The sequence below is a fragment of the Amblyomma maculatum genome, chromosome 1 (assembly GCF_055883805.1).
Source record: "Amblyomma maculatum isolate TAMU_Amacu chromosome 1, ASM5588380v1, whole genome shotgun sequence".
In the NCBI taxonomy this organism is placed as follows: Eukaryota; Metazoa; Arthropoda; class Arachnida; order Ixodida; family Ixodidae; genus Amblyomma; species Amblyomma maculatum.
The window spans coordinates 178,442,321-178,555,646 of record NC_139344.1 but is presented as its reverse complement, the minus strand read 5'-3'; the positions used below and the strand labels follow the sequence as shown (position 1 = coordinate 178,555,646).

Sequence of the window (113,326 nt, the reverse complement as noted above, 5' to 3'; positions counted from 1 at the left end):
TCCTCCTCAGGTATGTGAGACACATCAAAGAGAGACGTGATCTCATCATCTGTCAATGCCTAGCAATGATTTGTGACCGCAAGCACATTTTCGTCTTTTGGTTCTTCCACAGCGCACGAAGCAAAATTCTTATTTCGGTGCAAAATTATTTCCTCTTTAGTGAAATTTGCAAGGCGGACGGGAACGCGGCATCTTCCGTCTGGCTTCACTAGAGTCGCGGACCCTATATCAATCCATATGCCAAAACAGCATGAACATCGACGACGCCAACCTGCGCCAGGTTGGCGTCGCACGGGTTTCGCCAGCTTTGCCCAGCAAACAATTTGCGACAAGGCCGATACAGTGCAAGGGCATGTCAGCTTCACGGATATGCGTTCGGGCACATCATCGAGGACGGCTAGCGCTTGAGCGACCTCTCTCATGGTTTCAGCTCGCCAGTTTTTAATAGGAATTTGGCAGATCCAAGACCCCTTCAGTTGTTAAAATATTAATTTTCTGTATCCTGTCCGATTATTCTATCTACTGGTATTGCAGGCCCATCCGCAATCACAAAACAGTCATGAAAAATTAGTTCTGTTTCCTAAGGAAATTTGCAAAAACAGCCGTGGATGTCGATCATACTCCCAGTGATGCCCGCAAAGCGCCCATGCGAGCTTACCGCGCTAGTAATTTTGTCAGGACATCGCTCTTGCAACCTCTTGAAAGCCAGTTCAGAAATAAGCGAAATGTGAGAGCCCGTGTCAACTAACATTTCAGCTTCACTCCCGTTTATGCGGCAATGTACTACCGGACTAGCGGATCTACTCACCGAAACCCCCCGTTGCTTTTCTTTAGCCCCTTCCAACCCGCAGTCAGAGGGGCGACTTACTCGTTTTTTGGAACGGACTGCTTTTTGGAGGGTGCACGCTCAGCGCAGTTACGAGCAAAGTGACCAGTTCGGCCGCACACGAAGCATGCCCTACGTGAATAACGCCGTCCATATGGAGCACTCGATGACTATCATGCAGCGAGCAACCTCTCAATGTTCTCTAATCGTTGTTTCATTTTCTCTATCTCTTTGCGAGGCGAGCTTTCTTCCCTGTCGATGACTCGTATCTCAGACGTGCCGCCGCTGAGGAGTTCGTTCGCTTCCCACCTTGGTACAAAGCAAGGAGTTTATATTTTATCGATATGGCGCCGCGCGGGCTTCGCACCAAGCCGGCTTAATAAAAATGTGCGCCGGTTTCGTGACAGGGTGCTAGCGTCAACTTCCAGCAGCATACCTTCATTCAACAATGACAGTACACTGCCCACAGCAACTGCTTTACTAGTAACGCCTTACTCGCCTGCTCAATGGTGACCGTCTTTTTTATGCTTTCATATTTGCTTCAAAGCTTGCACCACACAGTGCAGAGCTTCTTTTTTGCTCATTCGTCTTGTTTATTTTGTGGTTCGCATCATCTTTTTAATGCTTTGCTTTCATGATTGTTTTGAATGGCTCTCTGTACTGGCGTAGGTATAATTTTCCGTGTTTTGCCGATTCAGATTTTGTGTTTTCATTATTTGCTTTCGTTTCTTTGTCACTTAGGGAAACAATGAAGAGAGCAAGTTTAGAGAAAAAAAGCGCGCAAATAAAATTAACAAACCCGTCCAAAAGAAAGGGGACGCGCAGAAGAAACGTTGAGCACAGAAGTCAGAGGTGGGGTCATTTGAGCTGCTACGTGCCAACAGTTTTTTTTTTTTTTCTCCCTCGGCTAGACTATCTTGCATGAGTAGTCAACGATGATTGAACGGATCTGCGGCGGCAAAGTCAAAGTAAAGTTTATTCGCACTTTTGTAACGTTTCTTCCTGTCCTGCCTAAGATGTGGAAAATAAACAAACAGCAATGTACTTGGGCTGATACCAGTAAATAAACTGCAGTTTAGCATCCGGTGCATTCTTTATCATGTGTTTGCAGAGCTAAGCAGAATTTTAGTATTTCTTTTACCACTTTTATTATTGTTGTGAACTCGGTAAATTCTTTATATCATGAAACAAATTTATGCGGCACGTAACAACCTCTTCTCCTCGTTCGATAATTTCCATAGCATCACGTTTTAATTTTCCTTCGAGGGTTTAGATGATACTGACCCTCTAACGCGCAAGACTTCAACGCCTCACTTTCAGTGTAAGGCTGACTCGATAATAAGAATTAAAAAAGATACCGCGTTGTCTGGATGTATCTCTAGCTGCTAGGATGAAATTATGACAGTACTGTTCTTTAAATGGCTGATTCCACTTAGTCGTTTCTGTGGAAGGAAAGAGGCCTTTCTGTTGGTCGGTTTCCCCGTGTTGAGTGTGCTAGCGGTTATTCGCTTCTCGTGCGAGGCAGCCCCATGAGCAACGAGATGCCTGCTTTTGCCAAACACAAGCATACATCATGTGTGTTACTAAAAAAACTAAAAACGAGTAACAAAAGTCACTACTTGTACTGTCCCGGGAGCACGTTTCGTTCGCCGGGTTTGCTGTAGCCGGGGCGCACTTCAGCTGCACGCGCGATCCTTTAGCTGGCGGCGTTTCGTTGGAAGACGGACTCGGCACACAAAACAGTATGACACACTGAATGGGAAGCAATAAATAAATCACAAAGCAAGTAAGTGTGCACTGGCGATGGACCTTTTTCAAGTAGCGCTACTGCGCATGCGCGCAGCCTCCTCGGACGCCATTTTCACCGGAATGCCACGCGAAAATAGGAGGAGGACTTCGCTGCACGTCCTTTTCCAGGCAACGACGTCCGTCACTTAACGCGACGAACTGCTGCACAATAATTGCGTGCAGTGCTAGCATCCTATAGGCCTTCCAAATGCACGCGTTGTATTGTCCCCGCCTCCCGCAGCTTGCCTTAAGACGCGGCCAGGTTCGTCAGCTTCCTGTTGTCATTGTCATGGTTTAATAGGGGAGGGGGCTAGTGTATCAAAGTCTGTTCACAGGTGACTCACGCGTCTCCGGCCGCACAGGCTAGACAGGACCAGCCCGGATCAGCCAGACACACAACTACTGTTTGGAAGATAAAATTCCCCCCACTACTATACTTCGTCTCACAAGATGTTAGCAGCACTGCGAAAGGCAGAGGCACCCCAGTCTAATCAGGGTCGCGCGCACTTAGGCAATTGTGCTCCTACCCGCCTCTCGCCCCCCAAATTGGCGGGGGTGACACTAGGAGCACAATTCTCTATTATAGTGCTCAGGGGCGAGAGGCACTTAGGAGCACGGGCTCCTCTGTCTTTTCCAGTGCTGCAGATATCTTGTGAGAGGAAGTATAGGAAGGAATTTCTGCACAAATTCTTGGCAATCCGTTCCGTCAATAGTACTTCGCCTGACACCCGCAAGAAGGGTGCGCTATTGGAAAAAAGGTCTTGGTGAAGAACAGGATGAGTGCCTAGGCTGAAAACTCTGGTGTGCTGACAGAGCTACAGAATAGCTTCAGGACAAACCGACGCCTCGAAAACAACCTGTTCACCCTCTGCCAGACAATTCAGCTGGCTCGAAATGAATCGCGGGGCCTGGTGGCCTGCTTCCTCGACTTTGCTATGACAGCGTTCCCTATTAGCTGATGCTGGATCGGATGTCGACCTTGCACATGCCTCCACTGTGGATTAAGCTTTTGCGGCGGCTTTACGCTGAAAACACTGTGGTTGCATGCCTGGGCGACGCCCGTTCACAGCCGGTTCCAGTGCGTCGAGGCCTGAAGCAAGGGTGTCCGCTCTGTCCCCACTGCTCTACTTGCTATTGTCTCGGGGCTGGAGCGGAGCCTCATCGACTCAGGACTGGGCTTCCCGTTTAGGTTCCTCAGCGAGGGCCTTCCCTACTCCTGGGTGCTGCCTGGACTGGCCTTTGCCGACGACTTAGTGCTTCTGGCGGAAAAGGCCAGCGACCTCCAGCAGCTTGTCACCCTGAGTGCACCCACCTTTCACACCTTGGCTTGATATTCAACCCCAAAAAGTCCGCAGTCCTGCAGTTCTCTGGCAAATCGGAGATGGACTCAGTGTTCCTGCCAGGAAATGAGGCTATCCCACTGGCTGCCCAATACCGCGTCCGTACCTCGGTGTCATCCTTTCAACGGCGCCAGATCTCCTGGGGGCGCACGAGGACCATCAAGCCTACCGGAGAGCCGGTGCCGTGCTGCGCCGGCGTTCGATGTGGGGGTGCAACAGGTACCTGCTTGTGCGCGAGCTATGGAAGTGCACGTCCCGGCACTGACTTTTGCCAGCGCTCTTGTCTGTGTGCCGGCTGGTACCCGAGCATGGCTGGAGCGAGGGCAACGCGAGGTGGGACGCGTGGCACTGGGATGCCATGGACGCGTAGCGGTTGAGGCTGTTGCAAATTTGCAGGGTCGTAGCGGAGCACCAGAGCAAGATAATCAGCGAGCTGGGCGAGGCGGTCAGGGGCCAAATCCCCCGCAGCAGCCAAGATGAGGCGGGTGGACTGCGGCAAGCGTTGAAGGAAGAGCTGCCTCAACAGTGCGCCATTCGAGTCGGCGTTGCTTTCGCCCAGGAGCTGCCGCATGCTAGTGAGTAGCTGGGAGGGGCGGCAGTCTCCAAGCTCTTCGTAGGTGAGCAGCTGCTGGAGGTGCGCACTCTCGGACGCCGTGGTGCGGTCCAGAAGGCCCTGCTTTAGTCGCTGGTACAGGGCATCGCCCAAGGGTCCAGCGATAATGTCCGCCACCTCTTGAGCCACTTCAGGAGGCAGGTTGGAAAGTAAATGACGAAACCGAGATGCCTTCGAGGTAATGTGGTGCAGATGGAAGATGGCTTCCACTTGGGCGAACCAGATCTGCGGACACTTGGGCCAGAATGTTGGTAGGCGGAGCTGGAGAGCCGTGACGTCGCGTTGGCGCAAGGTAGCGTCAAGCGGAAGGTCGTCTGAGGGCGGTAGATTGCTGGGGTCTGTCATTTCTTAGGCCGGAGTCACCACTGCTGCAAATCTGCAGGGTCATAGCGGAGCACCAGAGCAAGATGACCAGCGTGGCAGGCTTCTCATTCTGAACAGCCCGTGCCGAGCTTACGCTCCGAGCACGCGCTGTACATCTTTATTTTCCTCTAACACGGCTGGTAACGCTGATCTCAGCGCCTCCGCTTTATAGCGTCGGCGGGCGCTATATGGCCATCCAGGGCGACTTGGGGTGGTCGTCGTTCGAGGCACGTGAAGCGAGCAGCAAGCTAGCCTTCGAGGGCCGGCGCGCTGCACCGGATGGACGACCTGAGATGGGCGCGGCGGGTTTTTTGATACACGGGTTTCAAGAGTGCCCAGACCACGTGGACCTCCAGAGTACGCACTCTCCCCGCAAGTTTGGCTTCACTGCCCAGCCGCTCCAGGTAACAGGTGCCCAGAAATTGAGCCAAGTGGCGTGGCAGCGAGTGCGCAAAGTGGAGACCGACGTGACATTCTGCCATGCTCGGCAAATCGACGCTGGAACTGTACCGCTCGCACAAGTCCACCCCGGCTCCCGAGAGCTACGACTGCTACTACGACAACAACACGGGCAGTGCTCTCCTTTTTGAAGCGCGCGCAAGGGCGCTCCGAACCCTTCGGTATCGCCAACTCTTCGACTCATCCCCGGTAATCTCCGGTAAAGCCCCTAACCCCGGTAGGGAGCCTACATGTTTAAACATGTAGGCTCTCTAATCTCCGGTATCCCCGGTAAAACCCCTCAATAAACTAAAAGTAGCGCCAACATGTGAAGTTTGCCGCCCGCCTCCTCTCCTGCGCTCTCCTTCGTCGTTCGACCCTCTCATTGGCCGAGCGCCGTCACGTGCGCGCGCGCGCTTTTTTTTTTGCTGGGCGTGCAGCTTCCTCCTTTCCAGCGGGGCGGGCGGCGCGCGCGCGGCACATATCGCCGTGTGTTTTGCTGCCACGCGGACTGCTACTAAATCGTTCCCGCTGGCTATTTAATTTTTTTTACAAGCATGTTGTGCTCTTTGGCCGGCGGCTGATAGAAGCACGGTGGTGAAGGCGAGTTCAACCAACGCAGACATCGCGTACAAATGGTGTCACGCACTGACAGTTGAAAACGGAACCGTTTCAGCGCAAAATATAAAAAAGAAAACTGCTACCACGCTTCTCAAGTTTCACGGTAGCTTACAATTCAGTCCAACCTGCAAAGAAACCACACAGACTGCAGCTTCCGCAGCCTAGTTAATTTTTTTTTCAAGCATGTTGCGCACTTTTGTCAACGGCTGACGGACTCAAGGAGGTGAAGGCGAGTTAAATCTACGCCAAAATCGTGTACGTATGGTGACACACCATGGCAGCTGAACACGGCACCGTCTCAACGCCAAATATAAAAAAAAATAACTGCTACCTCCCTCCCCAAGTTTACCGGTAGCTCACAAGTCAATCAAAGCTGCAAAGACTCCACACAGACTGCAGCTTCCGCCGCCTATAGTTAATTTGATCTGCAGCTGAAGTTGAAAATACATGGAAGACAGCTGCTGCCACACTTTTCAAGTTTACCGGCAGCTCGCAATCCAGTCAACGCTGCGAAGAAACCATACACAGACTGTTCCAAAATTGTTCCTGCCCGCCGCCTAGTTACAAATTTTATAAAGCATGCCGCTGAGTGGCCAAATGTGACGAACTACGGACACACGGAGATGACGGCGAGTTGAACCAACGCCGAAATCGCGTATATGTGGTGTATGACACTCACAGCTGAAACTATTATGGCGGGAAATCCCTGTCAACATTCGGTAATTATGTTTCAGCAGTGAGTAATATTTTAACCTGAACACATTGCGACAAAATGCAAGGCTCTGGTGAGACCCGGCGCACGGCCGCCTCGATCGGCGCGCGCGTGGCGCTGATCGAGACGGCTGTGAAGGGCGCCTGCTCCGGAGAGCGCGCGCTAGTCGCGCACCCCGTAGGTGGAGCCACGGTCGAAATGCGAGAGGAGGAGCGGCTCCGCCGGAGGAGGAGAGAGGAGATGGCGCTACTTTTAGTTTATTGAGGGGTTTTAATCCCCGGCTGTGCAGAGAGCCATCTGCTGAGCTTGCGGAGAGGCACAGGAGAGCATGGCGCCATTGTTGTCGAGTGTGTTAGATTGTCACTATAATGGTCACCAATGCACCCAGAGGGCACTACCCTCCCACAGGCCTTGGAATTCGCCACTTAAGACAGCGCCGCGCCGGCAAGGACAGTGACGGCATCCAAAGAGCGTCTGCGTCAGTGGTGGTGGATGACTGTACAATCCATCCCAAGAAATGCTGAGGTTGACAGTGTGGACCGCAACTATGCTGTCCCGCAGAGCGCTCTGTGACAGTGACGGCATCCAAAGAGCGTCTGCGTCAGTGGTGGTGGATGACTGTACAATCCATCCCAAGAAATGCTAAGGTTGACAGTGTGGACCGCAACTATGCTGTCCCGCAGAGCGCGCTGTGACCTCCCCCTCGTTCCTCCTCTCAGTTTCCTATTCGTATTCTTCGTCCCCCCCCCCCTCCTTCCTTTTTCTTTTTTCCTCCTCTTTCTTTCAAACAACGGCTAGGGTGCATTTTTGCGCCCACCCGGTGCAAAGGGGAAAGCCACATCATTCATTCCCGGAGGTCGCGAGTCTAGATTCGTCACATGTTCCCTCCATGACAAATCCGTCCGCGACGTCCCACTGTGCCCCAACTCGACCGCGCTACATGAACCCTGTTTACATGGACCCGACAGCGGAGGGTCGAGTTGGGGAGATGAGTTGAGTGGACTCCACCCTGTCGGGTTTACATGAACCTGACCCGACGAGCGCAGAACCGGCGACGAGCGGTGATTACGGCGGTAGCCCGCGTCGAGGCGAAGAGCTAGCAGACGGCCCCCGAGTCCGGTTTCCCCCCGCGCATCTCCAGCGTTTTCCGTACTGTTTTCCTCTCCCACTGTGCCCCGACTCAACCCGACAGCGTTTACATGCTTCCTGCAGCGGGGTCGAGTCCAGTCAACCCACCCCCTGCGCGGCAGTTGACTGGACGCGTCCCGTTATCTTCCCGACTCGAAGGGGTTTACATGAACCCGGTAATCGGTTTTTGACCCGATAACTGAACTCAACCCACTCCTGTCGGGTGCATGTAAACGCCGCTATGCTTTCTGCAGCGGGGTTGAGCCGAGTCAACCCACCCCTGCACCAGAGTTCGACTCGACCCGCTAGTGTTTACGTTCTGAGATGTATGCCGAATGCTTCGGGGTCATCTTGACCCAATGCAGTGCGACAAGAGTACGGATGTCAGAAAATCTGAGCCCTGTAAACCTTTCGCCACAATCGTCCTAGATAATTAAAGGTCTTAATTAAAGGCCAGGAAAAAGATACATATACTTATAATACCCTTCGACAAGCCCTAGATATGTCCTGAGCTTTTTAGACTTTCTAAGAAATCTGCTTAACGTTCTTGTTCAGTGGGAATTAAATAAGCTCTATATTTCGAGGATAACCGATGGTCGCTAAAAGTAACAAATTGGATTCCAAGGGAAGGCACGTGTAGTCGGGGGCGGCAGAAGATTAGGTGGACAGATAAGGTTAAAAAATTTGCAGGGGTTTAGTGGATGCAGGTAGCACAGGACTGGGTTAATTTTATTAACTGGGAGGGCCCTTTGCCTTGAAGTGGATATTTGGATTGTAAAACATTTATTTCGTCAGAAAAGGCAAAATGCGGCTGATGCATGCTAGATGGCTATCAAGTTCAAGTTCAAGATAACTTTATTGCCTTCGATGTAGATGCCCCTCCGCTCCCTCAGTAAGACCCTAGGGGGCCTCCAAGGGAGAGGGAGCCCCGCAGGGGGACGTCTTTCGCAAAGCGTCTCGTTCCAGTCGGATTATTCGAGCTTGCTCCTCTGGAGCCCGACTCAGTAGTAGGGCATCCCAGGTTTCTTTCTCTCTGATTCCATTAATATGCCCGGGAGAATTGGGGCATTCCCAAATGAGATGATCCTGATTGGCTATATTATCCCGCATTTGGTGCAGAACTTTGGAGGTTCCTCTCTCTCCCCGTATACTTAAGATGAAAAGAATCGGTTTGTTTGTAATTTTTTCCAGTCTCTGCACTTGTTAGGTGTGAGAGACCGATCTGGAGGTGGGAGGTCTAATTTTTCATTCCTGTGTGCAGCCGTGATTTCAGTGTACGTGATGAGCGGATCCTTCGACCCGGGTAAGGATGATTCCACGGGCGAGACTGTTAGCAGCCTCATTGCCTGTAATTCCCTCGTGATGCGGGACCAACATGATGAAAATCTCTCTATCCAATACCGATTGTCCAATTATCCTAATTGCATCTTTCGAAACAATCCCCTTATTAAAGTTTCTTACTGCTATCTTGCTGTCGCAAAGTATGGATTTGGCCTTGGTGCTCCTGCAGGCTAACGCCAGAGCAGCCTCTTCCGCTATGAGCGAGTTTCTAGTGTTGAGGGATCCGATGACCACTGTCTCATAGTCTCCCTCGATTACTGCAATTACAACCGCCCCTTCTAGGCCGCAGGCCGCATCGCAGTACGCAATTTGATTAGAGTTTACCCCTCGTAGTCTTTTTCTTATAACTTATGTGCCCTACGCTTCTTGTTGTGTGTCGGGTGCATGTTCTTCGGAATTGGAGCGATTTTTAGTCTTTTTCGGACCTGAAGATGTATTTCTGCTGTCACGTATGACAGCTCCCTCTGGTTTTCCCTTACGCTGGCCAGGATCTTTCTTCCTGCCTTCGTGGAACTCAGTCTCCAGAGTATCGCCTCCCATCACCGCTGTAGCGATTTCACGCTACGTATTATGTACCCCCGTTTTCAACAGCTCTCAGTGCTCTTTTATATGCCCTCCTAATCAGAATATCTAGTTTTTGTTTCTCGCTCTGGCTTAGATTCAGGAACGGGGTTGCATACGCGATCCTGCTGATAATAAACGCGTGTGTTAGGCGCAAGAGGCAGTGCTCCCGCAAACCCTTATCTTTGAGTGAGATTCAACGGAAGATTCCAGTTGCCTGAGACGCATAATTGGCTAACTTGTTTATGACTATATAGTTTTTTCCATTCTCTTGAAGAAGGAAGCCTAGAACTTTTATTACTGGCATCTTAGGTACCCTATTTGCGCCCTACCAGCACCTCCACTGGCGGGTAGAGTTTGAGCAGGCGTCTTTCTTTCCTTTTTTGCTCCTTCGATGAAAGTATAAAAAATTTCGGACTTAAGCGGAGAGCTGGATAGTCCTCTGGCAAGAACGTATTCTTCTACCGTCTCCGCCGCTATCTGAAGTCTATGCGAGATATCGACATTGGAGCAATTGGAGCCCCCACTCATCCAAACAGTGATATCGTCAGCGTATATGCTATGTTGGATTCCCTCTATTTGTCTTAGGAGAGGGGAGAGTTTTCTCAGAGGGAAGTTGAACAACATGGGGAAGAGAATAAATCCTTTTGGCGTTCCTCTATCCCCCGTCGCCAAAGATTCGGACTTGAGATCTAAGAATTTGATGGTAGTTGTCTGGCCGAAAGAAAGTTCTTAACGTACCTGAAGCATTTCACTCCTACGTTGCAATCGTTCAGACCTTGGTGTAGTGCCCTGTGTTCCATATTATCGAAAGCCTCCATGAGGTCCAGCCCGAGAATCGCTCTTGTGCCGGTCTGTTCTCCTTTTTCTAGGACGCTGTGTTTCAACTGAAGCATGACATATCCTATGTGCTGAGACCCGGCCTGTACCCAACCATTTCGTCTGGCCAGAGCCCTTCTCTTTCCATCTATTTAGAGAGTCTTTTCTACACTACCTTCTGAATCAGCTTCCCCAAGCTGGAAGTGAGAGAGATGGGTCTCATATTATTCAAGTCCGGATGTTTGCCTGGTTTGGGAATAAGGACTAGGTTGGACTGCTTCCATTCCTTTGGTATTTCCCCGTTTCCCAAACCGTGTTCATTATTTCAGTCAGATACGTGATTGAATTGCCTTCTAGATTCTTAAGTGTGGTATTGGATATTCCATCTGGACCCGGGGCTGAACCAAGGGGGGCTGAACGCTTCTTTAGCTCAGATTCCGGCTGATGTTGATATTTTGAAATTCGCGCCTCTCAGTAATCAGGTGTTTTAAAAATTAACTATTTTCAAATGCATCATATAACACAACATTCAAGTTCATAAGAAATAAGGAATCAACACTACAGGTAGCTTGAAGGTAGAAAGTATTTTACTACGCAAAAAATTCGTTCCGTCATTCCCCGCCCTTTGAGAGGTGACGTTCACGCTCATGGTGATCGTGATCGGTCCCTCTGGTTGCTGTTTCTACCTCCGTGTTTTTTCTTGCGTGGAGCATATGGCTTGAGTGAAAGTTAATCGCAGGTCACCTCTGCAAGTGGTACGTATTTCTGTTTACAATATTAAACTAGCGCTTTCCCTTTGCAGTTCCTCTGACGTGGCACGGCGGCGCAGCCTTGCGTCACGGGTTTGCATATGACAGTGTCCAGCGCGAAATCGGGGTTGTAAGCTCATGATTTTGCCAGCATACCAATTCACGGGAGAATTTAACGCCAGAAAGTAAACGGTATGCACCATTACTGCGCATTTTGTATTATGTGGCAGTTGTTATCTTTAAAAAAAGCCAGCTGGGATTTCTGCTGTCGCGGACTTTGTCGACTGCTTTTGATTTGCCTCTTCATTGGTACGATCTGTACGCGACGCCACTTGTAGGGAGAACTTGCGGGGTAGTACATCAGCTACAGCCAAGCCTGTTCATTAAACTTGCGCGTTTTATTGCTTGATTTCAGACGAGCGAACAGAATGTATGTTCCGGAAAACCACATCTACATCATCGCCGGGGAAGTATCGGTCATAACAGCCGCATTGAGACGGAGCAGTAGTGGACAGAGCAATCAGGTATTCCCTTAGTAATGCTCCCTTGAAAGTACAGTTTTTGTGATGCAGTAACAGTAAGGTGACATGCTTGCTACTTTTTCTGTGATGTCTTTGCGGTCACACTCGCCTCATTTTTTTTTTGCAGGCGGAAGAACACGAAGCTCTAACCCGCAGCTTTTCAAACCTCAAGGACGCATTGGGCCGCTCTACTGATATTTCAGACATTGAGCCGAGTGTATATTTCGGACCCTTCTTGGAAGCTATTCGTTCAGATGACACCACGGGTATTGTAACTGGCCAAGCTCTTGCGTCAGTGAACAAATTCCTCTCCTATGGCCTTCTTGGTAAGTTCTTTATGTTGGTTGGGCTCAGCATGGGCGGGTTTATTTTACCTATAAAGTTTGTCCATTTAATGCGACCGTCGTCCTGTAATGTTGTTTTGTTAATTTGAAATTTTTAGCGCTTGTTTACTGTGTGATGTCTTGCGAAAATTACCAGTAAATGATGGCACGCTGATGAACTTAGTTCTACACAAACCTTGGTTTGTTGCAGTTATGGGTTATGAAAATACTTTGTGAAGGTAAATATCCTGGACAGCTGTGTGCTGTGAAGCACCCTTCACTTACGGTCCTGGTTTTCATGCTGCACAAGTGGTGTGTGCCTAGCGATATCTGTATCGCAAAGTTGTTCAAGTTGTTTGTCGGTTTGCAGTTTAATGTTGGTGTTCATTGTATGGTAGCATTTAAGAATAATCAATGAATTTGTCATCACTCTAGTTCTTGTTTGCTGTTGCATGCAATTGTAATGACTGTAGTATTCTACTGTTACATTGAAGGTGCATGGTCATGCCCTTCTATGGCACCAGAATTTCAATGGTAGGAAAATGAAAGGGTGTGTGTTTGCTGTTTTTCTGGTGCCTGAAATGGTTGGAATTTCAAAGGTTTCATTGCAGTGTCTTGCACCTTATGTTACTTGCCTCATCTCGGGAGGTAGAAAATTTGAAAATGCCATCACCGAGTTACTCTTCGATTTCTTAATGGTTTTTCTGTGGCTGTTGCTTATTTTTGTGAGATGTATTTGCAATAATAATTGGGGATTTTTAGTTGTGTGAGTTGTTGATCAAGCAGCTTAAATGACCATGCTGTGAGAAAAGAGGCACTTTATTGGCAGTGTCTGGTGCACTATGTATTTCTTGCTCCCCTGTGTACCTTGTAATTGCTAGTATGCTTGTTTGGTGTGGGACCTGTACTTAAAAACATAACTAAAGTAGAAAAGGTACAGAGAAAAGCAGTTCGTTTGATATTCAATGCATATGGCAGATTAGATTCACCATCATCTCTAATGAGTGCTAACAACATTTTGACATTAGAAACCAGAAGAATGATTTCCAGACTGCGGTTTCTGTATTGGCTCTGTAATCTTCAACTTGGTATCAATACACAATTTTTCATTCATCCACGCGTCGTCAAACCAGACACTCCCATCATCACAACCTGGAACCAATCTTTGCCCGTTCTAACAGATTCAAGAACTCTTTTTTTCCGCGCACTGTCTCTTAGTGGAATGCACTTCCAAGAGATGCTTTCTTTGCTAATAATGTAATGGTTTTTGAAGAAGGTGTATGAAAAGTCCTGGGTTGATTTTTTTTGCTTCACTATTTGCCGATTCATTTTTTTTCTATCATGTGTTTGCACTGTACCCTGTTCGTTTTACATTTTTTGCTTGCCAATGGTAGTGCTGAAATGCATTTTCTTGTGGCTTGTGGCCTGTATTGCTTGGTGGCCTGCTTGGTCTATATTGACTGCAATATGTTCTAAATAAAAATAAAATATACATAAAAAAAACATACTTTTGAAAAGAAGGAAATAAAAAGTAAAGTGTATGTTTTGAAAATGAGCATTAAGGTGCGAGCTATTGCCCATTTTTAGCTCCTACTTTTTCATACTGCAACTTGTCACTGGTCTCCAAAAGTTAGTAATTGGAAAAATACATTGTTTCTTGAATGCTTTATGTTTCTAAACATCAAAGGTGCTATGGTAGCTGCGATTGCTGCGATTGCGTGTCATTGTGTGTTGCATGTTTTGAGCTCTCCAGGACGTATATCGAGCAGTTCTTCTGTGGTTCTGGAATGGAGCATCATTACTTTAAATGGCAGCTGTTTATGTGATAAAAAAGGTGCTAAATGGCACATGTACATTGAAATTGCTGCATTTGTGGTTCAGCGTAATAAGCTGATAGATTACTTGTAACAGCTTACTGTCTGTACACATGGGTTTCTGAATGTGTGTGAAGTCTTCTACTGGACCTGTGCCTCAGAAAATGTGATTTTGGAAAGCATTTTTGTTGCATGGCTGCTCTGTTCTTGCTGAGTTAAATTATTAATGTTTGATCCCCTTGTAACTCGTAGCTATCCTATGTTCTTTTTTGTCGCTTGGCCTTTTTCTTTTCTGAAAAAAAAAAGAAAAGAGCATTATGTCACCACTTCCATTTTTATGCGTTGTGGGAACAAAATTACAGCATCACACTGATCAACTGCACAAGTTATGTGCAGGTTTTTTTCTCAGTAAACACTTGTAGGATTTTGCCTAGTCAATCGGTTATTCATGAAAAATGAGCTAGCCAGATTGAAAACTGCATACAAGCTTTTAGCTGGTGCTACTAGATGTGCTACAATCCTGGAAAGCTGCTTGCTTCTAACCATACTCATATAAGTAGTTAGTGCAACCACATATACTGCTGTCGCAATGAATCAGAATGTGGGTTAAAAGTTTTGTCAATAATTCACTATATTAGGGGAGGGAACCCTTGAAACCCACCCCTTGAAAACACTAGGGTGCATAAGGCTTTTTGGTAGTTTTTCTGCTTTGCTATTCTGCCCACCATGGCTGTGCATTGGCATTGACAATGCTTGCTTTCAAACTGTGCTGCCATGCATACCAAAGAACATCAGAAAGCTGTCAGATTTAGAGTTAACTATTTAGTTTTGACACAGACTTGACTCTATGGGAATAAAGGGGACTAAGACAAAAGAGTGACCATAATGGTTTGCCAGTCCCGCTATGTAAGCGTGACTTGTTATAGCCTGTAAATATTTAGGATGAATAACAATGCTTGTACAAATTTTGTGTGTTTTGTGTTGCAGATCATAGATTGGAGTCATCAGCATCAGCAGCTGAAAGTATCGCAGATGCTGTTACACATGCGCGTTTCATGGGCATCGATCCTGCTTCAGATGAAGTGGTGCTCATGAAAATATTGCTTGTTCTGCGATCTCTCTTTCTATCACACGTGGGTGCCCTGCTTTCAAATGAGTCCGTGTGTGAAATGATGCAGTCTTGCATTCGCATCTGCTTCGAGACAAGGCTCAGTGGTGAGTGTGTCCTTTACATTCTTTTACGATTCTGCATACAGGTATAGATCTCAATAAATCAGCGCTTCGTATGTAGTTCAGTGTAATAGAATATAATACAACGAAGTACTGCTGAGAGTGCTAATAATGCTTTGTGCAATGTGTTGTGGGGAACCTTTCTTTTGGTGGTCTGACTAAGTAGTGTGTAGTACATACGTATGAAGCTTCAGCTTGTGGACTCGCTGAGGGAGCGTTGACTGTGCACTGGCTGTCTAAGCTGCATGCACATGCAGTTTGCAAATATTTTGTCCTGCATTATTGCGTAATTGGGCAATCCTTTAGCCCAAGTCGTCTCGAGACTATGCCTGATTGACGGTGAGTAAATGCATTGTGAAATGCATTTTTTGGGTTAAGGAGGGGAGATCTTAGACCACAGCTTACATTGTGGAATGTTGCATGCTCTTGCTGTCCTTCCTGCCAACCTTTAAAGGACAGTGAGGCTGACTTGTATTGCCAGATTACCACATTCAGATGACAAAGTGCCTGCTTGCACTAAAAATGGAGTTTCTATAAGCTGGGAAAGATAAAAAAAAAAGCATTTTAAACTCCAGTTTTCTTAGCAATAATTAGGCAAACTTGAGCGCAGCCAGAAAAAGCTGCAGGATAGATTTTAACTACTATAAATTTAATGAATTCATTCTCCAAGTCTCTTTAATGCCTTTTTATTTGATGCTAGGCTATTTTTTACGCATTTTATTGTCATTTTAAAAGATGCTTGACCAGGTGCTGCACGGCTATTGTGCATGGCCATTGTGCATGGACTTGTGCATGAACTTGTGACCAGGCGTGGAGGCATTTTTGGCATTGGCAAATAGGCATGGAGGCATTGGCAAACAGTGTCGTAGCACATTTTATGGAAAACTTCATCATTTTGTTCTTTTATAGTTTTTTTTTTTACAAGATTTTCATTTACTTCCACTTTTTATTGACCGACAAGGGCTGTTACCATTATGTAATGTTAAAATTAGCTGAAAATGTTGATAAATTGCCAGATAAATTGCCACTTTTGAGTAGCGTGGGAGCTTGACAGAGGTAGTGATCCGATCAATGTAGTGTCAGATAATTATGCAGCTTTTTTTTAATCTGATGGTGGGATGCTTACATAGTGTGACCATGCTTCAGTCGCCTTTTACTGAACCAGGTATCCAGTCATATTTCACCATGTTCTGTTGCTTCAGAGTAGTGTAACAAGAAGAAGGAATAAGGCAGTTTGTCTTTTGAATCTTTTTCTGGTGGGTAGTTAACCCTTTGCTTTCCATGCATATTCAAATTGTTCAATTTCAACCATGGCGTGAAGTGCCCGATTCTGAGCAATCTGGGCTGCTCCTAGACAAGTAACACCATTCTGTATGTTGCATAAGGACTGTACTTCAGTTTTAGAAAACATTGCGCTAAACTTGTCAACATGGAGCAATCGCGGCAACCATGGCGCCCCAGGGGCATACTTGTCTTGCACTGATTGTGCTTTGCAGTTACTGTTTTCTGTCGAATTGGCAGCATTTAAACATGACTTTGTATATGCAAGCAGCAGTTTTGTGTAAAAAGATGGCATCCATTTCCCTTACTTTAGTTCGGAGAGAGATGATTGCTGCATCCTCCTCAAGCTACTGACATTTGCCTGTCTGTAACTTATGTTTTCGCTGTTGTCAAGGAGATTCACAGCTTTCTGGGCCTCTGTGAAGGTACTGCTAGGATCTTCAGAAATATTTCGTGCCACCAGCAGTGCTGCAGGAAGTTTTATGCAGGATGCCGCAGGCTTGACCTAGGGACTGCACTGCATACTAGTCGCAAGGGCTGTATGCTAGTGACCTTTTTTTTTTTTTTTTTTTTTTCTGAACCTACATTTGCCATGCAGAGTTCTGTAACTTTGAATGCTGGTTTCTTACATAACAGTAATGCACAAAATGTATATTCTAGATTTTCCATTCCTTCCTTTTTCTGAAGGATGTATAGAATATTTTTGAATTTTCGTGCATCTCAAAGTTTGTCTATAATGTGCTTCTTCAGGTCATTGAAAAATGAATTATTTTGGGTACTCAATGATGGTGCTACAATTAAGAAAAACATTTACAAAATTAAATTTATAAATTTAAATTGGTTTTCCAAAGTTAAACTTCTCTATAGAAGCTTTTATTTGTGTAGAAGCAGTCTGTTGTGACTCTATTCTCTTGGAGAATAGTCAAAATAAGTATACACTGGAAAATGTCTCATATATTTGTAAAAAAAAAAGGAATGTTTGCCTTGTTTTTAGAACTACTACGCAAGTCTGCAGAGCAGGCTCTCATGGACATGGTGCAGTTGCTTTTCTCTCGCCTTCCACAGTTCTCTGAAGTTGCTAAAGGGGGTTGTTCAAAGAAGGTGAGTGTGATATGCTGTGTATAGTTATTTTGAAGCAATGACACACGCACCACATACAAAGCCTTTTTACATAACCTTTTCACATTGAAGAATACTGTATTAAATGGTTTATTTACTATGTTAAACTTTTAACCAGGAGAGTTTTAAGGAAGAGGTTAAAGGTTTAAATAGAGCCCCTTAATTTTTACTTGATTTGCTTTGACTTTAATCCAGTTGTTGTGAAACCAATGGAATCAGGTTTTGTTGGATGCAATTTAAGGGGATGATTAGTCTGTGGGATTCTTTCAAAATTAGCTGCAATGTGAGACTCTTCTCTAAGAAGCCGTAAGTTAGGGGAACCTTAGTGCTTGTTTCCAAATGCTGATTCCTTTAGGTGTTCATCATGCATGGTGCTTCCCATTGATGTGTATTTTCAGGACGCATAATGCCTGCTCAGTTGTATTTTTGTGCTGAGGATAGCTTGGTTGATAATGGGCATTTTTAAACAATTTTTAGCTTCTGTTATCGAAATAGGTCTGGAGCAGGAAATACGGAGCCAGGAAATGAAAGAGCTTCTTTACTGCTCCTTTTTTTTTGCTCATTCTGTTATTGTGCTTATTTGCTGTTCCATGTACTTCATTCCTCTCAGTTGAAAATGAGAGCAAGTGGTATGGACAACGCAAGAAATGCCAGGAAACGTCGATCTCCTGTACCCAAGCAAAGAAAGATCCCTCGGGAGCATGAGTCACCAGCTCAGCAGCAAACGCATGCGGTGTCACAGTCATCAGCAAATGTAGCACCTCTGCCACAGGCCATTGCAACAGACGAACAGCCACCTGTTGGGGAGACCATGGGATCAGGAGTGTCAAAAGTTCCCTTGCCTGGTCCTGGGATGTCAGAATCTGAAGTGCCACCTACTCCTGATTCCAGCCTTGAACCTGGTCCACTAACGGGGGTCATTCACCTATCAGATTCTGTGCCGTCTATTGTTGATTTAGACACCAGTCAGGGTGACTCTTTGAGTGGTGCCCAGGTAAGGCACGTGTTTAACCATATAAACTTTGTAAAAAAGAGACGGTTTTGTTCTCGCTCCTAACTGTATGTCCAACAGAGATGTACAATAAATACTACCCACTGTTAAAGGAGACGTGCGAATGCATGGCTTAAACGCTTTTCAAACCACTGCTGCCGGCAGCTGGCGAGAATGGGTGACAACATGGGCATGCTTAGGAAGAATGGCCAGCCGTGCTTGCAGCGCTTGCACCTTTTGCAATTGTTGATCGCCAGCTCTCTCAGAAGTGCTTTGTAAAGCGTAGCAGCCACATGGTCTCATGTTCCCTTTAAGAGTGGACTGTACTGTACTTGTGTTGGCCGGGCAGTAATGTGCCATCAAAATGTTTATTTATAATCACAGCATTAACATTGACACTAGTGCTAGCAGTTTTATCCCAGTGGTGATTTGTTGAGGCTGCTGAGATGTGACTGACCATTACTGCATGCAAAATGTCTGTGAAAATTAGATTTCGTTTGGGTGAAACAGAATGAACAAGAGTTTAATAATTAAATATTTTTTGTACAAAACAAGGTTTCCTTATTTGGGCAGGATTTGGACAGGATTTGCTTAAAAAGGATCAGCAAACACAGGACAAAGAGAGGAACAAACAACACTCTTTTTCCTGTGCTTACGCTCTTTCCTTTTAAGCAGTGTTACATCAACTAGCCCGCAACAACACCCTCATTGAACATTTAACCCTTTGATTGTTGAGCATATATAAAAAAAATTTTCCCCAGTGTCAAATTTCTTTATTTCTGACTTTAAAAAGACAAAATTGTGAAAGTCCGGATAAATAGGCAAGAAATATATAGAGTGTTACAGCCATAGCATCAACGAAACTTAACAGGACAGCAATGACACCCGTTGAATGTCGATAAGCTGAAAGAGCACCAGCAAAGATAAAAATCAGCCTTCACAGGCCTCCACTATCTTCCCAACAAAGATTGAGATAACTTTCGCGTTTCAGTTGCGATCGCATGGAGGAAACGAAACCACGAGGGCGAGTCGCTGCAAATCACGCGTAGCACCGAAGGTCACAGTTTTTATCTATTTTTTGCTTCAAGATGGCAGCATAAACAATTCTGCAACACTTCTTGCAAGTCCTAGATCTTCACGGGCCTCCGTTAGCACCCGAACAAAGAGATCGAGATCGAGTTCTGCGGTTCTTTTGTGATCATGCGGAGAAACCGAAACCGGCACGCTGCTGCAAACAGCGCACAACACTATAGTCGTAGTCAGTTTTATTTTCTTCTGCAAGATGGCAGCATAGACAATTTTTTTTAATACTTCTATTACATCCTAGAAGATGGCAGCACCTCCCATAAGCGTGTCTCTTCAGAAGGGCATGAAATTTCAAACACTTTCAGCATCGTACACATACGGCAAAACCCTCGCGGGATGGAATTCGGCCACTTTACCCTTATGGCAAAAATACTAAAAGGGTTAAGAAGCCTTTCCTAGAACCTGTTAGGGGCTTACTGAGTTTTACTGTTTTCTGGCTTATGTAACAACATTATCTCAAGTTATAGCCAGAAAAACACTGTGCATTATCCCAAGGGTCTTATGTTAAGAGTTTAATTTGTGACCCATCTGTATGAGTTTGCATCAGTAGCAATGCCCTTCCCCTCCCCGATGGCAGTAATAATAGCAGGGCGGGCCATAATGTGCTGTTGTTTTGTCCATAATCTTTTTTTGGTGCATTGTGTCCTGATCAGGCTTGCAGGATGATGCTATTGGAGGCTGAAGTAGGTGGTTAGGGAGGGATGGGCATATTTTGTTTATATTTTGAAATTTCCTTTTTCTCAAATAGCTTTTGCTTGGGCCTGTTTTGTTACTTTTCCGCTCTTGGCAATGGTTCATATAATATTTGTTAGGCATTTTTCTGTTCAACCTGAAAAAAGTTGCATAGTCTTTTCAGTAGCATTTTGCTCTATCTCATGAACAGAATAGGCAGGAAGGGGCCCTATTTCAAATTACACTTTACTAAGTCCAGTCTTCTGCTTCTTTGCTATTGGAAAGCCCAGGCCAGCTTTGATACTGAAACCAGCAGAAGACAGCTTGCTGGCCATTATACCTGATACAAGAGGTGGTAGTTGCCAGTGGGGAAGTAATGAAAGAGTGAGGAAAGAAAAGATTGTTGAAGCACAGCCACAGAACCATGGTGCACTTTGCATTTGTGACCACGGTTTCTGTCTGCACGTTCACTTTTGGAGCACTGATGCCCTGCATTATAATGGAAGTTCGTCTTATCTCGCATGGGATCGTTTCTGGTTTGGACCAGGTGGTAATCAGTTGAGGGTACTATATGTTTGAGGTTATTCATTTTCTGGTCTTATACTTTTTCAAATTTGCGAGGGTAAAAATCGTGCGTTGTTTTCCGACTTGATAATAGGGGAAAAATCGGGTTTTTCGTGGAAACACTTCGAAATTTGTGTTTTACCTGGTTAAATTTATCCAATTTCTTCTAATCGGTGGGTAAGGATTAGGGTTATGTTTTAGGTTGCTTTCAAGAAAATATTTCATAATTGGGCATTTCTGTCGAAATTATTACTCTCTGTGATGTGCAATGGTCAGTTTTTTACAAGTAATATTTTATTTACGTGAGCATGGTCATCGACATTTTACAGGCTTTTATTAACATGCACAAGCATCTGCATGCGCAGCATTTCAGTTTTCATCCGAGACCTGTCTCGTCTCTGGAGGTATCTAGCTGAGAGAACGTTCGCTCGATATCACAGCTGCCGTTAGCTAGACACAATGTCAACGCTGCATTTGCTATCCTGGGGTAGCGCACAGTTGCGTCATTCCAATAGTCCATCACTTCAACACATTCATTTGTGGGGCTTGCTTCCAGCAAGTACTGGTTAAACTTCTCACGAACAGAGTCTACATTGCCAGTCATGGAAATAAAGAGAAGTCGGTAGTCATCAAACGACTGACTCAGCAACCGCTTCTGGAATGGATCGAGTAAGGCACCCAGTTTCCACACTGTCAACTGGTTTTCTTTGCCTGAGACGTTTGGTTAAAGAGTGCAGCCGCATTTTGTGGAGATTTTCGAGCAAAACCCTTCACAACAAGTTTTTACTAATGTGTCATTTCTCTTAGTTAACATAGACAAAACACCTTTTGCTCGATCGCTTTTACTGATCATCGTGGAAAACTCGTTGACCGTCTGCTGTAGCTTGACGTTTACGAGGTGATCAAAGCTCTGCATTAGAAGTTTTCGCTTTCAAGCATTTTCTGGACATCTAAAAGTGGCTCGAGTGCATCTCTCATTAAGACTGCCTTCGCATAAAGAACTTCTTTACCAGAAAGTATCGCTCGAATAGCTTCCACTTTTGTTCTCTCATATGAGCTTTCATTAAGTTCCGTGGGCACAGTTGTTCCAGAGACCGGGAAAAATCTGGTTTTACCCTTTTTTTTTTTTTTAGGAACATGTTCGGGGTGCAAAAACGAACAACCCTATATATGTTGCCATGCACTATAAATAAAAAATTCGAGGACACTTTGGCGACTAAAATGATGAAAGGCAAAAGCCTGAGTGCTGCATTCTGCTACGTGACGGTTGCGCATGTAATGATGAATGCTGTTACGAGTAAAGCAAGCAACTACTCTTTCACATTCTGTGAGTGCATTTATTTAGTGAATTCTGCTTGCAGCGACGAGATCGCGCTCCTTGTATCTTCGCAGTTGTTCTACGTTTACTGTTGTATAGTTGATTTTACCGGCTGTGCAGTATTAATTAGTAATTTATTAGGTACACAATGGTCACTAATTATAAATGATTAAGTTGGCATCAATTAGATATATAATTAGTAATTGGTAGTTGGTTAGACTAACCAGTAATTAGTAATTAATTTTGACAATTAATTAATAATTGGTAATTAGTTATTATTTAATTAATCAGTAATTAATTTTGACTATTAGTAATCAGTAATTAGTTATTATTTAATTAATCAGTAATTGATCATTGATTGACATATGGTCATATAAGGCGCATACTGTGGTGGTGCGCTGTGATTGATCGATACCTCCATGACGTCATCGAGTCTCGACCGATCAGAGCCGCCGCAAAAGCGTGAATTTTGCTGGCGACAACGATGAGGCAATAAAGGCTTTCGACTTAAAAGTGAAAAAAGTCGAGATCGGAAATAAGTTTTTAACGAGCAGGACAAGCTGTCGGGCTAGTTGGTTTCTGCGTCTTACGTGTTCCTCCGTCTTCGTCCCTGTCCGGCTACGCGCTGCTAAAACTATGGAAAACCAACTAGCCCGACAGCTTGTCCTCTTCAAGTTTATTTCTTGTTCAACGGGCACTTTCTCTTCTCAGCGCCTCTGCATCTTACGTGTTCCTCCGTCTTCGTCCTTGTCCGGCTACGCGCTGCTAAAACTATGGTAAACCAACTAGCCCAACAGCTTGTCCTCTTCAAGTTTATTTCTTGTTCAACGGGCACTTTCCCTTCTCAGCGCCTCTGCGTCTTACGTGTTTCTCCGTCTTCATCCTTGTCCGGCTACGTGCTGCTAAAACTATTTAACGAGCAGTAGCCCAAACTGTCAATTGATTGCAGGTACAGTCAAACTTTATGTATAACAAGGGTTTAGAAGGAAATATTAGAAATAACAAAGGGGAAACCATTCCTCTTGGAAACTGTCATAAAAGACTATGGATTTGATATCTCGTTTTGATGAAGTAAATTTTTCTCTGCAACAGAACATAATAAAAAGAACCCGAATGGCTATTTTGCACTGGGAATGTAAATTAGCAATGGTGCTCAACACTTCCATATTGATTCTATGTGGCAAATTGTAATCATTGCGTATAAATACAAAACATGCAGAAAGCTTACCCTAGCTCAAGGGGGGTCTGCATACAGCCTGTCTGGACATTTCATGAGCTTTGGTGTGCGGTTTGATGGTGATGTTCACTTCATTGAAAATTGGGTGCCGAACCTCGTTAACAACGTCATGCTGTGCCATGTCGCACCATGCTGTGCCTCGACTGAGTTTCTAAGGTCTTCCCTTGCTCAGCTCACTGCACACAGTCCTCCTTGAGCTTTTTTTTTTTTTTTTCTCTGGTTTCATGCTTAGCTATGTAGTTTCGTTTGTTGCAGCTTGGTTGTAGAAGCTAAATTCTCTGGCTGTGCACTTAGTGCCCTTGACGACATTGACGTCCTGCTGGTTTTACGGAGGCCAGGCAGCAAAAAACGAAAGCATATAACAGTTTTTGCTGACAGCAGTCGAAGCCTTCAATCTGGCTTATGCATTCAGTACAATACATATTGTCGGCCACTTGGTGGGTACTCAGTACATGTGTTGGAGGCATTAAATGGGCGCTGTGTTTGAGTGTACACAATGGCAGGTAAGCCCGCTGCTATGCAGAAGTTATAGTCAAGGTTGCATGCTAGTATCATGGAACAGTGGCTGTAACAAAGAAATTGTGGGGCTTCTTTGACTTCATTAGAACGATGTACAACTCTGTTTTTGTACTTTACTAAGCCAAACTGCACTAAGTTTTTTTAGTTACTTAATAATTGAATGGCCGTTGACTTAAGCATAGCTAAAAAGTATGGTATTTTGTGTCTGATTGTTAATGCCACAAATTTCTGTGTACGTTGGCAGGCCTTTCTCTTAGTCTCAGCATGTTCATATGATAAATCTTGTAAGTGCTGTGTGTGAATACTTGACAGGCTATTTACTGGTGCCTAAAAGGAATTTCTGAATCATATGGTGACTGTGCTTGTGCCTTTGGAGACACTTAGCTGTAAGGTGGTGTTCCACCTTTATGTACAGTGCATTGTAGTGCCTGGGGAACCACTAAGCCCCTCATTATGATAGCAATTTGGATCATGTGCACAGCTTCATGGCTTTTGAATTACTTAGTGCATTAGATGGCTTGACAATGGCATGATGTGCAACTGGGCAGGGGCAATGTTTGTTTCACTCTACATGATATGGTACGGCATGCTTGGTTCTAGTGAAACTGACAGAGGATAAGTGCTGTACCCTGTTTCTATATTTCGTATATCACTGTGGTTTGATTAAGGATGTGTGCCACATCTTTTTTTTTTTTTTTTTTTCATCAGGCTCTCTATGTTTGCACTCTCTCATTTTTTCCTTCTATGAAAATTTTTCAGCGAGACTAAGAGTTGTCCTCACTGTGTTTTATTAGTGTTTTTTTTTTATGATAGAGCAGTGATAAGGAATGGCCATGAGTGGCAGTGGCCGTATCTACTCAGAAAATTGATTCCAGTCTGATAATAATTGAGAGGTACATGAGGCAGAGCAGGTCAGGATTCACACAGTGAAGGCAAGGTCACGGAGCGCGTACACCAGAGAGGCAGTTTGTTGAAAACAGCTATAACATGGCAGTCTTTTCCTGCATCGTACACATAGGTTTGCATAGTTGTGTTTTTATTTTATGTGCAGGAGGGTCTTGACAGTGTCCTGTCTATGAGCCAAGAACTGACAGGGAGCGAGTACAACCTTGTTGGACAGGAGCTGTCAAGCCTGGAAACCAGCGTTGAAAAGGAAAGCACGGGCACAGTGGTCACTATGGGTGGTACTGGAGACAATGACTATGTGAATCCACACGGTGTGCGTTTCACAGCACTGCATGGGGGCCGGGAAGGCAAGTTTGAGGCATTTTCTAAAGCGCAGTGTTTAGGCTTCTGTTCATCTTACTAGCTGGGTAAAAGTTGTACTTTTGTACACTGCATCAGGCAGCATGCATAATTAAGTCTTTTACTATTTAGTCAACTAGTACTATGTGCACAATATGCAGTGAATCATGGTGCTTGAGCTTAGTTTAAAGAACAAGTGACCATATTGCTTGAGAATGAAACTTCATCTGCTGCATGAGGACACCTTACACAGGTAAAATGTAAGGTTTTATCACAGGGGGTATGCAAACATTAAAATGTTCAAATATTATTTTTTTATTTATACAATACTGCAGACACTAAGTCCAAGCAGAGATATTAATTGAACATGGAGAAAAGAAGTGCCTTCAAATATCAAATATCAAATAGTGTATGATTTTTGCAAACGGAATTGCAAAAGCTAGACCGATTCAGCACCATAAGAAAGAATAATGTGCACAGAAGTGTAGCTACTTTATTAGACAGTGTAGCAGCTTTACAACTTGTAATGAGATCATGCAAACTAACAAAAGATGAAATTCACAGTTTACACAAATTAAAAATAACTTTGTGAGTGGGAAAACCTCGTTAATTCGGACTTCAAGGAACAAGAAGAGAAGCTAGCATTAAAGTGAGTTGTCATATGCCCTCCTGTCCTGAGAAAAGAAGAAAATACTGCTGAAAAGGGGGAAAGGCAGAGAAGAATTGAGAGGAAACTGCATCGCACGAACAGCTAGCTTCCTGTGGCAAGTGCACAGGTTCAGCTTGCTGGAAGAAAGCATGGGTAAAAGCGATATGAAAATGCCTTTGGTGCTGTAATGGCAAGACTGCTTCTAGGCAGAAATATGACCATTGATGTGCCAGCTGGCATCTGAATGTGGTGTGCAGCTGGGTTCAGATGGGTTCAGATGGCTGTCAAATGTGTAGCCAGCAGTCACCATTGCTGCGTTTTGGCAGCAAAGCTCAGAAACTGAAACTTCACGGCCATGTTACTTATTGGTCTAATCACAACTTTTGCTATATGCATGTCAGGTGCAAGGGCTTGAGTTGGCAGGAGAGTAGGCAGAATATTGTTTTACGATCGCTTGCCCTGCTGGTGACACATTGAACCCGACCTCTTCCATGAAGGATCCCCCATGCGAAATCCTCCAAGTGGGCTTTTCCGCATATCATAGGTGAGCGAGATGGCAGAGGTCACACTAGAATAGTTGTGAAGATGACATAGCGAGTGCCATTAAGCAGGTGGTTGACTTGCCTTCATCTTATTTGTTTATTTATTATGGACTTTTGCACGAGGTCTTCCAGCCCAGCAGTGTCCGATGTGTTCGGTACACACAATAAACAACTGAAGAAGCGACGAGCATGACCTCTTATTGTTTTTCTGGCATTTTACACTCTTATGTTCGGGTAATTTGCCCCAATATTGTGATTTTTTGCCATGGTCAAATTCCTGAAAACTGATGCTGTTTGGCTGCTGTCGAATATTGGGAAAATCTTGAATGTTTATTTTTAGAATCACGTATGAACTGAATAACAAACATTTTTTGTTTGTGTTCGAAATTTTCAATATTTACTGACCCTAGTACTTATTTTATTAGTATTTAGTTTATCTTCCTAGGATGAGTCATTGCTCACAGGTGGGTGTGCGGGTGTGGACAGACTCAAACAGAGCACACTTTTCCATTCTATGTTCTATCACGCCTTCTGTATCAGACATAAGAAAACATTATTTCTCCAAGTAAAAGCGCACTGGCATCTACAAGAAGCCTGCACATGCCATGGCTGCGAGTTTCAAATAGGCAGTTCCTTGAAAAATGTTGGAGGGAACTAACGGGCTCTGTTTACTTTTGTCCGCACCTGCATCCGATGGATGAAGCAATCACATAAAATTCAGGTTTTTGTGATGCCGCCGACAGTTGTTGCGAGCATAGTGTTCAGAAATGTAAACTTTATATGGGACAACCACGAGTGCAAAAGACATGGTGCCATGGTGGGCTCGAGGACTTTGCAATTGGTGATTAAATTGTGAATTGTGCTATTGCAAATGCTGTAGCTCAGGGGTCTCAACCCCATGCTGCTATGTGGGCCTGATTGAGGGAATGTCTCTTGTGGGCCAGAAGCCGGGGGAACAAAGAAACAAAACAACGAATGAAAAAATGTAAGAAAAACAAAATAGCAGTAAAATAACTAAGTCAAAATGTCTTGTTCCCAAACCACACCCTCTCATTCTTCGTGGAAAAGAAAAGCAATGAATGCTTGATTTTGGCTAAGTGCTGGACAGGCACCATTTCATATGACTTGCAGGAAGCTACTTAAAGAGTACAACAGTTAATAAATACCACAGTCACTTTTCCTGGAAAGAAAAAAAGTAGACTTGGAGAAAAGAGAGAGGGCATGTTTTTGGGCACCTCGCTCTTCAGTGCAGCTGATGTCTCTCCGAAGTTCATGCAGATTAAGGGGGCCAATGCCTCTTTTTGCCTCTACAAAGAATGTGTAAAATCTAGGGACGAGGCGTTTTAGCCGAGTTTATTTGGAAAACGCGTCTGGTGGTAAAGCTATCTTGTGAAGCTGGCGCATGGTTTCGGAAAAAAATATCTGAAAATTTTGGAGCCGATGGGCCACTTCTCACAGCTCTGCAAGCCGCATGTTTGAGACACCTTCTATAATTAGTCTATGTGGCATTGCTTGAATTTCAATAAAACTTGGCTAGTACTGGCACTTAATGCCATTCTTTTTCCATATGTGGCACGGGGTAAGCGTGGTAGCTCAGACCTCTCCAGCTGGGTTGGTATTGGGTCCTACTGTATATAGCTCCTAGGCAAACATTTTTCAAGATTATTTGTTTGTACGAGCCATCAAGGAATGAAATCTACTGCCATGGGATGTGGTGAGCTGGAATGCTTACGGGTCTATTTTACAAAACTTGCAATGTAGATGCTGAATGTTTTCTTTCTGTAAGAAGTTAGAAATAAAGATGGGTGGACTAGCAGGCCATTTTATTGAGAAAAACCACTAGTGAAACTTTGATACTGTAGTTGAAAAATAATAGATTGTTATGTCTGTATATTGCTGTCATTAGTAATGTTTGCATGAGAAGCTTTTGCCTAAGTAGCTGGTGTGCCGTTTGGCGTAGGTGCAGGCCCCGTGGTGCCTTATGGGCTGCCTTGCGTCTGGGAGTTGCTGCGCTTCCTTGCCAGCTTGCTATACGTGCCTGAGGTGATTGGCCACAACCAGCAGCAGCAGCAGAGCCTTGAGATGATGATTCATTCAGGCCTGAACCTGCTTGCTGTGGCTCTGGAGAGTGGAGCGGACCACATTAGCTCTTTTCCCTCGTTGCTCAGCCTGGTCAAGGATGATGTGTGCCGCAACCTTCTCATGGTGGGTTTCTTTTCTTTCCTAGTACCTTTTTTCTGTTTTTGCAGCTGGTCTTAACAAAACTGTCGTGAACTCTAATTATTTTATGCCAAAACCTAAAAAAAGTATTTTTACCTTTATTTTACCCGTTAGGGTGGCTTCGAGGCTTTTAGTTGCTCCTTTAAGACGCAGTTGAAAGGACGAGAAAATTTGTTATATCAGAGGTTTGTCTTAACAGAAGTGCCTCTAAAAAAAAAAAAAAATGAGCGTGATAGGTGCGTCTAAATATATGTTACATGACAAGAATCAATAAAATAGCCTTCCAAAGAGACAATAATTGCAACTGGAGCATCTATTGCACTATGTATGAAGTAATCTGAATGAAAAGCATTGAAACCAGCTCATGCCATTGTACTTGAAAATTAAGGTCTCTTTTTTTTCTTATTATTATTCAAAATTTTAATAAAATTAACCTTTTTTGTTGTTGAAAAGGGTCATAAATTACTTGAACAGCTTGCTTCTACATCTGAAAAAAAAAAAAAAAGTAAGCAGTGTCAGTTGGAAGGCAAATCATTCCTTTTTGTAGGTTGAATTCTCATTATTACTTTTATCACAGGTCGCTTCTTTTTCCCTCGATATCAGCTTAGCATAGCTTGTGTTGGAATTTCAGGCACATCATGGTGGAAGCTTCATGCTAACTACATGCTAAGTGCAAGCTGCAGCATTGTACAGTAGGCCACATATGGCACTAGTAGTGCGGTGTTTGTTCAGTGTTTATGTGGCTTTAACAAAATTTGACAGCTTGACTTGCTTTTGTTCGTTCCAGCTCTTGAGTTCATCTCGTCTTTCCATTTTTGTGTCCTCCTTACGAGTGAGCTTTTTGCTGTTTGAGGCACTTCGTACTCATCTCAAGTTCCAACTAGAGGTAGGTGACTGTGGGACAGGTGCGGCACTTGTTTTTTATTTCTTTTTATTTTACTGTTTGAAGTACCATTAAATGCCTTGCTGTTGAACCCAAAGAAATACATTGTGGGATGTAGCATGCAGCAGTCTACTTGATTTCGTCCCTCATAGTGCATGTGTCGCTTTGACGCTGTAAGGCTGACAATTTATTTTTCTTTTTTTCTTTTTCGAAAAACATATTTTGCAAAAAAGCAAATATGTGTAGAAGTACTCTTTGTGCTTGAGTTTTTTTGCCTGTCCTTGTCCTTCAGCTTGCATTTCAAGCTGCTTACCATTGCTATGTTGCATTGGCTTGTATTTTAACCCTGAAAAAAAAAAAAAAAAAAAAGGCTATTGTCACCTCCCCAGAAATCTGGTGTATGTTGTAGTGATCTTTATGCTGAAATGATTAATCGGGGTTAGGCCACCCAGCAAGTGAATTCCCAGTGAGCCTAGACAGACGGATGGTACTGCAGTCTGAGGTGGTTGCTAATCATTGCTTTTCCCTCCGTTTTTTTTCTTTTTCAGATGTATCTCACCAAACTCATGGAACTGATAGTGAGCGAGTCACCCATTGTGACAAGGGACCAAAAGGAGTTGTCTGTGGAAGCCGTTTTGCAATTTTGGAGGATACCAGGCCTTATTACTGAGTTGTACCTAAACTATGACTGTGACCTTTTTTGCTCCAATTTATTTGAAGATCTCACTAAAGTACTCTCAAAGGTTAGCAGGTTTACTTGAAGCAGCCGTATGCCCTTTTTGGATGTGCAAGTTTCATGTGTGATGCTTTACTTGTCTTTTTGTTGTGCATTTTCAGAACGCTTTTCCAGTGACAGGCCTGCAGCCGATTCACCTCCTGTCACTAGATGCATTGCTGGCTGTAATTGACAGCATAGAAACACGGTGTCACTTCCGCATGTTGAGCGAGACTCAGGCGGCTCGTGGTGGAGGAATGTCGGGTGAGGTGAAACATTTAAAGTCACTTTGTATCTTTTATGTGTATGTTATGCCACGTATGTCATTTCTTCACTGTTATTCCACTTATCTTATGGGCTAATGAATAAGAAAACATGAAGGAAAAAAGGATGGCATAGGTTAGTGAAATTCGATACTTTTTCTGTGCTGTTTGTCTTATGTTTGTCGCTGTGCTGTAATGTATATGGATGTCGTCACACCTATCTGATTAAAGTTTTACCAAAATTTGAAAGTGTTAAACTAGATATTAAACAAAATTAACTGAATTTGAAAATTAAGAATTGCTTCAGTTGTGCATTGGTGGGCATTGCAGTGATTCTTTTGTACAGGAAGAAGAAAAACCACACTGCCTCATTTTGTAGTACACACTCATACATTGCTAGTACAAAAGTGAGTCAGGATATTTTGAGTTATATGCATCTATTCTATCTGTAAATATTGTTACGTGGTTCAGGACTAGGTCTAGGGCACAGCGCTGGGCATACAGCAGAAAGCAGCTGCACAGTACAGCACAGCACAGCACAGCACAGAGCAAGGGACAGGCGCAGCACTTCGTCCTCTCCGCTCGCCTTCTTCGTGGCAATATCTTTAAGCACTTGTAATGTTGGGTGCAAATTATAAATGGAGCATAACGTTGGTCACACTGAGGTGACCAAGTTTTCTTTCCCCACCTTTTAGTTTACATTGGACATTTTATCCATGACGTGTTTAATTTACACTGTGCTGTACATGGTAAGGGTTTGACTTTTATAGCTGTATGCCTTGTCTCTCTTCTAGGACCCCTGTCCCTCGTTGACGGTGATGGTGAAGGCTACCACAGTGAGCCAGCAGCGGTGATGGAGCGGTGCCATGTGGCCCCATTTGGCTACCAGTTAGGCCAGCAGTTAGTCCATAGTCAAGATGGTGCTCTGCAAAGCCCCACTTCTGGAACGAAGCCAAATTTTAGGAGCTCTGTCTTTATGCGACCGAATCGCAAGTCCATTTCCGAAAACATTCCTTCCCACGAAGAGCTGATGGCCATCAAGCATAAGAAAAAGGTGTCTCTCTCTTTTTAATTCATATAATCAGCATCTTGCTGCAAATATGCTCTGTTCAAGAAATCTTTTGTTGTGAATCTAAGCTTTAAAGGGACAGTCTACTGCTGGAGATTAGTATAAGTTTAAGACAGCCTACTTTTCTCTTTTTCAATAAATTACAGCTAGTTTTATTCCTTAATATTTCGTGATTTGCTTTATAATGCTTTCAAAACAGAAAATCATACAACCAATGACGCCGCTATACTTGTAGCAGCACTGCTACAGGCAAAAACTGTTGTCGTTATCAGTGGTAGATATCACGTGGCTTATTTGGTTTATTTATTCATTTCATTCTATTTAAAGCTATCTTAGTACTCTGTTATAGTTTTTACAAAATCTGTGCACCTTAGTTGATGACATGTTCTGCATGTGACCGAGGTGCTGCGGCAGTCATTGTGTTGATAAAGTTGCATAGGATTACCATATTCACTGCACATTGTGTCCACAATGTCAGTGCTCGCAGACACTGTATACCATTGAGAAGACGAGACTGCCGTATGGAAAAATTAAGTTTCCAGTTGTTTTGCCATGTTTCTCAGCACCCCAGCTGGGTATTTGTGAATTTGGGGACAAAGCTTTCAAATGACTCAAGAAAAATGTTGAAAAAGTCAGTAGACTGTCGCTTTAATTTTTGCAGTTTGCCTTTTCTAGAAACAGATGAGCTGAAGCAAAAGTGCGTTTGTTTCACATGCAACTTTGTAGCGGGCCACATATAAGTCAGCTGCAGCGGCATACTGAGGAAGGTGTGCTGGGCTTGGAGATGACTCATTGCCATGTGATTTGGTAGTAGATAGGATCGTACCAAAGGCAGCATACTGAGTCATGCTGAAGCCAGTGTAACCAGACACAATACAGAGCAGAAACAGATGGTGGAAATGTGGCACGTGCTATTCATTGCCATTATTCTGCTTTGTTCTGTGTTCAGTGCAATGCTTTTGATATAATACTTCACCAATATGAACTCATCCATCTAGTGGCCTTGTTGTGTGCGGGGATTGATTGCTTTCCTAAAAATAACACTGAGTAGTTTTAAATGTAGCTTTCATTATGATAAGGTGGCAAGCCTGTTAAGTGAGTCCTTGCTTTGTTTGCTCCAGCACCTTATCTCGGTGATAAAATACTATTATTACTGTAGCTATCATTAACATAAGCTGACTGCCTCGATTGGCATGTTGGAAATGAACAGCATTACAAGAGCTTTTGCTGAATATGCAAATTAGTATGGTACAGGGCCACAGTTTAAACAGTCTTTTTTTTTGTGACAGTGCAAAACATTGCATTGTGCTATTTATATTGAAAACTTTCACCACTGTGGCTTAGTATAAGTTAGTTTTTAGATGTGAATTTTTAAATATCTGCTTCTGGAATTGCACTTTCATTCTAATGAGGTTCAAAGACACCTAAATACTGAGGTTTCTAACACGTCTTGAAAAGCCCTCATGGTCTAAATGATTCTGGGGCTCTTTCCTCTGGTGTGCCTCTAAACATGAGTGTAGCATTGGTGCATAAAAATTCATTAATAAATATTAAAAACTCTTGCTAGCTACAAGTTGCTGATATAGATTGGTCAGTGTCATTGGTATATATAAAAAAAGAAAAAAAAAACGCTTTCCCTCAGAAATGTCAGAAAATGTTGTTACACATGCTAGAGCATTTTGCATTTTTCTCCTTGCGTATGGCTTTTCTCACCAGCCACTTATACTGTGAAAATATTTTCTTTGTTTCCACCTGAATCTCCGAGGCAGCTGTAGCAAAATTATTCCTTGTCATTAAGATTTTTGTTTGATACCTTGGAGAAATTTTACTGAAGTGTCTTTTTTTGGTTTCTTCCGATTTTGTAGCTTCTAGCTTCGGGTACGGAGCACTTCAACAGTCGGCCCAGCAAGGGCATTGAATTTCTTCAGGAGCATGGCTTGCTAAGTGATCCCCTTGACCCTGCGGAGGTGGCTCTGTTCCTGAGGGACAATTCGCAGTTGGATAAGAAGAAAATTGGGGAGTACATTGCAAATCGCAAAAACCTCAAGGTGCTCGATGCATTTGTCAAGTGAGTACTGGCCTGTTGAGGTTCGTTACCTTGGAAGCATGCATTGGTGTGTGCATGTCAGGGCTGGGCAAGATATTTCGAAAAAGCATCTTTGATACCGATACTCGATACGCCGAAAAATTGTATTTCCGATGTCGATACGAGATAGGATCTAAATCGAGGTTTGATACAGATACTCGGTACTGCATCGTCGATACTTCGATACGTCACTGATATCCTAACATAATAAAGGTAGTAATACGATTAGCAGCATTAGGAAATTTTACCGTGCTTTCTGGAATCTTTAGAGCATTCCTATAGCGTAGTTTTTCTGAAAGGGTTTAATGAATACGTCAGCACGGAGTTAATTATTTGGCCAGCTGTCATTGAAGCCATGGTTACAGTTAAGCGATTGCTCCCACAAGCAGCCTAGCAAAATATTTCTTTAATCTAATGCTCTTCATGCGAACCGACCTGTGAGCACTTGGCTATACATAGTACAAATACAAAGGTGCAACCTGCGTGCATTTGGAGAACTGAGTAGTTATATTGCCATTAATGCGATAACAAACTTTTGAAGCTCTGCATATTGTTTAAAGCTAGAAGGAAAGCAAGAAAAATAAAATGGCTGAACATTATTTAGTCCGGAAAGAGAGCGATTTGGGCGTGATAAAAGTGACGCATATGAGAAAAGCCTTTCTACATATGCACACGAGCACACCACAGCGTTGTATTAGATGAAGATCTTTTTATCATCGTGTAAGAGTGAACCATAGCCGCGTTGACTCAAGCATCCTGGAGGTAGTTAAGAAACTAGAGTTTCGCTAGTGTCGCTGGAGAAATATGACTGGTTGTAGGTAAAAAATAGAAGTATCTTTTTTTAACAAAAAGGTGGCTAATATGGTGTCAATCAATTTGCATATTTAAAAAATTAAATTTTTTTTTTGAAGTAGAGATATATTTACAAGTTTTCTTCAAGGATTGCGCAAATGTTTTTTTGCAAAAAAAATTGTTTGACAGCACATAATTTGTTATTCGAGCTGTGCTGGAAAATTGCATTCATAGCTTTCATGTCATGCATTTCATAAAATTTTGGACGAAATATTTTTTCCAGAAAAAAAGTCTACTGGAAGCTTGTTCCCTGTGCAATTAGTACAAAGGACGGATTTGTTTTCCATCAAATGCCGTGACTACAAGAACGTGGTTAGCTAACTGCATTGTGGTGGACTGAGGCCTTAGAAGCTTGTGTTCTTGCCGCCAAGCAGAGCCGGCACGCGGAGCCCAGGGGTTTTGGGTTGTGCATTAGTTACTGCATTCGACAGCACACCGAGGGCATTGCTTGACGAGAATCAAACACCGCAGAGACGGTGGGCGTATGGCAAGGGGTGGGAAGAGCGGGCACAGCAGTGTGCATGATCCCTACTGCATGTTCGCTTTGCGTTTCCGCTTTGTTCATATTTCTCTGTGTGTCTGTTAAAGGCTTAGCAGCTTTGTGGTATGCTCTCTGTGCTCAAAAGTCAAGCACCGCGTGAGCACCTAGTTACCTTTGCCTCCTTCAGTTTTAAAGAAAGGGAATCTAGAAATGTGGTTGACGCTGAGGTGCCGGGGCATTTGTAGCGAACTCGGGCGGTACCTAGTATAAGCCAAGCTGTCTCAAGGCCTGTACTACCGTCTGAGCGAGAGCCGCCTACCCAAAGTCTCACGGTTTCAATACTTGAATTTTTCATTAGTACCGAGTATCTTCAAAATACACGATACTTTAAAAATGTATTTTCGATACCGATACTTTAATACTTTCATTTTCAGCACACGATACCTAATACTGATACACAAAATGTATCTAAAAATAGTATCGAAGATACATATATCTTCGATACTGCCCATGACTGGTGCATGTGTATAGGTCATGGCAAGCAGACATCATGATGACCGCATTTAATAGTATATGGCCCAGCTTTGTTTTTACTCCATTAGGACATGGGAAAACTCCAGAGCATTCTTAACTTGATTAGGTCTACCTTTTGCCTTTGAAATTCAGTTTGCATGATGCAGGATTATATTATTTGTGGATGTACAAATGTGGTTTGAAATTTTGCGTTTTTTGAGTTAGTTGTCATTGACTTTTAAAATGTGAGGTTGTATGCCAGCCTTTGCATGCTTTAGGCTTGAAGGGACCGTAAAATCTGTTCATCTTAACTGAGATGCCTGTAAAAAATATACATATTTGAGCACGCTAGGTGTATACAAAGATATGTTACATGAAAGCGATCAGTGAAATGTCTTTCAGAGAGAGCATAATTGCAAATAGACAGTTTATTGAATTTCGCGTGAAATGAGCTGGAGGCTGAGGGCATGAAGCCAGCATACATTATCTTACTTAAAAATGATATTTGGGTGGGCTTCTTCTTTTACCTTTTTTTTTTTCTCTTAGCAGTATTCCATCGTGGCTGCTATATTTGTGTCCTTTTTTTTTTCTGATTTTTCTTATTTGTGCTTCCCGTCTTGTTCCAAGCACTTCTACTGTGCTCAGCATATAGCCAGTGAGCGTTTCTTATCTCGCACCTTCTTCACCATAGCTGTTACCAGCTCTATAGGGACTCTACGCATCTTTTCATATTGTGTAGGCGGTGATTGTATCAACGTTATCTCACTATTTCTGCTCCACATTAATGCGTGCTGTGGCACTGAGTCAATGAGTAAGTGCGGATGAGCATGCAATGCATGACGCACACGTGCCGCGGAGATCTGATGTCATATTTAAACGAGTGCAGGCATGATGATGCCCTGCCATTAAGTTTCTTCTGCTGAGTTTCTGGGAATGCTGTATAGCTTTCCTTTGTAGCTGTAGGGCTGCATTTGGGTGGATGCTAATGAGTAATTACTGTGGGTGGCGAATATTGAATTTTTCACCGGGGTGGTGCAGTGGTAAGGCGCCTGACTACTGTCCGGAGTACCCAGGTTCACGACCTCAGCGGCTGCGTTTCGATGGAGGCAAAACGAAGAGGCGTCCGTGTGCTGTGCGATGTTAGCGCACGTTAAAGATCCCCAGGTGGTCGCAATTATTCCGTAGCCCTCCACTATGGCTCCTCTTTCTCTCTACCCACTTTCACTCCCCCTTCCTCCCTTCCCCTACGGCGCGGTTCAGGCGTCCACAGAAATAAGTGTGACAGATACTGCGCCTTTCCCTTCCTGTGAACCAATTGTTATTATTATTATTAAATACGAATCGAAGGAGAGTATGGGGAAAAAAATGCCTTTGAATATCTGGTCAGTGCAAAAAAATTGAAAATTAAAAATAACAAATGCTGTTCATCTCTTTTATTTCAGAATTCACATAGTATTTGCAAATAAAGTTATACTAGAATTGTACAGAAGTGTGCGCTTTACAGAAAAATACAGTATAAATTTCATGCAGGATTCTGTATACTAGTTTTTTTGTACAGGAAGGGCCTGCAACCAGGTAGAGCTGTCATATCACTGCTGAATACTGTAAACTCTCGTTAATTGCGCCTGCAAGGCACAAAAAAAAAAAAAATGTCCAGATTAATCGAAAGTTCTGGTTATCAAATGGTCCTGAGAAAACTTGCCAAAAACCACTTGCATCACAGTAATTTTATTTGCTGAATACCTGCATGATGTGTTGTCTGCATTTGAGATTAAACCCAAGTGAAAATGTTTATTCCCGGTTTCGGCAAGCGCTTTGCTTTGCGCACACTGTCGGGAAACCTCTCTTCACAGAATGGCCCCGTCGTTTTTTGAGGATGCTTCACTGCACAGCCCATGTGGTCGAGCATTACGGTGAAGTTGGCAGTGTGGGGAAGCTGCGGTAAATTAGAAAATTTTCGGCACAGTTCTGTAAATTTTTAAACATTCGGGAATTTCTAACCCGAAACGAATAACAGAGTTATTTTATTCTTAGTCGAAATTTCGAATAGTCGGACACCCCTAATAATTACTCTTAATAAATATATATTTACTAGTAATAGGTTTGAGAGTGGCTTGTGACTGGAGCTTTAAAAGCAAGGGAACTACCATACACTAGACCGTCTTTAAGATGAACTTGAATACTATATGAAATGTTGTTCATCTTATTGGAAGTTCGTCTTACTGAGCCCCCAGAAAGCATGTCTGTTAGGTGTGTCCATGTATATGTTACATGAAAACAGTATATAAAGTGGCCTTACTGTGAAATGATATGAAATGAGCTGGAGAGTTGAGGAACAAAACAACCTCGTGTTACATTAAGTAGCCGACCAATTTTTGGACTGCAATAATTTTAACTTGCGCAATATTTCAGACTTCAACGAGCAACCGTCATGCACCTGTTGCAAAAGTTCGCGGTCCACTGCATCGCTAGAATGAATGATGCAGTGGATTGTGAACTTTTGCAACAGGTAGTACAGTCTTTGTCACAAATATAAAGGCTAAGGGGTTTGCTTAAGAGACCTGTAATGGGGCTCGTGCATTTCCAACATTTGCAATATCCCAGGTGACGAGAAATCTTGCCCTCACTCATCGTAAGTTTAATTATATCAGGAGTCTTTCTAGGAGCTCCGTTACCGGGATTAGAAGCAGAATCTTTGTGATGTATATTTTTGACAAAGACTGTACATGAAATCCACATGAACGCCACATAAACAGGAATTGAGAAAAATGAAAATATTTTTAATCCATGGAAATCGGAGCCGTATTCAAGCCCTGGTAAGATTACTCATGTACTGAAACGTTATGATACGAAGATGTAAGCTTTTTATTTTGGCTATTTTTGATGTGAAACTGTGGCTCAGTTTTGTCCCTGAAGGTTTATTTCTATGGTAGTATATAGTAATACCTCTTGCCTTTTTTATGAAATTATAGCTTCATAATGATTATACGAGGTAAGCAGAAAAGCAATTAGATTTCAAATGGAGTCATTTCACCAGGCTGGATAAATTTTGCTGCTTGCACTCCGTTGTTGCCACACGAATTAATGAAGGTGTTTACACTAAGGAATGCAATTGCATTGAAAGCATGCAACGGGAGCGTCCACCAATGCTGCACTACAGTGCAGGGTTGTGGGGCAGATGGTTAGAAGGGGCTGCATTTAGAGGCGCTAGCTTTCGCATGCTCCTCATTGCTTTCACTTGGTCTTTGGGACCCTGCGCAGCGTTGTTCTTGCTTTACATGACACAGGCCATGTATTGTAGCGCATTAGCGGCATGACCTACGGCCACGTCGCACAGTCTGGTGTTGATGCGAGGTGGTGTGGACAGAAAAGCATGACCCCTCACAAATACGATCAGTTATTGCCACTTACAAATGTAATATGAAGTTAAGTTTTCGACTCCTCCTCCTCCTCATCGTCATCATCATTTATTTACCATTAAAGGCCCTTAGTTTAGGGCATTATATAAGAGGGGGAGCAGCTGTGTCATAATACAGTGGTCAGTAATACCAACCAGAAATACAGCCAAGGCACAAGGTTCACGTTATAACAACAGCAGCAACAACAATGACAACGACAACAACAACGACAGTTACAAAGACAACAACAAAAACTAAATGTACCAACATTAAGAAAGACACAACAGCTCAAGGACAACTTGGAGAGAGATAAAAGAAAAACACATACACGCACTCAGAAAACACATTTACAAGAAAGCACACATACACACACTCAGAAACAACAGGAAAATAACTCTGTAGGGAAAGCAACCCGCTTTTTCAATTGTTGAGTTATTCGGACAATTTTCCAAGCCCTCCGAATTTGCAAAAATTAATCAGCTACTTACTTGACAATGGCATTTTTGTGTATCAGTGGTCGTTTTCACTGTCTGCTTTTCTCTCTCCCCCGCTGCGATTGCTACTTGTGTGCATGTTCGAATATTTGACATTTTGAATATGAATATGAATGTTTGATATCCACTCCATATTCACTTTGAGAAATTGATATTCAAGAATTTCCAAATATTAAGCAGGATAGAATACAGTGCTGACTTTCATAAATTGAACTGGTGGCAGAACCACAGTACTATTTGGGCAGGTTATACAAAGTTGAAATTTAAGGGTCCAAGTAACAGTTATTTATAGCGCAGTCCAGCAAATTCAGATGCGGCTATTTTTATGCCTGCTGCAAAATTCTGCATTTTCGACGTGGCTTTTCATGAGGCCCACTGTGCCCAGACACTCACTCTAAACAATCACTAAGTGCAAAGTGCACTTATATTTTTGCTTGGTCCTTCCCTATTGTGAAATTTCTCACGGGGCTGAGTCGAAGCGTCACCAACAGGGCAAGTGGTCGCGTTAGACTTGCGCATAATGCGTTGTGCATTAAACCAGCACACACCTGACGGGCACATAACTTCAAGAATGACAACAATTCGAGGGCCCCTGTCACTGGGCAAAAAACAACAAAAAAACATAAACTCGCCATATAGTTTGTTTTTGAGCTTTGCTGCTAGCCCGTGGCAATGGAAGCTGTCGGGCCATGCTTTAGTTAGTCGTCAGAATCCAGCTGGGGGGGGAAGGGGGGGGGGGCTGAGCTGCTTTTGGATACTGACTGGCTTGTCTCTGTTCATACTGTATTTATTTTTTTAAAAGCAGTCTCACTTCTTCACAACACCTATGGGCACTCCCCTCTCTTACATTCATGTGGTGATGACAGCCTTTTAGGTGTTGATTAATCTTGCCTATTTACTATAGCTATTGTGCTTAGCCGTTCATGCACATAGTGTCCATTTATTGCGTTATTAGCTACAAATGAAATGCAAACAAGAGAACTGAAATAGCAACGCACACACAACAAAACAGCCATACTCTGTCTTGGGGAGGAATTGCAAGTGAGGTTGATCAATGCTTCTGAATCATTTAAAGGTATAATATAACTTGCACTAGTATTGAGCTTCCTGCGGCTAAGCTCTTGTGATTTTGCACTTTGTGTTTCATTTGTTTTGTTCATGTTTCATATGTTGCTGGTAGTGCACCTGCCAATGCTGCTAAAGCTGCTGTTGCTGGGTTCTGCTGGCCAAATTGGAAGTCCTCTGTGTCGTGCACGTATGCAGTATTTGGCAGGCGACGTCTGTTGTTGATGTTTGCTATTGATGCTGTTGATGTTCTGTTTTCATTTTATTTGTTCTAATTGTGTATTTGCAGCTGTCAGTAATCAAGCCTTTCTCTAGCATTACTGCTTGACTACAAAGTCATCAAATTACCCCAGCTGGGTTTGTTTGCATGTAAAAAAAAAAAAAGTGAAAAGATACTGAGAAAAATAGAAAACTTTTTCATCCTTTTGCTGTTACAGGATGAAAATATGGGCAGTGTTTTTTGAATTCTATTATCTCTGTGATGTAAAAGGCAGATTACCGAAGCCCTTGTATTGCAGGTTTCTTTTGACTGTTTTCTAGTTAAAACTTAACCCAGTGAAAATATTCATAACACATACTCTCTATGCCTTTCACTTGCTTGTTTGAATTTGAGTTCTAGTATTCAGGTCTTAGTAAAAATGATTTAGTCCAGAATTTAATGTAGGTGTCGTTATAGGCATATAGGAAACAACCATGCCTAGTGCTTAATTTTTGTGTGATATTCCTTTGTGTTTACCTTTACGATTGCTATTTTTGTCTTTCTATAGTCTTTTTTTTGGCTTCCTGACTAGCATCTCTGACCTTGTATTTTCCCTGTCCTCACAGATCCTTCAACTTTGCAAATACAAGAATTGATGAAGCACTTAGAATGTACCTTGAAACGTTCAGGTTACCTGGTGAAGCACCACTCATTTCCTTGCTGATGGAGCACTTTGCGGAACATTGGCATGTAAGGAACATTTTTTTCTTGCATGCTTTTTTTTTTTCATCTTGCTTGACTTTTTTTATGCATTATTTGTATGAATTTAGTGTGCACTCAAATTAAAAATGACAAGAGAAAATACATATTATATGTTTAATCATATTTCAAATGAACCTAATTGAATATAAGTGGAAATAAATTTAGCATGCTTGGTTTCAATGTCAACATCGTGTTGGCCTCTGGCTATAAATGAGCACTCTCGTGTGTGGTAATATCTGAAATCATCATATTTTTAAATTTTAAAGGACTGCATAAGTCTCAGTTTTGCCTATTGTGTGCTAAAGGTTGACGTGTGTTTTTGCATGGTGCCGTTTTTGTTTCAGAAAAGCATGAATGAGCCATTTGCAAACAGTGATGCTGCCTTTACTTTGGCCTATGCTGTGATTATGTTGAACATGGACCAGCACAACCACAATGTCAAGAAACAAAACATCCCAATGACTGTGGAGGTAGCTACTATTCACTGGGATGGCATTATTTTTTTTTTTTCTTGGCAGCATTTTTCTTCCGCTGGAATAGTTGAGTTGCTAACATTTTCATGTCGGTCTCTTAGGACTTCAAGAAAAATCTGAAAGATGTGAATGGTGGGAAGGACTTTGATAAAGACATGCTGGAAGAGATATACAATGCAATCAAGTAAGTTAGATTTTCAAGTTTGATGAAAACTGTCGTGTTCCTGTCAGCAGCGAAAATTTGAGCCAATTCTTTTGCAGAAATGAAGAGATAGTGATGCCTGCTGAGCAGACAGGTCTGGTCAGAGAGAACTATCTGTGGAAAGTGAGTAATCCCTCTGGATGCGTAATATACTGCTGTTTAAAGCATCGTTCGTAGGCTTGTAAGAGTGGCAAAAGTTAAGAGCAGTAGATGGACCAGGTGCAGACTTTGGACAAGGGACTCGTTCGAACTGCTCTAAGGTGAAGGCTACACTACCAGTCCTTACAAAGTAGCTAGAGAAAGTATTTAGCTAAATGTCTCCAAATGTGGCCTGCTTTGTGATCCATTTCAGGATGGCCCACCAGCCTTACTCCTGGCCAGCAGAGGCATGTAAAATAAGGAAGTAACACCTCAAAGCGCATAATTGCGCTACTTAATGTGACAGTAGCATTGCCTCGCCGTGCCCATCTTCCACACTCTAATAATTTTCCCTCGAGTGTAACTCCCACCAGTAGCTATCAGTTGTGGTGTGTGTTAAAAAATAATCACCTATTTCAGCTGAAACTGAATTTTGAAAATTCAGCTGTCTACTTTTATATATTATGTTAAGGGGTGTGCAAATATCCAAAATTTCGAATACAAATCAGATATGTTATTTGATTCATATTCAGTTTGAAGAAGTGTTTTTTGAAATTTTTTTAATATCCAAAAATTACCGAATATACATTGAAAATTTGTGAATTACTGCAGTTTCACCGCACTGCGCGCTTCACCGCAATGCATGGTCGCGTGGAGTTTGCGGTGAAGCATCCTCAAAACGCGATGGGGCCGTTTTGTGAAAAAAAACTGCCTTGCACTGCAGAAAGGGTAGCAGAGGCCTTCCCGACAGTGGGCGCAAAAAAGAAAAAAAAAAAAAGCACTTGACAAAACCAGGAAGAAACATTGTTCTCACTGACTCATTTGATAATTATTAGAACTTTAAGTTAATCCAAGCATTTTTTCTGATGCCTTGAAGGCCAAATTAATGAGAATTTGCTGTATTCACAGCAGAAATATGATAGTTTCATCCTGTTTTATGCAGGTTCATCCTGTACGGTAAATTGGCATTTAGAATCCTGTAAAAACTGGATTTGTCAGCAGAGTGTACACTTCAGTGCAATTCTAGCATTTTGTTTGCAAATACCGTGCATTCTGAAATAAATAAGACAGAAGATGTTTGCTATTTTTAAATTTTCTGATTTCTTTTTGTTACTGATCAGGTATCCAATATTCCCACACCTCTAAACCTCTGATGTATACTTATTGAGTTCAAACTGAAAGTTAAACACCTTATAAAATTGCCTCTTTGATCTTTCAACTATGTTTTATGATGCTATTGCTAGTACAGAAAGCCTTCATGAAGGTTGTTAACAACCAAGTAGGATCCTGGTCAACCTGTGCAAGGAAGCTATCCATAAAAGCAGCTGTTCTATTTTTTTGTGTTGTTGTTTATGGATACCTGAATATTTAAAAAAAAGTGCAAACAACAAATTTTGGTTCTTAGTTTTCTTGCTTGTAATGATGCACTAGGCATTGGCATAATGACCATGCAGTATTTGTCTACAGCCACTAAATAAGTGTAATTGAATTTCTTTTCTAGAGTTCTTCCAATTTCAACTTCCGAACAATGACTGTGACATCCAAGCTTAGTATATGCTATTCGAGACATGAAAAAATAGCAGTTTAAACTCTGCTGTTTTATTTTTTCTCATTCTGACTCTCCAGATAAAGTATTGCATGAATTAAATGGCCGTTTCCAGTGGGAAAACAATTTAAACACATTGAACTTAGGCAGTATCCATAGACTGGAAAGCCTTGCGCAGTGGTTCAGTGGTTACAGCACTCGACTGCTAATACCAGGGACGTGGGTTCGATCATGGTCGCAGCAACTGCTTTTTGATGGAGGTGGAAAGCAAGGCGCCTATGTACAGTGTGATATCAGTGCATGATTATGGACTACAGGTAATTGGTTGTTGTAGCCCTTGCTACAGCATCGCTTATAGACTGAGTCATTTTTTTGGGACCATAATTGTCTTTTGATGTTGTTTTGTATCCCCACATGTATTGTAAGAAATGAAAACATTGTAGCCCAGAGGCTCCTTTTCACCATTGCAATGTTGAATTTTTGTTTCCTCTTTGTGCAGCACTGCCAGATGGAGTCATGTGTCTCTAAGCATGAATGTGCTGTGTGCTTGTGCAGGTGCTGTTGAGGCGGGGTGCCAGCAAGGCAGGCCGCTTTGTGCATGCACCTAATGGGCTCTTGGACCATGACTTATTTACCCTGGTCTGGGGCCCTACAGTAGCTGCGCTTGCCTCAGTGCTTGATCGTGCGCCTTCCGAGTCACTTGTGCTCCAGCGGGCTCTGGGTGGATATCGCAAGTGTGCAATGGTGGCTGCTCACTACGCCATGAGTGATGTGTTTGATAACCTTGTCATATCCCTCTGCAAGTTCACCTCCCTTAGCACTGCTGAGGTGAGTGCTTCTCCCTGCATGACACTCTCTTGATAAAGGGACTGGATAGTAGTTTGTTTTGCTCTTAAAATCTCCTTTTGAATGTCACGCGAAAGAAGGGCTTGCTGTTTCATAGCGGGGCATGCAAAAAAGATGTCGATCCTTTCTGGTGAAGTAATTGCACCTTGTAGGTTTGAAAATGCCAGCAAATGAGATGATGCCTATGGAACACTTGCTTTAGCCTTTTAAGTGTTGTGCTGAAAATTAGCATTCGTACTGTAAATGACTAGTTCTTGATCAGCTCAATATTTTGCGAATTTGGGTGTTGGAATATGTGGCGAGTGCTAGACTTTGCAAAGTTGGGGTGATGAGCTGTCTTGTGCATCTTTGGCCAAGTTATTTGGGACAACAATATTTCGTGTGTTTTATGTGATTTGGGAAAGACTAAAATGTAGTTCTTTACAAAAAATAAGTTGTTTATAGTATGCATATAAAGGTAGAGCTTGGAATTTCTGACCTCGTTCTTGGCAGTTTGAAGGATAGTTTGAGCTTTTTGCAGTTGGCTGCTACTTTCACGGCTACAGGGATCTTGGTGCCACCTGAACTACACTATTGGTCAAGTGTAGTTGGTGTTGGAAAAATAAGGTGCTATGTTACTATGCATTGTAAAAATATTCAGTCGGAAATTAAATTAGGAGACCCATAATTTAGTTCAAAAATATGGCAAATGTATGGTGCTTGTGCAGCTATCATAACAACTGTGGAAGTTAAGGTGATCATTGAGAGAATTAGTGTAGTGAAGGTACAATAGGGATGTGAAATGACAAAACGCAGTTAAGCTGATGCAAAGCTCCAGCACATGTGATGGGGCTTTGGCCTTGTGGCTGTTGGTACAGTGAAACTCCCATAATTTTCCTATTATGAAATTGTTACATGAGCAGTGAAGACACCGTAGTGCTCTGGGGTTTTTTGCTGTACTGAGCACGCACGCCATGATATGCGCAGAGCCCTGAAACCGTGCCTTTAGCGCTGGGCTCCAGCCAGAAGGCTCAGCTGGTTGCCAAGATGGTGTTTGGACTGGCCCAGAGGCATGGCCACATCCTACGTGATGGCTGGAAGAATCTTGTTGACTGCCTGCTGCAGCTGTACAAGGCCAAGTTGCTGCCCCGAGCTCTAGTCACTGTAAGGGACGGCTACAACTTGTCATTGTCTATCTGGCCCTGCCATAATTATTGTGAACAGCACCATCATGCTTGCAATTATTGCAATCGAAATCATGTTCTTTTCTTTTTGCCTGAAAAAAATGTTTTCGTTTTATGGATTCTGAATTGGAAGATATTATTTCTTAAATTGTTGCTTTTTTCTTATGTCAGACTCACTGACAAGGTCATCTTGCGCCATACTTTTTCATAGTGCAGCCTTGCATTTCTGTGCCAATGCACTTTTAGAGTTCCCATATGCTGTTTTGTGCAGTTGCTGATGCACATTCTGCAGTGTCACAGTTCCCCTGATCCCAGAGCTGTGGAACAGCAGCGGGGGAAACAGCAATGTTATGTCTTTTGGGAGCATAAGCCCTGATGCTGCCTCCTTTCTTCTCTTTGAAGCCTGGCACATCTTCAGCAAACAAATTCTGTGTGGCGCTCGATGACTGTTTTGAATGGTTTGGCAGTTGTGCATTCAACACATTTGTCCAAACCTTTTTTGTTGTAAGTGAAATGACCTGTTATTATTCAGCAAGAGGAGGGGTATCCATCTTTATGGGAGAATGTTATTGTCTCCTTTATACGTGTCTGAATAAAAAGGAAGTTATTGTTACCCGCCATGCCCTCCGATTTTGTGGACTGAACATTACTAATGAGTATTGACGTTTAGAAACTAACTTCAGTTTATAGCAGCATTGGCAGTGTGAAGTCATCTTTAAGGCTAGGAAAACAAACCTTGTGCCCCCTTTCATGCAAGGACCCACATTTTGCGGAGCACTGGTGTGGGCACAGCAATCTCTTCGTAGGGATAATAGCGTTCAAATGCTAGATTATAGGCAAACCCAGATGTATCGAACTGGAAGGGGACTGTGAAGTACTTCGATACACTGATAATCTAACATATAAAAAATTGAAGTAGATAATGTTATTTGTTACCTCGAAGCAGGAATGCATTGCACCCATGCAGGTGATGCACGCGTTTTTTTGTAGTGAAAGTGAAGAGCGTTAGGAGAAGTGCCACATCAGGGGTGTGACTAGCTGTTTGAGGGGACATTGGTTGGGAGCCATAATGCTGTTGTTTCCTACCCCCATATTTTGTTATGTAATGGAATGTCTTTTATGAGATAGTAATGTTTTTTTTTTTCTGTTCACTTTGGCATTAATCATAGACTAGGACCTCAAACCTTACTTATCACTTTATGGTATTGTTTATTCTAAACTAGTCAGTTTGTTTGCTTTCCTGCTTAGCTACTTGCGTCTGGTTTAATGGCATAGATAAGTAAGCGTGTTTGTTTATTCTTTGCTGTAAATTGTTTTCGTGATATCTTTATTTCATAGTTAGTTTTGGTCAGTTCTTTAATTGTTAAAATCTGACTTGTGGCTCATCCCAGTTTGTATACTTCACCTGAATTTTCTAGGTACAGAAAGAACTGTTAAATAAAATGCATGCATGAACTGACATCAAGTTTCTTTCATTTTAGTAAACAACAGTTCAGTTAATGTTCATGATAAAGGAGTAAAGAAAAGTTTTGAAAAATTCTTTCTTTCTTAATTTGAAAGTGCGAGCTGGAATATAATATTTGCTTCAATTTTTGCATTTATAGGTCTTTTGAAATGTACATTGCTACATTACTTAAAGAGATGTTAGACTGTGTTATGGGCAGTGTGTATGTTAGCATTGGTTATACATATCAAAATTGCCCTCTATTAGGCTGAGGACTTTGTCGACCCATCCGGGGAAGTTTCTTTGGTTCGGGCAGAAGAAGGGCCAAGCACTGGTCCTGGTCAACAGCAGTTCAACTTCTTCAACTCACTTTACATGTACCTGGCTGACAGGTGAGGTTCTGCCTTTGAAGGTTGCATTCTAAAAAGGGCATGGGCAGAAGGGCAGGCACTGGCCTCATCTGAACAAATTTTTTTTTTTTGCTTTTTGCAGAAGATTGATAGTACCATGGTTTGTTGCGCAAAAAAAGGGTGATAAATTAATTCTGCAGTCATGAAGTGTTCTGTGCTACAGCTGCATTTGGGCTGTGACTGATGCCGTAGTAGAGCGGTGTGCATAAATGTAGACTTCTTGGTGTTAACATGCTTGAGAATATATTATGTGTATGGCTGTTTTGCAGTTGGTCTCCATTGAAATATGGATTCCATTGTCAGGATCAAAATTTCAAGCCAGTGTTCAACATCTATATGCAGTAGGCATTGAATTATTGGGGTATTTTGTATAAGAAAATGAAGAAATGCTGGCAACTGCAAAATAACAAAATAGGTGCACCATCTTGCTTTGCCATGTTTTGTATACAGGTATTGTTTTTGTGCTATACACATCAGCACTGCTATTTCGTTAGAGAACAGCTGACTGGTAGAGCCAGTAATGGATAGTCATTGTCTTCAGCTTGGCATGGCATGCTTTCCTCTGGTTTTCTCTGTTTTTCTGGTGATAATGATTAGCATGCATAAAAAGGAAAGGGTCTTGAACTACATGCTATGAGCATTAGTCAGCAGATGCACACTGAGGGGGTAAAAGGTCTATTGCGTGGCTCACTGATGGCCATGGAGCTTTTGACCTGATGTAGAATTCAAGTTATGGCTGTTATTGCTGTGACCATGATTCTGATAGAGCTTTTGTAAAAGTGCATCTTTGGTGTTTCCCTTTCTGCGTTTAAAGCAACTGCCTTCTGGTATTTCTGTCATTGTGCAGCTTGTCATGCAAGATCTGTTTTACTATACTGTGAAATGAGTGACTTTTTGCATTTTCTTTCCTCCTGTTTTTTTATGACAAGATCAGTTATTTTTTTTTTGCTCAGAAGCTTTTGTGAGTGGAGGTGTGCTATGTAAAAATTATTTTTTTGTCAGTTAAAAAGAATTTTATGTAAAAAATGATTTTTTTTTTCTGCAGGAAAGGGACTTGATTTGTTGTCTTACTTTTAGATATTTTCTTTGTTTTTTTTTTTTCATTTCCTTTTTTTTTTTTTTAGAGGACGAAGTTAGCCACCAAAACATTAATATTTCTTTTTAACTTTGTAATGCACATGAAGTTTTAAGAATGGGGTACTACTTGGTTCTTGGCTGCTGTTGGCAATTTGATATATTAAGGAGCAGCATCTTTCCTCTCTTGCAGCAGCCAGCGTGGGCCAAACCCAGAGGACCTACGTGCTCGTGAAGCAGCCCTTACATGTGTAGCCAACTGCCAACCAGAGCTGTTGGTGTCTGAATCAAAATTTCTTCGTGAAGATGCATTACAGGAGCTTGTCAAGGTAAGTCCAAGTGTGTGGCAGATATAAATATGCTTCATTGCTAAAATGCATATGGGACCTCAAATCCTCCTGTTTTGTATAAGCTAGAGATCAGGCTTATTTACCTCTGCAGACTGGACTGGTTCTGGTTCACAGTAGCAATTTTGTCAAACTGTGGCATCCTCATAAGCTAAGGTTATTTGTAACTCATTGTTGGTGACCAAAACTCAGTCCTTTAAATGTAAGCCATTCCAGTTGTGCCTAGAGAACTTTGCTATGTAGACCGGTTTATTTCTGGAGCTTAATATTGAGTGTTTTACCATTGCTCATTGTCTCTCTCGTCTTTTTCTTATTTTTATAGGCTCTGATCTATGCATGCCATGGCCCAGAGAGCCACTCATCTATGTCTGGTGGTTATGAGGAGCACTCAACGGTGTTCCTTCTGGAGCTACTGATCAAGGTTGTGTTGCAAAACAAGTGCGTATTTGTCAAGAATTAACAAATGATAATTGAATCTGATTAATAGTGGAATCTCGGGGATAGGAATTGCACGGGGTCATGAAAAAGTTTGTATAATCAAAATGAACAAAATTCGTATGCAGAAGAAGCATGGGAAAGACATTCACTGAGACCTGTCTATGGCTGAGACCAATAATTCGCAATCCCATGACCACAGCTCACTGCTCGTTCTGAGCACAGTGTGACTAACCGCGCATTGCCACAAGCTGCTGCCTGTGTGTAGAGCATGGCTAGTGGTTGCAAAGTCAACAATATTTGGGTCTCGTTCTGCCACTGACTGCTTGCAGCGCGTACAGCATGACTGCCGATCATGACGTTGATGGTGTGCCATGTTTGCACTGCTTCAAACTGCTCCCTGTGTATACAGGGCTACTATAGTGACCACAGAGTCCATGACGTGCTGGCCGTGCATAGGGCTCGAAGTTGTAGATTGCGCATTCATATAATTTGTAGCAGTGCGAGAGAGTCTTCGGAACATTGAAAATTCTGCACACTGTACATGATGCACTATGGCTGGGAGATTGTATGAATTCATATCACCTCGAAAGTTTTACTAACTGCATTCATATTATCGAGGTTCTACTGTACTTTAATACCTGAAAGTTTGGGTAGGAAACTAGCACTGCTTACATAGATGTTACAGTTACCCTCTTTTTTTGTAATGTGTATTTTTACTGCTAACTTGATTTCTTCCAAAATTTATGTAAGGGTGAGATTGCTTATTCCATACATTAATTAGGTGCTAGCTTATTAACAGGGTTCTCCTTATGGTGGGCGGCAGTGGTTTCGCCACCCACACCTCAGGTGGACCGCTCACCTTTCCACTACCCGCTCAACACCACCCACCTATCGGACTTCAAGTTTGCGGTACTTAGGACAACTTTCTATGACTGTAGTGTGGCCAGTCACACTGTTTCAGATGCTACTGTGTGTCACTAATCTTTTAGATTTATTTCGCGATAGTGTCACGCTGTTCTAACGCCTGCTCATATCCTCTCTCTTGCATCCACGTGCTACCGCAAATACGCTGAGCCGTTGCATTTCGAGGATGCTTTACCTCATGGGAAGCTGTTTATGCAGGGAAGTATATCTCCTTAATGCAAAGGAGCCATTTGTAATGAGGCACCACTGCTCCAGCATCGCACTGTGAAAAGGGCCACGGTGGTGCTTGTGATTTTAGAGCAATTCTTCAACATTCCCGACGCTGTGCACAAAACAAAGCTCTTGACGAAGTTGTGGCCTAGCTTTCGTTTGAAACGTTTGCACAACCATATTCCAGGTATTCATTATGTAAAATTTCTGTGATGTAAACTGTTTTTGGCAGTTTCTTAGGGTGGTTCCATAATTCAAACTTCCAGATAATTCGAACATTTTTCCTGAGGGCGGAATCAACAAGATTTTATTTTTTCGAAAAGATCGTCAAACGTCCATTTCTAAAAATTTTCTGGGGAGAACACTGCTTATTAATATAATGTGTCATTTGCACTGCTTCCTGTTTGCTCTGCACATGCTGATATTCCTTACACTGCCATGTGAATGTTGATTTTCAAATAGATTTGTGATCTGTCAGCCATCAGAAAAGTAGTTACAGTAAAACCTCGTTAATTCAACCCCTATTAATTTGGAAATTCGGATAGTTTGAATTAGGAGTGTGGTCCTAGCCAATATCCATGTAAGTCTACGGCGCCGGATGTTCGTTAATTTGGATGTGGGCGGGCCTCACTCTGGTTAATTCCAACAGATGGTTGCCTCACGGTATGACGGGTAGCCAGTGATCACCGAATTAGGCTTACCCAAACTTGAATTGCACCTTGTACACGCAATAGTAGGCACAACAACAATCGGAAGCTCCCCTTTCCAAAATATAGCCTTATCGCATAGTTTCGTTTTCGTTTTCCCTAACTTCACATGGCTGCAATTGGGTGCGCGCATCGGCCAGTTGCGCTGTTTTGGATGCTGCTTGGCTCGTCACTGTTGTTTTATTTCTGTTTTGGAATCCTGACTTTCTTACAAAAATTCAACGCCTCAAATTTCTTTTTCGCAAAAAAAAAAAAACAAACAAATTAAGCATGTTTTGACCTATAGCATGCCTGTAGGAACATAATAAATATTAAAACAAGCTTCTGCCGTATTTTCATTACTCCCCAGGATTTTCACTGTATTCAGAGGAAAAATAAACACTAGCAAGTAGTATTCTTCAGATATAATAGTAAACGATTGCGAGCAGTCATCAGATTTTTTCTAATGTGCTTAACCTTATGAAGGTATACAAAAGTTGAAAGAGATTTGCTGAAAGCCACATTTGAGTGACTTCTCTTGATGTCTTGGACACCATAACTGGCAGTGTCCTCATTTCATAATAATGGGAAATTATCGGATGCATGCAGAGATTTCGCTTTTGTCTTACTTATGATTCTATAGCCTGTTTACTGAAACCTTGACCAGCCTAAATTCTGAGGCTGCATTCAAAAGATGAAGGCCGGGAAAATAAGACTTTTCTTGAATACAGGCTTACAAAGAAGCAGGAATATTCAGAAAGGCAACTGCTACAAAATGCAAATGACAATTATTTGCCACTACTTGTCCCATTCACTTGTCATTGTATCTTTGTCATTGAATCTTGGTCATTGACCTCCTCATATGGTGCACAATCTTCTTTTCCATCAAGTGCATTCAGAATGCATAATTTTCAGAAATAATATGCGACTAAGTCCTCTGGATTGTAATTCCAGGCTGCAGCAGTTCTGCTTGCTACTACTGCTAGTGACACGGGCTTGATGTGATGTGCTGGGATTGCTTGTTTCTGTGAGCCAGTCTAGATATAGCTCTGACAGCCAATCCATAAAATACTTGGTGGTACACACGTTAAGAGCACACGATGATCACAACATCTGTGGAGCTTTAGCAAGCATGGCTTTATTCCTACTGTCAGGTGCTAACAGTAAGAAATACAGTAGAATCTCGGCGATACGAATTTCACGGGGTTGCGAAAAAATTTGTATCATCCGAAAATTCGTATCATCTGAATATTCGTATCGTCCGAACATTCGTATCATCAAAACAAAAGAAAATAAGTATGCAGAAGCATTGGAAAGGCAGTTGCGCAGACCTGTTTGCAGCCGAGAAGATTTGTATTTTTTACAGTCGCGTGGTCACAGCTTGCCACTCGCGGCGCGCACAGCGCAACAAGTGATCTCGACGTCTGTGACGTGCGGGCCGCGTGTTTCCGCGGGCTTCTCGCAGCACGTACAGCACGACAAGAGATGGCGACGTGCCGGTTGTGGGGCATCACAGACTGCTCGCGATGCGTACAGCACAACTAGCGGTCGTAAAGTCTATGATGAGCGGTTCGTGGGCGCCCGCAGCGTGCGCTGCCGACTAGTACTCACGGCTGCGTGCTGCTGCAAACTTTTCGCGACATGAAAAACGATCGCGATGCCGGTGATGAGCGGTCCGCCCGCCTCCTAGTACTTCTCACGGCTTGTACAGCACAACAGGAGATGCCGACATGCGGGGTGTGCGGTTCCACAAACTGCTCTTGGATTGCGATCAGGGAGCCAACGATGTGTGGTCCGTACATACCCACCAGTGCCAACTGCTGCGGTTGTGATGTCTGCGGTTTGTGGGCCACGCGCCGCTGAAAACTTTTCGGGGCGGGAGCTCAACAGACAGTCTTGATGTCGGCGAGGTGCGGGCCACACGTCACCATAAACTGCTCATGATGTGTACATACAACACGGCTGGCGAACGTGGAGTCAATGTTGTGCGGGCAGTGTGTAGTGCTCAAGGTTGCGGTTGCAGTTTGTGCATTCGTATCATTCGTAGTGGCGCGGGAGAGTGTTTGGAACATGCGAAATTTTGCACATTGTACGTAATGCATTCCGGCCGGAGAATTTCGCGAATTCGTATCATCTCGAAATTCGTGTCAAATGAATTCGTATCTCCAAGATTTTGCTGTATAATATGAAATAATTAGTCCAGACTGTTACAAAATCAGTGTTAAACTGTAGTAATGAAGGTTTCGTGCCATTGCCTTTCGTGAAATCAGAGCTGCGCTCTCAAGTACAGCCTTTGTCAAAAGTGCAGGGCCCAGGAGGTCAGCTTCTGAGCTGTGTAGTGGCACTGATTTAGCATTAGTGGAGGTCCTTCCCTCTGAAGAGGGTAGGACAAAAAAAATTATCTTATCTTCAAGAGATTCGGAACACTGGAAATGCATTACAAGCAGGACGAAGTGGCTCAAAAGCAGACTCCCTGGGCCCTATACACTTTTGACGCGCCACTTATGTCAGCCAGGGCTATAGGAGTAGCAATGAGGACGGTGCGTTGTTCTGATGGAGTTTTGTGGGCGCAGTACTTGCATGCCATTTTTTTTTTTTAGTTTCAGTGAGTTGTTGTTGTGTATTGTGAATTATATTTTTATATCCTCAAATCTGAGCTGACCAAAGAGTTTCATATCATGTTCTTAAAGAAACTGTTGGCTTAAATTCAGATAACTGCAATATTATGAACATGCTGCCATCCTTTTTGAATTTTGTATATCTGGGCTCCAGCATATATGTTTCCTTCCTTACTTTTGTTTACAGCTTTTCTTTTGTGTTAACATGAAGCGTGCTTTAAACATATTTTGACAGTTCCCCCTTTTAACTTTGGGAACTGAGATCTCATTTTATCATCTCAAAGGTGATAGTTACCAACTTTGCAATGAAGAGCAAAGGCATTAGGTCTAGAAGCTTTGCTTCACTTGGTAGCCAGCACTGTTGTTGTGTCCGTCAAATTTTGCTGAAAGCCTCGGACAGAGCTCCTAGGCAGTGCATAAAGGTGGTGCACATCTTGCATAAAAGGCTTCCATATGTTGCCATGCAGAGATCGTGTGGGGCCAATCTGGTCAGCTGTGAGGGACCATCTTTATGCTCTGGTCATGGGTGCAAGTGCCAGCGACTATCGGTTTCTGCTTGAGCGTGCAGTCGTCGGCATCTTGCGCTTAGCCATCAGGCTGATTCGTCGTGAGGAGATGACTTCTCAGGTGAGCGGTGTTCTCGTTACACTGCAGTGTTTGGCTGTTGTCATAGAGTGATGCTCTATTGTTCATTAAATGTCTCACTGTGTTATGGTAACTATTTCCAGTTAAACTGAAAACTTGGATCCTCATTATGGGACCACGAGATATATGATGAAACATTTTTTTGCTTTATTCTACTGAAATGATGCTTTTGTCCTGTCAACAACAGTTAGGGGTGTATGAATGTTGAATATTTCTAATATGAATCGAATACGAATATGCGAAAAAAATGCTTTTGAACATAGAATATCTGACCAGTGAAAAAAATAAAAATAAATAAAAAATAAAAGAGAAAATTTGATTCATTTTGTTTATTTCAGAATTGGCATTATTTTCAAATGAAATTAAACTAGAATTGCACAGGAAAATTCAATGTACAGTAAAACCTCGTTAATTCGAAGTCATTGGGACCGAGAAAAATGCTTGAATTTACGGGATTTTCAAATTAACTGAACACAGGAAAAAACTGGTCCAGGCAAAAAATTTAATTGTGAAAACGCCAGGCATGCCCCTCCCTTTTCATTTTCATCCATAAATCGGCAACGAAAGCATGTGGTTAGCCGCGATCATGACACCGGCTTTGAGCACTCTTCGCTCAAAAAGGCATTTTTTTACATCGTGCTTTAATTTTGCGGCTCTGGAGGGCTCCCACAGCAATTGGGCACTGGCACTCTGCCTATCCTCCCCCGCTTGTCCACTGTTAAAGCTGACATCAAAAGATAATTACCGCTGCACAGCACCCATTCCTGCGTTTCGCGCCGTCTCCATTGGCGTTCCTCATACCCAGCTCCGCAGCCGGGGCAGTGCGCGCTCCTGCCGCCACCGTTCGCCGCTGTGCGTACCTCCCCCCCCCCCCCCCCCCTACCCAAGTCTGCTGGGTTCATTATGCGAGTGGATCCATTACATGAGTAAATACTGTATTGAGATGACCCTTAATCCTTTAAGCCATGGTGCACCATTAAAATAAACGACGTAGGTCGATGCTACGCTCTGTCACCCCGTTAAGGGCACGGAGCAAGAGTAGTATTCGCAGCGAGGGCATGCACTGCCAATGCTATGAGTGGGAGATGCTTTGGCACCAGTGCATCCATATCCATTGCCGGGCTGGATAGGGAAGGGGTGAAGAGTGCGCGCATCTCTGCCTCCACTCCGGCCGTGCTTTGACGAAGCGCGAAGAGTATCCACGGCTGCATTGCAGTGAAGCACGTCTCCAGCTCCTCGGCAGTCGGCAAGCTGTACCTTAGAGTGGTTTCGTGCGCTGGGAGCTCGAAGGTTGAGGTGCTACAGCATATCAAGCATAAGCATCGCTTTGCGGCGCCAATTCGAGGCTTCGAGGTGCTGTCGCTTCATTGGTTGATCGAGCATTCCAGTAAAGCGCCGGAAACCATCTATAGGGCAGTCCACTTATAGTGATACCAGATATAACAATATATCGCTTAGAACAATCAAATTCTTTGGATTTGTCACTTTTTTCATTGCCCCTATGTAAAAATAAATCAGTATAACTATCAATTTATCAGCGGTATGTCGGATACAACAATAGCTTTATCGCCTCCCGGTAGATGTTTGCCACGAGAAATTGTCTGAAATGCTTGATAAAAAATAAAATACTAAGAAGAGAATGACATGAAAACTCAACATATGCGGCAAAAACTGACCGGTGTGGAGAAATACGCAAAGATTATTGCGTGCGGTTAGAAAATTAGTGCTATCATCATTGCAATCACTGCCTGTCGCTGCACGATAAGGTGCAGCCGTATCGTCATCACCAATTGTGCGTTCTTTCCTTCACATTTCTTTTCTTTTTTTTTTTGGTTTCACCGTGCGGTTGACGTCTCAGTCTTCCTGTTAGAAAGGGTACAGCCATGGTGCAAGAATAGAAAGGTGTCTCAACAAGGGCTCCACACGTTGCACAGAAACCCTCGCTGTTCCCGGCACTCTGACAGATGGCGCCACATGATTGCGGTCGCTTTTGGAGCTGGAAACTGTGAAGTAAATTGTGCACTTATAGACAATAGCAAGAAAATGCTAAAATATTGGGAAAGTATAGATTGAGACGGAATGTGAATTTAAGTATAAATCTTAGCCAAAATGAGCAGATAATTAAAATATAAGACGCATATTTTCTTATAATCCTCAGTGTTCTCATGACCTTCAGGTATTAGCACTTGAGAAACATAGAAAATTTCCACAGTTCGCTTGCCACCAGGCCGATAAAGAGTAGAAGTCTGTATTTATCGGTCATTCGTAATTTATCAACCTGTCGAACCGAAAAAGATTCAGGGAATTAGTCCCCAACGTGCAGCTTGTCTGAGCAGTGGTGTGGACGGCGGTGAGTAATTCTTTGGTTATGGCGTTCTGAGCTGAACAGAATCTTATAGGTACTATAATCATCATTACAGACAATAAACAAATTAAATTTCAAATACTTCCCATAGTGTGAAATTGTCTCAAGCATGACAAAAAAGCGCACGCAATCCTATTTTGTAAATCGGTCCACATGCTATACTGAAACTGCATATATATTGCACTCGTAATTAACGTCATGCAATTTATTGAGCACAAATATCTAGCTTTAGTGTCAAAGAGCAAGAAACTCTAAAATTGGTGTCACTAGGGAGCGAAAGAGCCTATGTGCGGCTTACAAAACACTTAAATTAGACATCGAACGCACGTTTTTAGAAACACTTCTGGCTTCACCTAGTCCGTTACTGAGTCGATGGCAGCCCCGTCAAGAGCTCGAAGGCGAAATGTTTGGCAACATTTCAGACAAGTAGCTGAAGCTGCACAATGTGCTGTCTGAGAAGGATGTTTTCTGCAGGCTTTCCTTCGTAGACGTACGGGTCTTGATTCGACGCATCCTCTTGAGGATCGTCGAGCGGCTTGTGACGGTGTTTCTTTGGCCTGGAATGTTGTGCCTCTCAGCAGACCTTTTTCCTTCCTTCCCGACTTTCGGCAGGTGTTCAGTTCAGTTCAGTCGTTCAGTCGTGTCCGACTCTTCGTGACCCTATGGACCATGTCACGCCACGCTTTCCGGTCTCTCACTATCTTCCTAACATCACATAACTTCATCTGCAGTGCCTCGAGGATGCCATCTAACCATCGCGTTCGCTGCCTACCCCTTCTCCGGCGACCCTCAACCTTTCCCAACATCAGGCAGGTGTACAGGAAACTTTGTTGGCGCTGCATCTTTTGCAAGACACAGTCGCCGCAGTGCACTTATGAGTAGATGGCGCCGTAGGTAACTTTCCATGATTTTGACGTGAGATGAGGCTCTAAATGCTTCTCACATAAAAAGTCTGAAGGTTGGAGGAAAAGGTCCTTACGTGGGATGACATTTCTTCAAACCTTCAAACATTCTTCGTCCTTTGGTGTCGAAAACAGCGATATGTTTTCTTTGCTCAACTTGTGGCCTGTGGTGCATCGCGGAGCATAGCACTTTCATCCAATCGTCGAAGCACTGGCGACAGCGCCATACACACCCACAATCAAAATGCAGTCATGCTTCAGTGAAAAAACAACATTACAGTCTGATTTAGAAGACTTTGTCAAACAAAACTTACGTTTAATGGCGCATTCACTGCAAGCAGACGACGACGCAAACGGCAGGAGTGCCCGCATGTCTGCGTCGCCGCCTGTTGGCAGGCAGAATGTTGCAGACTTATCGTGCAACATTCTGAGCACAGGGCAAGCAGTGCCATTGGTACACTTTTCTATTCTTACGGCGTGGGTACAGATCACCATTATCATCACTATCACTATCCGTGGAACTGGCCGCCGACCACAATAGTGGTGCGATAGCTCTCGAGATGAAAGAGCAGATTCATCGGGATTTCTGGCAGGGTTTCAAAGCTGGGAGCCTCACGAGAAAATACGGGCATTTGCACTCTACGATGTTAGTGACCATCAAAGCTGGGGATGTCCTGCAGTTCATCCAGTTGCTAATCTGTTTCGTGCATGCGAAAAGGAGATCCGCCAGCATATGCGCTACTGAAAGCGATGCTCACAGCGACTGACAAGCTTCAGCTGCTGCTCAAGCGAGTTTGAATTTTGGACTTAAGTGTGCTAAAGTTATGTCTATTGATGTATCCTGTAATAAAGTCTTCAGTGCTCTTTACGATGATTTGCGTTGTTCAACCCAATTTACTCATTGCTGGTAAGTAGGAAAGCCTACAGGTATGGGAAAATACGTGGATGTGTGCTTTTGTTCTTCCTTTTCTTTTGCTGGTTCAGATGTACAAGTATAAGTGGACAGCACTGTAATTAACAGGGCTAGTGCAGGTGGCCGCTTCGAATTGTACGGTTAAATTTACATTAGATATTACAGGGAAGTAGAAATTCTTCAAATTATCAGGGATTTCGAATTGCGTGAGTTTGAATTATCAAGAATTTACCGTAGACTTGATACAGGATCGTAATACCAGTTTTTTGTACAGGAAGGACCTTCATGACACTTTGTGGGGCTGTCATATTACTGCTGAATACAGTTAATTCGGCCTTCAAGGCACCAGAAAAAAATGTCTGAATTAACTGATAGCTCGAATGATCAAATGGGCCTGTAAATACTGCCTAAAGTTATTTGCATCATAGTAATTTTATCTGATGCCTGTGCGATGGTTATCTGCATTTGAGATGATACCGGAGTGAGAATGACGTTTTTTTCCCAGTTTCATGTCATGTGTTGCTTTTCGTACCTTCTTTCAGAAGGTTCCTGTTGACGAAAATGCTCTGTAACGTTTAGAGGATGCTTTACGGCACAATCCATGCGGTCAAGTGAGCACTGTGATGAAGCATGCAGTGTGATGGAACTGCAGTGAAATGAACAGTTTCCATGGATTTGGCAGTTTTCTAATATCAGTTTTTCGAATACGAATTGAATAAAAAACATATTTGACTTGTTTTCAAAATTTTGGTTATTTACACACCCCTAACAAGTCGCTTAAAAGGTTTTCTTTAAATTGAACTCTGAATGCTCAGAATAGATGGTTGCCAGTGAGTGAATTATTGATGGTTGAATGGACGTGCTAAGCCAAAGTGCTAGGGACCCTGAGCCTATGACCACAAAGAGGTCTGCACTACAGTTCTCTGCATTTTGTCGTACAGTGCTGTCAGTGCTGCTTTGAAGCTGGTTATTGTTGGAATGGGTCGCTTCAAGTGATGGTTCTATCAAGGTTGCAGTACTTTGGAAAGTACCTCGCTGGTGGCTGGGTAGGTGATTTTTCTTATAGCAGCTTTTCGGATCTACATATCACACGGGTGCTATGGCCAAAACGAGCAGTCCTTGTATGGCTGCAGTCATCACCTTTCACATGAGCCTAATACATGAGCCCAAAAATTTGCAGTGTTTGTTACTTTGTCGCCAAATGTTCTAATTTCAGTGCGCCAGATGTTTATGCTGGCTGTACAGAAAAGATTTAAGTGCCTGTCAGAAAATGGTGTCTGGAAGAGCTTTGTTGCTCCACTCTTTTGTACCAGAGGAAGCTTCATTCTAATGTGACTGGTTGCAATTGGCTGGCCTATTTCTGAGCACAAGGTGTTTCTACCAGTGCTTACCTTGTTTGAGTTGTGCAGTAGTGCCATTCAGAATATGATTGACAGTTGCATGGTGCTTGCAGGTGTTGGGCTCCCTACAGCTGCTACTGCTCTTGCGGCCAGCTACGCTGCAGCAGGTGTGCAGCCAGGTAGCCTGTGCCCTGCAGGAGTTGCTGCGCACGAGTGCAACATGTGTGCAGGCTCCCTCAGACTGGGCTACCCTGTTCGTGCTGATGGCGTGTGCTGGTGCGGGTCTCAGGCCCCAGCCAGCTCATGCACTTCACCGGCCTCCAGCTTTCCACCGCTCTATGACTTCCGTGGCTGACAGCACTTCTATGCCAGGTGGGTAGAGTACAGTGAAAGGTCATTTATTCGAACCTCGATAATTCGAATTTTTGGATAATTCGACCTACACTACTTGGTCCGGCCAAGCATCAGAGATCTGTGTATAAGAAAAGCCCATTAATTCGAACGCGAATCGGTTCAGCTACGGATAATTTGAACTGCGCGCTGCTACGTCTGGGCGGCTTGGCACACAGCGTATGAAAAAAAAGAAAAAAGAAAGAACACCTCCGCGAAGGAACAGCATAGTTAGAGGCTTCGGATGTTCGGAAATGGGAAAAGCAGGCGGAACTAGGTAAAACCATAGAAGAATTGGCAAAGCCTAAATGGTGCCATGACCAACGTGGCAGCCGACAGCACCAGAAGGTAGGGGTTGGCGGCCGCGGTGACGGCTGCCTACTCTCTCTTCTGCAACCTCCGAAACTCGCAACTAAATACTCGTCAATTCGAGCCCTGTTAATTCGGAAATACAGATAAGTACTGTCGGCGCAGTTCCAGGCAACGTCCATGAAATGCTATGACTTTGGATGGGCACTACGAATGACGCGGGAAAAACTTTTCTTTTTTTTGCAAGATTCGTCCATCAGTCGTTATCAGAAGCATGCGGTCAGCCATGATCATGACTTTGGCTTTTTAGCATCGTTTGCTTCAAAAGGTGTCTGCTGCTATCATGCGTTCCAATGACTGAGTGACTGTAGACGGCGCCCACCACCCCAATCGCCCATGGCATGATAAGCTGAACATACTGAAAACAGGGCTTGCACAACCAGACAAGCACTGACACTGCCAAGTTCGCTTCCCCCCCCCCTGCTAGACCCAACGTCAAAAGGTAAAAGCATCGTGATGTTATTGCTATGCAGCATCTTGATGCACTGCCAAGGAATGTGTTGTGAACTGTGATGGTAGATACGGAGGGATGCGCTACGACTGACGCCTTTTCTTTTTTTTTTTTTTTTTTCAAATTTTTAGGCCGAAATCAAGAGTGGTGGGTTCATTATGCGAGTGGGTTCGTTACGCGAGTAAATACGGTACATGTACCGTAATGCAAATGGTTCTTTTCAGTTTTTCCGAGGCCATTCGATAATTCGAACTTTTCCCGGTCCCGTGAAGTTTGAATTAACTAGCTTTTACTGTATGCACTTGCACATGTAAAGTGGCTAAACATGTGCTGGCAGTACACTGTTCATGTGCTTAGGCTCGGTCTTGGAACCAGTTTTGCAGCGATGGAAACCCTTTATAGTAATGTTGGTCACACCGGTGAGAATCCTCATTATATCAGCTTCATGACGACATGGGGGGGGGGGGGGGGGGGTTTGAGAATGCAGTCTGTCTGGCAGTTTGGCTTTGATCATCTGTTATATGCCAATGAATATCAGTATTCTTATTTATCTTATTTATTTATTTATTAGTTATCTTATTTTATGTTATCATGTTCTTGACTTTGTCTTTTGGAAGGACCATATCTGCACCAATGTAAAAACAGCCAAATTGTAATGCAAGGGGGAAATTTGAGTCCACACGAAAGTGAAAGCCTTGCATGAACACGCTGTTATCTTCTCTAGTCTCAGTGTCATTTAAGAGGCAATTTTTAAGAAATGTGTGCGACAGAATCAAGTGTGGCAAACTTCTCCACATGCATGCACATGCATCCCCCCCGCCTCCACTTTTCCACTGCTGCTTTGTGCGACTGTTAGCCTTTTTTTTATTCATTCACTTTGTCAAGTTCTAAATGGTCTGTGCCACCTATTTTCTATGTTAATGGGTAGCGCAACTTTCCACCTGTGTACTGCACGATGTAACTGGCTTGTGCATTCTAAAGAACCGGTCGAAATTTGGAAAAAAAAATGTTTGCATGTGAATGTAAACATGCCCTTTTTTACAAGGAAGAGCGCATATCCAAGGCTGCCAGCACGCTTACTCATTCTGTTGTCGGACCGAAGCTGTCAGAGCCCCGAGATGGCGTGGCATCTGTGGCGTGTTGCTATGTTCCAACACTAAATGATATATGGCGGCACTGAGTGCCAAAAACTGGCCAGAAATGACCCTGATAGCTCTATCAGCGTGTTTTCACGTGGGCTTGGTACCGGCGGTGCTCGGCAGGTTTCAGTGGCATCACGGGTGCACGTTGCTTGGTTTGGTGTCATTTGTTTGGGAGCCGTAATGATAGTAAGAATGAGTTTGTAGAGGGCTGCCTACTGCTTGAAGGTCAGTCGAACTGCAATCGCATTGGCTGAAGAGGTTTGCCAAATAAGTAATCTCTTGCACCCATGTCAAGATATCACCGCGAAAAAAGGGGGCTATGGCGGAGGGGGGGAGGGGGGTCGCTTATTTCAGATTTTTCGAATATAAGCTCCCCCTCCCCCACATTGTGCATCGCGGTCATGAAGAAAAGTGTGCTTAGAATCAGTAGATGCAGTAGTAGTATTGTAATGGGAAAATATAATGCACAGGGGACAAAGTGGAGACAAGCCAAAGAAAACAAAACCAGGCAGGAAGTGTTAAATAGCACCAATAAAAACAATAAAATCAGCATATTTGTAGTATGGAAGAAAAGCATAGCATTTGCAGCAGCAGCTTTGTCAACAGGGATATATAAAAAGTGAAACTGGTTGAAGTACATGGCAGAACTTAGTAAAGTTACATTGTCGACATAGGTTGTTGTAGCACATCTTATACCTCTGTCACACGGACACAGCTGAACTCCTTTCAACTCCCTTCAACCAAGGTAGCCATTACCTCGAGGGAGATACGTGCCGTGTCACACGGCAGTCCATTATGGAAGGAAGTTAAATGGAGTTTTGAAGCAAAGGAGATCGACGATCTCCATTGATGGGCGAAGGGAGTACTCTCGTTTCCAATGTGCTTTGCTTCCGAGTCATTAAATAACATATTTCTTCAATAATGTAATTTTTATTCCTAAATATATTAGTTTTTATTGCATAAAATTGTATTCTAACTCGGTTAGTTGCGTTTAATTGTCGCGACTGCACCACGTATTGCACAACGCCGCGCATGGTGTCCAGCAGAGCGGAAAAAATGGCTATGTTTAGAGCATGGTCGTTGTTTTCAGCAAATGTGTGTTCTTTTATATTGATATGAGTAAAGCTAATTGCATTTTGCGAGAAAAACAGTAGTATAAAAAATATTTCAGTTTGTTTTGGACATTATTTTTTATATCTTTGTGCAAAATAAACAGCGCCGAATGGCCCCCTGTTGGCTGCTCTGAGAAGCTCGTTGCAAGCCGTGTGACACGGGGACAACTCCTTTAAGGCGAAACTCCCTGCGACTCCCTTGCGCTCCTTTAGACCAAGGAAGTTCAAGGTAGTTCCGAGTCGGCCGTGTGACAGGGATATTAGATCTTGTCTGCAGAATGTAGAATTTAGAAATCTGCCTGATTTAAATATTCCTTGTGACAGGCTTTGAAATAGTGAGGTTCTACTTTATGCTCACCATTAGCTCGCAAATAGATATTGTTTTTTAAGAGACACTGGCATCTGAACATTTAGGTTTTACTGGCTGTATTATGTGTTCTTTTACTCAGTGTTCTATGTATTTTAAGTTGAAATGTTTGCAGATTTTGTTGCTATGGCATGAATAACATTATTTTCCTTTTTGTTAAACATTTTTTAATGTTACATTCTTCTACATGTTCATAATTTATGAGGAATTGAATGAGTAAGATAGTGTAAGAAAAGTTATTGTATTCCTTCTGTGTACTATTATTATTATTATTATTATTATTATTATTATTATTATTATTATTATTATTATTATTATTATTATTGTTGTTGTGGTAATTAAAAAGCATTATATTCAGACATAAAATAGTTCACTCAAGCCTGTTGTGTCTGTTGGATCTCTCTACAGTGGGTGCTCAATCGGATAGCGAGCTGTCACGGGGTGTTCACGGACGCCAGGAAGGCCCTATTGACCGTGGTTACACGTCAGACAGTGAGCTGTACCAGCACCAGTCAGCCAATGGTGATGCTGCTCGTGTACCCAGTTCCTGCCAAGATGATTGTCCAAAGGGTGCGATTGACTCGTCGGCCGGCGGTTGGATATTGGTGAGCAGTAAAGCTGTAGTTTCGACGCTTGGAAATGTGTTCCTTTATGAGGACAGTTCACTATCATGCTCATGAGGTTGCTTGTGCAGTAGGTAGCCAACTGACTTTTCGGACCCCAATAATTCGGAGTTGTGCGATATTTCAGACTTCATTCAGGAATCATCACGCACCCCATATTTTCACGACCGATATTTCATACACTATGGTGTCCGAAAGTTCAATTTTTCAGACCAAATTTTGCACCAGTAATACTGTGGAGATAGTTTTTTGACCGAAGGTTTTTTATTTTCTTTTTTTTTTCCTGGCATGAAATAGACGCGAGCGGACATTGTTGTTGCAAACAACCCTGTTTGGCATGGTCATGAAAGCTTAGGTGAAGCAAGTCATTCGGACGGACTAGCTTGGCTTTCTGTGCATCGTTGCCATTGGAGGCAGTGGCAGTAAGGGAATGCTCGGTCTGGTCATCGTGGTAGCCTAGAACGCGCAATAGGACGGAAAAATCGAGCGTGAGCACCGTATGCTGCGGCGAACTCTGACGATGCCGCCTACGAGAAAAGTTTCATCAGACTGTCCTTGCTACCATCGTTAACCATGGAAACAGAAACTGAATGTTATTGTTTCGCATGGTGTGTGCATTCGTTGGCAGAGCATGCCAAGGCGTCGCAGTACATCGTTAAGTGGCATGGACATGACGAAAGAATGACTAGCAAAGATATTCTAACTCGAGGGCTATAGTGGTTATCGCTTAGCACCATGCGCTTTTGCGGGGCACCACTGCGCGACCACCAGTCAGCGCGCCCGCACTGGTAGACGGGCCTGCCATATAGAATCGTGCTGGCGCGTGCGCATGGGTGGCGTGCAGAAGCTGGTAGCCGGTTATGCTATGACATAACTTCTTATTATTGACATATAAACTAAACATGGCGAGCGGCAAAGTTCTGATTTTTAAACCATATTTTTTGTGGAGAAGTGTTTTTTTTTCAAGTTCATGGATTTTTTTGGCTGTTTGATTATTTGGACCATTTCCCGGGTCCTGCTGAGTTCGATCAAACTTCCCAGCCGGAGTGCATTGCGTACAGTGTGCAAAATTTCGAATGTTCCGAACACTCCCGCACCATTACGGATGATACGAACGTGCAAACTGTAACTGCAACCCTGAGCACTACGCAGTGCCCGCACATCGTTGACTCCGCAATCGCCATCCGCACTGTATGTACGCTTCATGAGCAGTTTGCGGTGACACGTGGTGCGCACCTCGCTGAAGTCGCGATTGTCTGTCGGGCTCATGCTGCGAAAAGTTTTTCAGCGGCGTGTGGCCCACAAACCACAGACGTTGCAACCGCAGCAGTTGGTGGCGGCGTGCGCGCCTGCCGCGCACGGACCCCACATCGTTGGCTTCACGATCGTGATCGGTGAGCAGTTTGTGGCACCACCTGGCCCACATGCCCTATGTCCGGTTGTGCTGTATGTGCTGTGAGAAGTACGCAGAGGCAGGCGGACCGCACGTCGCTGGCATCGCGAACACTTTCCACACCGCAAAAAGTTTGCAGTGTCGCGCTGCCGCGAAAAGTAGTCAGCAGCGCACGCGGCGGGCACGCACAGGTGCAAATCATAGACTTCGCAACTGCTTGTCACGCTGTACGCATTTGTGTAGTCTGCAGCACCATGCAGCAGGCACGTCTCCATCTCTTGTCATGCCGTATGTGCCACGAGAAGTCCGCAGAGGCACGCAGCCAGCACGCCGCCAGCGTCATGATTGCCTGTTGCGCTGTGTGGGCTACGAGTGGCGAGTTGTGACTGCGTGACCGTATTAAATTTTCCCGGACGTAAACAGATCTGCGTGACTACCTTTCCCATGCTTTTGCATACTTATTTTCTTTCGTTTTGATGATACGAATATTCGGATGATACAAATTTTTTCGCGGTACTGTGAGATTCGTATCACCGAGGCTTTACTGTAATAGCAAAATTGTGCAATGTTCTTATTCACCTGTAAGGATCAGGCGGAAGTTTTTTATCTGGCATATTTCCAGCAAGTAGCACTTTCAGATATGAGTGCCTTTCACCACTCATAGCTGTGTTTAACATTAATGGGCTCGCATGTACAAGTGCTAGCCGTTGGTAAACATTGTTCCTCAATTTGTGGAGATGGTTTATGGCACAAAAAATGGCCTTTGATTGTTGTATTTTTTATTGAGTGTTGTTACTTTTTTTGGTTTGTGCTGTGTTCCAAAGGGTTAGGCTTTGGCCATTTGGTGTCTTCGTTCAAAGGAACACATTGAAACTGACTTCACAGGAGGCTATTTCTTTCTCCACATGAGGATTGCATGTGAAGAGCTGCTGCAAGTTGCTGCTGCTTTGTTGCTCAAAGCAAATTTGGGTGCCCCAAAAATACTGTCAGGCCTTTGACAGGGATCGGCAAGTTTGGCTTGCGTCTCAGCTTTAGGTGTATATAGACAGAGAGGGATGTGGAAGAAATAACATGACAAGAGAGTCATATTAAGAGAAATGAACCGTGTGTGCCACGATGACCTATGTGATAATTTCATGGAAGCCTGTCTAGAAAAAAAATGCATGTTTACTGCTGCATGCTCTTTTATATTTTATTCATTGTGATTTTGTCCTTGTCAATTTCTACTTCCTAGACTTCCTCTACAGTCCATGTACTGTACTATGTCAGTGCACGTTAAAGAACCCCCAGATGGTCAAAATTTTTCCAGAGCCCTCCACTGTGGCATCCCTTGTAGCCTGACTCACTTTGAGTTGTTAAACCCTGTAAACCATATTTAAAAAAAAAAAAAAAAAAAAAAAATTGAGCCTGATTGCTTTGGCCAGCATAGTTCCCCTAGAATGACATTGTAGCATGCGAGAGTATCAGACATTCTCACAGTAGCTGAAGCACAGTGATGAAATCACAGGGCCTGCAATTGAGGGAAAATGGAGATTAAAGGAGATTAAACAGTACACCTTCTACGCCTGTCACATGTGCCCTGACCAGCTTGAGCTTATTATGCAAGCATCAACAAACTGCGAACTGCCAGCATTCCTGTAGTTGCAGATTTTGGTTATTGTTAAAGGTTTGCTTTCATGCCGCGCACCTCATTTGGGAAAGCAACTGCCAGCATAAGTGAGCCAGGGTGCAGTTCGAATTATTGCTAGCGGAACATTGAGCTTTCCTTTTATTGTGCTGGTCACGTTGATGGCTGATGGCTCTTTTGACAGTGGGGCTGGTAAAGTGAAAGCTTTACCAGCCCCGTTGATAAGAACAAGCCATCATCCGCATGGACATTTTCGCAGTACCAAGGGCCAATTGTTGGTTGGCAGCAGTATGAAGCTAGTGCGCACATATGGAAAGGCGTCATACAAGTCCACACTCCCCGTTTCAAATGTCAGTTTTGTAAAAAAGAGTAAATCGAAACAGGTCAACTTATATGCGGCCTTAAACAGTACAGTACAGTACAGGTAATGTTCCTTGTTTTCTTTTTTTTTTTTTTTTAACCTTGAGTTTCCGCCATTACCTGTTGTTACCTGTTTGTTGTCTATCATTACCTTTTAGCTTAGTTGTTTTTGTATACACTTGCATCCAGGCTAGTAATACGTAACTTTAATAACGCACATGTTTCTCATGATGAAGTTCATACAAAGTTTTCCTGGGAGTAGTATATATATAATAAACGTTTGAGGCCAGTAGCCTCTTGAGGCCAAGTTTTTTGTTTGCGGTCAGTTATTTCAACTTCACTCACCTCTTGTGTGTGCATTGTTTCAGGTCAGCGGTGGGGGTGCCGAAGAAGAGCGCAGCCACAGCGCTGCCCCCGTGAACCAGTTCTCCATTAGCCTGGCCTGTGATCTACTCCCCCATGACCCTTTTGCTTTGGCCAAGTGCTGCGAATGCTTGGCCTTTCTGGTGCGCGACCTGGCCCACATCACTCCAAGCAACTTGCACGGCTGCATCCAGTGCATACGTGTTTTTGTCGAGGCTAGTCTGCATGGAGGTGAGGCAGAGTTCCTCTGTAGCATTAGTTAGCCTAGTATCTGAACAGCATGCATCTGTGTTTTAGCTGTTTAATTGATTAGTTTCAGAAAGCATGCTATCCTAAATGTATGTGTTACTTTTGGGTGTTTGTAAAAGCAAACTGCATATAGAACATAGTAGACTGCCATTTTTATGATTTATTCAGTAAGATGAATGATGTAAGAACATTCGGCTCTTTTCCAATAGACTCAGTATCAAAAGAAGTCCGTTTAAGACTGGCTGTTTTCACATGTTCTTTGGTTTAGACAAACTAGCAGCAGTCGTGAGCCACAGTGATTCTGTCAACAATACTTGCAGACAACCTGCATGTCCCTCTCCAGGAAAACAGGAAAATAATACTGTTAACGTTCTAAACTTCAAATAGTTGCCAAATAGCGTTTACTGTTCTATTTAATTTGCACTAGGCTTTCACTATTCGAGCCTCCGAAATCATCACAGATCATGGATTTCTTGCTCATTGAAACTTGCAATGAAGCAGTGCAAGCAGTGCAATGAAGCAGTGCAAGCAGTGCATCTCCAACTGGCAGTATGTCTCACTGCTTACATATGTTGATGTGCTCGTTCCTTGTAGAATTGACTGCTATTGTGTGGCAAAGGACTATGTTCAGTAATGCTGGGACTTTCATAAATCAGTGTTGACGACCATAGAGAGCTGCCACAGTATGACCGCTGCAACGAAGTGGATCACCACATAGTACATCATTGCATTGTGATGCAGTTTACAACTGGCTGCAAGCCTGACTGGCCATGTTCCTTTCATTTTAGATCACTGTGATTAGAGACGAAAGCATATGGGAAGCAGCTTGGCTTGTGGAGGGTAGCATAGGGAGCCAAGTTGTGGCCCATGTGTGCCGCTAGGGTTGTTTCACCGCAACTGCTTTGATTGTTCTCAATTTCGATTTTGTTTGGTTTGTGGGGTTTAACGTCCCAAAGCGACTCAGGCCATGAGAGACTCCATAGTGGAGGGCTCCGGAAATTTCGACCACCTGAGGTTCTTTAACGTCTGCTTCACAGACTACCAGAACGAAAAAAGGTCTTAGAAGGTGAGAAAAAAGGCTCTCCTTACTTTATAATTTAAGGGGGCCCATAAGTGCTCGGTTATATTGTTAAGGAGCAAAGCACATTGCTTGATTGCTTTTGGCAGAGATAGTACATTTGCCATCTAAGTAAATGCATCTGTGTATTTATTGTTTTTATCACAGGAAACAACTGGGTAAAGAGAAACGCGAAGCCGCGAGAGACTAAACGAATGACCAAAGGGCAGGCGAGGCGCAGGGAGGAGGCCCTGCACCGCAGGAATCAGCAGCACAGTCTTGGTTATGAGGCTGATGATGAGGACCGCCTGGAGGGAGCTCCTTCCGAGTATCAGCATGTGTCGCTTCAGGTTGGTTTTTTTGGACGTTGTTAAAAATTCTTGCTATGAAAGTGATATCTCTATCATGGTTTTTGTAAGCTTGATATATGCTTAGCCTAGTGGTTTGATCTTCTGCCCCTTGTGCGGGAGGCATGAGGTTTCATTCCTTGTGTGGCTGGATGCCCACTAGTTTTCCACTGGGGACAAGACTTTTCCTTGTCTGAGGGGGCTTGGTTTCACAAATGTTTGGGAAGATGGATCTTTGGTCCCACATCATGCGGACAAAACATTTTAGCTGTGGTGCATTTCGACCTAGCTGGCCTTGCACCATTGAAATCTTGGAATGGATGGCTTTCGGCCATTGTTTGGGGAATCAGGAGAATCGCAAAAGACCGTTTACACAATCATCAACAAGCCCAATTTTTACAATACAGCTGGCGGTGGTCATTTTTGTGTTCTGGGATGTTTCGCATGGAACAACCCATAAGGCGTTCTGTTATGTTGGCATCTTCCAGCTTTTGGACCTCATGCATACTTTGCACACAAGGGCAGCTTCGATACTGCAGCCAAATGACTTGGTTCCTGAGCTTGTTTTGTCATCTACTGGCCTGCCAGTTTCTGGAGATCTCAGCCGGTTGGCAAGAGGCAGTCAGCAGCCAACTCTTTGGAACCTGTGCTGGTGTCCACTTCTGCAGGGTCAGTGAGCCTTTTTGTGTGCTCCAGTCAGTGTTTGTGTAGCTCACAGAGCTCAACATGTAAATTGTGCCTAAAATTTATTTAAAAACCAGAAAAAGTGTGCTTGCTCTTCAGCATTAAGCCTGAGTTTTCTTGTTCTCGATTACAAATGTCTTATGTTACAACTTGGGTGCAGTTCTTGCTTTTAATCTTTATTCGGCTGGAGTTGTTTGAATATATCTGGCATGTGCTTTTATATTTTCAGGCATTGCTCGCCTCTGTTGTGATACACGACGAAACATCCGCACATCAGCATTGACCTACCTGCAGCGTGCTCTGCTGGTTCATGACCTTCAGGCATTATCAGCTGCTGAATGGGAAGCTTGTTTCAACAAGGTGTGCTTTTGCTTATGCTGCAATTGCCATAAATAGCATGGGATGTACTCACAGCCGGTGAAAATAATTACCACTAACATTCATCTCAGTGTGTTGCACAGTTCTAAAGGAAAGCTGTACACATTTCTCAGCTGCTCAGTAGGTACTGGCGATAATTATTTCTTTGCTTCGATCTACTTCACAGTGGCAAGGAGTTCTATAATTATATAGTGTTAGAAAAAAAAGGAAATGGAAAAGGAAACACTCAGCGCAGATTAAAAAATAAAAACGTATAATGGTTATATTCAGAACGATAACTGGATTACAATGTCACTCTTCGTTGCGCACTTTCACACATTTTCTTTGTCAAGCGTCCGCTCTAGTCGACGTCACACTGCGCACTCTTTCGCACATTTCATCAAGCGTCCGCTCTCATGAACGACGCGCTGCTCACTGCTGTTCCGAGTCTTATTCTCGCACTCCCTCGCATCAAAACAGGGATGCTGTATCCACTGCACACTAGGACCATACAAAACGAAAAAAAACCACAACCAAAATAAAGTAAACACGGATGGCACGGTGTCAGCCACTGCAGCGGCGACTCATCGGAGGGACGATGCAGGTGGGGGGTTGTCAGTTAACTTGTTCCAAGACGCACTCCCGGGACACTCCACGTGGGGTTCAAGGGTCACTAGGCTGCCGCCGAGGCGGGAATTCCTGGCACAATATGTCAGCCGCTAACAATAGAATGTGCTGTTTATGGTGTGTTTTTCTATTGTTTCTGATAGTCTGCATTTTTGCAATCAACTAATAGTTTTCTAATGTTCTGTGTGTAGTAGCAGAAAATATTTACATAGCTTTAATTCCACAGCGTACAGGAACGGCTAAATTAATATGGAGCACGCTTTATTTTGTTGCATATTTCTGATATTCTTCTCAGAAGATACACAGGTTTTATGAGCTTATATGCAAGCGCGCCAGCCCCATTTGCTAGAATATGTAACAAGTCCCCTCATTTTTTGTTACGTAAGGGATGAGAGTAGTACATGGTGATGACAGTACACTGGATCCTTTGTAAAAGCAGATATGCAGTTGTGGAGGCTGCCTCCTTTTACTTTTGATAAATTGTGATGACCAGTCTAGCTCAGCGCATGCATGCAGAGCAAAAAGGTGTCAGTAGCTGTTAGGCGTCGTGTGCTGTTGCTCCCAAGGTGCACTGGGTGCACCACCAGCTTATCAGAAGCCAACAGCAACAAGAATTCTGTAGTTCTTCATACATATTAGACCAAGCGTGTTAGTTGAGTAGTCAGCTAGTGCCTGCTCTCGATGCCAATAGTGGTCACCATATAGAATAGGTACGTGTGTTTGCACACATTCTTTTCACGAAGGACTACCATCCACATTACCTGTGAGACCCCATTTTCTGCTACAAATGTTACGGTACCACTCGCATCATGTGTCGTGCACTCTGAATAGAATTGCCATAGTTTCCTATATTTCCATTACTATATTTTGGAGGACTACAAGGCATGTCATGTTCTAAAGCCAAGAGGTAGATCGTGATATAAGTGGCGATGCCATCAAGTCAAAATATAGAGTGGAATGTGATTACATCACTCTTAAAGAAAAGAAAAAAAGAATAATTCACTGTTTTCCACAGTAAATATTCCCCCTTGCAAGTACTGCGTGTGTGCCAGTATGGTACTGAAGTGCCGATTGTGAGCACTGTTCACATATGGAGCTACGCACTGTACTCTGGTTAGGAATGCCTTTCCTTTTTCTTACTTTTTCTTTTTTTGGTTGGGGGAGGGGGAGGACTCCTGCTAGTTTTTTATGCTGTTTGAACTTCTCTTTTTAGTACTTTTTTTTTGTATGCGGCTTGTAGACCATAGGTCTTTCATGCAGCCATCTACCACAGTGGTCCACCACATTCTGCAGAAATTATTGGAAGTATGTGCACATGTTAGCTGAAACTTGGTGGAGCCTACTTGTGTGCACAGTAGAATCTCAGTGATATGAATCACACGGAGTAAAAAAAAAAAAAATTTTATATCATCCGAAATCTTTATCATCAAAACAAACAAGAATCAGTATGCAGAAACATTGCAAAGGCATTCATGCAGATCTGTTTACGGCCATACAGCCACAGCTTGCCATTTGTGGCGCCCTACAGTGCGACAAACAATTGTGACATTGGTAACGTGAGGCTACATGCCGCTGCAAACTGCTCGTGGTGCATACAGTGCAGCTGGCGATCGCGGAGCCAACAATGTGTAGGTAGTGCAGAGTGCTCAAGGCTGCGGTTGTGGTTCGTGTGTTCTTGTCATCGGTAGTTGCGTGGGAGTGTGTTCAGAACATTGGAAATTCTGCACGTTGTACGCAATGCACTCTGATTGGGGAAATTTATGAATCCATATCATTCCGAAATTTGTTTCAACCTTGTTTGCATCATTGAGATTCTACTGTATGAGATTTTTAATGAGTGAACTGTGTCGTAATGCCTTTTGGATTTTGCTACCAGGCTGTATAGTATTGAATTATGTGTAAGTTAGGAGCTTTGATAAACGACTTCTTGTAAAGCTTTGCTTGGTCAAAGCAAGTCAGAACTCTTATTGAATGGCGAGATGCTTTTAGAAAGCATACAGAGGTATCTGTTTTGTTACGTTGACAGAAACTTGGCTGGTAATTGTGTGCTAGACATATACTTAGCATTAGTACATGGTGGTGATAGCTTCCATAATGGTCAGCATTGCTCCACGTCCAATGTGCTAATTTGGTACTGACTTGCTAGCTACGTGACTAGTATGTTTTTGTTTCTTCAATAACCACTTGAATTTCCAGTGGTGTTCACCAGAATGAGGTCTCACTGCCTTGTGGTGATGGTTCAGTTCAGCCGCAGTCATACCTGTTCCTTTTGGCCTGCCAGACAACTACATATCCTGTGTGTTATCATAGTAGTTGCAAGGTAGTGTGGATTAACGTTGAAGTTGCATGGCTAAAGTGTAGTGTATTAATTATTATTGAAATATCAAGTAATGTTCACACTGCTATAAAATGAATCGAGTTAGTGTTGACGCAACCTTTGTTGATATCTGCTTGGCACATAATGCTACTTGCACATAAAAACTCAAGTGTGCAGGTGTGCACAATTCGCTACTTTCACCTGATTGTGCTGTCGTAGAGATCCATGAAGCTGTTCTCATCCATCCTGTTTAGTTATACGTTGCGGTATGCTTGGTTTTCTGTTAGGTTCTTTTTCCTCTCTTGTCCAAGTTGATGGAGAATGTGAGCCCCAATGACCCGGTTGGAATGGAGGAAACCAGAATGAGAGGTGCTACACTTCTATGCAAAGTAAGTTTTTGGTACATTCTGTGCAGTTGCTTGCCATGGAGGAAGGAAAAATTAGAGAAGAGGCCATGGCATCATTGTTTAGCCCTTATCTCCCATGCCCCTCCATTGCTGGCGGCGGAAATGGTCCATATGGGCTGGCTGCCACATGGCACCTTGAAGTTGTTTCTGTTTGCACCATAAGTAGGTTTAGGAATGATGAGTGACTTCCGGCATGTTTTTTGTTAGGTATCTGGGATACACGGGACCTCTTCTCATAATTTCCTTTCTTCATGTTGCTGGCAGTAGGAGCTCCGCATCAGCTAAGGATATTTAACCTGTTTATTAGTACCCTTCAATTGATTAATTGAGTACTTGACTGGTTCCTGTGCAAAATTTCAAAACCACTACAATTGTGAATTAAACCTGAGACCATATGTATAACAAGCGAGAAAAAAAATATATATTAAGGCGAATATTAAGGTGTCACACCGTCATGGTCCAGAAACGAATTGATTGATAAGTAAAAAAATTGTTGTACATATGAGGCCAGTGGCGAAGAAAATATCTGTGTGCAAAGTTTCATTCATGCGGAGTGATTAGTTAATTAATTAAAGCCTAAAAAGACAATTAGACGGCAAAACGGACACGGATGTCGAAATTGTGCTAAAAATATGGAAAAAAATTGCAGGCCTCATTATCGGGTTACATCGAAAACAGTCAGTCAAGAGTAAAAAAAAAAAAAAAAAGAGCAGCTGAAGAGAGAAAAAAAAAAGAGCAAAAACAGTAAAAGAAAAGAAACAACCAAAAAGGCAAAAAAAAAAAAAAGAAAAATGAACCAAATAAGTGCATAGAGTCTCAGGGAAGGCTCTCGCCTTACCGTACTTGAAAGAGATCTAAGTACCCCCAACAATTTTTTTTGTATTGTTAACTGTGTGAACTCAAAACCTTGGTAATCTTGCCAATGGGTTGGCATACCCTGATTGTATGTTTGACATTTTATTCATTCCCCTGGCTGATGGCAAAAACAAGAACACCTCACATACTTTTTATGAACAAACATCCAGCTACAAAGTGCTTGTGTTTTGAGGCAGTGTGGTATTTAGAAGTGTGTTTTGTACAAGAAACTACTAATTAAATTGAAAGATTAGTTGTTCTTTCAGTTATGTGTACAGTAAAGATCCAAGAAATAGTGTAGTGTATAAGAAATGGTCTTCTGGAAATTAGCAAAGAAAGAGAGGAAAGTGAAATATTGTTGGTAGAAACCTCTGAGACCAGGATGTTATAGTTTCATTTCTTAAAAGTTTACATTGCTGCAGAATTGTTCCAATGTATACACGAGAAACTATTTTAAAGTGAGCAGGTGTTTATCATTTGTAGTTGGTGAGCAAACATAATTTGAAATAGAAAAGACCCCTCTTTGCTGCTGATGAGAGAAGTAGGTAATAGTAGTAGTAGTAAGGGGTTCTTTATTATAATAGAATAAAAATAAAATAATAAAGGAAGGAAAAGATTTTTGCTGCCCCGGTATCTGCTACCGAAATAAGCTGAAGCACCTGGACTGGGGCGGCGGAAATGATAGTAAGAAGACAGGTAGGAGAAACCAAAGAGGTGAGCGACAGGGAGAAAGTACAGTTTAGGTTGAAAGGTAAATGAGTATAATACAATATTGTTCATTCCACACAGTATGAGTGTGAGGTCCGCCCGCGATTGACTTATCACGCTGGAGCACTCGGCACTGCCTCCACAATGTGCATTACATAAATAAATAAAAATAAACACGCCAGCCGCATGCGTGCTGTGTCTCTGTCACTAAGAAGAGGTGAAACACGCGCACGGCGCATTGCACTTGACGGCTGGAGGGCAGTGTCCGGTCGTTATCGTCCGAGATAGCACGCACGGAGCGTTCGGTCACGACGCGCACTACCTGGCGAGTTGAAACAGACGGGCCTCCACACCCGTCTGCTCGAAAAACGTGCACAGGCTTTTTCTTGCTTTTCTGAACTGACCTTTTTTAAACACTCTAAAATGTAAAACCAATGACTGATATTTGAAAAATGACTGAATGTTGTTTGCTTCAATTCTTGACGCCACATTTTTTAAATATTTGGACAATTGAACCTGTCTATTGAGCGGCCTCATAAGCTCTACTCATCAGCATTAGTTGCCTCAATCTGCCTATCTACTGCCGTCTTGGTAAAGTTGAAGCACAACTCCACAGTGATGCTGAAGTAGGGATGTTCTCTCTGAATGGTTTTGTAATTCTTTTTCAGTCAGAATGTGCTCATTGAAGCCCGAAAGAACTCATCACTTCTGAGCACAGAACTTGAGGGGTCATATATCAGTTTGGAGTTTGTTTGCTACAAGTAAATCCTGCATATTTGAGTCCTCTATGATTGAAGCGAATTCTCTGTGTCAAAAATAGTTAACTGTTGTGATTCATATTGTCTTATGGCTAGGCTCCTCTTCTGAATGGCATGCCTGGTGAAGCTGTTGGTTTTGATATCTTAAATAATCTTGGTCTTCTTTTCTAAGGACAATTCACTGTGTGGGCACTTTTGTGCCACTGTGGCAGCTAGTAAGTGAGGCTGGTCTTATCAGACGTGGGAGAAATTATTTCAGCTGCTGGTACCGGAGGCACGAAGTGAGGTGCATACTATGGTAGAACTCAGGTTGTCTCATTAGTTTAACTTCCATTTTCATTTACAAAGGGTTGTGTTATGTGCAATCCTGATTAGTGAGACTTTTTTGCATTTCTTTCTACACTAACCAGCCAATCTTGAAGCTGTTTTAAATCCATTTATTTGCAAGTTTCATTTAATCCCTTTTGGTTTCCAAGGGCCTGCTGTTGTCTTTTAGTATAGTATGCTTTTACTGAGATGCCACTGACACCTCAAAGCATATTAAAGAGCTGGAGACACCAAATTTATGCTTTTCATGTTCTTTCTTTCGAACGTTTCTTATTACTCTGGGAGGCGTAGTACACACTTGGAAGATCCATTTATTTCCAATAAATATCTTGTTACTGCATTATTTATTTATTTGAACAGTTTTTGATTTTGGTTTGCGAGTTGGACAGTGACACCATGCCTGGAAAACTTGACAGCTCAGTCTGGTCACGTGGGCATTGTCTGCTCTCGTACACATGCTGGTCGAGTGCAAGCAAACAATGCCAGAAATTGGCATGGCTAGCTGCAGCAGCTTTCGTTTCGACCACAATTTGTCTGTATCCGACACCAATGAGGACATTGACTCTGGGCCAAGGTGCAGAAAGCAAAGCATGCTTGACATCCCCAGCATCTTTTTGTGCATAGTTCCAAGGGAACTTATGGAAACTTACAGGGTCTCCAAATCTGCTGAGGCAGAAGTCCCCCCCCCCCCCCCCAACACACACACACACTCACACACGCACACACACAGTAGAGCAAAGGCATGGTGGCTTTTTATAGCCTCAAAATTTTTGGTGTCTGAACCCCTTTGAGTCCTCCACTTTGCCCTTGCATATGAAAGACATGCACTTATTTTGTTTTCTTATTGTAAGACATTGACCTTTTTTTTTTTTTTTAACTGGTATCTATGTGAAAAATCTGAAAAACGTATTATGTGCTTCTAAATTTTATAGCAACCATTTAAATTCTTTTGGACATGTTTTTTTTTTCCTTCATTTCCTGCCCCTCTGTTGCCTGTTTCCGCCTGCCTACTTTCTATATCGTAGGCAGTTTTAACGTCGCTACCTGAAGTATTTGTTCTTCAATAAATATTTTCTTTCTCTCATACATGAAATAAGTACAATTATTGTCATTAAGGTGAAACTGTTTACTGTTTTTGTTGTACATCTAGGTATTTTTGCAACATTTGAATCCACTGCTGTCCTTGCCTACATTTACTGCCCTGTGGTTGACAATCTTGGATTTTATGGACAAGTACATGCATGCTGAGGACAGCGACCTTCTGGTAAGCAGTCAGTGTCAGTGGCTTGCTTGTAACTAGAAGCCGTCTCTCTCAGTTATCATTTATTATGATCAGCCAACAGTATTGCTTCTATTCTTTAGCATTATTCTACTGCACATTGTTGCTGGAAAAAGGCCTATTAAAGGTATTCCTTTACACTCTAGCTGATATATTCTAGCTGATATATTTCTGTCTGTTTATCGTTCCTGTTTCTTTACATGACTTCTTAGTGGTGTTTAGTACAGAATGGTGCAATTCCTTGTATACAGTATTAACATATTGCAAAGGAAGCAATATTGGTAAGTTGCTGCTAGGCATCAAGGGTCAAAGTAATTTTTCTTTGTGTGGCTGTGAAGTATGTTTGCACTCCTCTTAACATACCTCTGTTTTGCATTCTTTGCTTTGGTAGAGTGAAGCTATCCCAGAGTCACTAAAGAATATGCTGCTGGTTATGGACACAGCGGGAGTTTTTCAAGCTGCTGGGGAGGAGCTTGAGAACTCGTCGTCAGGCTACACTCAGCTCTGGACAGTAACGTGGGACCGCATTGACAGTTTTCTGCCCCGCCTGAAGGAGGAGGTGTTCAAACCACCACCTCGCCCTCCAACTCCTCCGGCCTTGCCCTTGGCAACTCCATCTGATGAAACTGTACCAGAAAGTGGCTGCTCCAGTGACAAAGCTGTACGAACAGCTCAAGAGGAAGACTCTTACGAGCTTGTCTCTGTGATGGGTATGTGGGCCCTTTTTCTTGGTCAGAGAACTAAATATGTTGAAAAGATATTTGCCTGTATCTAAATCAGGAAATCATGAAGGCACTTGACTGCATTCCCGTAGTTGCTAGTATAGAATGAGGTGGGGGGGGGGGGGGGGGGGAACCCTGCATGATGGACACATCTCCGTAATGTGACCAGCTTATTTTGTGGAGGACGTGTAAGATTGGAAAGAAAAGAGTTTGCAGTTGCCTCCAGTTTTCTGCATGCTGCCACACGAGCATTCTGTGTGGGCTGCGGCTTCCTTTAGTGTTGTAACATTTCAAGGAAATGAGGCGTTGGATGAACACCAGTTTATCTATGTGGCCTTCAACTGATTTGAGCAGCTCACCCCCGAGGCCCAGCTGGTGAAGCCTTGAGCCAGCATATTAGCCTCCGCATTTCTAGGGACCGACGTGCTCCGACGGATCCTAATGATCTGAATGAGGAGCGCATCGTTGCGACACTATAAGTGTGGTATAGAATTTTTTTTACAGTGGTACACAGCTTGATCTGAATGAGGAGCGTGTTGTTGCGACACTATAAGTGCGGTTATATAATTTTTTTATAGCGGTACACAGCTCGCTTCACAGGAGGACGCAGCACACGCTCCGGGAATCTGTTAGGATGGCAATAAGGAGATTGAAGAGGGCTACAATGGCCATTGCATAATTTACACTCAGGCTATGGCACACTGCTCTAAATGCATTGTCACATTTGCTCATGCAGAGCCCACACACTTGGGAGTGCTGTGCGAGTTGGTAAAGGCCACCATGTCAACCTTTCTGGATGCATATGGATTTATGCGACTCGTTTTTCCTGCGTGTCCTCCTTTTACAGATTTGGGACAGCGCTTGAGCGCTAAGTGGTACTAAGGGTGCTTGGTATTGAGGCAGCCACTATCATTTCTCTCATTGCAGCCAATATGATGTTCAGGGTAGCAAGAAAGATGACCATATTTCAGTAGTTTATTCGCGCATCTGTTGCCACATAGTCTAGTGGTGGTCAAGGTGCATTGTTTGCTACATAAAACATTGTCGTTTTCAATGATCCTGTAAAATATACTTTGGCTACTGAATGAACTGAGCCATCAAAAATTTGTGCATACACTTTGCAACCTTTGTGCTGCAGTAGCTACTTAGCATCATCCTTGTCTCACTGGCCTTCCTCCATGCTGTACCTTTCAGTGGAAGATTCAGGTTTCGTAGAACGACGACCTTCTGGTGCAAGCGTTGGAAGTGAAAGCAGCAGTATCACTTTGGGGGCAAGCCAGACAGGCTTAGCTGGAACCATGGGATTTCCAGAAATCCCTTCAGGCCCTGTGGCAGCCACTGTGGATCCAGTGTCCCCTCCTCACTCGGTGATTCTACACCCACCTTCACTGTCAACACCGCCAGTGCTCCCCACAGCTGTGCCACCATCAGCTACACCTGTGCCACTGGTTATTGACCCAATCGTCTTTTGTGAGCAGCATCATTCGGTGTTTGCACCAAGCCAGGTAGGCACGTCTTTCTCTGGTTGAAGGACTTTTAGGGAAACTTTTCATGTAAATGAGTTTGCTGTGTTTATTGTACTTATACCCTTGGAATATAGATCTAGGTCTTAGTCAAGAGTTTGACGAAATTTTGTCTTGTGTGGTCATAATGAAAACCAAGGATTGCAGTCACTAACTTAGTCTACAATTATTTCGTCTTCTCTTACTTGGTTAGCTCCTGCAATTCTTTTTTCGCAGTACTAAGTCTTGAAGTATGGAGTCAATTGAAACAGGCAGAAGCATAGGAGAAAGCTGCACTTATAATATTTGACAATATGGTATTGACACATTCATGAAATGTTTTGCCTATCAGAAAAAAACCTATAAAATGTGTGGACGTAACCTACACATTCTCTTTCGTGAAACCTTTGAGGAATAATGCAAAGCGGGCTTGTCGTTCGCATGTTATGTTATAAAACAGCTGTAAAGTATCATGACCGTCAAGAAAGTTCACGTCTGTAGGCGCAGTCTGAGGTTCGACGTTTAAAAATTTCTACTTGTTCAGTTTGAGAAGGATAATAAGGCAGTAACACAGAGCATGTATTTCTCCCTGTTAAAGAGGGTGTGTCACAGCATGTTCAAAAAATAAGCCAACACATGCAAAAACAGACTGTGTTAACTGTAGACATTTTTTGGGCAGTTAGACTTTATAGTGCACAGCTCATAACTGGTTCCAGCACTCATTTTTTTTTTTTTACTTGCTTGTTGTAGGCTACTACAGTGGTACTGTTCTCTGAGAATCTGTTGTAAAACAGTCCATCAGGGCTTGTATTCAGAGTTTGCGTTGTTATTGAAGTGTCGCTATTTCACATGATCTCGAGTTATCTGAATCTGATTGGTAGAAACGCCAGAACATGACGTTGCCGCCTCTTCCGGTACCGTAGTGGCAACACCGGTTCCCGCATTTCGACCAGTCAGATGGCTCGAAATCACGCTAGATAGCGATACTTCAATAACGACGCAAACTCTGAATACGGACCCAGGTAGCAAAGGCATCCTTTAAAAAGTCCTCCTAGAGCAGGTGTTCAGTGCAAAGATTATATGCTGTGCCTAACAGAATGGGCAGTGGCTTCTTCTTTTCTTTTTTTTTCTTTTTTTTTTTTTTTTGCAAGGGTGTTTTGGGTTAAGCAGTAGGGGACTCCTTGATTGTTGTTTATTCAGAGCAGTGTACACTTTTTAAACATTTTCAATTGGCACCCCTTTTTAATTAGGTTTATATTGGTGCATTATATCAGTTTTGTTCAATTTATTTTTCTGTCATGAATGGAACTGGTGGCTTTGCATCTTTACATTGCTTCTAACATTACATTTTTGTGTTAATTAAGCTTTTAAAGCACAAATCCAAGGTGTTTACTTGTGCTTCATTAGCTCAAATGAGCTGTTGTACAGATAATAGCAACATCCTTCTAAGGTTGTTCTTTATGTTGGGGTACTCAAAACAGACCGCAGGAGATAAATTATTGCAAAAGGGGAATAATAGTAGCCTTACCGAAGGACACACTTTTTTGCAAAAACTGGTGTTTTGACATGAGGTGTGCTGGAAGCTATATCGACATTTAATTCTTGTTCTTGTCCTTTTATACTTGCATTTCGTCAATTTATGCATTATTGATGGAAGTTCTATTACAGAACTGTTAATGTCATCCATAATCATGTAGGCGCGCTGAACTTTTAACTCGAGACAAATTACTAACACAAGACAAGACTGGTACGTGCGCGAACTTTCAACTGTTTATTACAAGTACTTCTCTCCTTATATACACACATACAAAGAAAACATGTACAAACACGTGTCAGAAACAAGTTTATAAGTGCAATTCATCAACCCGTAACACCTGAAGCACCACTTTCCATCACGCTGCCTGTTAACAATTGTATCTCTCTGCTCGTCAGCGCTATCGACGGATCGCTTACGCATTCCTCGAGTTAAAGTTCAGCGCGCCTACATGATGATGGAAAACCAACTAGCCGCCATTACACCATTGCTTGCGATCATCCTTAATCTTCCCCCTTTTTTTTTTGTCCTAGAACCCTGTGAAGTCAGCTGATCGATGAGGATCGTATTCCACCTTGGTGCTGTTTTTACAGATGCGTCACTGTTCTGCTTCCAGATGAAATTTTCAAGAATAAAAGAACTGTACATAGTGATACTAATAAAAACTGCTAGGCTGAAAGTGGCCTCTTTTGAATTTTATGTTCATGTGCTTCTTTTTAGCAAAAGTTTGCAAAGCTGCAGCAAGTGAAAAGGCTACCAGTTTTGCTTGGCACTAAATTCTAATGCTGCTTATACAAAGTACATTCCTTGCCTGCGAGAACATGATTGTATTCTGGGCTTTTTACCAGAAGCTTGCGCTATGGTCAGGTATGATGTAACTTTGTAGTGAGACTCCGCTCACATTCAGGACTACACACAAAATTCCTCCATGACCAAAAAGTAGTCTGTTGTTAGCTTTTCTTGTTACCTGAAAAAAAAAAAAAAAGCTGACTGCAAGACTAAATTGCAAGCTCAAAATTTTTGATGCTCCTGTTTTGTTTGATGTCACATTAAAAAGCTGATCTTGTTTACTGTATGATTGGTCACTCGAGTAACACAGAATGCCCAGACCATGCCTTGCTCTCGCCAACTGTATTTTTTTTTAAATTGTATTCTGCTATCGAACGTTTCCATACCTAAATCATATAGCACTGTCTACTTGCTTAAATTGTGTTTTGTTCCGGATATATAATACCAATCGGAAATTAACAGTAAAAGTGCCCGTTGCCCCTAAACATGATGTGGGTCTTCTTTCCAAAGCTTTGAAGATAGCCAGTTGGTATAGTGAAAGGTGCACTTCATTGGATTATATGAGCATGGGGCATATATGTGAGGCAGGTAGTCCATTGCAACCTGCACCTTATACAGCTTGTATGTGCTTGGCAGCAATTGCAGTGATATGCAATTATTGTTCTACTGTGCTATTTCTGCCTCCTCAGATGTTTTATTGCAATACCTTAGTTTCAAGCGATTTCTGTCGCAATAGAAGGCATCATGATGTTATGAGAGTTTGGGGAGCTGGCATTGAAAGGACTAGTCCCATTGAAGATGGTGAACCATGAGGCAGCTGTGTCTGTCTCCATCCTGGACTATGCTGTTCCTCCCTTTAAAATGTGGTGTGTAAATAAACTGCTGCCAGCATTGCTTCCTGCTTAAGAATATCACCACATAAGTATTAATAAAGCATGTTTGCGATTACTGTAACTGTATATTTACTTTGCCCACCTGGCAATCAGTTCCTGAGTATGTACACCAGCAGTGACCGCCAGACGAGTGGAAGCGTGCTCTGAATTCGCTCTAGCTCCCAAATGAGGAAGTTTCCATGTATGTCATGGTAGTGACCCATCTCTGCCATCATGCTGACCCTGCAATGAGCAAAGACCGAGTTGTGGCATCTGATGCGCGCACTAAAAGAACAGCTGTTTCGTGGACTCGTCTGGAATCTGCCAACCTACATCGATGTGTTTCTGGCCGATGCCGTCTTTATGGAGCAAAGGCTGAAGGAGCGATGCAGCCAGTACACCCGGCGAACGACACCAGAGCCCACGCTTTCAACGATGGACGAGGTTGACTGTATGACACCGGGGCTAATCCGAGCTTCCTTCGCAAACTCAGGTCCGTGGACCGCGAGGAGCTCCAGAAGCTTCACGGAACTATTGCCCCTGCTGTAGACTCCCTGACCAGCGCGAGCACGCACTCAGGGCGCCGGTCACTGCAGCCGGTCTGCCAGCCCCCATCCAGTCGGTGACATATGGGGGTGTTGTGTGCCACCCTGCCCAATTCACTGACCACCGACTACTCCAGTGGTTGCGGTGCAGGCTGCCCAACCAGTGGGTGGGGGGGGGGGGGGGAAGGGGGGGCGGATCGGCTACAGGCGACGAGGAAGACTGGCCACTCGCACACTGCTTATTGACCACCACTTCTTGCTACCACTGTGGCAAGGCAGATCGTGACTTTTTTCGTTCTGCGTGAATACTCTCGCGATGTTATCCTTGGCATCGATCAACTCTCCGCAAACACAGTACTACGAGAGACCTACCGAATCGCTTTGTAGCGCTTCTCACCGAGATGGCGACAGAAACTCCTGAGCACGGTGCTCCTGAGCACAGTGGGAGTAGGTCGTGGTTTAAATCTGCACTGCGAGTTGCCGGTGATAACATCGCACTGGCGCCACACGCCAGTATCCTTGTTAGAGTCGCCTGCGACGAACAGCGGATACTCCGAATCACCGTGCTCCGAATGGTCAAGCCTAATGTATCCCTCCTGCTCGCTCTGGGCGTTTCTGTAGCGCGGTCTTTTATTCCTCCGTGCATGGCGGTCGCAAAAAGGTGCTTATTGCCAGAGTCAGCAATGAGCATTGCTATCTCGTCCGTGGCACAGCCATAGAATATGTCAGCCTGTCCAGAAAGTTGCCGAATGCTTTACGGGCAAGGGCAGTGCAGAGTGCTCATGTGGTAGCACAGTTACGGTTCGTGTGCCCTGTGAATGTGTGCTGTCAGTGCTATAGCTTGGCCGCACATCGAGCAAGGTAGCCGCGTGGCTGCCACTGAGCGCGAGCAGCAAAAAGCGACCACTAGCCCAGAAGTTCGGTAAAAGCCTCGCCTCACACGAAACAAGTGCTCAGGCAGTCATTCAGGCGAATATGGAACGTGCATGCGCCTAGTGTTACATTTGGGTGTCGCGAGCGCCTGAGTAGCGTACCGCTGCGGCGCGCGGCCTCTCGGTAGCGTTGGCCTGGCAGCTCCGTGGACGGCGGACGGCATCAAAGGTGGCAGCAAAGACGAGGCGTCTTTTAACGAAACAACCTTTACTGTAACATCAGGAAGAAACGGGCAGTGAAGCTGACCCGGAGAGATTACAGACACTCTCACACAGCTGGTGTCTAGCGTCGTGCCAACGGCGCGTCAAAGTAGTCTCTATCTCAGCGGAGTCGGCCGCTGCTTTTTATAGTTTTTCCAGTTCACAGGGAAAGGGTAAACCCTCACAGGAAAGGGAGAGCCAAACATGTTGGTTCAAGACGAATGACTCAATCGCAGGTGTTCCGACCTCATCTCCTCCACCTCCTGCAGACAGGAGAGGGCGACGCACTTTCCCTCGAGCTCCAGGCTTGGCCAGCTCTTGCACACACACGCACGCACACACATTTGGCGCGTGGCAGGAACACGCTGAGACTTGTCGGCGGGAGGAAGCGTTGCGCGGCCGATGAACGGCGTCGAAATGGCCGATCCGCTCGCGGTTCTGCCTGTTGCTATGCGGTGGCCGCGTCAGCTGTCCCACTTGTCGGTGGAGAAACGTAACACTAGTCATCACCCGGCATAGCCTCACAAAAAATTTTGTTCATGACTGCCTGTATGACAGGCTGTTTCGTGTCGTCACCGGTTACAACTAGTGTCGGCTGAAGAATTTAAAGCACTATTGCAGCCGCTTAGCAACTACGGCTGCAAGAATTTTATTTCGTCGTCACGAAGTCCGACCGCAAGTACACGATGTAATAGGCTGATAGCTTGTCGCACGTTCCCGTCGAACCATCTACTACGCAAGGCACACGAACGACGATAGTTTTCTCGGAGCACGTCTGACCTCATTTCCAGACAGCGTACCGACCCCTAGCTGCGACTGCCCATCGAACATCTCGAAGATGGCACCCTGCCATCTCCCGGCACCTAGAGTGGTGTTTAAAAGAATTCTGCCTCCATTGCGAAAACTACCTTCTCGTACATCGAACCGTTCGACCTGCGAGACGAAGTCCTTGCATGTCATGACGCACCGACTTCTGGTCATCTTGGTTTTACACGCATTCTCTACCAGCAAAATTAGTACTGGCCCCAGCTTTCGTCCATCGTTAAGCAATATGCAAGGACTTGTCAGCAATACCAGCGACACACACACACAAAAAAGCACTAAAGCCTTCTGGCATGCTTCACTCCAATACCGTTCAACAAAGTAGGCACGGATATTCTGGGATCCTTTCCTCTGTTGTCGACCAACCGTAGTTTGATTACTTGACTTAGTACGCCGAGACGAATGCTCTTGCGCAAAGTACTGCGCCGAAGTGGCTCAGTTTTTTATGCAGAACGTAGTACTTTCATATGATGCGCCCGTCGGCCATAATTACTGATCAGAGCAAGGCGTTCACAGCTTAGCTCTTGCGGAACACCCTGACGCTGAGCCATACCGAACATCAGATAATCACTCCATATCACCCGCAAAAACGGCCTAACGGAACGTCTAAACAAGACGTTAGCGGACATATGGTTTCGACGTACATACACTTTGAGCATGAAACGTAAGACGAAATTCTGCCTTACTTCGCTTACAACACCGCGACGCAGGAAATAACCCGGTTTACCCCATTCCGTCGTTATGTCCCGTCTATGCTAGGGAGGTCCGCATGATGTTGAGGGCAGTATACTCGCGTGCGATGATGAGGAGGTGCACGGTAGACGCCGACCCGTTTGTGGAACAAGCAGAGGCTGAGGCTGATAAAGCTATTCAGAATAAGTGGGAGGAATAAGGGAATCTGCTAGCGTGCCGCAGGCCGTGGAGACTTGGCAACGCCGGCCCATTCGACGACTTTGGAACTGAATGCCAGGGTCATCTCTTGACCTTAGCTTGTCCCAAGCTTCTTTAGAGGGATCAGGCAAGAGTTCTGAGGGAGGCTTATGGGCTTTGCACGCCCAGATCATATGCTCGAAGTTGTCTTTCTCCTCGCAAAACCGGCAGAAGGCATTCGTATCCTTATTCGATCTCTCTCAAGATAGGAGATTCTCTCATTTCACTGAGTATTTGTGAGGCGGGACTGGAGACTCTACCTCAAGCAAAGTTACAGATTGCCAGTTTGGAGTCGCTTACTATGGTTGTTGCATTAATAAAAACGATGGCCGCAGCGATGGCGGCCTCCTCCGCCGCTAAGGGTCTGGATGTGGAAACAGTCTCCGCCATAGCGAGTCTCGCTGGGTTAGTGTTGGGCTGTGTGACTCCACATATCAAATTGTCTTCCGCGTCTTCTTGATGTAGTTGTAGCCGGCTCAGGGTCTTGTGCAGGCTCTTAGCTCGTGCTTCTCTTCGGCCTTGATGTGCGTCGGGGTTCATGCTCCGAGGAAGAGGTTTGATGATGATCCTCTTTCGGATATCGCGTAGAATAGTTTGAGGGAGGTCTTGTAGGGGTTTGCCCTCAAGACCTAATCTCTCAGGCATTGTCCTACCGGTGGGCGTGCTAGTCAGGTGCCTTATTTGGGCAGTTCGTTGTGCTTCTTTGAATTCCTCGTAGGTATTGTGGACCCCGAGTTTGAGAAGCTCTTCGTTGGGAGTCGAGCGAACCAGGCCCATTGTGTAAGCTATTCTAATGATGGCATCGACTCTCGCAAGTTCGTTTCTTTGGAGTTTTAAGTACGGGAGGGAGTATGTAATCCTGCTTATAATGAAGGCGTCTATTATAGTTTGAAGAGGTTGTGTTCTTTCATGCGTCGTTTTCTATTACTAATTCTTTGTATTAGTCTGGCTGTTTGGTGGACCACACATTTGAGTTTGTTGATTGCTGGCATGTTTCCAGAGTTTGTTTGTAGCCTGAGTCCCAGGATTTTGATCTCTTGGACCTCTGTTACTTCCACGCCCTGTATAATGACTGTCGTCAAGGGCGCATTTAATTTGCTTTTATGAAACACTATAAACTCCGATTTTTCAGGGGAGCATTCGAGGCCCGCTCTCCTGGCCTTTTCATCGATGACGTCTGCAGCTGCTTGAAGAGCGGCCTCGATTTCACCATGAGAGCCCTTTGTTTCCCACACCGTAATATCGTCCGCATAGAGGCTGTTCTGTACTCCTGGTATTTTGACGAGTCTATCCAGGATCTTGATTAATGCCAGATAAAAGAGGAACGGAGAAAGAAGAGCTCCCTGAGGGGTGCCTCTGTTTCCCAGCTTTATAGAGTTGGATTTCAAATTGCCCACGTGCAGTTCCACTGAGCGCTCACCGAGAAAGGCCTTGATGTAGTTGTAAGGCTTTCGCCCAGGGTTAATCTCGTTTAGGTGCTCTAGTATGGTATAATGGGAGACATTGTTAAATGCTTTCTTTAGGTCAATAGCCAGGATGGCCTGCATATTTACCTTGTTAGATCTGTTACTGATGTCATGTGACAGTTGAAGCATGACATCCTGTGTAGAAGGTCCACTTCTGAAGCCCACCATGGTGTGTGGTAGAAGCGAGCATTCTTCGGCATAGTCCTGCAGTATATTAAGCACAACATGCTCCATTAGCTTACCTAAGCATGAGGTAAGCAAGGTTGGCCTTAGGTTATTGAAGTTTATCATCTTGTTAGGTTTTGGAATAAAAATCATCTTGGCGTGCTTCCAGGATTGGGGTATGCTACCACTCTCTCAACACTCATTCAAATAATTCGTGAGCGCTGTGACCGACTTTAGATCTAGGTTCCGCAGTGTCTTATTATTGATTTTATCTGGTCCAGAAGCAGATATTGTCTTTATTTGAGACATTGCGGCCCAGATATCTGCGTCCGAGAAAGGCTAGTCAAGATTTGGGTTGTCGCGTCCTGTGTAGTTCGGGTACAAATCTCCATCTTTGCTGGAGTTTACATTTGCAAGCTCGTCAGCCAGCCTGTTAAACATTAAGGAGCAGCAGTCCGCCGATGCCCGTTGCTACAACCTTCGACACTGGGTTGTGTACTACAAACAGGCCTACGCGCCATAAAGGGCTGTGTGTATAGCTCCTTCATCGGTATTTCGGGCTATACAACGTCCTTCGTCGCATCGGCAATGTCAACTGCGAAGTGTTCCCTACGGAGCTGCTACTGTTGCTATAACTGTTGCTATACTCATAACAGTTTGCACATACCCACACAGGGGGATCGACCAAGAATTGGAGTTCAGAGATTTTATTGCGAAAGCAATACTACTGTAGGTTTCGGGCTCATAAACAACCTCCGAGCTCAGCGTAAACACTCGTGGCCCCAGCGGACGGCCCACCATTACCGAACTCCAACCTAAAAAAAAAAAGAAAAAAGGAAATGCACGGTGCCCGATGCCCGGACCTTGCTGTCGTCGCCTCGTGCGCGGAGCGACTCCGAAATCTTCATTGCTGCTCGGCCGTTTCGGCCGAGAAACCCGAAACCCTCGGCGCCGTCGGAGCGCCAAAACTGCCAAAACTGCCAAAACCCCCGTCGTTCTTTCCGCTCTCGCGAGCTTCTCTCTCTCGGCCGGCGTGGGCGTGGCTTCAACCGGAATCACGTGACGGCTGCTCCGGCTCTCACTGGCCCTCTGCCGCTGCCGACTTCCGGCGTCGGCGCGTCGTCGGCGTTTTTATCTGTTCAGCCAGATCCCGACGATTTGGCAAAATCGCCCTCTCCGGCGGCAAAAAAACGCTCCGCTGCCGTCGACGCCGGCGAATCGCCCGGAAAAACGCTCCATGCGGGCCCACGTGACGCTGTGACGTCACACCCCACGTGACACTAGGGTGAGAGCTGGGCTACCAACTCAAGCGGTCGACGGTAGCCACGTCTTACCCACGTGACGCTGTGACGTCACACCCCACGTGACACTAGGGTGAGAGCTGGGCTACCAACTCAAGCGGTCGACGGTAGCCACGTCTTACCCACGTGACGCTGGGACGTCACACCCCACGTGATACAAAAGCGAGAGATTGGCCCCCAACTCAAGCGGTTGGCGTGGCGCGGTCGGAGCCGCGGCTCAGTTGGCAGGAGCTACCAACTTGGGTCTCTCATTTCAAATGGAATGGTTATGTCAGAATCAGCTTGCTAGGACCCTGGCATTCACGTTACCCCTATAGGCCACTAAGGCACGTTTTTACGGCTTGGTTAAAGCGGGGCTTTATATGTGGGCTGAGGAAGAAGAAAAAGAGAAGGACGCTCGGTTACCCGCAGCTAATGCTTACACTCAATATTTGGTTCAGCAGCTTTGAACTCTTGTTATTTTTTTAAGATGTATATTTACGTGGCCAAAAATAAAATGATTGCTGGGGAAGAGAGAAGGAAACTAACAAAAAAAAATGAATCACCGAAATAAAAGAAATAATGCACGCAGAAGCTGAACACTGTTAGCTTTATGGTTTGAACACTGTTAGCTTGTGATATCATCAAGGGATACGATTAGATTTCGGTAAGAAAGTTTGAATTGGGGGTAATAAAACGTGGCGCCAAACCACTATAAGTTCGGGCTGTAAAACAAAGGCCAAACCTACAATGGCGTCCAAAAAGAAAAGGTCTTGAGTCGTTTCTCCCATATCTAGCAAGGATTGGGTATAGTTCACCCTTAATTTTCTTTTCTTCTTCTTGTACATAACTCATTTCAAATCGAGACGATGCTCTCCTTTCGATGGGGACAATATAATGCCACGCGTTTAGCAACGCGCGGCCTCCACGCTGAGCCGCAACGAGAACGAAGTGGTGCGTGTGGAATGCTCGGGCTACACCGTGTGCAGAGAATAATAACATATTTCTTGGCTCCGGTCGGACGCGCGCCCTTGCACGTCTACACGGCCCTATAGATACGTCTGCAAGCACATCTGCGAATCCTTGGAGGAGGAGGAGGAGGAGGAATTTTTTTTCTATTTTCCTCGAATTCCTTAGTGGAACCCCAAGTCCAGGGCTCCATGTTTTACCACGATCCTGAAGGCCCGCCAGAGCAGCTGTCGTTGGTCTTGCAGGTCGTTGCAGGTCAGTGCAGTCTCGGGAACAATTGTAACACTTAGTCCATAGCCCCACTGGCCTCAATTATTCGCTCGACCAGCCAACGTTGGTCAGTCGGCTCTGTGCGGGACAATTAAGGTACCTTCCCAGGGGAGGGAGTGGGCAGAGTTATGGATGGAATACCACCGGGTGGTTTTTGGCAAGCACAAACAGAATGATGTAGAGTAGGTCCGTGTTCTTGACATGGTGGGATATTTCTCTGGGTAGCAGGTAGGGAAGAACAGGTGTTTGTGGTACAAGTGCTTAAAGTCAGAGGTGTCTGCCAGACTCCCCACCAGCATTTAATGAAGAGGGGTCTCAGACCCCAGGCTGCCATGATCTTTTTTCCTGGTCAGTGGTTATCAAAAAATTCATTTTCTGTTCCGGCAATTTCTCAATAAGTTTTATAAAGAAGTCATTAACATATTTGAAGTCTAACAGTTTGTATAAAACGATGTGCGAGGCAGGCCACTAGACGATTTCTCACTCCCTCTTTATTTCTCTTTCCTCCTGTGCTCGCATCACTAGAGACACCACCACACCACTCCGATGGAGCCACACTTTGAAGAACTATAGACGCCTAATTTCCGAGTTCGTGTTTTATCCTTTGTAATGATGCCCGATTACTACACGGATCATCACACTTATTCGCCTACAGCTGCTGAATAATTTCTAATCGAAATTCTTTTCTCACCTGTTTCGGTTGCAACAGCCGAGCGATGGCTGGGGCGTCAAAGTGCCTTGGTCACGTGAGGGATGAAAATACAGCAATATAATCGTTCCTGTGTCGTTTCAGTTCACTACAACGATCAGGAAGAACATGAATCGCTACAAGTGAGGAATCGGCGACTATATCGCTTTTTTCCCACGCCGCACGACAAGACCTGATATCTCTCGGCTGCTGAAACCGAAACCGAAACTGGTAGGAAAAGAAAATTCAGTTATAAACTATTTAGCGGTCGTAGGCGAAAACTGCATGCGGATCTAAACATAAGAATGTCCTACGCATTATTAACAAGAAGAGAAATGCCGGCAAAATTTGGTGTCTATAGTTCTTTAAACACTGCTTGCAATATGTTTGGACTTTCAGAACGTTCCCTGTAATATTACGCAATCATATTGTTTGTCTGCCTGTTATTATTATTAGCGCTGGAAAGCTCGAACACGAGTTTTTCGAGACAATCATTTATGCTTTTTCCTTCCCTTGCATGTGCAATAAGTGCGTTTGCGGTGGGTTTCGGGGCATTTTGGCATTAGTTCAAATTTAATGGCTGATTTCTTAGCGAATCCAGTTATCAGTGGGCCTGTTGCCAGTGTTTTACCGAACATTATTTTGCTATGTCCCGTTTTGAGATTCCAAATACAGCAGTCCTTAATGAGCCGCTCCTTGCGACTGCAGATTTTGATGGTTTAAATTTTCATTCCAATGTGTGGTATTGCAGCTCGAGGGTATGCGAGACCTTCGTGACTTTCTTGCCTCAGTGTTTATGTATGTCGTGAATTCATGCTGTCGAATCTATAGAGCGTCATGCGATGACGTGGAAACTAGACAGCTTTACATCTCCTCGTGTCGAAGGTATGCTCATCATAGAAAAATCTATTTGGAAATTTCTCTCGCTCAACTAGGACAGCCGTTTACATTTATTGTCCTCCTCTCTTTAGGTACAACTCTGAAAGGGCATGTCCTAAAACCGCTATGGGAGTTACTCCTTATATTTAATATTGCGACCGGAAGATTTGATTGTTAGCGCTTCCCCGTCTTGATTTTTATTTGTTCCTTTCTTTTCTTTTAATTAATAGAATACCGTCCCTACCGCCTCACCAATTCTTCTGAAGATATTTTACTAACCCTAATTCTTAATTCATGATATATATTATACAGTCTAAAAATCGGGATCATGTCTGCACCTGCACTGAACCCTGCCCAATCCCTCACTGGGAGTATGCGTTATGTGTACCGAGGCGAGAAGAAAAAATTAAGAAAGGCGCAACGCTGCTGAACCGAACATGAAGTGAAAGCATTAGCTGCGGGTGACCGAGCGTTCTTCTTCTTCTTCTTCTTCTTCTTCTCAAATAGTTGCGCCGATGTGGCAGTGATTCGTTCCGCCATCGGACAACAATAAGTCCGCCTTGCGCGGCAACAGCCCATTATGTGGCCCTTTTTTTTTTTTCTTGAACCAACATGTTTGGTTCATGGCCCCTTTTCCCAAGCATTTCACCCCAGAAGAGCCGAGCACCAGGCCGGGGGAAATCTTGTACCCATTGGAAACCGGTGGGTACCCGGCGGTACTGGGGATCGAACCCCGTACCTCCCGAATGCGAGGCGGATGCTCTACCACAAGGCCACCGCCTTCTGAATTCGGACATGGACACGGACACGAAAATGCACTGACGAGCGGTTAGAACTGGCATAAATGTAGCAATGCTAATCCCCCCTCGCGGGTATGTGCCATGAGCTAAGGAATTGAAGAAGTAGAGGAAGAACAGATTTTGCACTAGTATTACCTGTAGGGAATAAAACTGAGGCCAGTTGACTCCAAAACAGGAGGCTGGCTCGCAACAAAAAAATGACAGGGAGCGATGGAATTGAGATTCATATATTTTTAGACACGTCTGGGCGGTCAAGAATTGTAATCTAGCTAACAACGGTGGTATTCGGGCTTCAAGGTATAGTACATTGTTAGCCACAAATTTGGGGAGCCCAAGGCATAGTCTAAGCACTTCCCGCTCTAAAAGAACAAGCGGACGAATTTTGTTAGCAGGTGAACCAGAAAACAATACAGATCCAAATTCTATAATTGGTCGGAAATATAATAACATAGATGATTAAAAGCGCGTGTCGCCGCATTCCAGACCTTGGATTGCTTAACCTGCGCAACATATCCTCAGTACTAGTCCCTTTCGCTGCAAAATGCTCAATGTGATCCCACCATGTCAGATGATCATCGTAAATGACCCCTATATTCTTCAAAGACTTAACTTGAGACATCATTTCCTACTGAAATGTTAGAAAAAGATTTACTGGATCCTTACTTTGGAAAACAAGAACACCGCACTTTTTTACGTTTAATGTAAATCTTAAGTCACATAACCAATTCTGACGGGAGCTCAGGTACAATTACAGGCGCCCATTGAGGGTTTCAGCGTCAGGTGCAGCCGTAAAGAACGCGATGTCATCTGCCTAGATTTACGCACGAACTTCTTGATGAGTGGGAATAGAGCTCAAGAAAATCTTAAAGAGCACAGGCGAGACAACTGCCCCTTGAGAAACACCTGTAGTTTGTTGATATCTGCCAGCGTTCTTCTTCTTTTTCTTCTCCTTCTTCTGCTTCACCTTCTTCTTCTACTTCGCAATTAGACGCGGCTCTCGCGCATGCGCATAAAGGGAGGAGCACACTCACGCGAAACTCGGCTTTCCCGCGTAGTGTAGCTTTACGCTACAAAACATGTCCGCAAGACGCCCGACAACCGCGGCCATCAGTTTTTCTCTACTAATTCCCAACACTCGATTTCAGTGTTTCTCCTCAGATCCCAGATTACGCGCCAATATTTACTTCCTAATTGCTTGCAATGTCGGCTTAAATTCAGTGGAGTCAGCGGGATGGGTGTTGTAGACGCCCTACCAAAATGTAAGAGGTGTCTGAGACCCAACCGCTCTCGAATATTGTATAAGGGCTGCATGAGTACAAAGCAGGCTGCAATATTTTTTCTTGTCAGCGGTTGCCAGAACATTCCTCTTTTTGTTTGTTGTTCCGGCAATTGCTCAATCAATTTTAATAACCAGCCATCAACATATTTTCTAGAACCTGAGAAGCAGAAAATGCTTTGTCCCCTTAAACTCGTATAAAACAATGCGCGACATAGGCATCCGGCCGCTTTCTCTCTCCCTCTTTATTCCCCTTCCCACTTGTGATCGAACCACTTGAGATCCCACACGTATGGAGCGAGGCTAAGCACTGCTTGCAGTGTTTGGCCTTACTGAAAGTTCGCTGTTATATTACGCAATCATATTCTCTGGCTGCCAGTGATTCTTATGAGCACTCTCGAACACGCTTCTTTGGAGCTAGTGTCTTGTGTTTTTCTTTCCCTTGCAAATGTATAAGAAGTGCGTTTTGCAGTGGGTTCGGGGGATTGAGGCATAAGTTCAACTTTAATTGCCGATTCATAGCGAATTCAGTTTCTAATGGGCATTTTGCTAGTGTTGTACCGAACATTATTTTGCTATGTCCCGTTTTGAGGGTTAGGTTAGATACACTGCAGTCCTTAATGAGCCGAGTCACATCTTGCGACAGCGGACTGTGACGATTTTGGACCGTGTCTGGGTATCAAGGCTCCAAGTCCACAAGACGAGTTGAAGAAAGGTGAACTTGTACACTATTTACAGTCATGGTACAATTCACAACAATAAATGCACGGAAACGCGACTGTATTTGTACAGCGACGCGCAGGAAGGCCCCGCACGTCCACTCCAGACTAGCTGCACTGCACGCGACAACGCTCACGATGGTTGCGACCGACACACAACCGCGTCTTCTGTTGGAGGCCGTTAAATCCGTTGGTGTTAGCACTGTCCACCCAAGAGGCAAGAATTGGGCGATGAACAAAGAGGTTCAAAAGCGAGCGCGCGGGGGGTGAGAGGGTCCAGCACAAACGTCGCATTGTCTGAAGGGTTCTCCTTAGTGCGCTAAAACCATGCGGCACAGCACCTTGGTTTGTAAAGGGGATCAGGCGCACGCCAGTATCCGCTCGGCTGTAGCCGTCCTCGGGTGCAGGAGCCGTGGGATCAGCGACTAGAAGCCCGATGATAGCAGGACTTGATCATTTAAACTTTTATTGGAATGTGCGGTGTTGCAGCTCGAGGACATGTGGGACCTTCGTGACGCTCTTACATTGCAGATTTCCTTGCCTCAGTCTTTGTCATTGTGGATTCACGTTGTCCAGTCCATGTGCGTCATTCGATGACGTCGAAACTACTATCTTTTCCTGTTTGAGGTATGGTCATAAAAAAAGGAATATTTTGAAAATTCCTTTTGGTCGCTCCGGATAGCCGTTTGCATTTCCCGTAGTCTTTTTTGTTTGTACAACTGTCAAAAGGTATACATAAAGCAGGTGTGTGAGTTACTCCTTATATGTAATATTTCGACCGGAAGATTTGTTAGTGAGCGCTCCTCCGTTTTGATTTTATTTAAAATATTTATTTGATGTTTTTTTTCCTTTGATTAATTGTATACCATATACCTCTATCTCACCATTTTTTTCGAATATTTTTTACCTACCCTATTTCCTAATTTCATGATATATATTAACCGTCTAAGATGGGAACATATATTAAATTTCTGTATCTACACTAAATCCTGGCGAATCACCCACTGGGGATATGTGTCATGTGTCCAGAGGCGAGAAGAAAAAGTAGAAAGGCTAATCCCCCTCGCGAGTATGTGCCATGAGCGAAGGAAGAAGTAGAAGGAGATGGCCTGCTTGTGCCTAGCCATCGCTGCCTCCCTAGGCATTGTTGCCTGCGTACTTCGCAGATGTGTATAACTAGCCTAGCTACGGAAGAGCGCAAGTGCCTCAGTGCGGACTTCATAATGCACACCAAGGCTATCGACGCGCTTCTCGAGTTCCTCAGCAGCACTGGGGTTGTGGGAGCTACCAGTGCCAACGCTGAACGCGTGCTCAAATGGCGCACACTATACGCTTCCTCGACACCAACCGGCGTGTGTTGCTGCGAGCACTGCGGTACTTGCAAGCACTCTTCCCAACGGAGTCCGACGCCGGGTACAAAGTGCACGACCTCGATGCGTCTTCCTTCTTGCTGTACATAATAATCACGGCCAGCGATTCTAAGGACACTATGCGAAAAGGAGTGCACGACATGTTCCGGTGGGTATGCAAAGTTTTACCAAGATTCAAGGAATTCAACTACCTCATGCAGGGTTTACCATCCAAGAACGCGCACCAGTGGGCAGAGGGCTTGGACGACCTGCGCTTCCTATTTGAAGTTATGGGCCTATCAGTCTCAGAATCCACGCCAGCGGTTCTTCTCAAGGAAGTGGCCAAGCACATTTCACACCGGGAAAACATAATCAGGAAAACAGTACTGAACTGCGTCGTGCATGCCTACTTCTGCAAGAAGGAACGCGTATTCAAGTACATCAGTCAGGTCTCAGATAAAGAGAAGTCTCTTTTGAAGGAACGAAGCAAGCCAGCGCCACGCACGTGCCCGATGCCAATGTTGCCCCCTGAAGAGTCTCCGCCGGTCCTGAATCCAGCACCACCACATTCACAGTCTTCAGTGTTTTCATTGGCAACTACCGTAGAACATAAAGATGAGCCAGAGGAATTGGTGTACAGGAACCCCCCTCCCCCCCCAAATGGGGCGCCCTCTGGAGCACGTCCACTGTCTCTGGATATGACTCTAAGGTCGGAGTTAGAGACGATAATAGAGCAAGGCCCCTCGGCTCCACACAAGGGCACCAACCTGCAGGACACCTATTTGATTTGGTTTGAACCGGCTATACAGTCGCCTGTAAGAGGCTGGTAGAGGGTACCAGCTTCCCAAGGCATCACGGACCCTCTCTTCGACCTGAAGCATATTCTCTGGCCATCCTCGTTTCTCAGCTGACATCACAGGAGATAACCATGGGGCTCGATGGCCTGGCTCAGCGAGGGGGGTTCGGTGCTCCTGGGCTCTTGCGACCAGCTAGTGAACATGTTGGTCCTGCAGTACGAGCTACTGTGCGACAAGGTCGTCACCGACGACCAGGTGTCCAATGCAGACGGGGTCAATGTTTACCTGAAAACGGCCGCTTTTATTCTCAATGTGTTTGATGGCCGTCCCTTGGGGTGACTTATGAGCAGCGGTATCCTGAAAGAACTGCTGCCTCAGTTGCTGACGGTGCCCTAAGACAAGCACATCATCAAGCCCCGCCAGGGACTTCAGAGGCAGTGCTCCAACAACGACTTCGTTATCGTTTATTAATATTTTGCTTCATGATTATGTAGAGTAAATTATTTCTGCTATTTGTAGCATTCTTTCAGACACAATTGGTCTCGAATGACAAAGCAAAGGGCAGAGTCTCTCTGCCTGACGAGTTCAGAGGTCGGCAAGTGCAAGTGATGGATCACAATGGTACACAAGTGCTAATGAAAACTAACAACATAATTACATACGTTTTTTTCGCACGTATGTTTTTTGGCATGTAAAACGGCGGAAAATACGTATACATTGACCGCGACAATATATAAGTTTTGAAAGACTTTTTAAAGCGCCCAGGCGATATAAATTGCTGCATGATATCTAGGAAAGACGGGTATTACAAGTCCTTACAGCAGGCTGTTCGAACAAGCTATGTATCATGTCGTACCATGTATTAGTAAGCAAGCGTGAGACGGATATTCTAAATGGATATAGCATAGTTCGGTTTCTGAAATATGTGGCAAGTGTCAGCTCGCATAACTGGTTAACGTTAAGCATGTAGTACCTTCTAAACACCAGGGCCGAGTGTAGCAGCCGCTCAATGTTTTAAAAGCAGCGCGTGGCTCGCTTCAGGAGGACAACCAGTCTGTCAAAGTTAGTCTTAGCGGTAGAACCCTGAATCAGTAAGCAGTAGTTAAGGTGAGGCTGGATAAGTGTATAGTCCTACTGCTTTAGCCAGGGAGGCATTAAATGCCTGATTTTTTGCAGCATGCCTACGAATTTAAATTCGCTCACGTATATTCTGTATAAGTAAGGCATCTAGCTGAAATGCTTTTCGAAGTGAACGCTAAATAACTGAAATGTGAAATCCCTGTCTATTACTGGTTCAATAAACTTAATATTTATTGCGTCATCAGGTTTATATATAGGTTTAAATATGACGTATTTCGTTTATTCAACATTTACGGTTAGATCGCACTCAGCCATGAAAATAATTATACACAGCATCCGCTAAGGAAACCCCACTAGGCTACTCGGAACATTAATAATACACCTGCATGACAGCCCGGGCAACATGAATACATCCAGATTCTCGTCAAGTGCCTGTGGAAGTTATGGAGCTACGTAGATGAGCTCAGCATGGACACGCTCCTCCTTGATGAGCATTTGTTGCTGAGGATGTACCCTGGTCCTAATAAGAGGGGCAGGCCTCGGAAACACCCCTGCGCGCAGTGCGAACCACCATCTAGAAGTTGGCTGCCTTAAGGGTCACAAACTGCTGACGAATGCTGAATTAGTGCCTGGATAAGCGCCGTCGTCCAACGTGAAAACGATAATTGAGATGCCAAAGATTCACGCGCAAAAGTCCTGACATCTCTGCCAAGAAGGGCGCATTTGTGACACCCTGGTGACAGACATGGTGACTCTCTAAATAAGGTCAACGTTGAGCCCGAGCATAAGACAACCCAGCAATTGCTCAAGAACATTTCGCATAAGCAGAATACCGAAGACAACTTTGACGAGAACATTCAGGAGCTCCACGAGCAAAGCAAGCGAAACCCAAGCGTGACGGTGCAGCAACGTTAAAGAACACTGCGAACTACCTTCGCGAGTCGATCAGGACCCTACTGAATATGCTGGAAAGGCAAAAGGCTCCAGGTTTCAGTGTAGCCCATGTTCTTCCCCACCGCATGAACATGTCCAGCTGCCACAGCTCCTCCAGTGGAAGCCAGAGTAAAGGCGACTCGCTGAAACTGCCAAAGGGCAACATCCACTAGAGTCAGGCAGAGTGGGCAGCCCACCTTAACGCTACCTTGGAGCAGAGCAGAATAAAGTGCACTACAAAATTCACTACTACCTTCCGTGCACAAGGAGAACAGCCTAAATCTGTTTAATGAGCCCATCCACGTTCTTGACACAAGGTACGCACAGATTGTGAAACTGTCTGAAGATCTGATAAAAAAAAGACGATAGCTGATTGCTGATCTTAGAGGTCAGATTCGTAGCCACGATGATACCAGCTGATGTGAAATCCGGGATCATGAGTGCTTGTTCCACTAAGACAAGCTGTCGTCAGCGGCAGCTTATGCGACAAAATGAGGATTTGTGTAAATAATAATGGGATCATAACTGGCTATGTATTCCAGGTGAATTACATTAGTTTTTAGCTTTAACGTGATAGCGTCACAAGTCTGCTCCACCGAATATCTGCCGTCGGCGCCGGCGTTGGATTTTAGAGCGATAAATCGCGAATGCGGCAGTGTCAGGAGGCTGCTTGACCATGAAATGACTAGACATACTCGTGCTTGACGATGCGTTAGGCAGAAGGTGCCAATGGGGGTCTTTCTTTCTTATTAGAGTGATATATGATGGTTTGTGAAGTTTTACGTCCCAACGCGACACAGACTCTGAGAGATGGAAGTAATATCAGAAATAACCTGCCAGTACCCTTGTAGTCACTTACGCCTAGGCCATGATGACCCGGGGTGCGCTCGGAAAGCACGGGCCTCACAACCCACCACAAACGGGCCAAATGAGGTAGTGAAGATTAGTCGACGCTTGGCCAGCGTCACGACGCTTTAACCCGTCGTTTGCCGGCTCCTTAATAAAGTTATACATACATACATACATACATACATACATACATACATACATACATACATACATACATACATACATACATACATACATACATACATACATACATACATACATACATACATACATACATACATACATACATACATGCATACATACATACATACATACATACATACATACATACATACATACATACATACATACATACATACATACATACGTACGTACGTACATACATACATACATGCATGCACATACATACATACATACATACATACATACGTACATACATACATACATACATACATACATACATACATACATACGTACGTACGTACATACATACATACATGCATGCGCATACATACATACATACGTACGTACATACATACATACACACACACATACATACGCATTAACGTGCTTGATGCTCCCGAGGCACTGGGGCGACGTAGATACACGTGTATAATACAAATAGGGAAGATATGTACACATGGTATTTGGCACGGGTACTAGAGTGCCACTGGGTCCTGGTCGAAGTCCAAGTCGTGTGGAAGGTTGCCCTTGAACATTAGCAGACTACCCATTACCTGCGACGCGGAGGGCCCGAGCTGGTGCAGTGGTGCAGTGTCATGCCGGTCGCCCAGGGTCACGGACTGTGTAAGCATGCAGGCCAGCGGGCAGGCGCCGTACCGGTCTACCGACGGCGTCAGGGCGGCCAGTCAGATGGCGAGACGGAAAGCTGTTGCAACTGGCTGCAGTGCTGCAGCTCGATCCAATCAGCCGGAGACCCAGAAAACAGGTTCATGCAACGTCCCTTCCGATGAGGACGGACTTGAGGATGGACGCAGGACTTCAAGCTTTTTCTTGCGTCGGCCCCGCTTCTTTTCATACCGAGGTGTTTCTATGGACGTAGCCCGGCGCCGCACCACGTTCCTGGGCTTGGCGTCCGCATTCAGAATCCACAAGCAGTTTTTTCCTTCGCCTAAGATCTGGACTGGCATGAATCGTCTGTTCAGCGACATAATGCGCCGGATCGAGGTTTTCCACCCTGCAGAGCGGTCGCGGTCGTGGTCGCCCTTGTTCTTGATATAGGGCGCATTCTGCTCCATCTACTCGTAGATCTGGGACAGCGTGAGGCGTTACTCGAGTGCACCTTTGATTGGATGCGTAATTAGGTCCGCGTAGTAGACGTTACCCCAGAGATGCGACGGGACGAATTATTTTGAAGCTCTCCGGTGGACCTGCCTTCGGATTGCCATAATTGTTGCAGGACCCCGGAACGAGCAAGTGTTGGAGAGGGCACTCGTCTCCGGGTCGAAGCATTACCCGCCATCTGCTAAGCAGTCCATGAAGCGTGACAGCGATCGCGTCTGCCGTAATCGGAGATGATCCGCTCCGTATTAGATGGAGCACTTCGGCTACCCGAAGGAAGGCGTCCAAACGCGCACTATTCCTTTTCCCAATCGTTTCACTTCAGAAAAGTAGAGCACCAGAAGGGGGAAATTTGTCTCCACTGCTAAACTGGTGAGTACACGATGGCATAAGTGATCGAATCTGGCACCTCAAGAATGCGAGGCGGGTGCTCGACACCAAGCACACCGCATCGACATGTCGGACTGGAGAACATGAGTATTGGTCATATGGACTGGATGCATCGTCACATGGTGGGCCGAAATTGACGCGCTCCAGGCACAAGGCAGATCTGAAGAGAACACGCAATCTAACGAGTTTGCTGTCAACAAAAATGAGAAGGTTTCAACGCTGCTGAACCGAATATGTAGCGAAATCATTATTGTGGTTGTTCTCCTCTTATTTGATGGCACATACGCACACAGGGAGATCGGCCTAGAATTGGGGTATAGAGATTAGGTTTTGAGATGTATATTTACTTCACAAAAAGAAAGAAATGATTGCTAGGAAATAAAGAAGCAAAGTAAAATGTGAAAAAACAAAAATAAAATAGGTAATTAATAACGCACGCAGTAGGAAAACACAGAGATTTGTATTTACAGATTAAAGAATTCAAAGCATATTAGCAAGGCAGACGTTTTGAATCTATTAAAAAGTTTTCAATGGCGTTAAAAACAGACCTGTGGCTGTAGCCAAGCATGGTGGCATCGAACGACCATAAAATCTGGTTGCTCAAATTAAGCCGAGCTGCTGCAACGGCTTCTCCAAATACAGTTTTCTCATCATGGTAAAACGACGGCAAAATAGCAAGATATGATCTAATGTTTCCGGTTCCCCGAAAAATGCGCCGACGGGAGAAAGCGCTAAACCAGACTTGTGCATACTGAAATTTAGTGGCGGAATACGGCAACGCAGCCTGGTTAGAGAGACTTGATCAGTCTGCCTTGATTGACATTATTTCCTACTCCAGGAATACTTGAGATGCAGGTAGTCGTCCGATGTTAAAATAGATCCTGACTGCAGGATTAATAAGGAGCGCCTATGAAATCGCGCTGCTGTTATGTACGCTGTTGCCAGGAGAATAGGTAACACGGGGCCATTGGTACTCTTTAGCTAGTCTATCAGCAACCTCATTGACTGTCACATTACTTTGGGGTAGTACACACACTATATGTATGAGGCTCAAAGGTGAGGGGAGCAATGAAAGAAAGGTGTTTAATACTTGGCGAATCCATATTCGAAGAGAGCGACAAGTACAAAGGAAAAGAGTCTGTCATTATAGCCACTGTTGAGTATGGTGGGTCTAATTTTCGCTGAGCAAGCACCACCGCCAGCAAATCGGCCTGGAAAAATGTGGTAAAATTCGAACGATGAACACAAAAATCCCAGTCTAGAAGCGGGCAATATGTTCCAACACCGGCCTTATTATGAAATTGAGAGGCATCAGAGGTTATCATTATGCTAATGTGAAGACTTTGCAAATGAACTTCTAATAATACATTTAAAATTCTAGGTGATAAGTGTTTTGCGTTATTTGGGAAAATGTCATCGCAGACAACCTGAACCGAAGGTTCACGTGCTTACTTATTCTGGAAGCATGTTAGAAAGGACGATGTTCAAAAGTTGTAACAGGTTTTGCAATTATTTGCGGGGTATGAAACCGAGGCCAGTTTGCTCCAAAAAAGAAGGCTGGCTCGCAACAAAAAATTGACAGGAAGCGATGAAATTCAGATTTATATATTTTTAGATACGTCTGGACAGTCAAGAATTGTTCTAACAGTGGTATTCGGGCTTCAAGGTATAGTACATTGTTAGCCACAAATTTGGAGAACCTAAGGTATAATATAAGCGCTTCCCGCTCTAAAAGAACTAGCGGACGAATTTTGTTAGCAGGTGAATCAGAAAACAATACGGATCCAAATTCTATAATTAGTCGGTCATAGATAACATAAATCATTAAAAGAGCGTGTCGCCGCATTCCAGACCTTGGATTGCTTAGCCTGCGCAACATACCCACAGCACGAGCCCCCTTCGCTGCAACATGTTGAATGTGATCCTTCCATGTCAGATGATCATCGTAAATGACCTCTGGATGCTTCAAAGTCTCATCTTGATGAATCATTTTCCGCTCAAATGTTAGAGAAAGATTTACCAGATCCTTAAATTGGAAAACAAGGACAGCGCACTTTTTTACGTTTAATGCAAATCTTAAGTGACATAACCAGTTCTGAAGGGAGCTCAGATATTATTGCAGGCGCCCATTGAGGGTTTGAGTGTCAGGTGCAGCCATGAAGAACACGATGTCATCCGCATAGACGTACGTGCGAATTTCTTGATAAGTGGGAATCGAGCTCAATAAATTGTTAAAGAGCACGGACGAGACAACTTCCCCTTGAGGAACACTTCTAGTTTGTTGATATCTGTCAGCGTTCTTCTCCTTCTCTTTCTTCTTCTGCTTCACCTTCTATTTATCCTTCTTCTTCTTCTTCTTTTACTCCTTCGTCTTCTACTTCGCAATTAGACGCGGCTCTCGCGCATGCGCATAAAGGGCGGGGTTAACTAACGCGAGATTATAGCTTTGACCCGCGTAGTGTAGGTTTACGCTTCAAAACATGTCCGCAAGACGCACGAAAACCGCGGCCATCAGTATTCCTCTACTAATTCCCAGCACTCGATTTCAGTGTTTCTCCTCAGATCGCAGATTACGCTCCACTATTTACTCCCTAATTGCCTGTAATGCGTACTTAAATTCAGAGGAATCAGCGGAGTGGGGGGGTTGGAGACGCCATACCAAAATGTTAAAGGTGTCTGAGACCCAACCGCTGTCGAATATTGTATAAGGACTGCATGAATACAAAGCAGGCTGCAATTTTTTTCTTGTCAGCGGTTGCCAGAACGTTCCTTCTTTTGTTGTTCCGGCAATTGCTCAATAAATTTTAATATCAAAGCCATCAACATTTTTTCTAGAACCTGACAATTAGAACAATGCTTTCTCCCCTTAAACTCGTATGAAACAATGCGCGACGTAGGCATCCAGCCGCTTTCTCTCTCCCTCTTTATTCCCCTTCCCACTTGTGATCAAACCACTAGAGATCCCACTCGTATGGAGCGAGGCTAAGCACTGCTTGCAGTGTTTGGCCCTAGTGAAAGTTCGCTGTTATATTACGCAATCATATTCTCTGGCTTCTGGTTGTTCTTATGAGCGCTCTCGAACACGTTTCTTTCGAGCTATTGTCTTGTGTTTTTCCTTCCCTTACATATGTATAAGAATTGCTTTTTTGCAGTGAGTTCGGGGGATTGCGGCTTTAGTTAAAATTTTATGGCCGATTTTTAGCGAATTCAACTACTAAGGACCCTTTTGCTAGTGTTGTACCGAACATTATTTTTCTATGTACCGTTTTGAGGGCTAGGTTACATACACTGCAGTCCTTAATGAGCCGTATGAGTCGAGCCTTGCGACAGCGGACTGTGACGATTTTGGACCGTATCTGGGTGTCAACGTTCTGAGTCCGCAAGACGAGTTGAACGAAAGGGGAACTTATACACTATTTACAGCCATGTTACAAGTCACAACAATAAATGCACCGAGGTCGAAAGCTAGTTGCTTCACATGACTGCATTCGCACAGCGATGCTCAGGAAGACTCCGCACGTCCGCTCCAGACGAGCTGCACTGCACGCGACAACACTCATGACGGTCGGGACCGGCACACAACAGCGTCTTGTGATGGAGGCCGCTAAACCCGTTGGTGTTAGAACTGTCCACCCAGGAGGCAAGAATTTGGCGATGGACCAAGAGGCTCAAAAGCGAGCGCGAAGCTCACGCCGCGAATTGAGGGGGGGGGGGGGTGGGAGGTGAGAAGGGTCCAGCCCAAAATTCGCATTGTATGAAGCATGTTCCATCATGTCTTTGAGGGTTGTCTTCAGTGCTCTAAAATCATGCGGCACAGCTTATTGATTTGTAAAGGGTATTAGGCGCTCTCCAGCATCCGCTCTGCTGTAGTTGTCCTCAGGTGCAGGAGCCACGGGATCCGCGACTAGAAGCCCGATCATAGCAGGACTTGATCATTTAAACTTTTATTGGAATGTGCAGTATTGCAGCGCGAGGACATGAGACCTCCGTGACGCTCTTACAACGCTGATTCCTATACCTCTCTCTTTGTCATTGTGGATTCGCGCTGTCCAGTCCATATGCGTCATTCGATGACCTGGAAACTACTATCGTTTCGAGTCATTGGTATGCTCATCAAAAAAGAAATATTTTGAAAATTCGTTTTGGCCGCTTCGGGCAGCCATATACATTTCCTGCTGTCCTTTCTGTTTGTACAACTGTCAAAAGGCAAGCCATAAAGCTGGTGTGGCAGTTACTCCTAAGATGTAATATTGTGATCGGAAGACTGGTTTATGAGCGCTCCTCATTACTGAATTTATTTAAAATATTTCATTGAAACTTTTTTTCCTTTCAATAATTGCATACTGTCCCTACCACATCCCCATTATTTCGAATATTTTTTACCAACCCTAATTCCTAATGCATGTTATATATTCTAACGTCTATGATGGGAACATGTATTAAATTTCTGTATCCGTAATGAATCCTGGCGAATCACACACTGGGGATATGTGTTATGTGTACAGAGGCGAGAAGAAAAAGTAGAAAGGCTAATCCCCCCTTGTGAGTATGTGCCATGAGCGAAGGAAGAAGAAGTAGAAGAAGAAGGAGAAGGCCTGCATGTGCTCAGCCATCGCTGCCATCCTAGACACCGTTGGCAGCGTACTTCACAGGTTTGCATAACTAGCCTAGCTACGGAAGAGCGCAAGTGCCTCAGTGCAGACTTCACGATGCACATCAAGGCTATCGACGTGCTTCTCGAGTTTCTCAGCAGCCCTGGGGTTGTGGGAGCTACCAGTGCCAACGTTGCCCGCGTGTTCAAATGGCTCACACTACGCTTCTTCGACACCAACCCGAGTGTGCTGCTGCGAGGACTGCAGTACTTGCAAGCACTCTTCAAAGCGCAGTCCGACACGGGCTACAAGATGCGCGACCTCGATGCGTCTTCAGTCTTGCCATACATCATCACGGTCGGCGATTCCAAGGACACCGTGCGAAAGGGAGTGCGCGACATCTACCGGTGGACATGCAAAGTCTTCCCAAGATCCAAGGCGTTCAACTACCTCATGCAGGGTTTGCCATCCAAGAATGCACACAAGCGGGCAGAGGTCTTGGAAGAACTGCGCTTCCTATTCGAAGTTATGGGCCTTCCAGTCTTAGAATCCACTCCAGCGGTTGTTCTGAAGGAAGTGGCCAAGCACATTTCAGACCGGGACCACACAGTCAGGAATGCAGCACTGAACTGCGTCGTGCAGGCCTACTTTCGCAAGGAGGAACGCGTATTCAAATACATCGGCCCGGTCCCAGATAAGGACAGGTCTCTATTGATGGAACGAATCAAGCGAGCGCCATACACATGCCCGATGCCAATGTTGCCCCCTGAAGAGTCGCCGCCGGTCCAGAATTCAACACCACCACACCCACAGTCTTCGGTGTTTTCATTGGCAACTACCGAGGAGCCTAAAGAGGAGTCACTGGAAATTTTGCACATGAGCCCTCCAAGTAGGGGGCCTTCTGGAACACGTCCACTGTCTCTGGATATGACTCTTAGCTCGGAGTTAGAGACGATGAGGGAGCAAGGCACCTCCGCTCCACCCAATTGCACCCACCTTCAGGAAGTGGACACCTATTCAATTTTGTCTGAACCAGCTATACAGTTGCCCTGTAAGAGACTAGTAAAGGGTACCAGCTCGCCAAGACATCACGTACACACTCTTCCGCCTGGTGCATATTAACTGGCCATCCTAGTTTCTCAGCTGACGTCACAGGAGATACCCATGGTGCTCGATGGCCTGTCAGTCAACGAGGGGGGGGGGGTTCAGTGCTCCTGCGCTCTGCCGACCGGCTAGTGAACATGCTGGGTCTGCAGTACCACCTACTGTGCGACTAGGTCGTCACCGACGACCTGGTTGCCAATGCAGACGTGGTCAATGTCTACCTGCAAACTGCCGCATTACTTCTGAATGTGTTTGATGGCCATCTCTTGGGGCGACGGATGAGTAGTGGCATCCTAAAGGAAAATGTCTTTCAGTTTCTAATGGTGCCCCAAGACAAGCACATGCTAGAGCCTCGCCAGGACTTCAAATACAGTGCTCCAACAATGATACCGTTATAGTTTATTATTAGTTTGCTTCATTATTGTGTAAAATGAATTACTTCGGCTATTTGTAGCATTCTTTCAGACACAGTATGTCTCGAATGACATTGCAAAGGGCAGATGCTCTCTCGGCGCTTCTTTCGAGCCAATGTCTTGAGTTTTTGTTTACCTTGCATATGTACAAGAAGTGCGCTTTGCAGTGGAATCGGTATTGCGGTATTAGTTCAAATTTGATGGCTGATTATTAGCGAATTTAGTTACTAATTGGCCTTTTGCTATTGTTGTGCCGAACATTATTTTGCTGTGTCCCGTTTTGAGGGCTAGGTTCCATACACTACAGTCCTTAATGAGCCATATTAGTCGCGTCTTGCGACAGCGAACTGTGACGATTTTGGACCGCGATCAAGGCTCCGAGTCCACAAGACGGGTTGAACGAAAGTTGAATTTATGCACTATTTACAGTCATGGTACAATTCACAACCATAAAAGCAAGGAGGCCGAAAGCTACTGGCTTCAAGCGACTGTATTCGCACAGCGACGGTCAGGAAGACTCCGCACGTCCGCTCCAGACGAGCTGCACAGCACGCGACGACGCTGGCGACGCTGGCGACGGGAGATATCCATGGTGGTCAATGGTCTTGCTCAGTTGGATGGCCTGTCGGTCAACGAGGGGGTTCGGTGCTCCTGGGCTCTGCCGACCAGCTAGTGAACATGCTGGGTCTGCAGTGCCAGGTATTGTGCGACAAGGTCCTCACTGACGACTGCGTTGCTAATGCAGACGTGGTCAATGTTTACCTGCAAACGGCCGCTTTACTTCTGAATGTGTTTGATGGCCTCCCTTGGGGTGACTTATGAGCAGCGGTATCCTGAAAGAACTGCTGCCTCAGTTGCTGATGGTGCCCCTAGACAAGGACATCATCAGCCCCGCCAGGGACTTTAGATGGAGTGCTCCAACAACGACATCGTTATAGTGTAATAATAATTTGCTTCATTATTACGTGAAGTAAACAATTTCCGCTATTTGCAGCATTCTTTCAGACACAGTTGGTCTCGAATGACAGGGCAAAGAGCAGATGCTCTCGGCCTGATGAGAGCCCTGTCACCCATACATAGGTCTGCAATTAGAAGTGATGAATTAAATTTTTGTACAAGTGCTTTTTAAAACAGTCACAGCACAATTACACATGTTTTCTCACATGTATACGTTTTGGCATGTAAGAAGGCGGAATATACTTATGTCATTGAATGCGATAGCATGTTTAGTTTTGGAAGACGTTTTAATGCACCCAGGCGATCTAAATTGCTGCATGATATCTAGGAGAGATGGTTTTGTGTTCAGAAAGTTAGAGATTAAGAACATCAGTATTTGGGTATCATAAGTTCTTACAGCAGGCAGTTGGAACAAGCTATGTATCATGTCGTACCGTGTAATACTAAGCAAGCGCAAGCCGGATATTCTAGATGGATCGAGCATAGTTTGGTTTCTGAAATATGTGGCAAATTTCAGCTCGCATAACTGATTAACGTTAAGCATGTTGTACCTCATAAACACCGGGGCCGTGTGTAGCAGCCGCTCTTCAATGCAAGTTTTCAATGCAGCGCATGACTCGCTTCAGGACAACCAGTCTGTCAATGTTAGTCTTAGCGGTAGAACCCTGAATCAGTAAGCAGTAGTTAAGGTGAGGCTGGATAAGAGTCCTACTTACGCTTTAGCCAGATAGGCATTAAATTCCTGATTTTGTGCAGCATGCCTACGGATTTAGATTCACTCGCTTCTATTCTGTTTATGTGAGGCATCTAGCCGAAATGCTTATCCAAGTGAACGCTTGAGAACTCAAATGTGAATACCCTGTCTATTACTGGTTCATTAAATTTAATGTTTAATGCGTCATCAGGTTTATTTCTAGCCTTAAATATGACGTATTTCGTTGTATCAACGTTTAGTGTTAGTTTGCTCTCAGCCATAAAAATAAATATGCACATCATCCGCTAAGGAAACTCCACCAGGCTACTAGGAACATTAATAACACACCTGCATGACTGCCAGGGCAACATGAGTACCCAGACGTCCGAAAAGTATATCCATATTCTCGTCAAGTGCCTGTGGAAGGGGCTGTTCTCGCTTCAGAGATGCGTAGATGAGCTCAGCATGGACACGGTCCTCGTTGATGTGCATTTGTTGCTGAGGATGTAACCGGATTCCTAATGAGAGGGGAGGAATTCGAAAACACCCCTGCGCACAGTGCGCACCATCGTCTTGAAGTTGGCGGCCTTAAGTGTCACAAGTTGCTGAGGAACGCTGAAATAGTGCCTGGACAAGCTGAGTCGTCCCCATGAAAACGATAATTGAGATGCCAAAAATGCACGCGCAAAAGTTCTGACATCTCTGCCTATAAGGGCACATTTGGTGACCTTCTAAATAAGAGCAATGTCAAGCCCGAGCATAAGACAACCCAGCAATTGCTCAAGAACATTGCGCATAAGCAGAATACCGAGGACAACTTTGACGAGAACATTCAGGTGCACCACCAGCTATGCAAACAAAACCCAAGCGTGACGGTGGACCCACATTTAAGGAACACTCCGAACCACCTTCGCGAGTCGATCAGGACCTGACTGAATATGATGGAAAGGCAGCAGGCTCCAGGCTCCAATGTAGCCCTCGTTCTTCCCCAGCTCATGAACATGTCCAGCTGCCACAGCTCCTCCAGTGGAAGCCAGAGTAAAGGCGACTCGCTGAAACTGCCAAAGGACAACATCCACTAGAGTCAGGCAGAGTGGGCAGCCCACCTTAACGCTTGGAGCAGAGCAGAATAAAGTGCACGACAAAATTCACTACTACCTTCTGTGCACAAGCAGAACAGCCCAAATCTGTTTAATGAGCCCATCCACGTTCTTGACGCAAAGTACGCACAGATGGTGAAACTGTCTGAAGATCTGATAAAAAAAAAGACGATAGCTGATTGCTGAGCTTAGAGGTCAGATTCGTAGCCACGATGATACCAGCTGATGTGAAATCCGGAATCATGAGTGCTTGTTCCACAAAGACAAGCTGTCGTCTGCGGCAGCTTATGCGACAAAATCAGGATTTGTGTAAATAATAATGGGATCATAATTGGCTATGCATTCCAGGTGAATTACATTAGTTTTTAGCTTTAACGTGATAGCGTCACAAGTCTCCTCCATCGAATATATGCCGTCGGCGCCGGCGTTGGATTTTAGAGCGATAAATCGCGAATGTGGCAGTGTCAGGAGGCTGCTTGACCATGCAATGACTAGACATACTCGTGCTTGACGATGCGTTAGGCAGAAGCTGCCAACGGGGGTCTTTCTTTCTTATTAGAGTGATATATGATGGTTTGTGAAGTTTTACGTCCCAACGCGACACAGATTCTGAGAGATGGAAGTAATATCAGAAATAACCTGCCAGTACCCTTGTAGTCACGTACGCCTAGGCCATGATGACCCGGGGTGCGCTCGGAAAGCACGGGCCTCACAACCCACCACAAACGGGCCAAATGAGGCAGTGAAGAGTAGGGCATAACCTCGGGTCGACGCTTGGCCAGCATCACGACGCTTTAACCCGTCGTTTGCCGGCTCCATAATAAAGTTATACATACATACATACATACATACATACATACATACATACATACATACATACATACATACATACATACATACATACATACATACATACATACATACATACATACATACATACATACATACATACATACATACATACATACATACATACATACATACATACATACATACATACATACATACGTACATATGTACATACATACATACATACATATGCATTAACGTGCTTACTTGGCTCGGGGCCTAGATTGCCACTGGGTCCTGGTTGAAGTCCAAGTTGTGTGGAAGGTGGCCCTTGAAATTTAGCAGACTACCCATTACCTGCGACGCGGAAGGCCCCAGCTGTGTTGGTGGCGCAGTGTCATGCTGGTCGCCCAGGGTCATGGACTGGGTGAGCATGTAGGCCAGCGGGCAGGCGCCGTAGTGGTCTACCGATGGCATCAGGCGGCCAGCCAGATGGTGAGACGGACAGCTGTTGCAACTGGCTGCAGGGCTGCAGCTCGATCCAATCAGCTGGAGACCCAGAAAACAAGTTCATGCAACGTCCCTTCCGATGAGGGCGGACTCGAGGGTGGACGCAGGGCTTCAAGCTTTTTCTTACTGCGCCCCGCTTCTTTTCATACCGAGGTGTTTCTATCGACGGAGCCTGGCGCCGCACCACGTGCCTGGGCTTGGCGTCCGCATTCAGAATCCACAAGGAGTTTTTGCCTTCGCCTAAGATCTGGACTGGCATTAATCGGTTGTTCAGCGACAGATTGCGCCGGATCGAGGTTTTGCAGAGCTGTCGCGGTCGCCCTTGTTATTGATATAGGGCGCATTCTGCTCCATTTAGTCGTATATCGGGACAGCGTGAGGCGTTACTCGGGTGCACTTTTGATGGCATGCGTAATTAGATCCGCGTACGTTGCCCCAGGTGATGGGACGGTATGAAGTCTTTTTCCAGGTCTCCGGTGGACCCGCCTTCGGATTGCCATAATTGCTGGGACCCCGGAACGAGCAAGTGTTGGAGAGGGCACTCGTCTCCGGCTCGAAGCATGACCCGCCACGAGCTAATCAGTCCATGGCGCGTGACAGCGATCGCGTCTACCGTGATCGGAGATGATCCGCTCCGTAATCGATGGAGCACTTCGGCTACCCGAAGGAAGCCGTCCAAACGCGCACTATTCCTTTTCCCAATCATTTCACTCCAGAAAAGCCGAGCACCAAAAGGGGGATATCTTGTCTCCACTGGAAACGTGGTGAGTACCCGGTGGCATAAGGGATCGAATCTGGCACCTCCCGAATGCGAGGCGGATGCTCTACACCAAGCACACCGCA

At 44.3% G+C, this 113,326-nt stretch overlaps 1 protein-coding gene and 2 pseudogenes across 3 annotated transcripts; 1 reads left to right on the top strand and 2 right to left on the bottom strand.

The window, feature by feature from the left end:
- The first annotated feature begins 11,168 nt into the window (after positions 1–11,168).
- Positions 11,169–82,715, top strand: garz (Sec7 domain-containing protein garz). Of its 3 annotated transcripts, none has more exons than XM_084589663.1 (34): positions 11,169–11,305; positions 11,715–11,823; positions 11,948–12,146; positions 14,945–15,172; positions 17,463–17,569; positions 18,198–18,581; positions 25,026–25,227; positions 28,371–28,615; positions 29,418–29,516; positions 30,062–30,256; positions 30,351–30,492; positions 31,286–31,545; positions 33,426–33,628; positions 41,275–41,398; positions 41,755–41,880; positions 41,985–42,067; positions 42,145–42,208; positions 44,325–44,597; positions 45,582–45,758; positions 47,490–47,614; positions 48,903–49,035; positions 49,376–49,491; positions 54,397–54,556; positions 60,208–60,466; positions 64,334–64,530; positions 68,297–68,522; positions 69,766–69,947; positions 70,433–70,613; positions 70,858–70,988; positions 74,217–74,318; positions 78,135–78,248; positions 78,655–78,973; positions 80,180–80,490; positions 82,555–82,715. In XM_084589663.1, exons 2-34 carry the CDS (start codon positions 11,728–11,730, stop codon positions 82,579–82,581), a joined length of 5,790 nt encoding a protein of 1,929 aa, XP_084445789.1. In that variant the 5' UTR covers positions 11,169–11,305; positions 11,715–11,727; the 3' UTR covers positions 82,582–82,715. The 3 variants fall into 3 exon arrangements, with proteins under 3 accessions (XP_084445789.1, XP_084445786.1, XP_084445787.1); XM_084589660.1 differs by having other exon boundaries at positions 48,900–49,035; XM_084589661.1 differs by lacking the exon at positions 11,169–11,305 and adding an exon at positions 11,352–11,491 and having other exon boundaries at positions 48,900–49,035.
- An 18,576-nt stretch (positions 82,716–101,291) lies between these two features.
- LOC146204995 (forkhead box protein O-like) lies at positions 101,292–102,131 on the bottom strand (annotated as a pseudogene).
- Positions 102,132–112,252: 10,121 nt separating this feature from the next.
- Positions 112,253–113,326, bottom strand: part of LOC146204994 (forkhead box protein O1-like) — a 4,908-nt pseudogene continuing 3,834 nt past the window's right edge.

Bases quoted from the DNA above. Each gene is read 5' to 3' on its own strand.
- garz (XM_084589660.1), top strand. From the start codon at position 11,728: ATGTATGTTCCGGAAAACCACATCTACATCATCGCCGGGGAAGTATCG. The intron at 41,399-41,754 runs GTAAGGAACATT...TTTTTGTTTCAG, and splicing joins ACTTTGCGGAACATTGGCAT to AAAAGCATGAATGAGCCATT. The intron at 78,974-80,179 runs GTATGTGGGCCC...TGTACCTTTCAG, and splicing joins CGAGCTTGTCTCTGTGATGG to TGGAAGATTCAGGTTTCGTA.